The sequence below is a fragment of the Pseudopodoces humilis genome, chromosome 11, assembly GCF_049639895.1.
Source record: "Pseudopodoces humilis isolate 2021_Gansu_Grassland_sample_001 chromosome 11, ASM4963989v1, whole genome shotgun sequence".
Taxonomy (NCBI): Eukaryota; Metazoa; Chordata; class Aves; order Passeriformes; family Paridae; genus Pseudopodoces; species Pseudopodoces humilis.
Window position 1 is genome coordinate 14,528,976 of NC_142210.1, and position 144,179 is coordinate 14,673,154.

Here is a 144,179-nt window from a genome sequence, read left to right on the forward strand (position 1 = left end):
ACTACTAATAATAATAATAGTAATATATGTGGAGTGGGATTTGCAGGGTTGATTGATGACAGTCAATAAGGAAAAAAACTACCTACCCATAAAGGAAACGTCATGGAATTTGAAAGTATTTAAAACTGAGGTGGTTCTCTTTCTCTGTATGTGTTTGGGCATGGATATGGTAAAGTGAAGCCTGCATGCTGTTACTCCATGCCAGGGGACCTTTGCTACCAAGGAGATTTGTTTTGTTTTCATGTCCAAGTGGGCCTGAGCCAAGTTCACTTGGCCCTTGCACAAAGCTGCTGCAGGTTGTGGGGGCACTGGGGGGGTCTATGCCACAGGCATGTCTCAGCAAAGGGAAGTCCATCATATTTCATGACAATGCAGATGAAATGATGCCTTTGTTAAAGACAAGATTACTCTTTACAGTCAGGGATGCAGCAACAGTGTGAAGATCAGCAGTAGCAGCAAAACCACCAAGGCTTGGGGAGCAGTGGCTAACAGGAGTCATGACAGCTCAGCAAGGCACCTGATGCCTCATGCAGAAGACAGGAGCATGGAAAACACCTTGAGTAAGTAAAGAACCTCCAAGAGAGGCCAGCAGAAAGCCTGAGGCTTTCCTGAGCCCCCTTGGGTTGTAAATGCCTTACTCCAACTCCAAGTGTCTGCTGAAAGCTTCTCTCAGGCAAAAGTTCACCCCTGAAACCTCACCTGAAAATAAGACTTGTGGCTACTTACAAGTTCCTGAATCTATAATCAAGGCTGAAATAACTAAAGCTCTTTATGTCCAGTGGCTACAGTCTAAAGGAACCTGGACATTCCATAGGCATTAGCCTGAGAGACTTTCTGAGGCATTAATTTTAAGCAAGTGAACCTTGTCAGTGTTCATGTGGAGGCTCAGAGCTGTGTGGACAGTCAGTCTCCAACAACCCCACTGGATGATGACTAATCCCCATTATTTCCAAGCTAGGCCATGGTAAACTTATAAAATATGTTGTATTTGGACTTTTTGTATGTCCTCTTTATTTCCCAGGCTCTAGACTGACACCCCAAAACACATCAGCTCTGTTCACCCTGTGAGCCCCACTGACAAGCTCTGCCAGCAGCCAACTCTGCCAGCTGAAAACTCTCTGCTGCTGCCACTCCATCCCACCCCACTGCTGCATCCCTCCTGCTGTATCCCCACCCTGCTGCTGGCTCTCTGACCTGGTGATGGACAATTTGGGTGTCACCATCCCCACTGTGAGGCTGGCAGTCCCTGTGGGTGTCCCCACCTCAGAGGTGCTGTGGCTGTGGGTGGGAGCCGATTTGTCAGCTTAGCATTGCAGCTGCTGAGTGACTGAGAGCTGCAGCTGCAGCAGCTGGGCCAGGGAAAAGAGCTGGGCAAAGCAAGGAGATGGAGTTTGCACTGAGCCCTGCTCATCCTTCCTGCCTACACCTGGGCAGAGCCAAACCTGAGCACTCACAGGCTGATACATCTTCCCATGAAAAACTCATTAAGAAAAAAAAAAAAAGATGTTTCCTCCTGTCCACACTGTTGCTCAGCCTGGGGGAAAAAAAGAGCAAAACAGCTGGCAGTGAGATAAAAATGGGCTAGTCCTGCTTTGGGGAAGAACTATATTAAAAGAGGAAAGAAATATGTATGTCTTTTGTTTCCACAGCTGCTCCTTATGTCCACACCCCACTGTAAGAACCACCTTTTCCTGGGGGAAGTGTTCCTGCTTGTTTGTGCATTGGGCTATGACCCTAGCCAGGTTCCAAAACACTGTGCTCTTCCCCATGTATGCATGGCCCCACATACGTGTGCTTCTCCTCCCTCCATCTCCAGAGCAGCACCCTGATGGATGAGATGCCTTGGTGTCAGTGACAGCACCAGAGCCAACAGAGTGCAGCCATGCACGGTCAGATCCTGCACTGCTGTTCACCCCAAGCACTGCCCTGCCTGCACTTGGTGCCTGGGGCTCACATGGACAGATCCAATAGATGTCACTGAGATGTCACTCCCCAGTATCCTCCGGGAGCACGGTGTGTGGGCCACCTGACCATACCCCCAGGGGAAACTGCTGTCTCCACAGGTCTAGAGGATACCATGGCCAGCCCAGAATCACTTTTATCTTGTTTAAAACACATGGTGAAAGCTGGCACTGAGTTTGTTTCCTTCTCATTTAGCAAAACTTTTGTTATGCACAAAAAAAAATCATAAATGTCAGCACATCCAAACCTCCTGGCCAGCATCCAACCCCACCAAAAATAAGTGCAGCACACTAGAGGAACTTGAGGAAGCAAAACAGGTGACTCAGAGAGAGCTGCCTGGCCATCCTCACCTTGTTTCTGGTTGAAAGCACCCCTGATCTCAGGGGGAGAGGGTCCAGCTGCGGTCAGGCAGCGGCGTGTGGGGCTGCGGTGGCAGAGCACAAGGGCAGGAGCCTGCAGTGTGTGCCCTGGTGGGAGCAGGCACCTTGGGGATGAGCAGAGCAGGATGGTGAATGGACACAATTGGCAAAGGGGAAAGTCAGCTAATGATTGTTTCCAGGGATGGTTTGGATAATGAGAATGGCAATTCTGGTAGGTATTTCCTGAAGCTGAGCAGGGCAGGGGGAATTAATATGAGCTCAGTTTAGCTTCTGCTGCTCCTTTATTTGTGATGAGATTAGCAGCAGAGATGGCAGGGCACCCTCACCTGCTGCTGCTGCGATGGGGTGAGCTGATAAGCACCTCCTGCCCAGCCCAGCAGCTGAGCCATGAGGGGAAAAACACCAGGGAAAACCACCCCTCCATCACACAGGGCCTTTTTGCAATGGTCCTAAGCTCAGGGGCAAAATGTTGCATCGGGCTGGCTGGCCTGATCCTGGCAGTGGTGCTGATATCCCAGCACAGCCCAGTGTCACATCCCCTCCTTGCAGTGCTTCTGCACCCCATGTCAGCTGAAAGCATCAGGTTTACCATCATCACCGCCTTACTGGTGAGATATGAGGCCACCAGTGTGCCTTGGGCAGCCCCAGTGCAAGAAATGAGTGGTTGATTTGACTTGTGGCAGAGGCTGTGAGGTGTGACTGCCCTGCAGAGCATCTCCCAGCTGCTCACAGTGCTGTCACTGGACTGCAGCAAAGGTGGAGAAGAAGCTGTCTTATGGGCCAAGTGTATCCATCCAGGGCAGAAGCTCCACTGCTGTGGGGCACCTTGGCACACAGCTTATCCCTGCAGGGCTCCCTGCCACCACTGGGCATATCTGAGCTGATGGCTCAGCCTGACATCCCATGTTGTCACTGGCTGCATTGCCCGAGCCACGATGTCCATGAAAACCACCTGTGGTGAGATGCATTTCTCACTCAGCCCTTTTCCCTGAGCCAAATCAACGTGTACCCATAGCCCAGGGGTGACCAAATTGATATAGGGGGCAGTTTCCCAATCACGTGGAGATTGTGGGGGGCTGCTCCCACCACCACACAGGAAAAAAACAACCCACCAGGATCTTAAAACCAGTTTGCAGCCCCCAGGCACCTGGGGATTGTTTGTTCATCTCCTTTCATTTCGACACCTCATGTGAGAGACTGGGAGCTGGCATTCACTGCTCCTGTGGTGCCAGCTCCGAGATTGTTTTATTTGATTTGCCAACCAAAATGGGTGGAAGGGTGGAGACTGTATTTTCCCCTTTATTTTTGTTTTCAAAAAACCCTTCTGGCCCTGGGTGAGGCAGAAGAAGCTGAATAGTTTCATGCCTATCTACTCCGTGACAGTTTTCTGCCCACAGCACCAGGGCACAGCCTGGCTCCTCCAGGCAGAGCTGGGTGTGGGTGGATGGCCTCCCTGTCTAGGTGGGAAAAGCCCTCAGCCACCTCCCTCAGCATTTCCCCCCCACCAAGGGAAAATTTCCACCACACTGGAAAAAGCCTCCTTCCTTCCTCTGGCCAGTGGATCAAAGGAAAAATGAAGTCATTCCATGTCACTGTGAGAGGATGGGGCAGGCTGTGAGCTCCCCACCAGCAGTGGGGGGATGGCTGCACTCATTTTGCAGAGCTGCAGGGAAGGGGTTTGTCACTGAAGTGCCCAGGGAAAGCCCTGAGTGTGTGTGGTTGACACCCTGAGGTGCTCTGAGCAAACACTCTCAGAATATCCATCCCCACATCAAAACGTGTCCCAGACAGTGGTCTCGGGGATGGGATGAAGGGTATCTGGACTTTCTCTGGAGCCTGGCTGCACCCTGTGCTTCCCCAGGTGACTCATGGAGCCTTCACAGCACCTTTGCAAGCACAGCAGCCCAGGAGGGTTTTCCCATCTCGCTCACAGCTATGAAGAGATGGATGTCCATGTGCATTTTCTAAAAGCTCAGCCACAAGCAAATGATGCGCTGTGCTCTTCTGTGCCCAGCAACCTGCCAGGTCCACCCTGCCTTCCACAAGCCCACCGTGCTGCCACCAGGCTTTCCTGGCAGCCTGGGCTTGCCCACCCTTCTGGAGCCTTCTGAGAGGCTGCGGGGAAAGTAAACGTGCCTGCACCAAAGCCAGGCGCTGCAGGGAGTGAGAAATCCTGGCTGATGAGCACACACCCTGCCCTGCTCGGCTGGCACCGTGCACATCCCTCCCTGTTTGCCGTGGTGCTGCCCCTGCGGCCACGACCCGCACCCTGCTAAAGAGACTTCAGTTCCCCTTGAGGTGGAAAATGCCACATCCCTTCTCCCTTTTCAGGCTAATTACACCGAAACAAAAGGGGAGAATGCTACCAAGCCCATGAGTCTCCCACCCAGCGGGATGAGGTGGGAGCTCCTGATGGCACGAATACAGGAACCAGCAGCCAGCCTCCCACTCCTCTTGCTCAACTGCTGGCGCCAGCAGACAAAAGATAACAAACATCTCTCCTGCTCTTGTGGTGGGCCTAGCAGCAAAAGGAAATTTCCAGGTCAGAAGCTCCTGCTGGGTAGCTCATGCTCCAGGCTATGGAGAAGAGCTGCAATCCCAATTTGCTCCCAGTGTAAGCACTGCACAGTACTGGGGAGACCCATGTGCTGCACACCCCAGGCACTGCCTTGAGTTCTCCCCAGCTGCCTTCAAAATTCGTCTCACTTCCACCACTTCCACCCTTGCCAAGCAATGACACGGCTGCTGCCAATTCCTTCTAAACACCTGCAGCTTTGGGGGAAAACCCAACAGGACTTTTTGTTTTCCCCTCCTTCGGCAGCTCTGCAAGCCAATAGCCACCGTGTGCCATGGTAGTCTGAAGGCAGCTCTGCTTTGCAGGCACACTTGGTATAAACAGGGATAAATGAACCAAAGGGATCATCCTGTTCTAACCCAGGAGGGGGAAAAGGGCAGAGTGCTGTCTGGGAACACAGGCGAGTCCTGGGAGCATCACCTTGAGCTTTTCTCTCCCTGCCATGCCTGGCCACCCCTGCCAGCACTGCTCTTCTCTCACTTGCAGTGGGGGTGCTCACAGCCAGCTACAGCAGCATGAACAGGAAGAAAATCAGGCTTAGGAAATTTGCCTATATTGGTATAGATGTCTGTTTTGGCATCCTTTTCTGCAGCCTCATTGTGTTTGATTTGGCTGTCTCAACTACCTGAGACCCTTGTCAAAGCTATTCCAGATGTCCTGGCCTAACCAGGCATGCAAGGGTTAATCTCTGTGCTCCTTGGGCCCAGCATCACCTCACTTCAAATGGAGATGTGAGACTCAAGAACCACAGCTTCTTTCCAACTAGATTCTCTGGATGGGCTTCATCTCCTGTGAAACACCTTGGCATCTCTGTTCTGCTTCCTGGTCATGGGGGCACTACTACAAAAACAACAGCAAACAAACAATAAAACAAACAAACTCCAATTTCATTCAGCTCTCTGGTTCTTGGGGCCTCTTCAGACAGCAGCTGGTCACTGCCTGTGTAGGATCCAGGGTGCCTTCACCTCCTCACCTGCCCACCTTTGTGTGGCTTCTGGCAACCCTGGCAGGGCTTTCAGTCATGTCTGATTTCCTCACCTCTGAGGCAAGGCTGAAATAACCTGAGACAGCTGCTGCCCATGGCCTGACTGTAGCATACTTGGCTTAATGGTTACTCGCTAATATTTTACCCTTGGGTGAAATGATAACGTTCTGGGCCAGGTGGATCACATAAAGCCGTCTCTTCTTCCAGGCAAGCTGTTAGAGTTGTGCAAAATCAAGTTTGTGTGTGGTTTTGGTGCATGCCCTTTTACTGTGAGCCCTAAACCTCCAAAGCACAGCACAATCCTGCCCTCTGATAGCTCCAAAACAACTGACTTCCTCCTGTTCAATCACTAATTAAGCAGCAGGGAAACCAGAATATAAACCATAATAGAAGCAACTGTATTGCAGTCACTTAAAGCTGGAATAAAACTTTTCTCTAAGGAGAGAAAATCACCCTCAGTGGCAGGAAGAAACCACCACAGGCTGCTCCTCCAGCTAAGGGAAGCCCTGCTCAGGATTTTCAAAGGGTGTTGTGGGTTTGAGGCTCAGGCTGAGGACTGGCCCCCACAGGCCAGTGCTCAGGGCTGGGTATTTGCTCAGCATCGGCCTTGAGAGGCCAAATACTGCCCTGAGGGGAGGGCACTGGGCACTGCTGCGGGCCAGGCTTCTCACACACGGGCATTGCAGCACCTTCTAGGCACAGCATGGTGCAGAAGATCCATTACCTCCCGTTTCTGCGCAAGACACCCCCATGGAAATACTCCTGTTCACCTTCAGGCCAGCCACTCTCTGCAGGCTCAGCAAGGGCTGCTTGACCTTGTCCTTGGAATAAGAAATCAATGCCTTTATCTCGCATTTTGCCACGGCGCGTGGATAATTTGATGCAATTGTGTAGCCACCCACACCTTTAATTAATCAAAGATTTTTTCACGCAGCACTGTGCAATATTTTATTTCCTAACATCCCTGCTACAGTGTACAAGGGTCTGTTGTAACATTTCTTACCCAATTCCAGCACTAAAGGCTATGAAGCCAAGAAGAAGATGGATCACATGTGTGGAAATCTTCAGCGTTGTCTCCAGAGGCGACTGCCAAGGAATCAGAAGCTGAATTAATCAGAGGCTCACAAAGAGATTTGTGAAAACAAAACAAAAATTAGAAAGAGACAGCCAACAAATGAAAACAACTTCAGGAAGAAAGCAGGAAGAAGTCAGCAGATTTCCTGGGCTTTCACTTAGGAAGCTCAGGAAAAATTGGAAGACATCAGAGTTTCTAAAAAACAGAAACACCTTGCTAGAGTTCACTGTTCTAGGACAGTGCTAAAAACCCCTTCCAAGGGACCACCACAACATCTTTCCCCTTCAAACTTTCTTCTGCCCAGCTTCATGTTAGTGCTGCTGATGGGAGAAGGGGAAGTGCAGGTAAAGCCTGGAGATGGTTGGGCTGAATGCTGAACACCTGGCCAGAAATGCCTGATAAACACCTGTCCACACCTTTGAGTGCAAATGGGTGCTTCTTTCCAGGCTCCCTGAAGCCAGGAAAGCTGGGCTGGGACCTGGAGACCGAGGCAGGGGTGAGCAGTGGGGGTGACCTGCTGCTGAGCAGAGGTGGCCCCACATGAGCACTGCCCATGACTGCCAGCACGGTGTCGTTCTCCACCTGCCAGCCGAGGTGGGTGCCATCCCCTCCAGCTCCCCAGCTTCTCCTCGGGAGCCGCACACCGTCTCTGGGCACAGCCCAGAGCTGCAGCAGGTGCCCGCCCAGCTCTGGGGGCTCCTCTCCCCTTTGGCCTCCCCAGAGCAGGTCGCACATGTGCCAGGTGAGCTCTGAAGGACGCAGCACCCAGCTGGGGTGCAGCCAGCCCCGGGGAGCCCTGGCAGCAGCAGCCTGGGGCTGCACAGGGGTGTCTGCCGGGCTCTCCGTGGGAGCTGTGCCCTGCTGCAGCCAGCTGCCGCTCTGGGAGCTCCTGCCTGCTCTCTGCAAAACACCCGGTGGTATTTTCTCAGCTGGAAGAAGCGATGTGCATCGCTCCGGCAAGGAAGAGTTGTGCAGCCAAGGCCTGTGTGTGCGTGAAGGGAAGGTGGAGCAGCTTCGGGCCGGGCACACCCGGGAGCCCGGGGCACGCTGCCCTTGGCTGTGGGGTGCTGCAGCACGGGGCACCCCTGCAGGGCTGCTGCCCCAAATGCACCTCCGGGGGTGGGCAGGCTCTGCTCTGAAAGCATCTCTGGGCAGAGGTTCACCAAGAGGGCACAGCTTCAGGCACCTGCCGGGGAGAGTCATCTCTCCTGGTTTGGCAGGTGATGGGTTTTGGTCTTCACCTTCTCAACTTCTCATTTGTGCTGGTGTGGGTCGGGATGGGCACAACACCGGGGGAATCGCTGTGTGCACGGCAAGGGGCAGGAGAGCAGCAGCTTTCCCAGGAGGCGGCCGCAGGAAGGCTTCTTCTGGAGCACCCCGAGCCACTTGTTTATTCCGCCCGTGTAAAATGACCGAGCAGGAGCTGCTGCGGCTGCCCTGGCGGTCTGCAGAGGCTGGGGAGAGGCTTTAGGAGGCTTTACAAAGCCGTGGCCGCGCTGTGAGCCCCCGGGGTCGCCAGGGGGCAGTGGCTGCCCGGCAGCGCCCGGGGCTCTTCCCTCTTCCTTCCCTGGCATTTCTGTGGGGCTTTGCTCCGCAAATCCCTCCACAGGGAACCCACGAGCCGGGGGACATGGGAGAGTCCTGGCTTATGTGCAGCCAGATCTCACCTTGTCTCAGTTGTCTTTGTTTGTCTGTTTTTGCTTTTTCAATATAAGTTTGGATTTGTTCTCCTCTGCTGTCCTCACTTCTCCTCACCTCTTCCCTCTCGGTTTCTCTCTCTCCTTTTTCTTTTTTTTTTCTTTTTTTTTTTTTCGGACTGCTCCAAGACACTTTTTTTGAGGCTGCTGGCAGCTGAACAGAAGAGGAAAAAGCACCATCTCCTCTGCAGGCCCACTGATTTGTTTCTTTGTCCCCCTTTTCCCCTTCAGCCCCTGCAGCAGTTTCTTAGCTGCACACAACTGTGCCGTGACGGTCTCTCACAGTGCAGCCACAAGCTTTCAGAACTTAGCAAGGCTGATTCTACAGACAGAGCCACCCTGCTAAATATTAACAAACAAGCTTAGTCTTCCCCTTGGCCTTGATGCAGGCAATAATGAGACTGCATCTTCCAGGGCATGATTCAGAGTGGGAATCTAATATGGTCTGAATGGCTCCCCAGGGACTTTCTTGCCACTGATGATGTAGAGAACCTAATCTCCTACCCTAGGCTGTTGGGAGAGACAATGTAAGCATCTCCCTTGCATGCTGTAATGGTTGGTTTCAGCCCAGCTGCTGGTGAGTAATTGCTGAACGTGCCAGCAGGCACACACCTCCTGTTGGAGCACGTATCCCCACCATCCAGGGCAGTGGCACAGCCAAAAAGCCACTGTGCCCACAATACCACAGAGGCATAAGGGCAGCACACTGCAACAAGAGTGAGAAAATCAGCTGAACGGTGCACAGAGACCCTCACCAAACAATCCTTGAGCACTCAAATTGAAATCCAGGTGTCCATGGGCCTCTTACAGATATTGCTGTGGGAGCAGGGTGGGGCATGGCACTGCTGTGACTGCAGTCACCAAGGCAGAAGCACACTGGGCACAATCAGTGTCCTCTGGTGTCGTAGGGACCCTTCAGGCCTTGGCTTCAATGCTACAGCTACACAGCCACTGTATACCAACCACCTGCAGTGATGTCTCAGTGCTCATCTGTGCCCTGGACCTGTAGCTGCAGGTCCCTTGTCCTGCCCCAATTCCTGCATCTCCTGCCCCCTAATCCCACAAAGTTTTTCCTTTACTCACCTGTGGCCCCAGGCACCTGGTTTATTCCATGAAGGCAGAGCTGATGTTCTTAAGAATAAAACATACAGCATTAGGAGTGTTTGCAAGGAAGTCAAAACTTTTTAACAAAACCAGTCCATCCCCCACACACTCCCCAAAAAACAACTTTGACCAGTTTGCACAGCTCAGCAAATCAGAAGGGCCAACAGCCCAAGCTCTGACTCGGTGCAGGGCTGGCCTGCCCACATGGTTTTCCCAAGGAGAAACAACTTGGGAAAAGGCAGAGTGGGAGGCCAGGTCCTGCAATCCTTCCCCCATGGCACAGGCAGCTGCCTTGCCATCAGGAAGGGGCTTGCTAAGACACACAGGACAGGAAGAACACGATGAGCAAAACTCCCTCCACAGGCTCCACTAGGACACTTGCCAAGTTTTATTGTGTCCAGGTAAGTTTCATGCCAGGGACTGCTAGCTTCAGCACACTTAGGACTAGCAGCAGAGAAGGGCATGCACATCTTCAGAGGTCCACCCAGGCTTGCAAAACACAGCTGGAAGCTCGTAATGGATCCCTGCCCTGAAAACTTCGTGCTTGCATATGAAGCATTCCAATATCCAAAGATGAAATTCCAGCGGGTATGGGTGGAGGGCAAAAGGGAGAGCAGCAGCTTGGGATTCCTCACTCACTGAAACCCTTGCTGTAACCTAAGCAATGTTCCCCACTCCAGCAGTGGATCACAGCAGTCAGAAATTACAACCATATTTGAAGCCTACCTGTTCAATGGAAACTGAAATCTTATTTTACGTGATCCAATTTGCTCATCTAGAGGCAGAATTCATCAGCTGAAACAGCAAGTTTTCACAGCTGTTCTAGCAGCACTTCTCTCTTTTGAGAACAACATACTAATTTTTAATACCACATTCAGGCAATCCCCAACTGCCAGAGTGCAACCAGGGTGCTGTTACCTCTGGATATTGGTGTCTGATGTCAACTACTCTAATCATTTGGGAAAGGCAACAGTGACCAAAACCAAAGAAATCAGGCAGACACTCCCTACCCCAATAAACCAGCTCCCAAGGGAAGTCGGGACAGCCTCTTCTTTTAAGGCATTTGTGGGGTTTTCTTTCCACTTTCCCCACTCCTAAGCATCCTCCCCCAACCACAACCCATAACAACTGTAAGAAATAGCCATGGGCAAAAGCCACTGATGAAGCTGGGCTGTTAATGTGGTGGTCCATGGACAGACTGAAGGCCCCAGCTGACGGACACTACTCCCATTCCCTTCAGAATAGTCACCCCACTAGCACTGAGCTGTTTCTTACTTCAAATCCTTGGAAGAAAAACTGAGATGCAAAGGAGGAGGAAATGGCTTTGCTAGGGGAGAGGATGCACAAGGTGATGCACAAAGCCTTTGGTGCAAGACTATTTCCCAAGTGTGGATGCCAAAGGGCAGCACTGACCCTTCTTGCTCCAAGCACACATTCCTTCTCTCCAGCATGACGCGGAACGTGGGGCACTATTGGGTGCCCTGCTTAGAAACAAAATAGGGAAATCTGAGGAAAGGGCAGAAAAGAGCCATGCCAAAGGCTGAAGACTTCGCAATTCAGCAAGAGGCTTATGGAGCTGACCTGCTGCATCTGACAGAAAGGCAGCAGATGGATGTGTGATGGCACCTTGGACCACACCCTCAAGCCACAGATTCTGTAGGGACAGAAAACTGCACCTATGGGCAAAGGTGACACTAAGCTCCGGCTGCTCACAGGAGGACATTTCCAAGAAGGCGCGCAGGGAGGAAAATAAGTTGTTTGAGAATTCAGTGTAATTTTCAGTTTTGGCTTTTATTTTCATTCACTTCAACAACAAGGCGATCCAGAACACACCGAGGTCTTGGTGCAGGCAACACTGTCATTGCTACAAGCATGGGCAGATTCTCAGCTCAATTAAGCCATAACACTTTGATGCATCAAAACAAAACAAAATCACAGCTCTACAGGGGAGGGCAAAAGCTACAGCAGTTCAAACTCACTTGAAGATTCCAGTTATATCGAAGTGGGATCCATAGTGGCATACAGTAGAAAGAAGGTTTTCACAGCATATATTTTGATCATTAGTGATGCAGCAGAAAAGCTCCATCTCGCTGCTGAGTTGAAAAGCAGATACTGAAGTTCTTGTACTTTGGGCGCAGCATTAACTGCATTAAACCTTTATAGTCAGAAGCTCCCTAGATCCTAAAAATGACCGTGTCTTTTGCATCAATGTATGTACAATACTGAAGCAGCTCAGGACCACACAACGGAGATGCAAAAACCTCGGAGGTGAGAAGGGCACAGCCTAATTCACCTCCAGGGACTTGTAAAGTATCTGCACTAACACTTCCCCCACACTGACACTGCCCTGCTGAATTAATCATTGCATCAAGTCAAGAGCAGAATGACTTGCTTCTTTTGTACCATATAGAAAAAAATATAAAGACATATAGTAAGTTCTCACACTGAGCATGTTAAATACTTTGAAATCTAGGACACTGATCTTTGAAGTGTTACAAAATAAAATGATACAACAGGCTTTCAGTATGCACTCCCTCCCCCCGCAACTGCAACGTAACACAGTAATCTCAGTATGAAAAATACAAATATATTCATCCAGTGTCTGGTTGTTTGTTACACGATTTGTAACAGTAAGCCTTCTGCATAAAAATAATAATTAAAAAACAGAAAAACAAACAACATTTTATTGTGGTTCTGTCAGACCCAGTAGCCCAAGAAGAAATAAAAATTGTCGCGTTATGCGGTAGGAAAACAAAAAATTACACATACAAAAAAAATATTTATATACAGACTTTACAGTGTAACCATCTGGCATTACCATTTATAGCTAACCAAAACAGGCTTGCACAGCTACCAAAAGGCAGTCTTTGAATGCAACACAGACCTGGCACAACAGACAGATGGAGGACGCTAACCATATTGGACTTGAATGAAATGCGTGGCACAGCGCAGGGCCCACAAACAGCCACTGCATTGAAACAGGAATATTCAGCTGTAGCAAGGTAGGATAACAAGTTGTTTAAACTGCTTTTTTCATCTTTCCCCAGCCAAAAAAAAAAAAAAAAAAAAAAAAAAAAAAGTCAGGCTTACTGTTAAAAAGAACAAGCTGACTTGAAAGCAGCTGTGCTGAGCCTCGCTCCTCAGCTTAGATTTGATTTGTACATCTTAGAGTCTCATTACCTTGGCCAATAAAAATGTGAAAACACACACTGTTCAGTTACTTGTCCACAGGACCTCTGGCAGTCAGAGGAAATGCCACAGAGCACAACTGTGGTAGAACCAGTAAAGAAAAAAAACAGAGAAAAATCAATTTCTCATGTAAACATGGCTTATTGCAGTAACAACACTCATAGTACCAGGAACTGGTCCTTGTTTTAAGGCAGCTGGTGGTTATTTTTTCAGTCTCCACTTCCAGTTGCTTGTCATTTAACCTATGGCAACAAACACAACAGGTTCCAACCCATTACAGATATATCTAAAGACAAGTCTACTGAACTTGGGAAGAAACCAACCAAGCCTGGTCTAAACAAAAGGTTGTCTGAGTTTAGGATAGCTGAAGCCCTACAAACCAGCTCTCACTCCTCCATTTAACTGGAGGCTGGGTGGGCAAATCCTTATGCTAAACTAGCCAGGCTGCATGCATGGCAAAACCTAATTCTATAGCTTAAATGTCAGTAGTATTACAGCATGGTTAAAAGTGAGGTGGGGTCAGAGTTCAAGAGTGACCAGTAGCTTTATTTACATTTCCAAGCCTGAATGGACCAAACCAGGACATACATATGAGTGTATATCCAAAACAAGAAGAGAGAGCAGGCTTGGTTTTCCCAAGAAGGTGAGGGAAAAGTAGGATACAGGTGCTGTAAGCGCTGGCCTGCCCAGCAAAGTGCATGTGCTGTCTCCGCTGGAGAATATTACACATGAACAGAGCACTCAGCTCCAGGGCAAGAGGCTGTTTAAGTGCAACGTTCAGCAGACCGATTCCCATTTATTTTTCATATAAACTATCAGTTCAGGGTTGAATTGCTTTGGGGTTTTTGCATTTGGTTTTGCTGTTGCGGTGTGTTCGGTTACTTGGGGTTTTTTATTTATTTTTTTTTGGCTTTTTAGAACTTTATTTTAACCTTCCTGCTTTTCAAAGTGGGATCGCTGGGTGAGAGAAACATGTTTGCAGGTCAGGGCACCCACAAGGCGTGTGAAGATTCATAAGGCAAGAAAAGAATCCCTCTCCCCAAAGGAAAACACATAACAAGTTGGCCTTCTCAAGAAGGTCAGTGGTTGTCAAGGAAATACTACCCGCCTTCCCCCTTCGCTCAGCTCTTCCCCTTGCGAGAGCTGCGGTGGAGGCTGCAGTCCAGGAGCACGACCTAGACAGCACCCAGGGCATGACCTAGCAGGAGTGAGCAAGAAGGTTCCCTCTGCCCTCCGTCTGGGGGTGCAGTACCAAGCAGAAGGAAGACAAATGAAGGGCTGAGCAGTTCGTGGCCGGGGCGGGGCGGAGGGGGGCCCGCGGGTCTCACTCCCCCTCCTCTTTGATGCGTTGCTGTTTGTTGCGGCGGGCATCCATGTCGAAGTTGAAGTCGTTCCACTCGTCGCGGGGCGGGAAGGAGATGGTTTGCCGCAGCGTGAAGCGCACGGCGTCGATGACCCGCTCCCCGCGCGTCTCGCTCGAGCCCACGCTCACCGTGGAGGCGCCGCTGGGGGTGCGCAGCAGGTGGGGAGGGGAGGAGAAGTCATGGAGCTGCCGGTGGTCCAGGATGCCCTTCCAGATGGCATGGCGGAACTGCTCCGGGATCTTAAGGCTCACCAGATCCTGCAAGGCAAGGTGCGGGGCTTAGCAGGGGAATCACGGGGAAAGCTGGGCTCCAGGAGTGAACACAGCCTCTGGGCCACCAAGAACCACCAAAGCTGCTAAAACCCAGGTGGCCATGATGCACTGCTCCTAGAAGTGGTGGCTCACTCTAGAACAGGCATGTGTGACCGTGAGGCAGCAATGGACTGTTTTGAAGGCACAAAGTCTTACTTTTAAGTTGGACAAAACACTTGTTCATGTATAAGACATGGTGACCTAAAACTAAAAGCTTAACTGGACCACAAGGCCTCCAAAGGCAAACTCAGGGAGATCTGCTGGCTGTTGGTGGTGGGGGATGCTGGGCTGCTGAAGGTCAATGGCTTTGAAAATTCCCATGTTTATTTCAAAGCCTGCAAAAGGATTTTAGAACCCAAGCCTGAGCTCCAGTATTCAGAGATCTGGGTGTAACTCTATAGGAACTGTCTTAATTACTTTAACATAACCAAATTTAATAACAGACACATAGCCTTAGAAAACTTGTATTTTGAGGCCCCATCATTTCTGTGCAAAACCTGAGGGTTGCATTACCTAAACTCTGGGATACACAGTATCAGCTTCTGAAAAAATTAGCAACCAACTTCAGTTAATTTGGGTCAGCTTTTCTAATTAGACCAGCAGCAGAAGGAAGGCTAAGGAGCAAAAGCACCACAGTCTCCCAAAGTCTTGTGGAAAAAAAATGGGACAGCCAGCTTGGAAGAGAGCAATGGCCCTGGAGAGGAAGCAGCAGCCCTGCAGCAAAAGCCATGCAAGAGTAAAAAAGGGAAAACAACGAACAGGGATGAGATACCAGTGGCAAGGGAAGTTGATTAAGGTAAGGCCAGAAAACAGAAGCAGGGAGGGAAAAATGCAGACCACTTCTGGTGAGCCTACTTGTCTGCAGGCGAGTGAGGTGTAAACTGAAACCGAGCCTTGCAGAATTAACCAGCGCGTGGGCTGGGGCCACTTTAGGGGCTCAGACAGAGTTGGGGAAGGGGAGACATTCTTTCTCTGTGCCAGGCAAGGCAGTTACAGTGCTGGCCCCAAGTCCAGCCTCTCTTCACCTCACAACATCTCTTCTCTATGTGCAACAACCTTAAATCAAACTAATTGTGTAAAAATAAAAGTATACTGAGTCTGGATTTCTGACCTGTTCCTAAAGCAGGGCCAAGAGAGCAAACAAAGGAAATGGTGAGGAGTTACTTACATCCATGGAGTAATGCTCAATCTGATAGATGGTGGTCAGCCCCTGGGTCGTGAAATAATCCACACAGGATGAGCAGCCCAACCTCGCTAAGAAGCTGCAGAGGAGGAAGGAAGGAAGGAGAGAGAAAATAGGATCACCCTGGCTGCAACAGCCCAAACCACAGAAAAACCAAACACTCAGCCAACCTGCAGCAACAGGAAACAAAGCTTTCACCCTTGGCTTGACCTCCTCCAAGACGTCCCAGGCCAGCAAGCCACATCGCTGCCACATCAAACAAACGAGGGAGTCCTTCAGCTCAGCACCCAGCAGACAGCCCTCATGGCAGCATCTTGCCTTAGTCAAGAGCCAGTGCTGCACAGCCTGGGTCTTGAAGCAGGAAGGCTCACAAAGACCCTCCTGCCAGGGCACCTCACCCAGAAGGTGGCTGAGCCCATGGCAGCCTGGTGCATGCACAGAGGGCTTCAGCAAGGCATGGGGTCTAGGGCTCAGACACGTCATGCACTGCCAATCAGCACATTCTTCCCTAAGTGTAAAGGATTCCTTATTTATGGGCAGCATCTTTCAACTGGTTTGACCTCACAAAGGGCAGAGGGGCTTCTGACCCCAGCCATGGCTTGTCAAGTGGCCAGAAGGGAAAAAACAAGAAATGTTTGCAAGACAGCCAGGCACCCTCAAACTCGATCAGTCCAACAGATGCTGCATCCCTCAGCTTTCCTGCAGTCCTAACGTCCCTGTTTCTCTCAGCTGCTCAGACACGGTGGGGATTTGAGGCTCAGTGCCCAGAGGGTGCCAGCCTCGGGACTGCCAAGGGCCCAGTGGGATCTGGTGCTCCAGGATCACTCAGGCTCCTGACCCAAGGGCTGTGCTCCCTTCGTGTGGGCAGTGTGCCGGGCAGCCTGCTCCCGCTCACCTGACGATGCTGCAGTCTGAGGGGTATGGAGGAGGGGGGGTGCAGTGGGACGTTGAAGGCATGGAGAGGGGAGGAGGCAGCGCCTGCGTGGGACTGAGGCCATTCATATCCCCGGTCATGGCCATGTGGGTGCCCATCATGGGAACTGGAGGAGAGAAGGAGGAGCACATCGTTACCCAGGCATGCCCAGACCCCAGCTTCGCCCCCAGCACGGCACCCAAGGACAGCACCCACACCTGAAGCAGCCTGAAATCCCCTGTAAAACCCTGCACAGGGTGAGCTCATGAGAAGTTTCAGGCAGGGCCAAGGACCAGATGACAGACAGTCCTTCTGGAGCTCTCCCCTCACAGGAGTAAGTGCCACCCTCACGTCACCTTCCCTCCCAGACAGCCTGGATAAAAACCCTGGCTTGCCCTGCCACAGGAGAGCAGCAGGACAGAGCCAGCAGAGTAACCTAATACAGCAGCCAAACAGCTTTGTTTTCTGAGACAGCAAGAGCAGCAGAAAGGGCTCAGCAACAGGTGTGGGCATGAGTCCAGCTGTTTTGAAATAAATTAAAAAACAAAACACCAACCAAAAAAAGCCCAAACAAAACTCAGCCCCCAGAACCACGTCTGTCATCCTGGATTTACAGGGCTGCTGAGCACATAGCAGCAGCCAGGAGGAAAAGAACTGCAAGATCTTTCATTTGAAATTAAGAACTGTCTTAATTGAACTGAGGGAGAAAAATGTTGCTAACATTTGCATCTCCTCTGCTGGGAAAGGAAGAAGAACCAGGTCTCAAAAGCCAGAGGACAGTGCAGCCAGGTAGATCTGCAGCATGAAGCAGCTCTGTTCACCTTGTGAGGCTCTGAGCAGGATGCTGAAGCCTTGCCCTGTGGCACACCAGCGAGCAATATTTATTTGGCTCTGTAGGTTTACAGCAAATGACTCCAGGCTCTCCAGCTTAACACTAGCCACATGGAGATGCCAAGTCTCCTTGTCCAGACTAGCAGGGAGCACGCAGGGAGCAGGAGAAGGAGGAGTAAGAGTTTCTTACTGTTTGTTCCCATGCTGTCAGGGATGGTGGTTGGAGTCAGGGCATTGCGCTGCTGGGGGTTGATGAGCTGGCTGACCGAGGGCAGCTTGTTCATGCTGTTCATTTTGCTGAGTGGTGGAGAGTTGGAGCCATAGGAGGACTGTGACTGCATGGAGGTCCTGCAAACCAAGGAGATGTTAGGACAGGGATCACAACAGCTGGCTGCTGCGAGTGTGCACCCAAGGGGCTACATTGCCAGTGAAATCACTGACACCATAGGAGTATCATAGACAAAGATCACCAGAGAATGAGACAACAGGAAATAAAAGGTTTCCCAGATATTCTCGGCACTTAAAGAAAGTGAAATACCAAATAAAGGAAAGCTTAACTTTTTGTTGAAATATTTTATTTAAGGAGAAGTGTCTATTCAAGTTTTTCAGTTGAAAAGAATATATGGAAAGCCAGCAAACACTTGCCAAGATTTAAAGAGTACTTTTAAGTTAAACTCTCCTTGTCGTCAAAGACTTTTTCATAGGAACAAGAACTGAGGAAACCATCTCAAACCATCCTAAATGCCCCTGAAACCTGACTGCAGAAACAGTTTTCAGATTGGGCCATGCTTATCACCTTGTTTTTCCAAAATTCCTAGTTATTCATATAATCAGGCCATTCTCAGGTGCCTATGTAACAGCCAGAGGCTCCTTGCTCAAGACAGATTCCATGCACCATTCCAGGGACCACTACTGAGATGGTCAGAGCTGCCTGGGATGCCGACAGGCAGCTTTTGCTTGTGTTAAGGCCAACCTGGTATCCAAACCCTGCAGGCTGCTTGCAAAGAGGATCAGGTTCCTGCTACCACCTGACAACAGCACTAGCCTCCCCTCAAGTCCATCCAGCCCCAAACTCCATCCAGCATATTCATGGAGAGGGCCCAGAGAGGCTTGCCAGAGCTTCCTGCTGCCCAGCCCCAAGGGTCCCAGCTGCAATCCTGCCATGTACATGATCTAGACTGCCAAGACTGGGCTGCATCTGAACGGCAGCCCAGCTCCCAGATTGAGTTACGGCTGTGGCATCCCATCTGGAGTGGGGTCTTATGTGGGATATGCAGAAAATTATCATTAAAGCCAGTCCAACAGCACAACTGGCACAGCACCCCCATGCCACAGGGGAGCAGGTTCTTCTCTCTTTGACACCAGGGCCATCTGTAGGACTGGGCAAAGGTTTGGGAAATGTGCCTGCTTCCCCACGCTTCCCAGGCACAAGTACCCTCAAGCCATGGTCACCCTGCAGAGCCACAGAACCCAGCACTCATATCACACTGACCCCGTGGTGAATGTCCAAGGGCACATTCTCATCTTATTTCCCATTGGGAAACTTGTTCCCATCTGGGTATAACTGGTTACACCAATTCCTGGGAACTGGCTTTTCTTCTATGCAAATAGAGTAATTATTACTCCAAATAAGCAAAGTGTAAAAGGAAAGAAAAGGCTTATTCCTAGACAATTTATTAAAACCTTCAGAACTCAAGGTCAAGTTCCATACAATTACATTGTCTCCAGCTTCCTGCACTTTCAAGACTTGCAGTGGTGGGTGGAGAAAACATCTATGCTAACAGGCTAGAGTATCTAAGGCCCTGAAGAAATGTTACCTAATTACACAATTACAGGAGGTACAGAAGGGTGTGAACTGTCCTTTGGCAGTGAAGATGCAGGACAAGATCCAGCAAACTTCACAGACTCAAGGAAGTGGAAAGCACAAGAAGCTTCACAAATTAATATTAACAATGGCAGCAACTCCCAAGGGGAAGTGAAACCCAGCCATGAAGTTCAGACCCAACTCTTCAGAGTGAAGGGAACGATTCAGATCTGAGATTTCAATTCCTCCAATTATGAAAGCTGAGGCCAGCCATGAAATTCAAGTCAAGCTGACACCATCCTTAGCCTAAAAGGCTTCTGGATTTAGGTCCAATGCGTATTTCTACTTCATGGGTTCAGGCACTTAACTGAGCTTCAGCTGAAATTAATACACACATGAAGAGTCTCTTACAGTGAAATCTGCATTATCTGCAAGTGAGGAGGTCACAATGAACACAGCAAAATTCCAAATCAAATCAACAAAGGCTTCCCAAAAGACATTGAGCTGCATTTTTGAGGTCAGCAGTGGGCCTGTCTTTGCCCTCTCCATCACCAATAGTGATCTCAGCAAAGTTAATTAGGAGACTACAGAATAATTTTGGGGGTAAAAGAAAAACAAAAAGCAATCAAACACAAGCCAACCCAAAGCTTTAGAAAACACTTTAGAAAACAAATGCATACTTTAACATATAACTTATGGACTCCATTCTTATCTCATTCATACTCATAAGAGTCAAGATTAACACAATCAAGTTCAAGGGAATAAAACAGAAAACAAAAGTATTTTTCTTTGTACTGACACTAGTTTCAACAAAGCTGTTCCATCACACGAGCAGATATTTAAAAGGCCTACAGAAAGCCATCTAGCCAAAGAGAAGTCGCACAATAAACCAAGATGCAAAATTTTATTGAAAATTAATGTCACACATCAATATAGCAAGAGCCTTAGAAACACAAGAGAATGTTTTTGGTATTAAGCACAAGAACTACATGGTGTTTGAGGACCCACTTAAAAGATATTGCTTTTTTTCCCCTTGATTTTTTAAAACAGATATAAGAATGTCATGCACAGCGATTTTCATTTAAATTGTACTTACTAAGTCTCAAGAAAGATTAGAAGTCAGAGCATTAACATTTCTTTGATATCAATGCCAGTGAAATGCATTTTAATATCAAGGTGTAAGGACTTCAATTAAGAGACTATTATACTTCTTGGAACAGTCTGATACAAAAGGCACTGAGTCACATTCTGCAACTGAGTTTTCTCTCTTCAAGAGGCTATGTAATTATTTAGCAAGTAACATTTGCAGTTATGCAAGCTCATATGAGGGCAATCAGTCTCTCAAGCTTCAAGGCATATACTGATCATCTCAAGAGGTCAGGAAGGAACTTCCTTGTCCCAGGAGTTCAGTTCACAGGCTACCTCATACAACTACATTTTCCCAGCTCTGGATACCAGCCCTTCACCAGCAGCAGCAGCCAACTGCTGGGACAGACCAACTATCTGACTCAGCAGACCAGAGTCCTTGTTCACTAGAAGAGCACACATCCATGTAAGCATCCTTAAATGACATCAAAGGTCCATTAAATGCAATTGGGCAGCTCAGGCTCAGAGTTCAAGATTTCACCCAAGCCCTTGTGCCTACAGTTTGCTGTCCCTGCAGACCCAGAGCCAGTCAGTGCAGAGACACACAAGTAGAATCAGAGGTGTCCAGTTCTGTGTCTGCCCTCCTTTTCAGAAGCCACACCAAGGGATCACATCCCAGGTTCACACATGTGCTCATGGACAATGATTTTTAAAGCAAGGTTTCCCACAGGGCTGCATAACACTGGGGTGTCACTGATGTAGTCTAATAACAGCACCCGAGTGACACAGGTGATGCTTAGTTTCATTCATCTGCTTTGCAGGCCCATGAAGCAGCAGGACACTAAAGAGCAGAGAGATGCCCTTGCTCCCCACATCCCAAATTGCTGCTATTTTAAAGCAAACAGTGCATCTTTCCAATCACTCCAGCGGTTTGAAGGCTTGGTACCTCACTGGGAGCATGGAAAGGAGGAGCTCCAGTAGTTACTGGGCAGACAAGAACTATAGCACAGGGACGGGGTGGCAATAATGACTCCCCTTAGATTTCAGGTATGGGAATTTCTCAAGGCAGGCCATGGATGCAATCTGCTCTCCAGGGAATGAAGCTGTAATACAGGGAGTGGATATGCATCAAGCAGCTGATACAGACTGATATAACCTGACTACCCGATAAGGCCAAATTAGTCCACTTGGTTATTCCTTGAAAGGAAAAGGCTTACTTTTTCCTGAAGACACAGAGATGGCAAAGAAGCAATGAAAAGAGAGCTGGGAAAAAGTTTTCATTTTATCTGCAGAGGACAGACTACAAAGCAACTCAAATTGCTTTCAACTCCAGGTATTTGATAAAAGAAAAAAAGAATAGCACCTTCTAATATAACCACCTGGTACTTGGAAAGCAAATCAAGTCATCACTAAGATCAGCATCACAATCATCATCCTCCTATAGCCAAGTGGGACAAACCAGAAAGGCTTTTCAGAAAACAATAGGATCCAAATAATTTACATTCTTGTTTAGTGGAAGTCTGAGATGTTGTACTGCCCACTACAGTGCAAGGCATTTCCTAAAGGCCACACCAAATGATGAACTGGAATCTTCCACTGCAGGCTGTGGATGCCTTCTACCTTCTGGTTTGCTGCCTCCTCAAACTTGCTGGTGGACAGGCCCAGGAGCAGTGCTCTAGGTACAGATCAGTATTTCCCTGTTACAGTACTTCCATATTGCCATCCAGAAGCTGACAGTGCAAAAATCCAGGAATAAACCTTCACTGGAAGAACAGAAGACAGTGCCAAACATAATCCTATGTCTGGGCTGCATTTACAGTTCAGGATCCTACCTCTCACAGGGAAAGGAATCACACTGCCTTTTTTTTTCCCAAATAAAAAGATACAGAACAGTGATCTGTTTTGAAATCTCAAAGAACTTCCTAGAATTTCCAGGCAAGGTAACAAGGAACTTGATTTTCATTAGCTTTACACAAGGAACGATGGCAGAGCTGCAACTCTGTATGAAATACACACTGCTGGTGCTTAATTACTTGTTATTTACTTAACCCCAGTTTTGGGGGCTCTTTGCCATCAGCCCTCCTCCACACTGCTATGGTAGAGCAAGACACTGTAGATACCCAGAGATGGGCTATGGCTCCCAAAGGAGATGTCAGTACGAGTCATCACCTGCTTGGATCCCCGCTCTGCTGCCTGGAAGCAGATGATGTGATGTTCAGAGATAAGCATCTTCTCCGACTGCACCAGGCTTTTTTCCCTCGGTGGGTGGCCAGGAGACCTGCTCTGTGCTTGGGAGGCACCTTCTCTTCACATTGCTTAGCCTCAAGTTTGTCAGAGCTGTGTATGCATCTGCCCCAGATAAAGCCAGCAGATTGCACTGCAGGGCACACAGGTCCCCAGCAGGATTTATAACAGCCTCCTGAGGTTGTCAGGAACTGCTGATCACTGGCACTTGCAACCAGCCTCTGCTCCCCAGCCGCTGTTCCTGGTGTACCTGCAGTAACTTCCTCACATTTCTATGTCTTGCTGCTGTGAACATTGGAGGGGTTCCTCAGAAGCAATGCCTGAGAGTGTGGATTGAAGAACCCTTCTCTCTCAGCATCAGGGCCTGCTCTTCATGTAAAGATGTTTGAGCACCTCTCAGTGGGCAGAATGTCCACCCTCAAATCCCTCCTTTCTCACCAGAAGTATCCACATCCAGTGCCATGCTGAACGTGGCCAGCTTAACTCCATGGCATGTCATCTGTGACAATGGGCTTGACGCAGACCCTTCCTAGCCAAGCCCCACATGAATGGCTTTCAGAGACAGAGTTTCATAAAAGCAGTGTGAGAATTTACAAATCCTTCCTGAGAAAATGTCTTCTGTGCAGGAATTGCTAAACCCAGCTGTGCTTCATGGACACAATTAGCAAGACCCTCTGGTTGCAGGATTAATGGGCAAGGAGGACATGGCCTGAGGCCACTTGGCTAAGTGAACTGCAACATGTGATGGCACTGCTTTCCTTTGAACTACGAGGCTTGGAGAGAAGGGGCTAACCATAGCAGGGTTCATGAAAATGCTAAGGCAGCATCTAATAGCTTCTGAACATCTGTAAAGAAAGGGGAAAATTCCAGCCCCTTTTCACAGGTAGGGCACCAGGGAGTTTTGGACACTCTACCCTTTACATCCTGAGCTGCAAAGGGACAGGGACACTGGGCACACATGGATATCGTTACAACTCTACCACACATTCAACTTGTGCAGTTCAGCCCACCACTTGGATCGAGCCCACAGGGTCAGGAGGAACTCCCTAAGTTCAGTAAAGCTGGATCAATGTCAGCAGTGCTGGGGCAAAGTCAAAGTCACATGGTTGTCCTTACAGTTTTGATCAGACCCTCTATGGTTGGAAAAAAGTGGAAACAACATGCCAAAGTTGAGGGCATTTTTACAGAAAAAAAAAATTGATTTCTTAGCAGTGCCAGTTCATATAATTATTATCTCTCCCTGTCCAGCAGTATAAAATACATCAGCTACTTACACTATTAGTGCAGGACCAGCACTGAAACAGGCCAACTTGACTATCACAGACCATTTAAACACATATCCTCTGCTTCCGCCCCCCCAAGTCCACGGACACATTTTTTAACTTAAACAAGACAAAAGGCATTTTAAAATTGAGACCTGCTCAGAGAAACCCTACTGAGTTTCACAAATACAGAGGAGGAAAGAGTATCAACACATAACAAAAACAGGGAAAAAAAAGTTACACCAAGAGAGACGACATCATGGTTCCCGACCTCGCAATGCTATGTGCTACAGCTAAGAGGTCTGTAGAAGTGTCTGTTGTTTTTGTAAAGTTTGAGTCCCTTCAAAAGTTTACTCTCACTATTCACTCTGCTGCTATCAGGCTGTGTATTTGCCCCACTGTTCCTAGTCCTGCCAGCTGGGCAAAGTGACCCTGCCAGCTCGGTTTAGGGATATACTGATGGGTTTGGGGGGCTGGAATGTTTTAGGATGGCATCGGTCTGTTTGGGAGGGTCTCTCCTTGAGTCCATGAGTTCACTCCTGAAGCAGGCCGAAAGGAGACTGTAAAGAAGGAACCAGAGAAAAGAGAAAGATGAATGTACAGGACCCTTTGCCAGCCACCAAGAGAGAAACAGTCACTTTTCACCTTCATGATCACAGGATGGGCTTTCAGAGGGAAAAAGCAGATGTCTTAGCACCTACAGTGAGGGTATGTAACAGGGAGATTTAGGAAGCTGGAAAGCCCCAGGCACAAACAAGTGTTTGGCAAGGAAGGGAAAACAATCAGTTGACAGGGAAATACGATTCTGTCCCAGTCTCATGAGTACAAATAAGGCCCTGATAATGTTTCCAGTGACAAATACAGGAGGAACAAAAAACATTCAACCAAAGGAGAAAAGGAGTAGCAGCTTCCATTAAGTCCACTTCTAACTACAATCACTTCAAAACCAGAAGCTGGTGCTAGAGAAGGGGAACAGTGCTTATTGGCCATACTGATGACAGCTCAACTTCCTCCCTTTGAAAAGCTGAGAGGTCCCTGGGGCCACCAGCTGATGCAGAGGGCACCGTATCCTCAAAGTCCACAAAGCACTTCTACTTGGTTCCTTTAATCTTGGCCATTCTGTAGTGAGAACACTATCCAGGTGCCTGGAGTTCACATGCAAGCACAGCACTACAAAACCAAACCAAATCATGCAAAAATCCACTATTAGCTTTCACACCAGAAGTGAGATTAATGAGGTGAAGGTACAAAGAATACCTTCCCCATCAGCCCCCTTCCCACAACAGCAAGCACCGGGGATCCTTGCAGCTCACAGCTCAGCTGGAGCACTCCAGGCATTGGATAGCTCAGTTCTGTCACAGCTCACTAATGAGGTGAATTCCTTCTCATCTGGATGAGTTGTGCTGCTCACTAGACTGAAAGGCAGCCAGTGGGCTCATAGCTACAGCCCTGCTGATAGGGAAGAAATGTTTGCTGGGGTACAAGATCCCACTTGGATCCCAAGAGCCCTCTCCTTGGTAGCTATTGGAAGGCCTTGTGGAAACTCTTCAGTCACAGGAGTTGGGCTTGGTGTTCCTTATGAACTTTATGGGTCCCTTCCAACTTAAAATATTCTCTGATTCTCTGCTGCAGGAAACTGAAATACAGATAGCTCTGAAAAAAGTGCTCAGCAGACTGAAACCCACCACATGAAGAAGTGTTCTCTAGTGAAATCCTTAAAGACTGTGCAGGTAGCTTCCTGGGAATATTGAATATGGTAAACGTATTTCACAGCAGGGTTATCAGGAAACATTCCCTCCCCAAAGCATGAGCCACCTCTGATACCTCTTGCAGCAGTAATCATCTGGCAAATCTATGTTTCACACAAATGGCAGCACACTACAAACTCTTCTAAACAAATGTGTGTGCTGTAGTTCAAGTATGGGTCCCCAGGATCTGACAGTGAGAAAGGAAGAATAGAAACTGAAACAAAAGCCAACAACTTCCCACCTATGATCATGAAGGTATTTGGCATACGAGTAAATCGGAGAAAACCATGCACAAAGGAGCAAGCAGAGAGAGGAGATGAGACAGAGAAATATTGTGGTCTGGCAAAATGTGGAGCATTGCAGTATTTTGGTCACCTAGTGGGACACCAGAATTTTAATTGTCACCAGATTTGTCTTTTCTATTCCAGAACAGTCAGACAGCTGCATCTGCTGGCCTGTCAAATGCAATGCTGGTCTGTATGTACACAAGAGCCATAATACAGTTCTTTTCCAAAATGACAGATTTTTAGAACTACCTTTCACCATGATCATCTCAACCTTGCTTTTCCTATTCTTTAAAAAAGCTTTCCATGTTGTAGGAGTGACAGGGAAAACTCTTTCCACACACCTAGACAGCTTTTCTATGTTAATCACTGCCCTGAAAAATAAACTGAAAAAGCCAGCAGTTCCTCCACCAAGGTGCGACGCTGGGGCACGTGTGGATGCTCTTCCATTTTGAGAAGGAAGAGCCAAAGACAACTTTCAAACATTCCATTCTCACAGAGCCCTGCTGGGACCTTCCAACACATTCCACCTTGGTCACAGCATACACACTTTCCCAGCTCCCACTTTTCATATGTGTGTTGAACTAAAGGTGAACCAGGACCAAAATTTTAAAGTACGTCCCTGCATACAAAGTGAAAGGCCAGAATTGACTCAGAAAGGAGTCCCTGTACTCCTGAGTTTGGCCAGTCTGACAAGGAAGCAGTTGCAAGACATCTCCCAGCAACCTGCTCTTAATCCAAACCATTCCCTACAAAGCACTGCTTTCCCCATTCTCACATTGAGACCTGAAGCTCCTTTTTTGGGGTGCAACTACATCTTGGAGTCTTTTCAGCCTAAACATCCCTTTGCACGGAACACATTCCTTCTGACAGTAAGTCATACCATGGATTATTGAGGAAAAAGCACCAAAACCCAAAGTCCACCCAAGAAATTGTTGCCTGCATACGCATTTCAGCACAGAGCACCCTGCTTGATAGCAGGCTGTTGGCAGAGACAACTGCAGCAGCTCTGGACAAACACTGAAGGTTATTTTTCTCCACACTCCTGACACCCTTAAAAGCTCTTAATCTTTCTCCCCTGCATCTGAGCACACTCAGCAATTGAGAAAAATGAGAATATAACTGGACAAGTGCCAGGAGACATGCCAAAAGAAGTCTCACTAAATTAAATGGCTGCACTCCTACATGCTGGTCTTAAAGGTGACACAAATACCAACCTCATGTGCCAGGAACCCATCCTACTGATACAGAAAGAATGAAAAAAAGTCATTATGGCAAAGCCAGCTGTCAGCACCAATGGAAAGCTGTCATCTGCTGCTGTCCATTTCTGCGTACAAAACCATTTCTCAGCTGAAATGGCTGTGGTTCAGGTGAAGCTTTGAAGACAAGCAGCAGAGCACACAAAGGCCACAATGCCTAGAAGCTAGTAAATACAAGCTATAGTATACACAAACAGCGCAGATGACTGATAAAAGTAAATAATAATAATGAGATTTTTAAATGTCCCAAAAAAGAGTCCAGAGCCCCTGGATGCTCCAGACGTTTTGGCAGAAGGCTTTTTTCACACCTCCACAAGACTCCAGTGGACACTAAAAACACACAGGTCGAAATGCGAACACATACAGAGATCTGGCAGAAAGCTGTGGTATTGCAGAAGTCCTGAGACAAGGCCAAGGCACTGAAATAAATCCCCACAGGCTCAAGTGGGACTTATGTGGTGCCTTGGCCCTGAGCTAACCTCTGCAGTGGACTGAGTTATACCCACAGCCTCCTGACGCGAGAGCTTCCCAGCAGGAACGCGCGAGATCCGAAGCACTACCGCTGGCAGCCACCTACAGCCCAGGGGCTATTTTCTGTCACCCGAGACAGCAGGTGAAGCCATGCCCATGAATGACACTGCTTATGGCCCGTCTGGGAAGTGATTCTCCGCACAAGCCTCTGAGTGCACAGCTTTGGGAACCCAAACACCTATTTGGCCTTTCTTTTCCCCATCCTAATCATGCTTACAGCACCCAGAACAATCCCAGCGCAGGCCTGTCAGCTGAGTTCATAAAGGATGGAAAATTTCTCATGAGCAATGAGAAGAATCATCAGGCAAACTGGAGTTTTTGACAGTACTTTAAAAGTGTGTACAGAATCTTTCTTTGACGTGCCCTCTAGCTGCAAAGGAGATTTTTTGTGTTTCAGCTTTGCTCTCGGCTCTGTCTGTTTTATAGCCTGAAGTGCTGTTGTACCACTAAGACACCAAGCCTCCAATGCACAAGAGATGCACTGAAGGAGGTCCAAGCATTCAGCTGAGCTCATGCTCACAGTCCCAGCTCTACATACTCTTAGCAAGATGGTCAGATGGAAAAGGAGTGCACCCAATCTATGCGTCCCAGCTGGGACAGGCACATGCAGCAGGCTTCTGACCACAGGCTGTCAATGGCTCTGCCTCGCTGTGCTGTGCCTCTGGCTAGAAGTCAGAAATGAGGCACTGAGCCCATCCTCATTCACCATCTAAAGCCTAAAGTTGAAATATGTGGGATGAAAGACTAGAGAGGGACCCTACAAGCAGTCAGGACATGCGCTTGGGGAAGGAGGACTTCTTTGTCCCACTGCTCAGCCCTCAACTAAGCACCGTGTCCCTGTGAACAACTGTGCAGAAGCCTTCTGTGTCTCTCTCCTCTCTCCCCCACAGCACTGACACTGCAAGCACACTGGTACTCACTGCTTCTGGAGCAAGTGCTGGTGTTGCTGCTGCTGCTGCTGTCGGTAGGTCTCAATCGTGTGCTGGGGAAGGTACTGCATCAGCTCCAGGGACTCTTTGATCTTCAGCAGCATTTCATATGTCTCCCGCCCCCTCACCTGGATCACAGGAAAAGGAAAGGGGGTTGGAGGGGAAAGAAAAGCTTTAAAGGACTGCATTTATAGACCTTATTGATAGTCACCTTAGAAAAGTTTTAGATAATGTCAAGTAAACAACCAGAGCAGGATGCAAATACGCTGTTTATACAGTATGCTCACGCAATAAAACTGCTAAGCCTTGTTCTAGAGGTGCAACAAATAATGTTAAAGAATGATAATCTCACACTGCAGGCTGATGAACATCCTGGGGTTGTCATATGACTCTGTGTGAATCTACGCCACCCAAAAGCAACATTCTGATCCAACCTATTTAGACAGAAAATGTCTTTACTTGCCTCAGATGTAAGCAGATCTGGTGCTGAATCTTGCATGCCCTCCGAAAAGACAGCACTTGAATTTGGGAGCTGGGTTTGGCTCTCCCTTCTCCTCCAAGCACACCATGATTTGTGATTTATCCAACTAAACATGGCTCATGGCAAGGGGCTAAATGGCCAGTTAGAGATAGTTCTTGCCCTGAGTCTGCACTCAGTACAGCATATTTCACTTCTGCCACTGCATTACAACTGCAATACACATAAAAGCCACTGAAGCATCCACCTATCAGTATGACATCACCCAGTTTTCTAGAGAAATGTCACGTGCCACAGACCCAGAAATGACAGAGGAGGAAACCTAGTTAGATCTCAAAGACAGTGTTTGCACCAGGACAGACAGATTCCTTGGGATATTCCATATGTCTTGCATAAGCCATTCTTAGCACCTAGTGAAATTTTTAATATTTTTTTTAATTTAGAATATATATTTAACATTAGTAGCACATGGGTTTAAAGAAATTAAAAATTATTCCTTCACAACCCAACCCCATCCTCAGTTCTCTCTGAAGTCTAGGTGAGCCTTGAGTCACTACTGAAGATACTGAACATAGGGTAAATAAAAAGAGAACTCACTGGCAAGTACAAGAGCTCATCATCTGGGGAACGTCTTTTTTTGATAGATGTCATCTGTATGCCATGAGTTCCTTGTCGAAAAGCTGGAAGAGAAACCCCAAAGGCATCCCATTAAAAAAAAGAAAGAGGGGGCAGAGGGAGGGAAGGAGCATACAAAGAAGAGAAAGGCAAAAAGAGAGATACAAAAGAGATATGAAGTGTATGACCAGCTCAGATCTGTAGTGCTCTGAAGGGATCTCTGCCTGAGCCACTCCAGAACTGTCCTTGCAGCTCCTGGCTCCTTAGGTCAGACAGGACTGCAGATGCTGGCTGGCCATGTCACTTGGGCAAACACATCGGCCAAGGAGTGCTGGATATATGACAAAACCCTGGCAAGCCACAAATAGAATAAGCACTGGTTCTTTACAGCGAAGTTCCAGAAAGTTTTGGTATTACAGGGCTCACAAGCTGTTGGTGAATCAGTGATCCATAAAGGCAAGACCACTGGCAGGGAGCAGAACTCAGTGAGAAAACACAGCCCCACTCCAGTCTGCCTCCTGTCCTAACCTGTGCCCTACTGTTCAGCCTGCTGCCTTCACTGAGTACAGGGGAAACCAAAAGTGGATTTCCACATCCTCCATGTCCAATGAGGACTTGGCTCAGAGCACTGAGAGGCTGCTTGGCAGGGTGTCTCCAATGCACAGCAGGGTTTGTGTGCAGCCTCAGTCTGCATCCCTGTGGCTGGAAGACACCTGCCACAGCACAGAACGCTGGCTAGATGAAGCAAAGAATAACAGCAAGACCCCAAACAAGCAGCAAAGGTTCAAAAGGTTAGAGTTCCAGACATACAACTGGAAGGTGGCAAATAAACACCCCTTCCACCCACCACTGGCAGGACTAATCTAACACCAGCAATGCTGCAAGGGAGCCCCCAAATCCGCATTGTCAAACACTTTGTGAACAGCAGCTCCATTTTTAGGCTGATTCACCCTGGGAGAACAGACATCTAATGCCCTCCTGCCTCCAAGCCCATGCACAGCACCACTCCGTCCCCTGTGGCACAAGCACCCAGACACAGCCCCATCTGCAATCTGCCCAGCTCTGCCAGCTACTTACGGCGCTTCGTACCATCACCATTCTTTGTGCTGTCAGACACTTGCTGCTTGCGGATGCTGTCCTCGTCTGCCTTGCGGTCTCTGCCTGGGCAAGCACAAATACGGGCTTCGAAACATCGGCGGCCCAAAACTTGCCCGCTGGGAAGAGAGGTGAGGAGAAACATCAGCTGGCAGCATGGATATGGCCAGCAGTTCCCCTCAACTTCACACCTCACTGTGCACCTTCCATTTCCCAGTCTGGATTTCCCAGGTGCTGGGCAACTCCCACCTACACAGACCTAAAAAATACCCTACAGCCCCTTGAATTAAGCTGCTCCTAAGGATATGGAATGCTGCCCTAAGTGGAAGAGGAGCCAGAAGGGTTATACTCATGATGCACAACTTACTCTCTGGTTTCCAGGGTCACAATGATAAGGATCGGGCGGCGGTTCATCCCTCCAACGCAGCTGCTGTTGCACATGAAGTTGTACAAGACAGTAGTGAATTCGGTTCCGACCTGGATGAGACAAAGGCGATGAGCACAAGAGATGGTGGATAGAAAGCTCCACTTTTTCCAAGCTCTCTTGTATTTCCCAAGCTGGGCTGCAACTGGACCAGCATGAAATAGGCCCCCACTACAAAGCTTCCTTAAAAGAAATTAAGAACCCCTGCTCTATGGAGTATCGATCTAGAGGGATAAGCATCTATCTAGAGGAATAAGGAGGGTGTTTCACAGCTCATTTCTGACAGAAAGGAAGAAGGGACTCACTGTGATGAGATAGGGACAGCCCAAGACCCAAATTCCTTTGCCCAGGGTTACAATCCCCACCCCTTTTGTGCCAGGATGCCACCAGCTCAGGCTCACAAACATACCTGGGGTGGCTCATAGGGGACCAGCACACTCTGCCTCCCGGTGATGGGGTCTTCTACATACTGGGCATGGCTGTTCCCTTCCACTCTGATCAGGTGGCTGGGAGGTGCAATCTGCCCTGCAAGGGCAAAGAGAAAAAACAAGAAGTAAGGTCATGCACAGGGTGGCAAGATCTGCCATCAAGGGAGATGCACGTGGCCCCAGAGGTGCATCAGAGCACACATGGGTAGCCCTTGAAGCGCCCCTACCCATGAACTCTGCTGCCAGACACCAAAGGCAACACAGGCTTTCTCAAGCTCACTCTGGACACCTGTGGCTAAACTTGAACAAGGGCTTCCCAAGATCCCAGACTAAGTGAGCCCAAATGTAAACTGAATGGCAGCTCACAGCAGTTCTTCCAGCAGATAACTTCTGCTGGATTTTCACACCAGCTGAAAGCCTTTATTTTCCTCCCTCTAATGCATATACAAAGCAAATTCTTTCAAGTCTCAATTCCCACTCTTTTTCCAATCAATTGCTAGCCCTCTTCTGATCCCTTCCATCAGTCTTGATTCTTAAAAAAAAGTTTCAAGGAGCAAGAGAAATATGCATTTAATTAATGGAGAGCTTGAAAAATCAGATTGCTTACAGCAGCAGCAGAAGGGAACGTGATCTTCTTGGTTCCTAGGCCACTTTCCAATAATTAAAAGCTTCCTTCCTACAGATTTTCTTCAGTGTTTCTACAACATACAACTAAATTCTGATGAGAGAAGTCTGCTATGGGTTCATCTCAAGAATTTGTTTTGTGTATAAACTTAATTTCCTACTCAAAACACAGCCTATTTCTAGAGAAGCAGTAATTTCAGAGTAAGAATTTATAGGGGATTTTTCCTTTCTTAAAACTCCATCATTGAATGGTGTCAAGCCTCAATAAATCCAGTCCCATCAGAAAAGCACTTTTTAATATAAAAAAGTGTTTTGAAGAACTGTCTCAGTCTACTCTGATTTTATACTCCCAAGTCCTTGCGTATCTCTGGGGTTTGTCTAGCTGGCTGCACTGTAACCAGCAATGAGATTCAGGCTCCTAAGACATCCTGCTAACTGACACCAACAGGGTTTTTTTACAGTAGGAGATAAATAATGTACACAGAATAAAACAGATGCTCTGAACTTAGGTGAACTTGTGTGGCCAAGGCGAAATGGAACCCAGCCCCTGAGCTTGCAGAAAACCAAAGGACGTTTTAAAAACAGCTGCTACTTCACTAACATAAGGAGAAGCAAGTAAAAGATTAAAACATTAATACTGTTACATGTAGAAGAACATTGCCTACAGCTGATGCTGGCACTTAGCATTACCCTGCCAGAGATAAACAGCCCCTCTGTCTTTGAGGCGCGGATCAAGGACTGGAGATGATATTGCATCCTGTTACTAGATCCCTGTCCCAGCGACATGGAAGCTCATTCCTGAGCACAAGAACAGCTGCTTCTCATTGCAGGAGCAAAAGCAGAGCAGAGAAAGGCTGCCAGAGGGGCAGTGCCTGCCACGGGCACAGACATCCATCCAACCTGGGCAGGCGCAAGGTTTATTTCAGTGCTTTCCTCAAGGACGAGCTTGCACAGGGACAGCTAAAGCATTGCATGATCCTTCCTGCCAGGCATGGGAAATAAAAAGCTGCACAAGGTGTCACAGGGAGGTCTGTTTCCAGAAGGTTTGCTCTGAAGCTGCTGTCACATCCCTCAGTGGCCAGTCATCAGCCAAACAGCTCTGGAGAGGGACTGCCAACACAGCACTGCCCTCCTTACCCTCGTTGAACTCCCGGCTCAGCTCGTGGTTCGGGCAGCGTTTGACCACTTCGGTGACATGTTCGGCTTTCTTGTAGACTGGCATAGCCCTGATGACAGCTCCCTGAGGTGGTGGGGTCATCACTTTGATCTGGATGGGACATGTCTTGGCAATCTGGCAGTACAGCTTTTTCAGTTCGGTGGAATACTGAATGGGGAACAGACCAAAAGAGAGTCAGAAGTTCAGCTAGGGATAAAGGCACACCAGAAACATGGAGACTGCTTTGCACATGTAACCAAAAGCACCAACCACTGCCTGGGCACTGCATTTGTTTGCACAACAGCCACGCTTCCAGAAAAGTGACAAAACCCCATGACCTTTACTTGCTGTAAAACAGCAGAGCATAAATCTACATCCTAGCTTTCCCAAAGGCAAAAATCTTCAGATAAAGAGCACTTCATTTACTCAAACAAATAAAGCCTTTATTTCTCTTGGGGACACACTCCCTCTTGCAAAGGACATCCATTACCCACCTAACAAAACAGATGCTATTCTTCTCACAACATCCTGTAATCCTGGAAGTACTCAAAACCACAGACAAAAGTGTTTCATCCTGTTTTCTAAGAAGGCCTCCTACTCTTACAGAGGGATTAAATAAAAACATGAACCTTGGAACTGAACAGTACTTGAAAACAAGGCCCTAATCAATTTGAAAATTATACCAAATCTGACACTTCAGTCATTTTTTAAAACCATCTTCTACATCTACTGAACATCTCTGTAGTAATCCCCTCACTTCTGAACTCAAAGCATTACATCCAAAAATGAGGTAAAAAAACCCAACAAAACAACAGTTGTTTACCGAAGGCCAGAAGAGTTGAACAGACCAAATACCAGCCCATGGTGACCAGAACCTAGAGCACAACCCAGAAGCTGGCTCCAAAAGGGAGGCTATGACCATGCAATGAGCACTTGGAACAGAACAAGATGCTCTTATTCACCGTGCTAATTTGGACAAATTAGATTTCTCTTAAGATGTTCCCCACTAAAATAGTAAACTAATCCAGCATTTTCATGGGGCATGTTCACATCTGGAAACCTTTACTCAGCAAAATATCAAGGCTGAAGTTGGTGGTTTCTTTTCAAAACCCCTCACTAAAATAAAGGCATCTGCTAGCAGGGAGGATGGCAAGGAAAGTCCCAAGTGGTTCAATACTGAACAACCTAAACCCATTTTCCTGGATATCTCACATAAAGGAGACTCTCCAGTCTCCCTGCTGTACAGGGCTGCTTCAAAATACATCAGGTTTTTCAGAATCCTACTCCAGGGTTATTCAGTTTTCTCCTGGTATTCAGACATTCATGAGTGCAGAGCTCTCCCTGTAACTCTATCAACATAACCCACAGGAATTACTGGCATTTCCCCATCTCCGTGTCCTCTGTTCTTGCAGACAAAGAAAAGTGAAAGCCCCAAGGTGGTTGTTTCCTCACAAGAAAAGGTCTCTAGCAGCTGTGGGCCAGTAGAGCCCCGTTCCCAGCTGTTCAAACACAGCAGTGACAGGTTCATACTGGTCAAGAGCACGCTGTGGCCATGGACCCCACTGGCACGTGCATGGGTGGGTGGCAGATGACGCAGCAGCAAAAGGATTAGCTAGTGATAGTCAGGGATTATTTGCATTTCAGAGTGTACACACTGCTAACATAGGAAAAACCAAATTTGCAGGAGACACTGGGTAGGAGAAAGGGATTAAACATAAGCCAAGCCAGTCCCTTCCCTCCTCACTCAACACCAGCCTGCCATGTGGCAGAGAAGATGCTACAGGTATTTAAGATACGAAAAAAGATTTCTTTAAAATGCAAAGGCCAAATTGTGCAATGTATTTTATGTGCCTGCAGGCTAGAGATTAAACCCACAAAGGATTTACCCAGCCTGCGGAAACAGGGAACATGCCAAACAATTACAAAAAAAAGTTGCGAAACAGATCTAGATGGTGATTTATATCGTACATCTTTTAAACGTGAAACTCCTCATTGTTTTTTAATTAAAAAGCAATTCCTTACTGAAGGTAAGAGTGAGCTTACTATGTTGTCTTTTCATCTCAAGAGGTAGAAAAAGTATCACATACATTTAAAAAGGAAGAGAATCTGTAAAGCATTGTTTCCTTCAACGCGTCAGTTTGCTCAGAGCACTATGAAGGTTTCAAGGACAAAAAGCCTCAAAAATCTCAAAAAGCCAGCTAATCACCTGGATGCCTTAACATCACTGAAGCATAAAGAAATCGGGCACCCAAAGGTGATGGGCTGAAATGCAAGCATAAATATTGAAGAGCAGTGGTGCACAGAGGGCATGGCACACGCCAGGAGGCAACGTCTCCAGTGCCTGCAGGCATCCAGAGAATTGAACAAATGGAAGGAGATGCACACCCTCAGTCACTGATCAGGACTCGTGGTGCTGACTGTAATCTTATATATATCATCTTAAAAGAGAGAAAGCTGGGCTTACGAGGGGGAGAACAAAAATCACCGCTTTTGGAAGGACTGAGATGTACCCAAAACCAGCACAAACACTGAGGCCTGTGATCAAACAGCACAGCTCCTCTACGAGCGGGGAAAGGGAGGGATCTGCCCTTCATCCACCCTTTGGCACCCCAACTGTTGGGCCCCTTTGGCTATGACCAGCAAGGAAGGCACTGGACCCACACCCTAAATTCACAGAAAACAAAGAGCTAATGATTATAGTATAAATGGTTATGATGAACAAACCATCCAACAAAGAAACACAGGGCAGACTCAAGAATTGCAGCTTATGGCAAACAACTTGAACTTGGCATGTCAGGAAAGGAGGGTAACCAGGAGCCCACCTCTACCTCGGAGCACAGACAGGACATGGGAAGATTAGGCAGCAGTGCCCAGCAGAGTCAAGAGAGGCAACGGGGGCTGAGCTGCCTTTTTTGTCACCTGATTGCAAGAGGAGTTCAAGCCTCACAGGCACTGCACAGGGCTTAGGGACATGGCGCAGAGCCATGATTTCACATCCACCCCAGGCACAGCCGCCTGTGAGCGTGTAATCACTGAAGGGACAGTCATTTAACACCGGTGTAAATCTGTCCACGGGGTACCTGCTGTCAGACTGAGAGGGGCTCGAGTTTCTCAGCCCAACCAACTTTGCTACAACCAGGAGTAACCTGATGCACAGCCATTTACTGGCATAAATAGATGCCAGCAACTAGGTCATGGCGACTTCGTCCTGGATCAGTGATAATCACTATATCCACAGAGCAAGACAGGATATTGTATATAGATTTCAAAGCAAAGGCGCTTCAGAAAGAAAACTCAAGGCAGGAGCTGTTTGTACCCTCAGTGCCTGTAAGAAAGGATCACCTTCTTGGCACAGGTGCTGCTCCTCAGTGGTCCCAAACCATCCCACCCTGCAGGAGATGACAGTCCCCCGCTCACCATTTTGCTGTGAACTGACACTCATTGTATGAGAGATGAGATTGTGAGCAATTCCCAGAAATCCAAAGCATGACTTAATCAACACACTTGAGCAGGAAAATGAAATTAATTGGGAATACATATATAAAAAATGAGTTTGACCAAACAAACAAGTCTATCAGTTAACAAGATGACAACAACCATTATCTGGCAGTAGGAACAAAGGTTGTGCCAACAGCCTACGGAGTGCAACACCACTTCCATCTGAGTACAGACCTGAAAGCCATTTAAAACAAAAGACTTGAGCCTGGAAATGCATTATCTGCTCAAGAGGAAGAGGAAGAAGCTTTAACTCAGACTTTTCTTTGGAGTTTGACTGCTGCCTGCCATGAATTTAGCTTTTTGCTTAATAATATGTTTTAAAAGGAAAGACAGAAACATTCCAATGCCTGCAACTCTGCTCTCCTACAGTATGCAGACATACTGTATTATCCACTCTTGGCACTCTGGCTGGTAATTCACTATCACAATACACACACCAGCTACCATCAGGCAACACCTGTCTGATTTCTCAGTAAGCCCCTTCTACTGAAGGTGTGTCAACAAAGGGTTGAAAGGCAAAATCTAAACACTTCCTGACTCTCAAATGGAAATTTTTTGCTAGAAAGGAGTATAGTCTCCTAAAAGTGCTCAATGCAATACAAGCCACAATGGCTTTTTACCAAGTATTTAATTCCTCTGCAAAACCCTGATGCAGTGAAATCCCCCAAGGACTACTTTTGAAATCTACCTCTAATATCTGTTTTACTATCTGATCCAGCAGAGGGATTATGGCTCCTAAATCTTTAAAAGGAGTGGGGTTCAGTCAGCTCTACAAATGCTGATGGGATGTCAGCCTGAAGGTGATCCCAGAGGTTGGCTTAAGGCATTACAGTTCCCTGAGCCTCTCCTGCTCAGATCAACAGGTCTTTCAAATATTTTGCAAGCTTCTTTCAAGTAGTCATGTTTTAGTTCAACTCAGTTAACTACATTCATTTGAAAACTCGGTGTTTTCAAAGCTGTCAATCAGCTGTGCTCTCTCCCCTACCAAACTAACTCCCTATGAAGGGGAGAAAAAAGAACAGGTTAGAAGAGTTGGAACGCAATAGCTACCTGCACCAAAGTATTCACAGGTGAAAATAAGGAGAGTCACAAAGAAATAGAAAATAATTTGAATAGGTTTTAATTATTTAGGAGAACAAAATGCAGTGAGATGAAAGGAAGCTACCAACTAAGAATAAAAAGTGAAATTTACACAAGCACCTTTAATATTTTTGCTATGCTACACCATGATTTAACTTTTCATTTACAAAAAACTGCTGGGAGCACGTGGGGGCACAGCAGAAACACAAATGTGTAAATGTGCACACACACTCTTAGGAACCAGCTTGCACCCAGAGGACACTCAGTGAAAAGGAGCTGTACCAGGAGCGCCACGCACATGAACATCTTCCAGATTTAACCTTCAGCTCAGCATAACCTTAACCCCCTGGCTTGTGAGCTGACTTGCTGCAGCTTCAGTTTGAAGTCATGTGTCTCACCAGGCTCCAGGGAAAAGTGGACAGCTTGCTGCTTAGCGGGCATAGCTGGCATTCAAACCATGGGCACAAAAGGTCCAGCGACACAGATCCACCAGGTGTGGTAACAACCCTCGGCCTCACAGCCCGGGGCACCAGGGACACAGACACATCTGTGAGCATTCCCATCTGCAAGGGAAGCCATCGTGCGATGCCCGGGGGCACGGCAGTGGGAGGGGATGCCGATGCAGCCCCACGAGTGCTTTGCAGGCATTTACCAAGTTTCTCCACCCCGGGGCAAAGGAAAAACCATGTCACACTTTCTTCCCTCTTGAGGAAGGGCAGTGAATCACCCAAGGGCGTCCGTCTTTGCAAAGACTTAAAACTTCATTTCCCCTGGGGCTCTTCTGCCCCCTCCCCGTCCCCACCGCCTAGCCAGGCGCTCACGAACGGTGCTGACGAGTTATTAAAATCCTTCCTCCGAGCGCTTTTCCCCGGGAGCCGCAGCCAAAGGCCGCCTGTTGCCACCTGTCAGTCGCGGGGATTAATTACCTGCGCCGGGCGGGGAGCGGCACATTCCTGCCGGCCTCGCCCGCCGGGATGTTGACATCAGGCAGGTGGGCCCCGCGTCCCCCCGGCCGAGGGGGAACGCGACCCACGGGCCGCGGGAGCGGCGCAGGGCACGGGGGAGCGGCGGGGCTGCCCCGGGGCGGGCGGCACTCCCAGCGCCCGCAGCTGCTGCGCCTCGCAAACCCCAGCGGAAAAAATAAATATATGGCTGCGTGTGTGTGTATGTGTGTGTGTGTGTGTGTTGACCTGCTTAGGTAAACGGGGAAGGGGAGGGGTGGCAGGGAGGAGAGCGGAGAAACGTAGCCTGCGGACAGGGATTCAGGGCCGCTGCCCGGCACGGCGGGGCTGAGCCCCCGAGCTCCGGCGCTGTGCCACCGCAGGGCAGCCAGGGCCGGAGCGGCAGCCCTGCCCCTCGGGCAGAGGCACCTGGGAGCTCCGCGATCCGCCTCCCGCAGGAGCTCCGGCGGGACCCTCCGAACAGCACTCCCCGCCCGTCCCCACCGCCTGCAACACACCCCGACTCGGAGCGAGGGATGGAACGGGGACATCACACGTGGCCATGGTATAGAAAACTTCCTGAAATTCCCAAAAATACAGAATTGAGAGCATCTGCTAGATTCTCACATCTTTAGGATAAAGACATAATTCCTTCATATGACAGTATTTAGAATCTCATTTGAGGCTCCCCAGGGGTTTTAATTCAAAACTACCTCCCATCAGGATGTATCGTCTCTACCTAACACTGCAGGAAAGCCACAATAATAACAGAAATAACACCGATAATTTCCCATACTGCTTTTGCACTAGGAAACTATTTTAACTGAAAAATTTACCTATGTGGGCTTTTACATTTTGGTTTCATATCTACAGATTTACTTCATCAACAAATAATGATCTCTTGAGATTCAGCTTGAAAACCATTTTAAAAACAAACAACAACGACAAAAAATGATCAACTGAAAAGTATCCTGTATCAAGAGGGAAAAAAACTCAAATGGAAAACTTTGGAGGCAAGCTTTACACATTTTTTGATACGAAGTGATAGGTGTAAAGAAAGTCTTTACTCTTTGGTTTTCTGAGTTAAGTTCTCTTCCTTTGCTAGACTATTATTTAAATATTTTTGAAATTAAGTTGTTTTAAAACCAAAATCATAACACTGCTGCAGTCAAATGGCCTTAGCTTGTGCAGTCCGTTAACACACTGCTTGTGTATTGTGTTCAGTTTCTCTGTCAGTTTCTAAACCAAAACTTCAGCAGTAGCAAGCAAGTTTCAGATGCTAACAATGTCTAGTAATTTACATTTCTGATAGATTGCTTTGCAGCAGAAATTTTGTGAGGTCGAAGTATGAAATGAGAGAAAATCTGCTGAAAGGAAAGCTAATCTGCTGATCTGCTGCTGAACAACATCTTCCTCAATATCTACATCTGCCAGTGATTTCTCCACTATGAATGCACAATAAATAAGCCATCTATTTGCCTACCACATAAAATATACCATTAAGAAATATACAATATAGGAGGTTCACTCTCATTCTACCCAAACTCATCTGCAGGCTATGATGTATTAAATTCCAGCGGAATAGTGAGGGGTGATCAATGTCAGTCTAAATAATTACTTAAAATTGGATTTGGAAAACATCCACTTTGATTATTAAGCATTCATTAGTATGCCAAAAAAAATCAACAACAAAATTTTTAACAATTACACTGACCGCCAAAGCAGCTTTGTGAATAACCCCATTGCATTTCCTCCCTCCTTCCACAGCCCTGAAACTCTCGAAGTCACATGGCTACTTCACATCATCCTAGCAAGGGGGTAACCCACTGATAACAAAGCACTACGCTGGAGCTACAAATATTTGTGTGTCTATAAAATACACACACGTGCTTGCAGGTAATGCAAGTGAGTGGACAGTACACATATGACCACACGTTTTCCTACATGAAACTAAGTTGATTCTATGACCTCAAGCATCAGAATAGCTGAACACTGCAACAGTGACATAACCAGCAACAGTCCTTCCAGACAATTCTACTCATGACACCAGAATGTATACTCCAGTGCTGCAGGCAAAAACCTCCAGGACTCGATTTAGCAAAAACATCTCCAGCATACACTTAAATTTTGGCAGCACTGTTAAGCACCACCCTCTCGAGTCAGTGTGCCTCTGTGTAAGAGAATTTGTGAACTCAAACCTGAATTTAAGATCCGATTCTATATGTACTTTAATGGAATTCCAATTTCTGTTATAAAGGACTCCAGAAATTAGCTGAAAAGAACGTATTCAAGCTCCCAACAGCAAACCCACCCCACCACATACTGCTTCTGACTCACATGCTTTGGCCTCTGATACTGAGCACCAGAACCTGTTCTGCTCATGGACTACTTTAAGTGAAGTCCAGGTTGGCCATTTCAAACCTTTTCCTATGTCATCTGTCCCAGGCTCAGACAAAGAGGAAAGCTGCTGTGTGTTTCCTATTAGCCTCACTTGTTCAAGTTTGCATGTTGCAGCATGCTCCATCCTACCAGCCAAACTCCAAAAACTCTTCTCACCTAGAGGAAACATCATTTAGAGTAACTGGACACCAATCTTTAGTGCATGTCCCCGTCTCTTCTGTCCCCTGCTGAAAGTCAAAGGGTGATAAACTCAACCATGAGGGAAAAGGCACAGCAATACATAAAGGTTGCTCAAATAAGACGAAGTAAACAGCAAAGCAAAAATCTCAAAGCTCTCCAAAATTAGTCTGATCCCACCAATTGTAACCTGGTTTCAAAAACATGAGTCAGCAGTAGAAGTCCCAGACAAGCAGGTCAGATCTTGCAGCCCCATAGAGAATAGACAGAGGCTTTGGGTCCTCTGCAATTTGTGATACAGCCAAAGGCTCAGGTTACTCCACACCAGCTAAAGATCAGGGGAAGAAGCAGGGTACAAGGAAATGCCTAATGCAAGACATTAGGACTAAACTCCTTTTAGTCCCTTCATCTACAAATAAGGGGATTTCATTAATAACTCAGAGGAAAGTGAATGAGTCACTCATACAGTATCTGTTACACCAGAGGGAAGCCAAGCTGGACGAGAGAACACATTAAAAAAACAACCCAACAATGTAACAAAGTGGGTCTGGCAATATAGTCTTTTTAATCAGCAACATCCTAAGCCTGCACATTAGTGGCAGAGTCAGTCCCAGAACTACCAGGCACTCTGCCACAGACTGCACCAGCCATTCAACACCCTGGAAAGCAGGACACTTTACTAGATGGTGACAGATTTCCACCCAAATTCTGGCTCATGCCAAAGGACTGGCCTACTTGTAAAATACCACAGGCTCAGCACGTTGCAAGGATAAGAGTATTTACGTCAAATACTGGCCCATCTTCCTAGCTGGGGCATGAATAGGCTCACAGGAGATGCAAACCAGTCTTTGCACATTCATTCTGATACAGGACAGAAAGTTCAAGCAATTCAAAGCTAAAACCAGGTTTAATGTCTTGTGACCTCTCATACTAAATACTCAGATACATTTTCTATCCTGTTCGTTCTTTCTTGACTTAGGTTTCAGATTCAATGGACTCTATAAAAAGGGCAAATAATCCTTGAAGAAATTCACACACAAATAATTTTTATTTTTTTCCATGCCTTCCTACAGTGCTACTGCTGTTGTGCTGTGACCAAGTACAGGACTGCTCCCTGTTTCTGGAGTGGGGAACTGGCCAATGCACCCCATGGAGCAGGGCTGGTAGCTAACTGGGGGACCAAGGGGCTCAGCTGAGAACTGGAATAAATCAAGGAGCCACCAACCAAGTCTGTAAATGAGTGCTCTTCTGGATGTGCACTCTCAACAAAGACCACATGGCTCAGATGGACAAAGGTGATCCCCTTTCTCCTACTCACTTTGCTTCCCCTCCTGTTTATTCCACCTGAGGGAAGGTATGGATACCTCTCCATCCTTCTAACAGACTATTAATCACACCTATGGGAGGCAATGGAAGGGAAGACAAAGTATTAAATCTGACAGGCTCTCAAAGTGGCAGTGCCAATGAAATGCATCATTAAGGTGAGTAATTTTCCTGTTTACTTCATAGGCTCTGAGCCCCCCCGCTCCTTCCTCCCTGCCTAGATGTGGGCAGGACCCATCAAGGCAAAGCTTTGGAAGCAAGCAGCAGCGTCCCCAATTTCTACATAAATGCTGCAGGCCAAAGAGCAAAGGCAAGTTCCAACTGAGTCCTTGACAGTAATCAAGCGCTGCGGCGCCTCTGGTCTTGTCTTGTGCATACCTTGCAAGTAGCATCATGTCTTCCCAGGGAGATTTCACTGGCACAGCACGCAAGCGCCTTGTTCCTTGGCTTCTATCTCAGAAAAAGAAAGTCCTGAAAACACACACAGACACACGCCCCTGCTTTTCTGCTCCAAAGGACACCATTTCCCTCTAAATCTTCAGCGTACTGTTAGAAGCCCTTTCAGAACAAATTTATGAATTTGCCAGAAATCTCTTTTGTTCCTGTGCAGAAAGGGTAGTGCCAGACCCTTGCCAAAACGGCATTGAGTCTTCTCTGTTAATGTCCAGGAAACTATCCTGAGTCAGATCTTATTACATTTTAAACTAAGTGCAAGTACCAGCAAGTCTCTTCCATGATAACAGCCAGGGCCTGTCCCATTTCCTGATCACATTACGCTCAACTTCCAGAATTACATCTATGCAAATATTGTTCTCCTGCTTGTCGAGCATTTCATTGATAATTAAAGTGAAAAGCCAGCAAAGCTCTTCTGGCCAGGATGGTGAGCGAGGTGACAAACTCACACAGACACCAAGCAGGGACAAGTGTTCTTCTTCTGTATGAAGACCACCAGAAAAGGGCCCTCTCCTTCTCCTAGACAATAGAGAATCCAGACTGACTGCAAACATCCTTCAGTTTTCTGGAATTACTGACCCAACAAAGCCATATTCTAGTTCTGAGTCACAGTGAAAACAAGGATTAGGAAAGACAAAAATTACACTTAACTGAGCAAGTCATAGTTTTACTGAGAACATAAAGATGCAGTAACTTAAATCTAAGCTAGATCAATGAAGCATGACAGCAGCTCCAGAAAACTTAGGATGAATGGTGACTAAGTCAAGCCTTTAAACCTTTTATTCATACAATTAAGCTTTGGGGACCAATGGCGAGAAAGTCAAGCAAAAACAGTCACCAGTTATTACCAGCATTTGCAGGGTTCTAGGATCTTATTTTGCCCAGACCCTTCCTCCTTCTCACCCTTCTCCTTCCATCCTCAATGACCTAGCTAAGCACAGTCCTTGAGTCAACTCATGTGGTTTCTCCTGAGCCTACTTTCAAAGTCAAGACATGATTCAGCAAGGTGTTTAAGCAGATGCCTACCTTTAAGGTTGGGAGCAGCCTTGCTGACTCCAACAGAACCCAAGAGATTTCACTGGGAATACTCACGTGCTAGAGGTTATGCACTCACTCAAGAGCCTTACTGAACTGAGACCTTGATTTTCCTACTTACCGTGGGAAACAATTCATCAAGTTTCATGCTGAGGAACACAGCAGAGCTGCTGCTGCAACCATCAGGACATTCCCTGCTCAAAAACACAGTACCTCACCCTCAGCCAGCCAGTGAGGTCGATGCTGTGGTATCTTCTCTGCTAGGAAGATCAACAAGCCCAAACCAGGCTTAGGGTACTCCTTCATTTTGTCTCATACTCTCAATACTTTGCTGTACAGCTGCAGCAAAGAGAAGAAAGCTGTTCCACAGAGCAGCATTTAGAAAGGGAGGAGGGTTTGCAATGAGCTCAAAATGCTAGCAACAGTCCTTCCTACCCCTCAGAGAAACAAATCTTTGGTTTTGCATCTCCTGCCCCCTCAGAATGTAAAACCACATCCCAGTGGACATGCAAGCCAAAGGGAATTGTGCAGTAAGATGCCACAGAAGAAATGGAAGGCTTGAACAAAGAATAGTCCAGATCTCTGATTTTTAGGCAGCTTTGAAATTTCAGCAAGAAAGCTCAAGTGTATAAAGCAAGCTTGCAAGGACCTGGATCCTGGTAGGACATCACAGGGAGATCTACAAAAGTCTGCTAGGTAAATGCAAAAGGAAGGACTGTCCAAATACTCCATGACATCGTAACAAATCTATAAATTATTTGAAATAGATTACATCAAGTCTCTCAATACCAAGCAATTGATTTATTTCACTTGGTAGCAAAGATAATAATGTCATCTGTATGATCTAACTGCAAACATAACAGGAATTAATGTGGATTTAGATGCAAATCCTTGCAACCACAACCTGAAGATGGCTTTCCAAGGAAAACACCAAACAGCCCTTTGTCCCTGAAAACCTCACTATTCTGCACTGCTTCATTTGCAAACTGCAAGCTCTGAAGACCCCAAGCAACAGATGCTTTGTGAGAAGAGCTTGCCCATTCAAAACAAGACTGCTTTCCCAACCAAAAAGTAGTCTTTGTTACTGGATAACAGTGAGAACAGGAATAGTTCCCTGGGAAACATAATTTTAAAGTCAGATTTCCCAACTAACCACACCCAATTAGTAAGTAATGCCATGTTTTTGAGTTATTATGGAATCCCGGCAGGTTTTTTACTAGTCTTGATTTTCTGATTTTTCTCTACCGTCACAACAACAAAAAAAGGAAACAAAACCCCCTCATGACCTTATGTAGGTGGCAGGTAACAAAAGGCAAGACCCTTCCCCACTAAAAAGGAGTAAAACAAATGGAACAAAACAAGACAGAGTTGCAACATCAGAAGCTATTCACTCACACTGTCTGGCACTCCCATTTTCCTTACAGCTCGTATGTGGCACATCAGAGAAAAGTGCAAAGTCTCCATGGGCAGAACAGGCTGCTGCCCTGTGCGATGCTGTGCAGATGAATTCCTGCCCTAGCAGAAAGCAAGCTTTGTTCTGAGATAGCTACTACAAATCTCATAAGCCTGCACCACTGCTAGTGCTGTCAAGGGTAACACTTAAAAGCATCCCCTTAGCAGCTCTGAATATAATGATATCCAAATGAAAAGGCAGGAGAAGGGCTGGCACAAGCACCAGCAAGCCATTCACAAGAGTAGCCCATCAAAGATGATCAACTGGAGTCAAAGTCGTCAAGGACTTGGAATCTACACAAGTTCAATGTCTCTCTAGAATTTTACCAGCCACTATGTAGAGGAAGACACCATTAAACAATAAACTCTTTCCATCCACCTTCTTCTCAACTGAACAACAGAAAGAAGTTCACAGGGGAGTAAGTATTTAGCTGTCCAGCTGCAGACAGCAAAGCACCAGGATGCAGAAAAGCCCTAAATAGGATCAGAGATACTAAAAACACACGACAAGGATGTAACCATACTACTGCTATGACAGACAGCAGTTCATTACTGTGTAAGGCAGAGTGCAAGGTTCCTTTGCACAAAGCACTGAGGTTAGAAGAAAAAAAACCCAATATTACAAAGTGTGGAGGCAACAGATTGAAGCACTCCAGAGGGAGGCACTTGGGAAGAAGGAAGCTCATGAGGGAGAAGCCCTAGCCATAGCACACCATCTACCTGATCCTGAAGGACATCAAGGAATAGAGGCCCAGCTAGCCTGTAACTGTTGCCATGTATTTCTTATTTAAATGCAATTTGTTTAATCTCAAGTTGGATTCAACCATCAAAGGCTGTCTTCTGTAGCACACTGACAGTTCGCTCTAAATCTCTGCACCTTTAATCCTTTAATTAGCCAAGAAAAATGCAATCTCAACTCTTCCACTAACCTAAGCTAATTTTCTGCATGAAGCTTCCAACTCCTGTAGGTTACAGGTTTTAGCTGCTCGTGTAGCCAAGGGGAAAAATACAAAACAAAACACACACCCCCAGCACCCCATTCCCACAGAGGCTGATGTGTGCTTCTCCAAGGAGCAAGCTCCTTGAAAATTCCTTGCAGAAACAAGAGGGATCCATTTTCCCATTGCAGTAGTGGGCTGGGAGGCATAATTACACCAGCCAATTCAGATGAAGAGCCAACAGAGGCTTCTGGGAACAAGGCAATGTTTGCACAGGACATGGATAAAACTGGAGTGTTAAGCCAATGCTTGGTTAAAAGAGTGCCATTAGTGGCTTCAGTCATCTTTCTCAGTGATTTTGGGATGGGAGCTCCTAAGCAAGGAAACAGGAACCCTGACAGTCAACCACTTTGGAAACTCGTCAAAAGAAAAAAATTTCTCCAGAGACGAACCCTGCTATTTCTCTCAAAAGTGTCACAGCAACCCAGCTCTGAAGGAAGAAATGGAAGACTGCATAAACCACCAGAGCATCAGGACAGACACCCATTTGGGTAGCTTGAAATATACATCAGGCGTTTCATGCAGCCCCAGCAAGAGCAAACTCAAGGAAGGACAAGAGGGCTACCTAAATTCTTCTCGTCTGAAGCCCTAAGCATGCTGGAGCGAAGTATAATCTGCACCTGAACACAATCCTGACCATCTCTCTGGGTCAGGATGAGTCTTGCAGGGCAAGGCAAAAGCAAACAGTGCTCCTGCTCAAGGCAAGGTCATGGTGCAGCTACAGGGACTGGCTGGCCACATGCTGACCCCGTGTGTGACATATGGGAAAAGAACTTCAGGCACAGCAAACCATCTCTGCACAGCCCCTAAACTATGACATTCCAGCTGCAGTGTGCCAGAGCTAATGATGCTGCCCATTGCTGCAGCACTAAACAGACACAGCACATCTCTTTCTAGGCACAGCCTGTGTGTCCACGCAACGCTGCACAGAGCCCAGGGCCATGCCACCCATGTGTGTTTATCTGCCAAGTGTGGACAAGCTGTAGGAGACCTTCCTGGTAGCTGGCCAGGGAACACATATGAACAGCAGCAGCAAGTCATCAGGGATTTGACAAAGGCATGAAGACTTAAGAGTAACAATAACCTCCCTCTGAAGAGCCAATGCACAGTGGAAGAGCCCTGTCAACATCAAAGGCCAAGGACAGGCATTTGTGCATCTTGCAGTTTTTAATGTGTTTCTGTGTTGAGGTCTTGACAAAGATCAGCATATGACCAGGGCTGCCCTGCTTACACAAGTGCTTTTGGTGAAGTCACAGAAGGATTTCGCTTGAGAAAAGGAGAAAAAACCTCAACAGTCTGCTGATTTTAAGCATTAGCAAAATTCTACCCAGGTAGAATTACAATCTCTACCTAGAACAAAGCACTTGGAATGCACGCCCCTTTCCTCTGAAAGGGTTTTAGAGGCACTGTGTTCACAATGTCCATCTTACTCAGCCCAAATCAGTTCTGTCCCTCTCAGCAAGGAATTCAGCCCATCAGACGAGCAAAAAGATCTGAGTAACAGTTGCTACATTCCACTGACAACAAATCCCAGTCACACAGTCTGCACCCTCAACACCCACAATAGCTACACGTGCAAACCAGAAATACAGCTGCATGTACATCACTGGGGCTGTCTTACAAAAAAAACCCCAAAACAATGCAGATCTCAACATGATGATAAGAACCATCAGTTCAATGATAGCAGAACCTCTATTGCCAACCTCACCACTCCAGCCACTCCTGAGTCATATAACTGTTCTCTGCTGCCACAGGCCTTCAGGATGAGACATTTCAAGTGCACAATTAAAGGCAGGCAAATGAACTCTGCAAGCTGCTGTTGCAAGATGTTCATGCTGCATTCAGTTCCTACAGGACAAAGGATGGGAGTAGCTGGCAAGGAGCTTTGGACTGGGAAGCTGCATTCCAGGGTCCAGGCAGCCAGCCTGGTAACTGAATCTGCAGTGTCTTTGATCAAATGTATTACAGAACATCCTTTTACTGACAGTCCTCAGGCTGAGTACAGAAAAGTAGCAAACAGTTAGCAGATTTGCTCCAGGTCACAAAGCAAGCTCATCTCACAGCACCAAGATGAGTAGACTTTTTTCTCTTTTAAGGAAGAAAAAAAAAATAAAAAAAGAAAAAAGAAAAAAAAGAAAAAAAAGAAAAAAAAAAGAAAAAAAAAAGAAAAAAAAGAAAAAAAAAAGAAAAAAAAAGAAAAAAAAAGAAAAAAAAAAAATGGTACCACGCTCTGAAAGCAGCTAATCAGATTATTAAAGTGCTTAAAAGTTTAATGAAGAAATCAAGGCTATTAAGCAAACATTCAGCTTGATGTCTCTTTTCCTTCTTACCCACCCTTCCTCAATGCATTCAAAACCTCTTTTTGCTATGGTATAACGTGTTTGAACAGGTACTGAGATACAAACAAGTCTTGGCCCCATCTCATACAGAATGGATTGGTTGCAGATGTTCTCCTGCAAGCTACATCTTGCCTCCTGCAAGAGCATTCATCTCCAAAACACATCATTTCACCCAGTTTGCCTGAAGCCAAAACTCAAAGGTTATTTAATTTTTAATATTTTTTTTTTTAACTCTAACCTACCTACAGCTGTGCAAGCAAAACCTCATCTGGTTTTTCAAGGCATGAAGAGGAAAGCAACTAAGTTTAGATAAAAGTAACCAAGTCAGGGCAGTCATCTTTCTGCTCACCTCTGCAGGAGCCAACAGCTATGTCAGGGGTGCAATAAAACAAAAAATCTGCTATATTTCAGAGAAGCCTGACATATTTCACTATCTTCCTAGGACAAGTCAGACGTGAGCTCATACAGTGGCAGGTGAGTCAGTGACGAGTCAGACGAGCTCCTTAATTAAGCTTTACGGGCAGATGATCCCTCGAAGGTGTAATCAGATTGGTATGGCCAGTGGAAAAAGGGGAAAAAAAAGAAAAAGAAGAAAAACACTTCAAAAAGCTGAGTGAACTGCTACACCCTTGCTGAGCCGTGCTGGGCAGGCTGAAGGCAGCAAGCTGCCCTGAGACCCCAGCATTCAGTAATACCTGCACATCCTGCACACCACTCCCCAGCAGCCAGCACCTTCCTGTGTGCTCAGTTCTGCTCCTCCAGGGAGCAGAGAAATGCTGACTTCTCCAGCAAGCAGGTCACACTGGGGTCACACTGTGGACACAGTGCCATCCCAGGTATCCAGTGCAAGGGGCACCCCAGGAGCTCCCTGTTCAGAGCCAAGGGTTGCCAACAACTCTGACCTGTGTGGTGGAGATGGAAGAGGTCACAAATCAGTCATTCCTAATTACTAACAGAATCAATCTTGGCCAGGTGCTTTTTCAACATTTAAGATGCTACCAAGCCATCTCACTTAAGAGAAAGGCCCCATGAACTCTGTTTTGGAAGCTTTTCTGAAACAAGCCCCAAAACATACATCAGAATATCACTACACTGAAACAAAATAGCGCCATTAAACAGATTGAGATCAGCAGGGTGACTAACAGCATCACAGCATTTTTGTTCTCTTGACACCACACATGCAGCATGGAAATGGTTTTCTTCCAGCACGTGTCCCTGCAAATTCATCCTGGAACTTGTCTCGCCCATGTAGCTGCTCTTCCAGTGCTGCAGCGCTCCCTCTGAACGCCAGCAGCATCAGCACAACCCAGCTCTCCCCATCTTTATCTTGCACTGATCAGTCTGCTGGAAAACCAGCCCAGAAAGACAGACTCCAACCTCAAAAGGCATGGCAAAGGAAATGGGCAAAAATGACTCATCAGAGAAGCCAGCACACAAAGGGAATGCCAAATAAAGGTCAAATTTATGAATTCCTTATAGAAACTGATTGCAAAGCAGTCAGTCCACATGCTTTGTCTTTGTCAAACCTTATAGAACTAATGATTGTGAAGAACATTTCTGAAGATTTTCCTAGGGTCTCATCACTTTCTTTCTAAGTGCCAATACCATAAGAGGTTTTAGTAGGATATCTAGAAGTGCACAGATTCCTGTTAAAGTCCTGTTTGCTCATATGCCTACAAGAACTCACCAAGGATGGGTCTAAAAAAATGACTAAGAGTGAGTTGTATGAGAGGTTTGCAGAAGAAGAGATGGGAGACAGGGAACTCATTGCAAAACCAGCCACCACCCTGCTGATTAACAAAGAGGGATCACTCAGTGCTCAGACACTGGACAAACATCTCATGGGAACACTCTCTCTCCCACCCGTGGCAATGCTGATGCTCAAATGCAGACAGAGCAGATGCACTGCCCGCCCCGCTGCCGGCCCTGCAAACACCCTTCAGGCTGGGCACCAAGCCCAGTGGCACTGCTCCCACCCCTTCCCCACGGGAATCCCTTCCAGCCCTGCCTTTCAAGTGGGGGTCCAAGGAGCTCTGGGTGAAGGCCTGATAGCAAACCTGGACTCGCTTTTCTCCCACTGTGAGGTCAGGAGGGAGGCAGCTCTCCCAGCCACAGCTCACACAGTTGAGCTAATGAGCCCCGACAAGTGGCAGGGTGAGTTTGCTAAGGCTCAGCACCACAGCTAACACAGCACTGGTACAGCACTGCGCTCTGCCTACACAACAGGAACAGGCTTTCCCTCTAGCCATAGCCCCCAAATGGCCTGTGTGTCAGGAATTTTCACACCCAGTAGGCCCAGTGCTGGTAAAGCTCAGTATCTCAGGCAGGGGAAGCAATAACCCAAGCGGGACCCAGGCTGTAAGTTTTAGCCTCAAGATATGTTTCAGTTGCCCTTAAAGTTAGTTTGTAGAAAGACTCTGATGCCTTGTAAACAAAGCAAAATAAGAGGCCTGAAAGCTGAGGCTAGTGATAGGGCACACACAGCAAGCAGCAGTGTCCAGTTGCCCCCCCTGGGGCATCTCACATCATGGGTCTAAGTGTTTTACAGCATGAGATCACAGTTCTGTATTTGAGGGTGGGCGGGTGGAAAGGGGGAAGAGGGGGAGCGGAGGTAGAGGGAATGACTTGCACAATGCTACCCAGATCACATCTAGATCACAGGGCAGCAGCAGCTCCGAGGCTGGGCTGGGAGCCAAATGAAGGCTGTGCTGCTCCTGAGCAGGACATCTCTCCCCAGGAGGAGCGTGTGGTGCACCCCAGGACACAAAACGTGGGGAGGAGAGCCCCAAGGCAGCATAGCCACCATGGCTAATGGGGAAAACAACAGGGCCACAAAATGCAGACCCAAGTCCTGTCTCATTTGTTTAGGAAAGCCATGTCAGCCTTCAGGTGCTGTTTTCCTGTTTCCTCTAGCACATTTTTCAGCTTTCCACAAAGCTGAATTTAGATGGGCTTCAGCAGCTAACGTGTATCAGCAGACCATAAAACACTGCTTCTTATTAGACATGTAATATTTTGCTCTGTTAAATAATCACTCACAGAATACATTTAAAAAGAAATAAAATAAAACAAATGAGGGAGAAGTAGCACTCTTCTCCTAAGGCTCCACCAAGTTTTGTTCCAACGTTTAAGTGTTATCTTGAACAACTGGAAACGGTAACGTTTCTATCAATACTCAGGTCTATTTGCAAGAGGATCTAAGATCTCAGCTTTTGGGTAGCTATCCTGCTGTGTTTGCAATAACAAATCTGACACACCTGCACATAGCAAAACCTCATGAAAAGACTTCCATTGCATAATAAAGTTCATGCTCTTTCTATATAGAAGCCATCCCTACTCAGGACACTTCTTTTTAAAACAAAGTAGGAATTTTTTTGCCTGCCAAACACTACAGCTAAACCCTCAGCACACAGAGCACCACCAATGCAGCACACAGAGAATTATTCTTGCCTAAGCATACCTCCAAACTGCTGTGTGCTCTGTATAGAGTTGGCAGGGACATAATATCTATGACAAATGCGGTGTTTCAGCTGACCTAAAGAAAGGAATGATCATCTCCATGGGCAGTCTTTGTCCACACAGTGTGCAACACCTCTTGTACTAGCCTCCCTGAAAAAGTTTGCCCAAAAGCAACTTATTCAACAGCCACTCAAATAGTTTTTGCACTTTTTTTTTTTTTTTTTTAAGGCTGAAATATCTTCTAACAGTGCTCAGTCTTAAGTTACAGAGATCAATGGCATGGGGGAAACTGGCAACGTGTTAGGAAACCCTCCTTGCCCTGGAGCTGCTGCCTCCCTTCTGGGCCAGCAGCCGTGACCTTTGGAAAGGTAAGGAGGCAACTGTGCTGATGCCTCTCTCAGCTCTGCCAGGCTGCTTTGCATGCCTAGCACTTGTGAAATCCAGGAGAGCTCAGCAGCTTTCACATGCCAGCCCAGGGGCAGTCCCACTGTTGAATGCTGCAAAAAAACCCCCACCAAACCTCCCCCCCGGCCCCCCCCAAAAAAACAAACCCACGAAGCCAAAACCAACCAATAAAAAAAAAAAACAAAAAAATACCAACAAACTAAAGCATAAAAAAGAAAAAAAAATCCACTCCAAACAACTGCTGGTTCAGAAATTTTGGCACTTCTGGCACCTTGGTTTCCCTTCTCTAAAATGGCGACTCCACTCCTGATTTGCCTACCAAGGAAAGGTGTTTGCTGATTAGGGAAGTCATGTTTGTGCAGCACTTTGAAGATTTAAAGCACTACATTAATCCTACATGTTGTTCTTAGTGGAAGCCAATTTTTAACTAAGAGGAGGAAAAAAAAGAAGAAAAGCTGATTTAAATAGTGACCCTCCCCTACTTCAAGATGTTCACTCATCTCCCAGCATCATCTGTTCTTATCTGTAAATGTTTTTTTAACCCTTCCTTCTCACAGTTCTCAGAAACCACAAGTCTCATTCAGCTTTTATTTGAAAAAATGGCTTCTTTCCAGGCTGTGGCTGTTTCTTGTAAAGTTAATTCCTTTGGTAATACTGCTGGAGGCACATTGTTATGTTTGGTGTGTGTATGTACACATATGTATTTTCCCCCTTTTCACACGGTGCTGTTTTTATATATGTGTAGTGAAAGATACCTAATCCAGGATTACGGTTCTCTTTATTCCTTTCTCATGAAAGTAGGTGGGGCTTTTTTTGTGCAAGTTGCATTGATGAAAATTATGTTTAATTATGCTTTTTCCCTTCCACATAGACAAGAAAAAAAGTCTCCTTAAAAACAAAAAAAAAGTTCCTTGCACCTAATTTTTCCCCTCTGAGTTTTCCTTCAAAAATAGCTGAAACCTTAAAACAAATTTGCTAAAGAAGAAAAAAATTTATGATGCCATAAACTGGAAATTGCTTGTACAAAACAGCAGAAGGATCTTCTGCCTCAGTGGGAGAGACAACCCTTCCACATCCTATATTCTAAAGCCTCATGGTTTTTCACTTGCAGATCCCAGGAGTAGTGCAGGATCCCTGTAGTGAGCTCTAACTCATCTCCAGTTACACTGGGAGGAAATCAGCCACAAACATTGCAACCAAGAAGCTAAACCCTAGTGGGGAGAGATCATTCATACCATCTGATGCCTGCCTTCTCCCAGCAGGGCAGGCACGCTGGACACCCCACACTGCCTGTGCTGTTTGAAGATCAGGGCACACACTCAAAGCAGACCAAAAATCTCAGTTCCCAGTGCACACAAATACCAGTTCATACAGTGAGTACATAAATTCCCTTCTCATCCTTCCTGGGCACCACTAAGTTGCACGGGGTACAGACCGTCCCTTACAGTGTGGTGCTGCACCACAGCTCAGCTCTGTCACCACGGAGGGCACTGCTCCTGTAGAGCACAGAACAAAACTCCTGCTCACACTGAGAGTTCACACTGCCTTAGTAGGATTTACAAAACAATCTGGGACATAAAGGGAAAAAAATGCAAGGCAGCTTACATCACAAGGCATTTTCCAGAAACTGCTCCACAGGTCTGTACAGCTGCTTGAAAGGAGTAACAGAAGATGATAACTGGTAATGAAAACAAAATATACATGACAAAGATATTATGGGGAAAAAACACAATTACAGTCTAATGGGAACCTAGTGCACTGAAATCTCATTTTACTCAAGCATAAAAACCCAAACAGAAGCCAGCAGTCCCCTCCTGACTGGTTCTCACAGGTGAACTGGTTCTTCCCAGCTTTGTGAGCTTGAAAACACCTCCCTGCCGTGAGAAAGGCACCTCCTTCAAAGACAATAAGCCTGGCTCCTCTCTTTCCAGGCAGATGACCTCGGACAAGTTACTTATGCCTGAACAGCCTTGGTGTTAGGCCCTGTAATGTCACACAGAGGGAAACACACCTCAGAAGCTTCTCAAGCAAGAAAACAGAGTTGCCGCCTGTCCCTGCACGAGAGTGATGGTGGCAATTGACACCTGCCCAGCGCCAAGAGCCCACGCATGCTGGAAGCAGCCTCTTGAGGCAGGCACAGCTGCTGAGGGCTTAAGGAAGCTGAATCTGAGCCACTTTTCACCTGAGGCAAATGGCCAAGTACAGCAGCACTGCTGATTTGCCATGAAGGCTTCAGCTCACAGCAGCGCATCAGCCTGCAGCGCCTGCATCCCAAACTGCAACCCCATCCCCTCCTCCGCTGCCTTCCGCTTCCAGGCTGCTTCTCCCCCCTGGATTACAGCAGCTTTTCCATTCCTCTCTGCCCCAACAAGGGGGGCTATCACCAGTGAAATAAACTTTGCTGGGTTTATGAAACTTTGCTGGGTAAATAAAGACATTTACTACCAGAGTGACCCAGAGGTGACCAATTTGTCTGTTTGTGGAGGGCTGCAAACCCCCTGTAGAAATGAATCTCTTACAAGGACCCTTCTCAACTGCCCTCTGCAAACAGGCAAAGCCTACACCACTGCTGACTAGGAGCCTCTGAGAATAAGAAAACCCAAAATCCTGTAACAAGGCCACGTTCAATCCCACTCCCCTAACAGCCTTATATACAATGTTAAAGGGTGAAACCGGAAAGCTCAAATTACACTGACCTACACACCACCAAGGAATCACAATGCTAAGATTCCACTCAGCACAGCCTTACACGTATAGCCACTGAGACAGTCACCAGCCTCTAAAAAAAAATTATTTCACTTATGATACCAAGAGATAATCAGCAGTCAGGACATACTGGACATGACCAGAGTTACTGAAATGATGCCCTATTTGAACAGATTATTTAAGAGAACACTGAACACATAATTAGGAACTATTGAGTCAGGGCAGCGTACACATCTAATTGCCCTCTCACTGCTTCAACTATGCTTATGCACAGTCCTCTGATTCATTTTATAGAGACTGGCAAAAAATGTCCCAGGTTTACTACGTGGATCAGAACACAGAATGCGTTTAAAATAAAAATGGAATTAATCAATCTGAAATAGAAATACTGAGATAGCCCAGCCAAGGAATCTGTTCTCTCAGCCACAAAAACCTGTTATTGCTTGTGTGGACTAATTTAAGTGCATTCTTTTCAGCTTCCTTAAAATTAAGCTTTTCCAAATTCACTAACCCCAGCCAGCACAATCCACTTATTTGCTTTCATGCATGTCACACACACTATTATCCAGCTTTGCTAGCAAAGAGAGTCTGAAATCTGAGCATTTTCTGATGGTTGTAGGTACAGCTGAGTTTACTGAGAACAGGAAAACCAGTGAGCCTGCTTGGAACACGGACTGCAGCTTTGGAGAGTGCCTTGTTTCATAACAAACCCTGCAAGGACCAACCCAGCTCAGCTCCAACCTACTGCAGGGCATGAGAATAAACTGCTAAACTCAGGTATAGCCAACACCTAAATTATGCAAGTCTCGCAGGGCTTGGTGTCTTCCTTCAGCAGAATCAAAAATTTGCAAATAAATTTCAGTTTTCATTTAAAAAACTTAAAGCAATTTCTGCCTTCTTGTGACTATCAAGAAAAGTTATAAAATATTTAGTAGATGCACCCTAAAGGCTCAAAAACCTGGGAGGGAGTAAGAAGAACCTGTTTTGTCTTTTAAAAAAGTCTCATGACTTATAAGGTGGTATCTTGCTTTTGGGGATGGGCGGATCAGATTAATTTTTTGATAGCTTGCATTTGGCAGTAATGTTAACTTTTACTTACCCTGACATACAATTTTAATTTTTACTTTCCTACTGCAATCATACTTTCCCCCATTTTACAGGTTCTGCTAGTGGCAGGTGATTGCCAAATATTTTTTAGAGGGAAAAGGGAGTGCAGTTGTTTATTTATTTATCTGAACTCCAAGTGGGTGGGGAAGGATGGCACACAATTTCCACAAAGAAGAAGAACCTGAGGTGGCACACTTTTGAAATTACTTGTTTTCTTCTGCTGCAGAAACAGGAGGAGATACTGCAATGCATGGGCATATGGGAATTCTCCCACAACAAATGAGACCCTATTTTGCTTAAGTTCTTACTTCACCCAATTCAGAGGGCTTCTCCCTCAACCTCAATAGCCTACTCTGTCTCATCATTACAAACAATAACTGCTTGTTTCTTTGCAGCATGGTTTTCAAGAAGGTTTTATTGTATGACGATGCATGTGAGAAATTTTGTTCAATTTAGACCATAAAGGTTTTTGTTTTCAAACACTTCAATAGAGTTTCAATTGTTAAAGACTTCCCTTCTGAAAAGGCTGATTAACCTGCTTATAATCCTACTTGTGTTCTGAGGTCATTAATTAAAAAAATAAGCAAGGATGCTTATAAAGTCCTCTGCAATCCAATCTCAATTTGTCATCATTAATTAGATCAACATTGCATACAAATGAGACTTAACCTGATTAGACAGCATGTTTTACTGGAATTCCTACTTAAGGTCATGAAAGACTTCAGAGAGAAAATTTGCAGTTATTTTCAAAGTGAACGGCTCATACATATGGAATCACCCTGTCACCTAGCCTCAGCTAGTGTTTCTCTTTGTAATTTTGGCCTTTTTTTCTTCCCCCCCTCCCCCCTTTAATTAGGAGTCCATCACAACCCCAAGCACAGAAGCTGTCACATTCCCTCACAGCCTATATTACACAAATGCTGCTGATTTTGCAAAGGGTGTCCACCGTCCTAGGACAATAAGTGCCCCCCCCCCCCCCCCCCTCCCCCGGCAGACTTTGGATGAGAAAAAACAATACCAAAAAGTTTCAAGAAAAAACAAATTATACCAGGTCTGTTGACAGAAACATAGTATTTAAGTAACTAGCAAGTAAACTCTCCACTTTCCCCACCTCCAACAGAAATAACCTTGGGATCTAAATACACAAAGTAGCTTAGAAACCTGAAGCACCTTCACAGGTCTGCAATCACTCCATGAAAGCAGCTCTTGGTTTTTGGAGAAATAATCCATTCCTCTTACCCAGCTCACTGCCTTCACTCCCATGACCTAATCTGACATGACTCAGCCCAGAAGCTCTGGTGAAGCATGCTGTTAGCCAGGACAGCAGTTCCACTGCCAGGCACCACCAACCCCTTCCCAGAAGGACAGAAGGTGGGTCAGACCGGCTCATCCCCTCCATAAAGGGGGAAAGTCCAACTAAATGGATTTCCTCACTTAATATTTTTATCCGGGGAACTGCACAAGGGAAAACAGGGAAAAAAAAATAGAAAACTAAACCAAACAAACTAAGAACAAGGCTTTCAAGTTTTGGACTCTTAATAAGGGTGGGGCCATCAAGTAATTAAACTTTTAATAGGTCACTGCAGTGGAAGAAACTCTTCCAGTTGGGTAAGTTCCTAATCCATCATTAAAAAAGACGACAGGCATTAATCAAAGTGTATGAAGTCACACGGGGGGGAGCAACTACAAGAACTTGCTCTTGCTGAGAGGATGGGGCAATCGTTCCTCCTTTCATCAACATTTCATGCGTGTTTCCACACTTCTCAGGACGACAGTGGGAAGGAGAGCCTTCACGTCCCTCCCCACCCACCCCACTGATAAAGCTGTCGAACACAGATTACCAACTGCTCAAGAGCTCATGTGAAATGAGTTGGTGGATTAATTAGCAGAAGGGCAGAGCTCCGAAGATGGATAGATGCTCTACTTTGCAAGGCGTATTGATTGAAGGTCCCCAGCCAGCCCCACAGGACTGGCATAATCCAGTGTGAGCATACAGCACACTGCCAGCTCCTGCACGAGCAGCTCAATCTGGGTCACCTGGATTGGTCACAGCTAATGCAGGGGCACCTGGACCACACGCTCTCCTCCCTTATCAGACAGCTGTTTAAGAGCCCATTCCTTTAGTAAAACACATGGATTTAGACCCGAACAGACTGAAATGTGCATGGGGAGTACACCTTCATCTGCTGGTCCACATAAGGGCAATGAAATAGAGGGAAGGCTAAACGAGCCCTTCCACAGGCTGCACACATCGGATGACTGTAGTCATCAGAAAACTTTTAGAAATTTTATTTTTTTTCAAAATCAGCATGTAATCTGAGCTTTGACCACTATCTAGATCCACATTAAAATTCAGCCCTCACTTCTACCCCAAAAAGCCACTATCACTGAGGTGAAACATCTCACTTAAGCTTGCTAGTAGCTCTCCTGCCTTCATCGCTGCTGGAACAACCTACTACATATGTTCAAACCTCATTTCAAAAGACTGCTTTTCGCAGTTGAAAGGAGAGCATCAAACACCTTGGCTCTTAGCAGCTGCTTTAGATAATTCTTTGTACTGTATGTATCAAAAGAGAACGTCTTTTCATACCTCCTTCAAAGGACCCTCTCCAGAACAGCTAGCAAAAACCCAAGCCAGCATTTTCCTGCCCTGAGAAACGCAAAGCAGAACTGACCAACAGTTACCCTCCTTACCTAAAGGGAATTGAAAATAAATACTGTGTGTAGCGTAATAGAAGAAACAAGGACATGAAAACAAGTGCGAACTACAGCAGAGCATCACTCCCCAGGCTGATGAGTAAAATATGCAATTTCAACCTCACTTAAAAATACCTCTTTTATGCATAAACAAATGGAAATGTGGTTGTGACTGGGCCTATCACATTTTAACCTCACTTAACACGATTCTCTGAACAAAATTATTAATGTCTGTTCTAGACAAATTTTACCAGAAAAGGCTTTTAAAATATAAGGGATGTAACCTTATAGTGATCTGTGGCAATATAGCATCTTTTTCCAGATGAGAGCACAAGGGCTCTGATGCTTTGCTGGCAGCAGTAGCTGGGAGTTTGTTTTTTAGTTGCATTTGCAGCTAGATTGTATCTGAGATCAAAGCAGTTCCTCAGATTAAAAAGAAAAAATAAAAAAACCCACACCGTTTTAATGCTCTTAGCTTTTGGTAAAAAGTCTATCTTTTTTTTGCTTAAAAAAAAAAAGGAAAAATTAAGTCCTTGCTTTTGTTTGGGTAGCATGGGGCAGGACATTATTCACTGCACCTACTCCAAGTGCCCACAGGAAAGGAAGGCAAATATTGAACATCTTGAAGATAGCAATATTCTCCATTGTAAACATCTTTGTGCTAGAGCCCTACACCACAACAGCTGGACTTCCAGCTCCAGCAGTGCCGAGTCCTGAGCTATGAAGTCTCTACAGCTTGAACAATCAAGCCAGCACCACCAAAGATCAAGAGCTGGGCTTCAGGTTTCAAGCTTCTGCATTTTTTTGGTAAGAAAAGTAGTGTTCTGACAGCAAAGTGTTAAATAAAAACCCCAAAACACCAAACCAACAACGAAACTCCACAATAAAATAACCCCACACCCTTCAACAAAATCCCAAACAACACACAGGGCTGACCCGAGCTGGTGATATACTGGGGTTCCCATACCAGCTGCAGGACAGGGACACAGAAAATGACAGTCACACACTGCATGGGTCTGAGCAAGGAGCACCACCTCCACCCTGCTGGCATGGCCCTGCATGCCAAACCTCATACAAACCCACAGATGTTGAAGAAAGCCAAGGGAAGCACTGAGGCAATGCTAATGCCCACCTCAGGTTTTACTCCAGTGCTCCTGCTGGGCCCAAAAAGAGAGCCACTTGGTCATCATGCATGGTCTCTATGTGACTGGTTTTTTGCAAGGCATTTTAGTCTCCTGGGATTTAGTGATATTACTGAGGGTTAAATTCCCACCACACCCTCTCAGAGCAACATCAAGATAAATGTCTCCCTTCTGTGTGACACATCACGCCCTGCAGAGGACTCGGGTCACTTTGTTCTTGCACAAGCCTGGGTATGTATGACATGAATAAAGTCACTATGGGCAGGGGGACCAAAGTCAGCGAAGGAGTGAAGGGATGCTGTGTCCTTACCGTCCATGTTGCTGACTTTGCTGTGCTGGACTGTTGAAATGATACATCGAAGCTGTGAGGTCCTGGATAGTCTGTGTTGGAAGGGATGGCTGGGGAGGGAGAGAGGGCGTCAAAAGTCGAGCTGGGCTGGGCGTAGGGCGAGGGGGCCGTGACGCTGTTCTGCGCATGCTCCGTGTTGTAAGGGCTGGTGGAGGAAGAGCCATTCTGGATCTGCTGGTCCATGCTGTTCAGGAGCCCCAGGTTCGTGTACTGCGGCTGCAGGCAAAGAGATGCACAGGAGCGTTACAGGAGCTGTATCAGCACAGGTGGTCAGACATGGCACAGCCTCCACCATGGAGGATGCACAGCATCATCTCAGCACCACTGGTGTCACACCAGGAGGGAGATTTGCAAAGGATATCCCCCTCTTTACACTGGTGACTGAAACAGAAAGGAGTACAGCTTCTCACAGTCACACACTGGCTCAGCAGCAGAGCTGGGAAAAGAGCCTGTGCATAACCAGTAGGTGATTTGCAGAGCAGAAAGCCATCACAGGGAGACAGGCTCGCTATGTCACACACAGTCAGACCTTTTCAGAGGTACTGCTGCAACCTGGTAAAAATCAGCAGGTTACTACAGCGCAACTGGCTCTAATGTCTACAAGGCTACACCATCTTCAACAGTCTAATGCTCTCCACAAAGGCTGTGGATCTGATCCTGCCACATAGGATGATGCTAGGACCTTGGGAAGTAACTGCTGAAATGTGACTCACTGGAAAAGCGGTTAGTTGCCACCCGCCTATCTGTACCACATATTCAACTGCCAGTGACCAGTCACAGATGGTGGTAGAGAATTAATGTTCTCATCAAGTAAAATGGAAACAGACAGCATGGAAGGTTTCTTCCCATGCTTAAAAACTATCAGTGGCACAGCTAAGTGTAGTTAACTAGTAGTAGTTCACTTAAAGTAACTAAAGTAGCCTTCAAGTACAAACAATTTGTGAAACAACTGGAAGACACCAAAACCAAAAACCTTAGAGAATAGAGTACAAAGGCAAAGGTTAGATTAAGGAGAGGTTAACAGAAAAAACAAATCTAATACCCTAAATTCAATGTTTAGCTGAGGTCCCCCACCTCAAAGAGAGAGGGGAACACAGTTTAGAGGAAAGTGAAAAGAATAAGCAAATCCTGTTAACGTCATCCCGTAATGTAGCACTAGATGACAACTCTTCAGCCTGGAAAAAAGTCAATGAGGAGAAAGGTGGAACTCAATATGATAGAAGGGGATAAATTCCTAGACAACATAGAAAAAGGGCAAAAAATTACAAAATTAACTGTCATGTTCTCTTAAAAGAGGAGTTGGGGAATAAGCAAACATCTTGAGCAGAATTTTGGCTTAAATACACCATTTATTCTTCACAACAGAGTTATTCTTCACAAAGCCTACAAATAAACATGGATTGTTTTATTTTTTTTTTGGCCACAAAATGACACAATACTAAACACCTAAGTTCAAAAAGGCAGGAGACAAGTTCTGCTTGAGAAAAATCCACCAAGACAAGTGTATCTGATTTTAAAATTCTGAACTACCAACACTCGGAAGCTAGGAAAGTATTCTGGAGAAAGTTACACAACTGCCAAATGTTTTTAATCCTCCAGAGGACATGGCACTGGCCAGTGACAGAGCAGCAGACAAGTGGGATTCAGTCACGTACATCGGGTTCACAGCTTCATCCTTGTGTGTGTCCAAAGGCATGCAGCATCCCAGGGCATGCAGCATCCCAAAGGTTTGTGGTGCCCATTCCCAGTAGTGCTGGGCTCAGCCAAGAACATGCAGCAATAAAGGCACCTAGTTCTGCTGTTTGCTGCTGACACAGCAGAAGAGACTCAGGCTCTTTCTCTCATCCAAGGCTCTGAGCAGCTCATGTCCCTCAACATCCTATAGCTCCAGCCCCACACAGAGTGATCAAGCTCACCTATCTGTCAGTATTTCAGATAGTCTGCTCACAAGTTCCCTCATCCTTCCAACAGTTATTCCTCTACTTATCAGCCAAGTCTCCCTGAGTCAGAGCACTAACCACAAGATTTATAACAAAAAAAAAAAACAAAAATAAAAAAATCTCTTTCTCAATACTGGGAATCCCAGCAGCCTTACTGAAGCTTCCAGCAGCACATCACCCCTTCAAAGGCCAGAAAGGGAAGGGCACAATCTATCTGCTGAGCTCCCCTGGGAACTTTGGATAAGCCATTTAACACCCAGCTTTACAGTCATTTCAGCCACAGAGGAAAACAGGATAGTCCCTTTGAGAGGATGAAGTGTCTTCCATGAGCCCGAAGATTTCACACTTTCAGCTACACTTCAGAATGAAAGTAGAGAAATTTAAACCACCCACTGCAGCTTTTCCTTAGGTTTCTGTTTCACTAGAAGAAGCTAATATTTTCTGGAGGTTTTATTAAACACTCAAGGTGAGGCTGGTGCTCTAGGATCTTCAGTAAGGTACATGGGACCTTCCTGAGATGGATCAGCTTGCTACCAGGAGCTGTGCTATGAAGGTCTGGGCAGGGGAGAACAGCACAAAAAACTTCATTTTGGAATCTGGGATAGGCAGCAGAGGGAAGGGAGAGTTGGTTCCCTCCCTCCTTGTCAGTGACTTGCTGTGTCCTTGGGCAAGGCACCTCTCCTCCCCCTCCACCCTCACCCTACTGCAGGCAGCAAAGGTCTGCAGGGCAGGGATTGCTCCTCACCATATAAAAAGCCCTGCACTTAATGGGCCTCCTTTGTCTCAGGCCTGCAGGCAGCAGAGTAATAAAAGCAATTACATATTGAGTCCTAATCCTGGGTGAACCAGTGACTCAGGTTAGTCATTTTCCCTCCTTGCCTCAGTTTCCCCCTCTGGAGCAGTGTGGATGTTATTAGTGCCCAGCACCCCTGTTAGATGGGAGAGTTTGTATTTAATTGGACTCAAAGCTAAATAGTTGATGGGGGAAGAGAGCAATCCAGACTGGTTCTTCCTCTCCGAAAGGAGATTGCAGCTTTGGCAACACAGATGACAGTTATGTCTCATCTCCTGCAGGCTATTCACTCAACCAAGACCTATTTAACGGACTTTTGGAACATGTCTTCCCTTGAGGCTAATTCCTTATGGAAAGAGCCAGAATTCTGACATACTGTACCAGGAAGAGTCTTTTACCTGCTCAATAATTTTGCATTTCATCAAAAAACAGACCTCCTGCCCCAGAATATCCTAGTGAGACCTGAAGACTTCTCAAAAATGTAGAAGTATCACTCAATTGTTTCATCCCTCATGGAGATTATAATCAGACACACTCCCTAACCAGCAAATAATGAGAAGACAGCTGTGATGAAAACAGTCTCCTACACCAGCTCAGACATACAGACAGTAGAACAATAGTGTTTCAGCTTTCACTTAAAAACTATTTCTCTAATCCCAGGCCACTTAAAGCTAATGGGGAAAGATGGCCAAACAAGCGGTCAGCGTTAACAAGACAGCACAGCCTGGAAGTGCTGAAGGTACTGCCTGGGATCCAAATAAACAAAAATAATAAAATAAGTGCTCCATTAAAATGTAAGATATCCTTAAGATATTCCAAGATCCTTTTCATTCCTTTCAGTCCAGGGACCATCTGTCTAAATGTTATCAGCAGAGCAGCCATTCCACTGCATTTATACACTCACATGCCACAGCCGAATGCCGTGTCCCCATTTGCTCTTTAAATAACTATTAATCTCCTTGCACTTATCCTCATGCTGACACAAGCAGCTGTTGGACTCTCCTTCTGCCGCTTCGAGTCCCGCCAGCCTTTCAGCTTCCCCGGCCCCTGGGTCCCCTCCCCAGGCAGGTGCTCCATCCCGGTGACAAAGCCACCAGGTCTGCACACACGAGCACTAAGCCCGGTCTCGCAGCTATGCCCCAAGGCAGGCGCGGAGTTGTTTGCGCTCAAGGGGTCAACACCTGAACTGCTTGCAAGGTTTTGGAGGAATCTGATAAGGCTTCGGGAGGCACACGCCTTCTGACAACAGGACAATTAGAGGGGCAGCAAGCCCGGGGAAGGCACACGCAGGAATTCAGCCCCTTGGCCCCAGCAGCGCTGGGGATGGGGAGAACAAAGGGAGGCTGCAGACTGTCTGCAAGGTATTGCCCCTCAGGAGAGGGCTGCAGGGCGTGTGTTTGCACACACACCGCTTCCTTTCACAGTCCACGGAGAGGAACGCAACAGCATTTAATCCAGAAATTAAAAATTGGCAGGTTGGGAGCCCAGAATTTAACACATGCTGGTATTTTGCCCCGGGGTCGTTTTAAATGACTGAAATGTAGCCCGACCACCGACTCCTGATATAAAGAGAAAGCTACTTGGTGGAAAGAACTGAATTGCATATAAAGCCGAAAGAACAGACTATCTAATTTTCAGTGCTTTTTTTTGCTATTTTGTTCTCTCCACCAAGTTTCTGAAACTATTAATATCACTGAACCATTACAAAAACCTTCAGGCAAGTCTAACTGCAAATATCTAGAGAGCTACAATTAGATCTTAGACTATGTATTTCCGAACATCATCTCAATAATGCATCTTGAACCATCAGTTTCGCTTCCTATATCCCAATCAACTTCACTTTCAGGTTCTCATGCTTGTGGATTAGGAGAAACATGGTTCTGCTGGCGGGGTTGCTGAATTAAAGCCAGAGTGCAAACTGCAGGTGGTTTAAGCACGGTTCTGCTGCCGGGAGGGTGGATCTGCCCCGGGAACAGGGGGACGAGGTAGTGCAGAGCCTGTAGCCGGCGGGTCCGGGCCACCTGCCACCAGAGGGCAACGCAAAGGCTGCGGCACGGCAGAGCCGCAGGGGACGATGCCCAGCCCACCCAAACTGGGGCCCTTCTCACCCTGTCTTGCAGCAAGAACCCACCCCTGGCTCTCCGACTCAAAGCCCATTGTATTAATTAATAAGGTTATGAGAAAAATCTGCAAAAAGACCATCCGTTGGAAAGGAAGTAAATAATGCAAGTCATGAAAAGCTCTGAAGGGGACTTCCACACCAAAAACCCCCTAAAATACACAGCTCCGGCTATTAGCTACCCAGCTAGCAGCGTTTCCGAGTTTTGAGAGTTTCTCCACACGCAAAAATAGACAAAAAGTTACCATCTTCAGGTGTAGAACACCTAGATGCCTCCACCCCTACCAAAACCCTTCTCCCTAATACCGAAAGAACAAGCACTACCATACGCACCGATGGACTGCATTTTAATTTTTACCACTAGATCTATGCAGCTCAAGAGTGGCGTCCAACTACTCAAAAGCCTTGCAAAAGACCTGGTGCTTATTCTCCAAAGATATGAGATGATGAAACTAAAACTACCATGGTTATTGGCAACAAGATTTGCACAGCATTTTGGAAATTCTGTGCTTTGTCCTTAACTCAACCACAATGATGGACTAGGGCTAACTCTTGTACGACTAATGAACAACTTACAGCAATATTTCAGTGCTGGCCCAGGGAAATACTCAGATTCCTGTTGGAGAACATCAATCCTAAAAGCAGCAGGATAAATGTTTCCTATCCAAATCAGATGATAGACACCTCAAATATGTCCAGAAATGTTTAAATCCACCTAAGTTTTCAAATCTTCCTAGCAAAGGATTTTAGTAGCTGGAAATAAATCCCTTAAGCTCAACAGAAGGGCTTCTATCACAATTATTAACCAAGATATTGCTGACTGCCAGTTGCTCAGATGGCAGCTGATACAATACCCCATGTCAGCGCTCTGCTTGTGCCAGGACAAAGCCGTGCCAAGAAATAAAAGGCTCCACCCATGGCCTTCAGCTAAGATCAGAGCTGAAGCAGAGATAGCTCAGCTCACTCATCACAATGAAAGCTATGATTTGGTTTGCCTCTCTAGTCTGTTTCCTCATATAAAAAACCTCAAAAATAACCAACCAAAAAAAATTAAAAAAAAAAAAAGGGAGAGAAATACTGAAAAATTTGTTTATGAGGAACAAACTCAGTTTGTTCCTAAACGGCTCTGGTCCCCTCCAAACGATGAGGGGAAGATGTGCGCATCTCAATTCTACACCAGCTCAGCCACACTCCCTCCAGCTCCAGTTCTAAAATGGAAACAAATCCTGTGGGTCTATTTTGCAGAGGCTTTTCCACTGAGCTACTGGTACAGCGGAATACACTAAGCACTTGGAAACCCTCAGATAAAATGATAATGTGCACCATATACTCAATGTGAAAAGCAAGGGAACAAATAACTTCAGTTGAACCAAAGATACCAACAGTTACCAAGACTGATTTGTTCTAGTATAGTGTCTGGAAACCTATCTGATTTGAGTAATCCTACTGTTGTGTCATTGCTTTTTCCAGGAAGAGAGGAGACTATTTCCCATCTCAGTGGTATAACAGGTTCCCAGTGCAATGGAGGGAACTGGATTTAAAGAAGCCCTGGAGTCAATCACTCCCGTCCTGGAATTAGACCTGCTGCAGCACAACCAAACAGCCTCTCCTCAGCTCAATCCCACCTGTAAGCAGGGAGCACCAATATTTCTGCACATTTTCTCCTATTGAGAAGGGAATCTATTTGAGATCTACAGGGCTGTGCAATATGTACAACCACCATAGCTTTAAGAAACTAAATTCAAGACTACTAAAGAAAAAAATACTATTCTTTCAAGAAGAACAAAAACCAAAACCCCATGAGTGACACACACAATCCTCCTGCACAGGTGTTTCATGTTAAGTAGTTAGATAACTCCAGGAGTTGCCTGGATAGCTTCCAACACCACCTAAATACATAAGGAAAACCTAAGGAAGACACTCCATTTCAATCAGCTGGGGAGGAGAAAGAAACCAAACCCAACCCCCCACAACTATTCTCTTCTCCTCAAAAAACCCCCACCATTAAATGACCAACTCAAATCATACCACTGTGTTTCAAGCTTAAAAACATGACTACTCTGCCCACTTTACGAGAGCATCCCTTCTGTTCCCAGCCATCCCAGACATTTGGTGAACAACACACCACAGAAGCTGAACAGGAGAAGTCAGTGCACATCAGTAATTTGCAAACACACAGAGAATCACACTTGAAAAACAATCTGGCTTGTGTACTGGAGAAGGCAGAAGAGCCTGTGCCATTTTCACTGGGATGAGCTATTCCAGCAGGCATGCACATCTACACCCTTTAGGTTCACAGAAGCAGCACAGTTTTAAGAGCCATACTCTGTAAGGCTGCAGGTCACATTTCACTGAGCCACAATACTGTTGAACACAGGAAAACCTCATGTTCAAGTTAAAGTCCACATATGCAAGCATTTGTGGGCTCAGAGAATGAGACAAATTAATGAAAAACAATGTGAAGGTGAGTTTCTGTCCACCCACAAGGGCTGTAAGCTTTGGAGTTGTCTTGTCCCCCCAGCTGTAATAGTTTTCTGTTTTAGCTAAACTTTGAGTTTTGCCCCTTGGTTCATTCATTTAACTCAGCAAGAAGTGTTTTTCAGCCAGGAGCAGGGTGTCTTTTAAAACAAGCACAGCCCAAAGCAGGAATGCCTGTAATTCCTGACTCCTACCACCTGCCACAGGTTCACATAAAAGACCTTGTCCAATTTGAGGATTGTCAGAATGACAGTGCATCCCACTTCACAGAAATATTAAGGAGACTGGACACGCTGCACCGTATAAGTACTTCTAAATATTTTCCAGTGCATACAAAAATAATATCCTTGACTTCCCCAGAGCATTTTAGGCTCTTAAAAAAAAAACTCTAAATTGAGCTTTTGAAAAAAGTTCTACTTGCATATTGAGCAATGGGTTTCTGAAAGTCAGACCACTTTAGAGTTTTCAGACTATAAAGCTTCCATTAAAAAAAAAATCCCTTTCATAAACATAAACCACTTTCATTAGAGTATCTCAGCTATGCTCAGTTATTTTGAAAATTCAGACAGTTTAAAACAGGAAAGTCCAAGATCCACCCCCACTGCACACAGTCATTTCTTGATCCTGAGCTTGTGCTCACCTATTTATTTAACACATAATCTGAAAACATATCAACAAAAAACAGAGGAAGGCAGTAAAAAAAAAAAAAGGAAATCAAACAACAATCTCTATGGAATCACAATACATTAGAACTCCATGATCTTAAAAGAAATTGATTCATAACCCAAATACTCAGCTTCCTAAAACTGAAAGAGAGGCCAAGAGTTTCCTACAGTCTCCTATTACCAGCTGGACAACAGAAAGTCAACAAAGATCTGAAGAGCCATAAAGTACAGACAAATCAGAAAAACACCACCTCACATTCCCAGGAGATGTAAACATAACTGAATACAAAGACCTGCATCAGAAAAACCAGGAAAAGACTGCAAGATTTCAGCAAGGCTTTTTTTTTGCCTGATTTCAGTGGCTGAGAACAACTGGAAGATCCTAGCTTGGTCAGCTGCCCAGAAATCCTATGTGCTACATTTGTGCAACAATACTGAAAAGTTGGATAAAAAATTAAAAATAGACCTTTAAAAATGAAGAGGAACCAATTAAAATATAAATGGGGAGGTGGGGAGGAGCAGCAGGGGCTGGAAAGGAAAACTCCAGTAGTTCATTAAAGCTGCCTTGTTTCTTAAACTCTTTACTGGACAATAACCATTAATGTTATCAGCCATTTCAGACATGCAGCATTTTATTGTGTTGAGAGGGCAGCTTAGCTGGACAGGATATCTGTGTGTCATCCACAGTGAAAGGCTGCAGGCACAGTAACCACCAAAGTATGGCCAAAGGGCACAAGGACAGTGAATAACCAGGGTCAGAATAGAACCAGGAACTGAAGTTAGCTCCCAAATTCATCATTACGCTCAATAAAATCTGAATGCATCATCTTTTAGACATGAAAGTAAAATAATCCAGCTAGGAAGCATTTTAGTCAGAACAAGAAATTCAGATCATCTGCAAGTTAAATAAGTCAAGCAGTTAAACACACAGCAAAAAAAAAGAAAAAGGAAAAAAAAAGCCACACACATAAACCCCCACACCCACTCTTTGAAGAATGGTGCAACTATGGAATATAAGAATTCATAAGAAGAGTTATAGGAGGGCAAAGGGCAGATTAAAACAAGTTAGAGCAAGCAGAGGAAAAGGGTTACACAGCAGCATCACAGTGCTTATAGATTAAAAGGGATATCTACTGGATTCTCTAATGTTTGTTTCTAATTTTTCTAAATTTGGTCCTTTCTTCTATCCAAATCAAGCAAGAAGACTCCTGGATGGTGTTCCCAAAAGCCTGGACACCAAACAGCACACTGAAAAGCTTTCAAGACTGAGGGCGGGGGGTGGGTTAAGAGGACTGGATGCCAAATTCCGATTAGATCCCAACTGCAGAGAACAAAAAGAGGCAGTGCTTTGCCTTCCAACACTACTTTTTGGTATGAAAGCAGCTCCTGGCCTGCACCAAGCTGGCACTGCCTGAGCCCAAGGATCTGCTGGGGTTCAGTACAGCAGGATACACACAGGCAGGGGATCCCCCTACCTCCCTTGCCTCTGTAGTTCATGTCAGACGCAGCTTCACATCACTACTGCAGCCTTCTCAGAGGCAAGCAGGAACTTTATATGGTGTTTTCCAAAGATGCCAGGCTGTGCACACATAAAACCCAAAAGCTGGTCTTTGAGAGAGGGGGTTGTGAATGTACAGACACAACATACATGCAAAGACACTGCTCCTTCCACAGTGATTTCACTCTATCAGCTTTACAAACATCAAGAATCTTCTGCCCAACTATTTAAATCACTTTGCCACATATTCTGCACATGCAGGATTTCCAATGGGCTCCCTGGCATGGGGCCTCCAATGTCTAACAGCAAAACTAAACCCAGTTTCCAGTACTTCCCTCCCTGTCCAATACTACTGACTTCAGCAAACACCAGGACACATGGTGCCACGGTCACTTATGCAAGACACAGCTTCAGAGATTTACATTTGAGGTATTCAGCTGCACAGACCTTTCCCTGTCCAGACACAAAGGCGTTCTTCCAGATTTTTGAGTAACAATATACCCACTAATTTCCATCTGATACCACATTAAACTCCCTACCCCCCAACTTGAACATTTACAATTCCTTTCAGACACAAAACACAGCAGACTGACCAAGGCTCATCTCAACAACTTTCCCACCTTAGCATCAAGCAGTAGTTTCCTGTTTCCGAAGTATTGGTGAATACTTAGCCAGTGCATGTTCTGGTTTCCTTCTAAAGAATTTCTTGCACGCTTTCCTGCTGCTGAAAGAAGGTGGAGGGAAATTTACTTATCTATTCAGTTCTAGTTGGTCACCACCAGCACCCCTAAGGGAGCCAATTCTTTGACTATGGATGAAATCCAGAGCAAAACTGCAGCAGTGAGAAATCACAGTAGAGGATTGCAGAGGCTACTGAGAATCTCAGAGACACAACTTAAATCTGCAGAATACAAGTTTTACAGAGCACTCAGTCGGAACTTTATTATTTTTCTGAGCCATTACTCCCCAAAAAAAGACTTCTGTGATTCCCAAAGACACCATGACATTACCTAAAAATGCCAAAACAAACAAGCAAAATGATTAAATATACTTTTTAGTCATTTCTCATACAGCAGAGAGATCCAGTTGCTGACTCAACACTTCTGTTGGCATCCACCTATTCTTATTGTTCTGCTCCCCTTGGCTGCTGAGGCGCCGCGCTCCAGCCCTGTGCATCATCCCCTGACACAGCTGGACCACGGCTCTGCAGCACAGGGATTTCTGCCTCAGCAGCACAGCCAAAAAACCCAGCACCTCCTCCCCTCTCCCCAAAGCTGGCAAGATTCTTTGTATTTACTTCCTAGATGTGGATTAAAACTGAAAGATTCATATCTGCTGAGACACAATCCTTCCCTTTCATTCCCAGACACTACCCCACCATAAAATATTTCCCCTTCCCTCCCTAAACTGGGCGTTTCCTCCCACTTTCTTGCCCTTGGTAAAAACATTCATCTTCTTGCCATCTTGAGGAAGTTGGACTCGTCTCAAATTTCACCAGGTCCCCTTGTATACCACTTCCCAAAGTCCTTGGGGGGAAGTTTAATCCGGATCCAAACCCTGGAATCGATCCCAAGAGGCTGCTGGGCTCCAATCAATGCATTAATTTTCAAGCATGCTCAGCCTTGCCACTTGGGTCCACTTCCAAAGTGAGCAGACGACTGAGCACAAGCCCAGAAATACATCACATCTCAAGCCATCCACTCAAGATACTAACACACGCATCCTAGTTAAAACACAGCTCCTTCAGTTGTTCCACTAAGACCCCAGGTGAAACAGCAGTGGCAGGGGATTTGCAAAAAATACAAGATATCATTGAGCGTTCTTGGATCAAGTGCCAATTGACTCAATCCTAGTACAAATTAAAAAAAAACCAACAAACCCAAAAGGCACAAAAAAAAACCAAACACAAAACAAACAAACAAAAAAACCCAACCCCTCCCCCCAAAAAAGTCAACCACCAAAAAGCTCCCCCCCCACATCTCCCATGAGTTTGTTACTTGCTTGTGCATGGAGCTGACAACAACGGTCAGTAATTTCAATTAAAATCACTAAATTTAGATTCAAGTTCCCAAAGATGATCCAAGTTTACCTTGCCAATGCCAAGGACCTAAACGTTTCCTGTGTCTTATCTGAGACTTCCTGAACAGTTGTTTCCAACTAGTTTGCTCCTTATATCAGTAGCCTACAGAAGTAAAACCCTAATCACCTTAAATGTCATCCTGCTCTTTAGTCCCTGCTCAAGCAGCTAAGCTAACCCTGGACAGCCTCTCATAGGCTCTCCTTTAGAAGAGAGCTGAGATTCTCACAAGAGACAATGTGTTTATAAGAAATAATGCAGAGAAAGATAGGGGAGAACCTTTCTTGTCAGCAGCTCACAGCTAAACCATCACTTGCAAAGCCTTGTATCTTCTGGGCTGCTATATAAAAAGCTTTGTGCCATGGTCTGCTCCTACTGAAAAGCACCTCTTTGATCCATCTGACAATTACAACCTCTTCTCCCAGCACAGCAAAGTTCTGATGGGAAGCTCTGGGACACTAAAGACTGAAAGATTTCTCAGAAATCATTGACTACTGTAACTGAAGAAGCCAAAACAAAATAGGGAGATTTTTAAGAACTGCAAGTTTATTCATTGGAGAGACCCACCCACATGCCTGACCATGGCTGAGCTCATGTGTCACTCTAAAGATCACGGCCTTGCAGAGTTGACAAGGGACTGCAAGGATCATGGCACCAAGGCAGCAGAGAATCCAGAAAACACATGAAAGGAGAAAAAATGCTGAACCTTAACACCCTTGGAGAGAAATTATTTTCCTCCTAATTCTACTTGATACCAAAAGTGACTTAAAACTAATCCAGGCCAAGTGGCACAAAGAGCTTTGAGCTCACTTCTCTGCTGGAGAGGATAGAGTGAGTGCTGCTGTTAGAGTACAAGAAGCTCTTCTCCTTTCTGATGATTTATGCAACCTTGTTTTAAAAGGGTTGCATTCATTTTATTGCCTACTCTGCACATTCTCAAGAGGCGTTGGAGGCAGTGCCAGAAAAATAACAGGGTTTAACAATGTCTAGCACAAATCCATCGGTGCAAGAGCTCCTTTCTGAAGCGTTTCCAGATTTTTTTTTTCAGTGGGAACATTTTGTAAATAAAATTTAAAATTTGCCTTGAGCCAGGCAACACCCGCTTTTATTCAGCCTTTCACGATAATGAAATAAGTAGTTTCTCCATTAGTTATAACTAATGCCTTCCAGAGGAAAAAGTGCAAAGCAAATGGTTTACACTCTCTCACATCTCACATCCACAGCTTTCCTGTTGCAGATGCCATGTCTTCTAGAACTAGTGAAGCTTCTGTCTCACAGTAAACAGAGCTGCAATTGGAAATAAACCCTTCCACACGGCTTATCTTGACAAATGCAAACCAAAAGGTTGCCACTGGATAGGTTGAAACACACGGTAGAAAAAGTTCCTTTCTGGCGTTTCTCTATGCCCAGGGAGAAAAAAAGAAAGCAATTTCACTCAACTTAAAACCATTAGTTCATTACTTAAAATAAACTAGGTAAAAAGAAAGAAAAATACTTCCTGAGGGAGCTAGGAAATAGCATAAATGGGCTCATGTTCTGAAGAAATCAGAGAAATCAGGTGTTGGTAACACTGTTGAAGATTCAAACCATCAGGCCAATAAAAATAACTGGTCAAAACAGCAGTTCTACTCCCCAAGGAAAAAACATTTTCAGACTATGGATACATATATATATATGGATAATTTCATCCAGTCTCAACCAAGGTCAATTTACAGCAAACAAAATGCATCATCAGATGCAACCACTTCAAGATGTAAAACATCCTGACCACACTGCAATGGCTGCACTTCTTCATCTCTCACACTGAAAAGCTGTATTTTCATACTAGAAATTTTTTTTTTTTTTTTTTTTGGCCAAATGAAACTAGAAACTGAGAAGATTATCTGTCCCTGATTTCATACTGCTTACTAGCCCTCCTTCTGACCATGGAAAATTGTAAAATGGAGCTGCAATTTCCAATCTGATGTCAAGTGTAATTACACGACTGCACAAACCCCAGAGCGTGTACACAACTGAGCAGTACCAACACTTCACACACAGCCAGACTGTCCTGATTTCTGCACAAGCACAACAGATGGTCCAGTGTCATCAGGCTTCATTTTTGTGTGATAAAGCACACATTTCATTCTTTCCACCCACATGAAGGTTACAATCATTTGTTTCTGGGTTACACCCATAGCCTTAGACTGCTAAGGTCCCGTCCCTCCACCTAAACAAGGAGAGGATTTCTCTAGGCAAAATTCCCAATTCACTGCTCAATATGGGGGTCACAAAAAAAGTTTTGGTACCCTATGATAGAACAAAAGGTCATCCATGGCATGACAAACCTGCTGCAGTGAGGGGCTGGATGTTTACTGGAAGCATACTCAACTCTTGCCCTTCCCTGTGTTTCTCCTGCAGCACAATCCCCTTGCTTCAGCTGGGAGGGAGATGGGCACATGGCAAGAGGCAGGTCTCAATTTCCCACTACCCACCTCTCTGGTCTACTTAACCCTCTTCACTGGCAAACCCAAACAGAGCAGTAGCATCTACTGAGCCTCTTCAAACAAAAGATCAACACACTTCCAACCTTAGGCTTTTCTACCTCTGATTAAACCTTTGCAACTGGAATGCACTTTGAAAACCTCTTGGAAAAAAAAGAACCTGGTTATATAGGGCCTCTATAGTCTTGCAGAAGACCTTTGCAGTCCAAGGATAAGACACATGCCTCTCAAGCTTGCACAGATGTCATCACACGACAAAAACTTTAATCCCATAACTGCAATTACAGCAAAATCGAAGGATGAATGCGCAAGAAGCATAGCTGGATTTGCAGGGATACATCAAGGAACACAACCTCCCCTGCATCTCTCTGTTTCTTTCTTGCTCCTAATCACAGACTTGTGTGCAAACACCTGGGGTGTTGATACAATTTAAATAAAGAGAGGCCACTGGAAGGCATAGAACTCACATCTGAATCCTGCACAGCTCAGGGAGAGGTTTCCTTCCCCGGGGATTGGGAACTGTTTGCCTGCTCAGAGCCAGGAGAACTCCAAGATAGCATCACAAATAGGAAAACAGGAGAGAGGGTCAGGTTTAGCCAAAGCCTCCTTCCTTGAGAAAAAAAAATAGGCTTTATATAGCATCTATCCAAGTGTTTCCATCTTGGGGTAGGACAAGATGTGGGGTTCAGAGGTTTCATTTCTACTGCACAGAAAATCCTTTCTTCCTGGTAGCTCAATGAGCTGCTCACCTGGGCAGGGACCAGGCAGCATCCCTCAGAGATTGCTTCCTTTACCTCAGCTTTGGCTGAAGGCCACAGAGAATGGGCAGGAAGAAGGAAAGAGCCTTTGTCAAATGCAGTCATGATGACTATGTCATGTGGCAAAATCAGCCAAGGAAAGCCATGGCTTTGTCCTCTGGTAGTTCTTACCCAAATCCAGGCAGAAAGCAAAGATGATAAGCCCCGGACACACTTTTACTGCGCACCAATGAAGCTGACGCCTAAAACATCAGTTACATCTCAACCCCCGGGTTCTTTAACCTTAAACTAAGGTTTGTTGAACCAATATCCCAGATAGGCACAAGAAATGTTCACTAAGGAGGTCCAGCTCCCTCAGAACATCCTCCCAGGCCACCCTAGAGCCCCACATGCCTGCTCCTACAAAGAAAGGACTCACACCCAGGGTACTACAGCTCAAACACACACATCTGAATTATTACTTAAAAGCTAAGAGGGAAAAGAAAAAACAAAAAATGGACCTTTCTGAGGAGGCTATCCTAACCCTCAAAGATATTTGCAGCCATACATACATAGCTTTTCTTAATTTTCAGCATGAAGGAATGCTGCCAAAAACCCATAAAGCAGTGCACAAGTTCTTTTAGTATAGAACTAGTTTTCCCCCCAGCCCTCCCAAAATGGTGATAAAAATCTTAACGGAAAGAGATTCTTTAATTTGTCTCCCACAAAGAGCAGGAAGATCTTTGGGAAGGATGACAAATATAATCAAAAGTCATGGCACATATTTCTTATCAGCGTTTGAACAAGATGTGTTTATTCTTTTGGCAATGATTTAATTTGATTTTAGCAAGCACTCCAAACCCTGCATCACCACTCAGCTAAACTGCAGAGAAACCAGAGTCCCTAAAGAGAGTCTCTCTATTGCTCTCATCTCCCCAGACAAGGATGCAGGAAACTTGAACAAGACCAGACAAACTTGCAGGTACTCTCCTTCACACCCAATTTTGTGCATGCTTCCTCACAAAAGTTTGTACACAACACAAAATTCCACATGTGGAGGTGAGGCAGGAAGACACAATGACATTCAAAGGGCTCCTGTTCATCAGCACCTCATCATCCTATAAATAACCAACCAAAGTCTCTCTCCTTTTCACATCTCCTACTCACAAACACACAAGAACAGATCTCCAGGGTCATCAAGTCCAGTGCTCTACCAACAAAGAGCTTAATTGGTCTTACAGCTGACCTAGATCAAATGCTGGGATAGAATAAGCTGAAAAAGTGGTTGAAACAGGTTCCACCTCGAGCCTGTCAGGCTTCTCCCATCTCTCAGCTTTTCCCAAGCAGATTTGACTCATTTGGGAGGAAGCCATCTGACCGTGGCGCTGGGCACCACGCTCACAGGCACGGGCGGCCCAGGGCCGGGGGCGATGGTGCGAGCTCACCGCCCTGACCACACAGCCTGCACTGGGGCTTGTGCAATGGCCTGTTCCCAGGCTGGGAATGCATTCCCAGGGCGGAATGCACCGCACAGCCAGTGTGTGAGGACGGCAGAGCTCAGCATCTGCCAGCACACAGCCAACATCCTATGGTGGCAGGGCAAAGCACGCCAAGAAATGGGCTTGGGATGAGAAAGGACTCCCTACTCTTCATTTTAAAACTTGATTTTAATACAGGGGAAATTACTTCCCCCCCCCTTAAATAAGGTCCATTTCTAAACCCAGAAGCTAGTCCGTACTAAGTTTTTCATGAGTAGGAAGGTATGCCTGCCTTGTGACCAACAGCAATGGCTCTAAAATCTGAACTGCAATTACTAGCAACAACAAAGTGCTGCTTCTATTTGCACATTGAGAGCTTTTTATTTTTTCTTCTTTTCTGAGGAAATCATGCCAAAGTCTACTTCTTGTTTGGAAGCTTAAGATGGGTGAGGTTCATCATCACCAATATATTTTAACTGAGCATTAACAAGTCTCTCTCTCTTTTGAGACAAGTCATTAGCGAGGCTGCCCTTCCTCAGAAACGAAGCCACGTCAATGCTAATCGGGTTTTTCCTTCCCCAGAGTACAATGCTTTGCTGGATGAACCAAGTCAGTGCACCTTGTTCAAATCCAAGGAGGTAAGAGGGAGAGCGTGGGGGGGCGAAAAAAAATAAATCAGAATTAAAGCCTTTTAAAAACCTCCCCTGACAGCAACAGTGACGAGTGGCATTTAAGCGGAGCGAGAACGCTCCTGAGCGCATCGCTTCTGACAGATGAGCCCAGCCAGTCAACCATAGGGACTCCACAGCCCCACCGCTGCTATTCAGCGAAAGTTGATCAGATAGCAGCAGACAAATAACACCAAGCAAACACTCCAAGAAGTGCTCTCTCCACATTTAAGAGTTTATAATTAACCTAGGGGAAAAAACAACAAAGTCACCCACTTGGGTCTCCTGCACGAAGGAACCACGCACACAGGAGTTTGGGCTCCGGGGGGAGCACACTGGTTTCAGTATACCTCCGGCTCTCCCCGAGTCACAGACTTGCCATCCCAGGCGTGCAAGCCTCGAGTTAACTTCAACAGACTTTTTCCTCACCACCTGTCTCATCCCCTAGCTATGCTTTCGCCCTTTCAATTTCTATTTTATTTTCTCTTCCAAGTGGCTGAGCTTCTGTCTGCACTGGGGCTTGTACCCCGTGTCCTCCACTTGAAGCCTTTTCTTCAGGAATACACACGCACACACAACACACACACAGAGCTTTGGCTGCTTTGCCACTCTGGCAAGTGTCAACACAGCTGCTGTCTCCGCTGGAATGTAAACCAATATTGTCGTTAGATCTCCCTCAACCCCTGGTAACTTCCTCCAAGATTTGCACAGCGTGTGGCAATCCTCTCCACTGCCACCTTACAAATCATCGACCCAGCTGGTTTAAAACCAACTAAATAAATAATTTTAAAAAATTAAATCAAAGCTGCGCCTGAAGTTTGCGTCCCACTCACGCCCATGAAGTGCAAATGGCTGTAGAAAGCAAAATGCATCCATTGTACACACATTTATCTTCACATAATATGCTTATACAAACACCCTGTGTAAAATACCTTGCTGCTGCAAGTTAGGAGGCAAGGTATTAACAGCACCAAGTAAAAGAGGTACTGGTGTGGACGCTAACACAGCATTTTCAGCGGAGAACCTTTGTTTGCGTTTAATTTTACTCAAAAAAGTAACCAAAGAAGGGATTTATAACACATTTCTAGTTATTTCCTAGATACCATTCACTTTAAACCACAAGCAGCAATTTTGGCAATAAAAGACTCGTAAAAGAGTTATAATGCAGACAACACAGCTAGTATTCAGACTGCTACAGGAATGCAATCTGTGTGCATTGCCCACCATAAACAACTGCCTTGCTTTGCTTCTCCAATGAAAAAGAATTATGTTGGCTGATCAGGGTTCCCAAGACAAATTCACTGTCCCAAACAAAGATTTGAAGTTCACTCTCCTTCAGAGTCCAACAAACTTCTTCCCATTGAAAAATGCAAAAGCCTCGCAAAAACAAGTGTATATTCCGCACCTAACTTCAGGGGTGAAGAAATCGCAAGTATTCACTAAAAATAAAAATACGTTAGTGATATCACAGCTCAAACCCAGAGTCCTTACCTCACTATACTGGGACTGGGCATTGTTTTCCAGGTACAACATGTTAGCAGTCAAATTGATCAACGCTGCTGTTCTCTCTTCTGGCTCCAGGATTTTGACAAACACCTCCCACCCCCTAGAAGACCCTAAAAATATGTGATGCTACTGTGGAGATAACAGGACTCGGAGTGTGCCTCTCTGCATAATTGAAGTTTCCCTTATATACCTAACTATAGGCAAGGAGGAGGAGGTGGGGCTCTCCTGCCTTACCTGTCCAATCTGTCAAAGTGCCACCTGGAGTCCTCCACTCCAATGGAGAGAGGCCTCTCCCAGCTCATTAAGTAGTTAGAATTCCTTATCACCAATCTCTAAAAAGCAAAGGGAAGGGAAGGGGGGGGGGGGGGGGAAATGGCCAAAAAAAGAGAAAAAAAAAAAAAAGACAGGCAGGGAAAAGAAAGGAAACAATAACTTTCCCCTGTCACTTTTCTACAAGTTTGAGAACTCAAAAGAGCCATGGAATTGCTCTAAAGGAGCAGCTCCAAGAAATTTCTCCTATTTATTTTCTACAAAGATTCCAGGGCTGGTTTTTTTTTTCTATGTACAGGCTTTGCTGCTACCAAGAACCAAAACGTTCAGGAAGGGATTCAGATGCAATGCTCGACACTAGTGGTGCAGTAATGCAGCCAAGTATTTGTCTGCTGCTGTGTGCAGATTTGGGACAAAACCCCCAAGGAGCTTTTTGAGAATCCATCACTGGTTCCACACACCATAATCCAGCTACATTCTCTGGCACCTGTGTGCTCCTATCCACACTCGCAGTCAACAGGTCCTGTGTTTGCAGGGCATCACTCCAGCTACATTTCCCCCACTCCTTTGCAGCTGCTTCAAACCTGCATCACGACTGAAAAAACAAGTTAAAGACTGCAGCTCGCCCAGATGGACTCACGGTGTTGAATTAGTATACGGGAGAAGTTTTTGGGTGCCTCTCAGTAAAAACCGCCTGGACAGGACGCCCACGGCAAACTTTTCAAAAGATAGGAAGAGCACTTAGCCGAGATCTGCAGGACAGATCCCCGCTGTGATTTTACTCCAGACAAGCAGACAAAGCCCGTGTGCTGTGTCCCGCAGGGAGCCGCCGGAGCGCGCCGGGTGCGAGGTCGGAGCTGCGCAGGCGGCATCCGAGCCCCGTGAGGATAGGCCGGGCAGCGGGATGCACGGCACAACAAAAGGCAGCCGCACCGAGCCAGGAGAAACAGAACACCTTTCCAAAGGGCGGGGGGGGGGGGAGAGAGGAAACCAAACATCCAGATCAGAGCGTGGCCCAGCCCGCCCAGCCTAATGACAGCGCTCCGAACTTTTGAGTTCGTCAAGCAGGGCTCTGCCGAAACGCAGAGCACGGACTGCCAGGGAACACCGAGCCTCCCGAGCGAGCGACCACAGGGGCTTTGCAGGGAGGGACAAGGGTCCTGGCAGGGCTGCCACCCCCACACGGCCCCAGCGCCATCCCCGCTTCTGCCCCGCAGCTGCTGCTGCTGCCACGCCTCGCCCCGGGCATCATTTAACCCCGGCTTCTCTGGGCATGCAGGGAGGGAGCCCGGCCCACGGGGACAGGGAGGCCAGCGGGCCGTGCTGCTCAGGGGGCTGGCGGCTCCTGGGCTGCCTTCCTGGCACACTCTCCAAATTAAAGGACACTGCAAGCTCACCAGCCTATTCCAGGCTGGAGCAGGCAGCACATTCCTATGGCTGCCACTAATAAAACGGGGCCAAACCATCTCCAGGCAGGAAGCGAAACAAGAAGAAACACAGAGCAGAGGATTACGGTGTCCCACTTCCCCTGCCGCAGCCCCTTGCTGCAAGAAGCAGGGGTCTGATGTAGCTCTCACCCCGCAAGCAGAGCTCACCGGAGCTGCTGGGTGCAACCAAAAGGCTGGAAGAATTTCCAGCGCAAGGAGGCACTTCTGAGAACAGGCTGCAGAGAGGAGCACTGAGCCCTCCCGACCTACCAACAGCAGCAATATCCCAGCTCAGGCCGGGGCCACACACACACACACCTTCAGTGCTCCTGAGCTGCCAGCAAGAGCTGCCGAGCACGCAGCCAGTTTCTCACATCACAGGAGCAGCTCAACAGACCTCTTCCACAGCCCCCTGCCCTCCTCTCCCTTTTCCCCAGCACCACCTTAGAGCAGGGGCTGTGCCCGATGCGCTTATCTGATCTCACCCGATATGGGCACAAGCCAAAAAGCCACACCAGTGCTAATCTGGAGCTCCAGGTAAAGTTTGCAGGGCGCGGCCACAGCACCGTTAGCTGAGCAGGGCACCTCGCAGCACCACTGCAAAGCTTACACAGAGCTGGACATGAAGCAAGAATTCATGTCACACGTGGATTTTCTGCTGTTAAACAGTGAGGAAAAGTTATGACGTGCTCAGATAACCACTTTGATCCCTAAATACTGTCAAGTTATTGATACTGGCCCATGAGTTCAAAAACTACGAAGGGGAAGGAGAAAGCACATACATAAATCTCCCAACTTCAGCAGGTCATTGCAAAAACCTATTTCATAGCTATGCTATGAAACTCAGATGGATCCTCCTTTTCCAGGTCATTAACGCGGCATTGTTGTGTGAGGTATCTGCCATCTTCTGCCCCACAGGTGGGCTGGAGGTGGCTGTGGGTGAAGCAACACCCAGATACAGAGAGATACGTGAAAGTTTATCCAAATAGATCTGCATGTCAAACACGAGGAGAGGTGTATATAGCATGAATAAATTGACATGTCAGCACAAATCCCTGCCCTCTGTACACACAGCCCCGACCTGGCTGTGTTTCAGATGCATTACCCTGTGCGGTCACCTTGAAGCAGATGCTGGACAAGCGGCTTTTTGCGAATCACAGCCCAGGCACAAGTGTGTCCCTCTCATCACCCCAGAGACCCGAACTTTGTTTCACTGGCTTCAGATCTAAATGCACTCTCCTCGTAAGATGCTCTCCTGTCTCACAGGCTGCTGCCATGCCTCAGATATTCACACTGGCACCCACGGCACAAGCAAAAAGTAAAGGCTTGAACCTTTCTACCTTATCACGAGGAAGAAAAGTTCCCAGACCCTCATTTGATTCTCTCCTTTTGCAGGTACAAAATTTTCATATAGATGAGCCTCCAACAACCTAACAGAAGCCAGGCAGCATCTCTGGGGTTTTCAGAGGAAAACATGATTTCCTGAAATACATATGCTTAAATGGCTGAGTCATAAAAGCAGAAGGACACCCTCACTCTCCTCACACTACACACTCAATTTTCAGCTGTGGGACAGTGATAGTTATAATTTGTCTGAGCCTTCTGGACAGGTCTCCAAGGGAATCATCAACTGCAATAGTCTGAAGTAATGGCAAGACAATCTTTGTAAACAGAGATTATACTTTATCATACCAATTAGCCTAATCAGAAAAAACAAACAGATTCAGGCAAAGGCCCTCCTTTCACACATTAACTAGAATTACTTCATGCTAAGGCCCGATGAATAAGGTTTAACTCTATTTTTTGAGTCCAACAAGCCCTCCCCCACCCCAAACAGAAAAAGAATAAAGTAGAAAACAAAGAAAACAAAGCATCGAGAGAAAAGCCTGGCACTTATGCTCTGGATGCTCAGTTGGATTGAAATTAAAAAAGTAGCTCAGCCTCAGGAAAGGAAGTCTCCTTAAAGTAATTTACCTCCAATACTGTAGGAAACTAAAAATAATAATTACTAGTTAGATTTGAAAGTTTCAGCTGCAACCCTCCCAGGTCTGACTCAGATATTCTAGAAAGCTTCTGGCAATGCTTTGTGGCTCCTGCTGGTATGCCGAAGAACAAAATAAAATGCAAACAAGACCCCTAAGTTTCCAAAATGAGCTGTCAGCCAAGTCAAACTGCTGATTCAGAGTTTTTGTTTGAATGCTCTTTCCCCACGTTCTTACATGGTTCATCCCAGCTCCTCTCACCAATACCATGGGCAAGTTCTCAATAACCCTCCTAAGTCACAAGGTAAGTGCACAAAATTGTGACAATTAAAAATGTCATTACCACAACAACTGCAGTGTTAATTGGAGATTGTGTAATGTCTTGTAGAAGGGGGGTGTGTGTGCATACACACTTGCCTGCGTGTTAGGCAGTTCATGCAGAATTTCCTGCAGATCAAATAAAAAAATTCTGCTTAGACCTCTCCACTCATATAAAAATAGCATCTGGATAGACTGCATCATCTCAGACTGTGACATTCACTTAACTCAGAAATGTTTACAAATGAGGACTGAGATAACAGGAGGAGGAGGGAAAAAATAGAACATAGTTTTTGGTGGATTTTTTTGTTTCCTGTTACCTCTGAGTAACTGCTGAATGCTCAAAAAACAAGCCTCTACCAATTGGCTTTGACCGTCTTTCCAGTGCAGATCCTACAGGGACAGATGCGTACTCTGTGATAGTAGGAAGCCAGGTTAAAGAGCAAAAAGAAATTACTTTAAAAAAAAAAAACAAAACCAAACCAAAAATCAACCTGCATTCTTGAAAACTCATGAGGAGCTGATCTTCACTGCTCAAACCACAAGGAAGAGAGGGAAAAACAACGTAGTCCCTGAAACAGGGACTTTCCTCTTTTTTGTTTTTAATCCAACCATTTATGGCAAGACATTACAAATAAAAAAAGAGATGAGGTATAAAAGGCAGCATCCTACTTGCTGCTGACTGCTACAGCCTTGTGTGCATCCCAGCAGCACATGGAACTGCAGCTGATCCATACACAAGGGAGGGACCAGGCACCTCCAGCTCTTAGAGTAACCTCTCTGCTGCACCTGGGAGCACAAATTCCAACCTCCTGGTTGCCTCACCACTGACACAGGGACAAGTCTGAAGCCCAGAAATTCCTTTGAAATGCACTCAAATGTATGAGCCTTCACATTACAAACATGCCCCATCTGCAATTTAGTATTGAGGATCAATCCCCTCTTCTAAGGACTCCTAACTGCATTTTTTTTCCACATTTTAAAAGTTCGGGGTAAATAGTTGGACTTGCCGAAGGCAGGAGAGCCCAGCTTCTAGCTTTGCCCATGGTGCAGGTCGGCTTCTCCTTCCCAAGGAACATGCCCTCCCCAAGGCAATCGCCTGTCACAACAGCCCTGCCCTCCGACCCTGGGTAAACATCTGCACACGCTGCTTATTTGAGCTCCTACAGTCTCGTTATCTCCCCCAGAACACCCCTAGGGCTAATTAGAGAGTTAATGGCATCATGTCAAGAGATAACGCTATATGGTGGGGGAGCAGGGAGAGGGAAGGTGGAAAGGAATTGTGAAACAAAACCAGTTCCCTTCACAACCGCTGTGCAATATTGGTTTAGGAAGGGCGCAGGCAGCCCCTGGGGCCTCTGCCCTCCGGCTGCCGAGCTCCATTTAATGAGAAAGAGCAAGACACTCCTCCAGAGAGATTCAGTTCTCCAGCCAAGGTGATGCAAGGTCCCCACACCTTCTCCACTGTCTGCACAACCAAAAACCCTGCAACTCCATCAAGGGTCATTCCCACCAAAGTGCTAGCAGTGATTGACCTCACACAGTTGGTGTATGACATAGGAGGCAGACAAAGCATACAGATCATTTATCAAAGTGTTTCTGCTTATTTCTTTATCAAATTTTCCCACTTTTACTGTACCCTAGAGATTATTTTTAAAGAAAATTGCTTTCATGATGAAAGCTTAGAGGTAAAACCATCTGGACACAGGTATCTGGGCAAGGCAGCAAATAAGCCTGCAAAACTATCAGCCAGCAACTTTTGCACTGGTGAATGCAAACCCACAGGTCAGTAGACACTCATGCATGTAAATGTGCCCAGGGGACTCTGGGGGTTCAAGCTAGGGCAGCTCTTTGGTTGGAGTAACACCCCTCAACATTCAAACTGCATTTGTGCCTCATGAGGATCTTTGGATGCTCAGCACAGCATGATTGACCACGCTCAAACCCCCATATTGATAAAATACTTTCCAAAAGTTAACAGAGAGGAAGTTACATAAGAAAATTCATGAAAATTGCTCCTAATTGGCATAAACAGTCCCAGCCTCCAGCTGGAGACAGGACAGGGCTATGGCACAAACCTGCACCCCCCGAGACCAAACTCTATCCAGGGAAAGGGAGAAGGAGATAGCCACAGATTACAGAGCTTTTGTTTTCAGTCAGAGAAAGGAGCACCTGTTGACAGACCAGGGCTGTTCTTGCACAAGCAGTTGAGGGGAAAGTGTTGTTCTTCCCTTATCTTATATAAACTACAGACTGGTCTCATGAAATGCACAACTGTTTATAAACGCACAATCAGAGCAGCTCTTTCCAACCAGCCTCTGCTCTGCTGCCAACTCCCGCCCACCCAAGCCCTTTTACAATAATCCAGTATTTAAAAGAAAGTTACCAATTTGCAATAATTCGAGAAGGTTCTTCCAAATGCCTGGTTACACCCTGGCCCGGCAACCCACTGCCATTCACACTTCTCCTGTTAGCACATCACTGTTACCCGATATTGCCCAGGCACTCTGGAGTGCGACATGCTTCCCGAGGCAGGAAGCCTGGAAGCCTGTTTTATGCCTTTATTTCCTATGAAGAAATGCTGCACTTTGCCGTGCTGGTCTTCCCCAGAAGATTGATCACTTTTGTTTCAAACTTGTTTAATTTTAATCCAGTCTGGACATCACGATGAGGTCCACCATACCCATCCATGCTCTCAAGGAGAAATAAAAGTGCTTCAGGATACTTTTGCCTTCTATTTAAACAGGCTGGAGGTAGAAGTCCATGCTTTTAGAGTGATAGTTATATTTACTGAAAACTCCTCTGATCCTTCATTAATCTCTGCAAATTCAGCTGCTGATTAGAGTTCAGTCAGCAGTGAGCAAATGAACCCAGGCCACAAACCACTCCTTAAATCTACGCTTCACAGAGACAGATGAAATTTTTTGTGACTGCCTGACAATTCACTCCGTCGTTAATTTCAGTGCTATCAAATCAGTGACAGTGAGGTGGACAGCAGATGGTAGAGACATTCAGTAGAAAACACTACCTAGTCCAGAAGTCTCCTCATGAAATATTGGAGGAAAAAAATAATAGCCATTAAGAGGGCTGTGGGCAGGATCTGCAGAACCACAAAGCAACATATATAGTGAGACTTTGGATGCCTAATTCTCTTCAAAGCAAGAATTCCAATTAATGCAAGAGAGAAGTTTTAAAACAAAAGCTACACCCCACAGCTGGCTGCAGCACAGACACTTTGGCTGTGCTGGACAAGGAAGGGGAGCAGGACACTCCCAGGGCTGCGCTCCAGGTTTGTCTTAGCCTGGAAGGAGAAACCCCTCCCCAGCATGGTCAGTTCTGCAGCTTGAAACAGCACTGTGAGGTGCCTCCCATCCTCTACTCACCTCACCCCACAAAGAGGGGTACCATAAAGCTTCACAAAGTTTTCATTTGGCTGGATATGCACAGCTCAATTCGTCACCCTTCCAGCTAAGAAAGCTAAGAAAGAGAAAAGTACCTTATGTTCCTTCTTCAAACAATTTGGTTTAGAATTAAGGAAAAACCCCAAATGAACAAGAAATAACAACACAAAACATCTAGAGGAAGGCAAATTTTGGGGCAAAAAGAAGACCCTATCAACTAGGTAGAAACAATTAGTGAAGTTCCCATCAAGACAGCATAAACCTTAAACTTGCTCCAGAGGCAAAAGTGCCTACAATCTATTGTTTCAAGATCAAGATGCCATTTAATTAAGTGTTTGTGCACACCTTTTAAAGATTTAAAATAAGCACCAACGCATTATTGCTCCATACTTGCTCCAGGAGCACGCGTAGCACCGTGGAAACCTTTGCAGGCAGGCCTAGCTGCTTGAGGAAGATGTTTTCTGAGGCGGCTGCTTCTTTTGTTTGGAGGAATTTGCATATAGGCAGAGGACAAGACTTCAATTACCACACTCTTCCATGTCAGGTGCTCATAGCAATAGAGCTAGGGAGTTAAAGCCACGCCTCCTGAAACACCCCATTTCACTGCTCTCCCTGTAGATTTGTGCTTTGCAGCTTAAAATTAGTTTATTCCTTCCCAAGATGAATGGACAGCTAGATGCTGAAAGGGAAGAAATATGTAAAGAAATTTTAAATATACTTCCAAAATGATCACACAGCAGACAGATCACCCATTAGTTTTCTTCACTACCACTGAGAATCCTGGGAAATGACATTAAAAACAAAACACTTAGTGTAAGGATACTGCTCATCAACTGGCTGCATTCCTACAAGAAGAAATGCAGCCACTGCTGGTTGGCAGCTAGAACTAGGGCCAAATAGCACAGGAAAGGGAGCTAGGGAAAATTTATTTTAAAGACACATAAATATGTCTTTAGAGCCCTGTTACACACAAGACAAGGGAAGTCTTCAGACTTTGATTAAACTGAACATACAGATACATTCTTTATATTCATTCTTATCTGAAAGAACTGACCATTTCTAGATCTGGATCTGCAGCCCTAAATGTGATGATTAGATCATTTGAAGGGACCTACATGGCAGAAGATTAAACATCCAGCAGGCTTACAAAGCCAAGCCTAAATTAGGAGAGCTTCTGAGTTCAACTGCAAACAGGAGAGGTGCTGGAGGGAAGCTTCCAATAGAATAATGCCTTTGCTCATTATGGAAATGTCTTTGCATAATCTCAACTTTCTTTGCACAGCTATGGAACGAATAAATAACCACAAAGAAGAGAAACTTGGCAAGCCTCAAACTCTCTCAAACAAAAACCAGACGGTAATAAAAGCTTTGATCACATCCCTGTGCTGTACAAAGTCCTTCCTTCCCTCTTTTCTATGGTCAGTCCTGGAATACTTACGCATGGAAACGGATGGCCACACAAGCCACTTTGCTGCATCTCTTTATCAAACCAGCCTCATCCTTCAGGTGCAAAACCATTTCCCAACAAAATGCAAGGCTGTGGCAGCTGCCAGAGCCTGTGGCAGCACACATCACGTGTCATCAGTCAGTCTCTGTACAGAGGCACTATTCCTGCACTGCTCACCACATCAGCTCCTGTACCCCGCCCTGCTGTGGGTACACAGGGACAGCCTTCCCATCCCACAGTTCCACCACCCCATAACCAGCTTTCATCTGCTTCTTCAGCCTTTACCTTGCAACAAGCAGAGCTCTCTTCTCCTGACCCAGAAAAACACTTTTAAGAAGCAATTAAAATTAACAGAGTTCAGAGCCTGTGCTCTAATATTGAGGTGTTGGATAGGATGCAACAGTCATGCAGGACAGGAGGGAGGGAGCTTTTTCTGTCTATCAGATGTACAGGTCCCCCTGATCCTGACCACAGGTGTCACGTGATGTGGACCAGGAATTCAGTGCATGGCCATCAAATATGAATTACTGATTTACATGGTGCTAAGGCTGAGAGCACACACAAGACAGCCAGCAGCCACCTTAGGCCAGAACAGCTCCTCTACAGCTTGCTGGGCTGCAGCCTGGGAATGTATGCTGTACAAGGTGGTTTGGTGGCTCCTTCATGAGCCTACAGCAGATTAAATATGTGAAAGGTTTCTTGTTTCCATTGGGAAGTATCAAATACCGACTCTGAGATGTGTCATCGGTAACAGGACTGAGGCTGAGAGCCTCAACACCTCCATCTCCCACACAAGATGCATGCAGTCTGTCCATCCTACAGCCTACGTTACCCCCACCTCTATGCATTAAGGACAGCAACAGAGCCACAGAGCTGAAACTCTCAGTTTTGAACTATGAAATACATGCTGCACTTTCAAAATTTCTGTAGTTGCCAGGCCTGGGATACCTACAGCCCCTAAAGCTGTACACCCAAACCCAGCCCTACACACACCACCGTCCCCAGGGCAGAAACCCACCCCACAGGCTGCTCAGCACTGCCTAATCAAGCCACACACAGCAAATCCCCAACGATTATTTGCAGATGAAGGAAAACAAATAAATTTTTAAAAACCCAAAAACATAAAAAACCATCAACAACCAGAAAAAAAAAGGCAAGGAATTCTCTCTGCCTTTTATGGGGAGGGATGGATCCAGGTTAAGAAAACTCTGACCACGGCACTGTCTGGGGAGCAGACATTCCACTGAACTGGTTAGACAAGGGGCTGCAGGAGGACGGCTTGCTCAGGGGCATGACAAGAAGGTATGTACAGGGGGCGGGGGATGAGCTGCTCCATCCCTCGGGACAGCACTCCAGCTCCTGCAAACGAGGTCCCCAGAGCCACACTGTTGGGATGGCGGTGGCAGAAGACTTACAGACTCTGCAAACCCCTGAAGCAACACTTTCACCAGGGTGCTCCTGCTGAAATCCTTAGCCCAAAGCAGCTTTGAGTCTAGACCAGCAGCTCTTAGCATCAGTGAACAGTTTACAGGACTTTTAAAAGACAGTAAATAAAAGCGATTTTGCACCTGGTAGAGCAGGCTGACAGCACTAAAAGGGCTCCAGGACAATGCAGGGGTTATTGCACTGCCACACACCCACTCCTTGAGAGAGATCTCCAGACCCCTCCTCCCTGATGCCCCGGGGCATTTAACCAGTCAGACACAAATATAAAATTGCTATAACACTACCTGATTTCTAGCACTGCAGGATATAGGCTTTGCAATCAGTGTTCATCCTGAATGGAGGGAACTAGACACCACCCCACCACACCCCACAGATCCTTGAGCAGAGTAGAGGCTAGGGACCACCTTCTTTGGTACACTTAATGAATGGCAGGAGACCCACAAGGACACACATGCAACTTACCTTCCTGGCCATCCACAGCTCCTTTCCACACCAAGGCCATGGCAGAAAATAAGTGTTCTCCACACCCACAGGGACCACCAGCCCTTCATTCCAGTTATGCAAAAAAGGCCGGGGTTTCCCAGTCTGCCTGTGGTTCACACCAGGGGAAAGGAAGGGCCACAGCTGACAGCCAGGATGGGCCACCCAGGACATTGTGAAAGAGCCAGTCACAAGGCACACAGCTGGGGAAGGTTGTGCCAACTGTCTAACATTATACCAGACCCAGAAAACTCTTCCTGACCCTCTCCAGATCTTTTCAACCTAAGGCCGTGCAGATCACCAGTTTCTTTAACCCCTTTCTTACACAGGCACAGGAAGATTATACCTTCCTTAAAACAAGTGCATAAGAACTGCAAGGTCTCAGCAAGGGACAGGGCTATAGCCCAGATGAGAGAGGTTTCTGTGTCACCCCAGCCTTCCTCCCCAGGTTTCCACCCAAAGAATTGCATTTTCAAGGCAATGAACACAACTGATGGGTGTTCAGCAGGGCAGGACTTGTACTCCTTTTCCAGCCCACTTGCAGGACAGTTTCTTCAGGCACTGCAGCTCCTTCCCCACTACTAGATCTGTTGTGAATAAGCACTTGCACCCGCAAAAGTCAGATAATAATAATAAAACAAAATACCAAAAATATCCCCCAAAACCAAAAAAACCCACAGGTTTCACCAAGACAACTCTTAGGCTCAAGGATGGACATCTTTTAAGATGGCAAGTTCCATTTTTCAGCCATAAACTGTGAGAAGGTGCAATGCTGATTTTAAAAGTTGATTGGAATTGCTTTGAAGTCCACACAAAGACAATTGCTTTAAATAAACCACTCTTAATTGCTCTGCACCCATTTAAATCTCACATGGTGATGCATTTTGGAGAAAAACTGGCCTTGTTCTTTTCCTAAGACAAATATAATACTATAAAGCACTCCGTCTTGATCTCTGTGCTCATCTCCCAGGGCCCCTCTGTTTCTGCTGCATTCCTTTCTGTTTATCTGCCCTCTTCAACCCTTTGCTGCAATCAGCTGCATGCAGCACCTTGTGTCTAGAAGTGACATGGCTGAGGTTACAGGAGAGACAGGTGCAAGGGAAGCTCGTGCCCCGAAGCCATCCAAAGGAAAAGAGAAGCTGGAGGGGAAGAGAGTTGTAAGGTATTTTAGATTAAAGCAAACACCTTGCCCCAGGCTACACATTCTCTGCCAATGAAAGCTTCAAGCCCCAGAAACAGCAAAGCAAACACAGACTTCTCTGCAAGGGGAGTTGTCACCTGTCAGGGATGTTTGCAAATTTATAGGGTGGTGGTGGTGGTAAGGGGAGTAAAAAGAGCTTTCCTCATTTTAAAAGACAGGCTGTTTGCACAGGTTTGCAATGCATATTGTGCTTTGTGAAAGCTTTTGTCCAGCGTTCAACTGAGAGAAGGTGCTGTCTTCCACTGAAGACAAACTGGAACATTTATAAATGTACATACATTAATGTACTCCGAGCTGCGGCCTTTACGGCAAGGGTGAGGATGGGATGGAATTTCCCCACTCCCCCTTCAGCTTATCACGTCAGTGAAAAACACTTCTTAAAAAGAAGTCACCCGGCAGCCTGGCCTCTTCCAGAAATGCCTCCTGCAAGGCTGGGCTCAAACCCATCATCAGCGAGAAGTAACTTCATAGAGAGAGCTTCTCGTCCCCTTCCCAGGCAGCAGTGCTCATCTCAGCAGTGCTCAGAGAGAACAACGGGAAGGGACTTTCCATTCGTGTTTCACTGCAGGACTGACAGGAGACAGAGACCCTGAACAGGCCTTCAGCGAGCCCAACAGCCACTGCAGTGCTCTGCAGACAGCTTGGAGGAACAGGAGATGGGGAAGTGAGCTTGTGCTCAATGCCACAAATCCAGATTTGAGCATGGAAGGAGAAAAGTTACTGCTAATGACCTTTAAACTGTTGGGGATTGTTTTTTAGGAGGACATAGTTCAAACAGACCATTATAGTCCACTTTGAAAATCAGAATCCCCTCTAAACATGGAGAATCTTTTGGACTATTGAAGAGACACCATTTCACTGGAGCTGTGCTATAATGGTGGAAAAAGCCAAGATCTAGATGCTGATGGAAGGCTTGCAGCCCGCCAAATGCCAAATCAAAAGATCAGACGTGATGTAGTTTATGTCTCCTTGTGCACTTGGATTAGTTCACCCTATTAGCCACACACATACCCACCCTCAAACTGGCTTTCTAACCCTTTGCAACCTTCATGGAAAGAGAAGAGCACTGCAGCCTCCCTAGCAGTCACACCAGTGCAGCACTGACAGGGCAAACCTCTTGTCACCAGGGACTGTAACCAGAATGACCCAGGAGCTCCTTCCTGGCAGACACAATCCTCCAGGTCACTAATACAACCAGGATATAGACTGCCAACACACCATCACTGGGCACATCAAAGATTGTGGTTGATTAGCCAGAGAATTAAATGACAGCAGTTTCTCAGGATGGAAACGGTACAAGAAAATCTACAGATACCAACACAAACTTCACTTTATTTTTACCCTGAAGCATACAAAACCCAGGAAGAACAGAAACAGGACATGAGCAGCTCCAACTCCTGAAATACCTCCTGCTCCAGCCTGCAAGAAAAGTACCTGGCCTTTTCAGAAGAGCTATAGCTAAGAAAGAGCCAGTCTGTTAGTGCCAAAGGCAATGAGCCAGCAACCACCAGTGCCTCATCTGCATTCTAGTCTTGAGCCACATCCCTGAGACACCCATGGCCAAGACTCATTACAAACACTTTAGTCTGAAGAAACAAGAGGGGAAAAGAACCCAACCACGGTCTTAAAACAAGTTTTCATTCATATATGACACTCAAGAGAAGAAAAACCAGAGATGAACCTCTGGTCTTAGCAAAATTGCAACTCTGCTCAGAATCCAAATTATTTTAACCCTGAGGTCAAACTAGCTCTAAGCAGGGAGAGTGCAGGGATGGTTGAGTAGCCTGTGCAAGAGGCTCCTCAGCTCTCCTGCCAGTTTAGCTGCCTTGTCCCTCTCTCCTGCTATTGCTGCTGCAGAAGGAGCAGGTGAGGAGCCAGCCAAGGTGGGAAGATGGCCCTGGGGCAATGCAGCTGGAATAGCTCCTGCAAAAACTCCCCTTCTCCCCAAAGGTTAAGGAAGTTTCTCATTACTCACCCACATTGGGTCATTCAGCTCGGTGTCCTGCACCCGCACACAATCCATGCTGATCTCAATTTTGTTTGTGGAGCCATCTTCAGATGGGCCATCGATGAAGTTTAAATCGATTGGCTGAACTGAACATATTGGTCTGGAAAGGACACAGTAATGAAGTTAAAACTGGCCAAGTTCTGTTTTCCACCACCCCACCTTCTTTCCCTTCTCCTGTGCCCAGGACGCTGGCATTACAACGAGCCAGTCTCCTGACAGAGTAAGGAATTACTGAGGAACAACTACTCCTCACCACTGTATTACAGCAGCCCCTGAACAGCAGGGCCCAGAGGGACATCTTACTTACTCTGAGGCAAGAGCAGAGGAGTCAAACTGAAAGACAGAACTCATGGAGGACTTACAGCAATTATTGTTTCAGCATCAGTCATGGCAAGTCAGGAATGGGAACAGAGTCAGTTTTCTTACAGTCAATGGACCTGACAGGGTAAACTCTGCACCAGCTTCACCTCCTCTCCCTCCCTGGCATCAGCAAGGGGAAAACATGCAGCCTGGACACAGTGATGAGCCCATTTCCTGAGGGGAATTGCCAACCACAAGGCTTAGGAAGCAGCCAGCTCAGCCACCAGAGGCCTGGCAGGGAATCAGTGTCACTGCTGATCACCACACTTGGTCTCCACAGCCTGGGTGTAGGACCTCTGGAGAGCTCAAGAGCTGTCAGCCATCACAGACTGACACATCCAACCATCACATCCATATCTTATCAACAACAGAAGACTCCAAACTCCCCAGCATCAATCCCCTGAGCAGCCTAATTGTAAAGGCCCTCTGTACTAAAACACCTTCCATATGTTTCACATAAGGGCTACTTACTGTTCCAGGAAGTCCCAGATATGCTGGATTACCTCTGGGCTGAGGAATTCCCTGGGCTGAGAGCTCTGGGACATGGCTGACCGGTAGTAACTCTCCTTCCAGGAGAAGGGGCTCGGAGTTTCTACAAACCTTAAAAAACAAAGGCAGAAAAGAAACCAAAAAAACAAAACAAAAAAATAACCAAAAGAAGAAAAACACACACAAAGACAAGTTGAATGGATGAGTCCAGCTTGATGAAAACCCATAAATAGAAGCTATTGTGTGAAAAAGGAGACACGCTGAATGCCTGAGACATTCACAGCTGTACAACACACATTCCACACTGCTACAGATGCTGTATTTAGATGGAAGAGGATTTGGCCATCCTTCCCTGTAAGTTAAATACCTCTCAGAATCCACTGGGATGCTGGTCATAAGAATCCCAGAGTGGGGAAAAAAACCCCGAACAAACTACTTTCCATTTTCCCTCAAATAATCAGCTTCCCATATGAAGCAGGTAGTCTTTGCAGCAGATGAAGCAGCTAAGCAATGTGGGACTCCACTGTCCCAGGCTGTTTGCTTGTCTAAATGGCACGTCCTTCAATGATTTAAGCGACTTCTACACCCAGCCACTGCAGCTGAGATCTTGAACTAAGTTGTTTTTGTTTGTTTTGGGTTTTCTTGGGTTTTTTTCTTTTATTAATTTAAATAATAATATTTTTGTTTTCTTTTTTATGGAAATAAGTTCAATCACATTAGATTTTATCTGCTTGTCTACTGCCTTCCCCCAATTTCTGAGCCAGACCAACTGATTTCCACCAGATCTGCTAATTACCTTGGCCATTTTTATCCCCTTAAGCCCCCACAAGCCTCACAGAAATAGGTGGGCCCAAGAGGAGCAGTGACAGAGCTGGAGCGCTCATGCCTTCCACAGCTGCACATTCTCATCCCACTGGCCAATTTCTAAATTCAAACACAGCAGCTTTTACACCCATGTCAAAATACTTGACGGCTGTAGGGATGTAAAGAGGAAGGGAGGAATTTCTCCAGTGTATTTGCAGTTGACAAAAACTCTCAGTTCAACTTCAGAGTATGAGGCAGGTGACCACCCTTCCTGCTACAGGGTTGGGGGTGTCCTGCAAAATTTCCATACAAGAGTCATTTCAGCACAATGCAAGTAAACTACCTCATTCTCTGCCAGGGGAATGGCTGTGGCAGGAGCCAAGGTTATAACTGGATTCCAAAGAGAACTGAACTAATATTTCCTTTGGTACATATTGGTCCTGATTTACACAATGGTCTAAACAAATTGCATGGAAGACCCTAATTTAATAAGCTGCCAAAATTAAGAAAGAGTGTTTCAGAGGGTGGATTACACTAGAGTGGTTTTACTCCACTTTTCCTGAAGTATTTACTTCTGGCTGCTGTCAGAGAGGGATCTAGCTCTCTTTATTGAATTTTTATAGCCTCTTTCATTATGAGGATGACTCTGGTCTGCAGAAAGCTGGGTTTTCCTGACCTCTGCTATCCACAGAACTGCATGCTCTTAGAAAAGAGCAGACTGTTATTCTAAGCTAAAGGAAATCAAAGTGGCTTAAAAGCCTCCTGGAGCATCACTTCAGTTCCTCATCCTTTTTGTGATTAGAAAAAAAACCTCCAGCACAATTTAGAAGTTCATGAACAGCCAGAAACAAAAATGAAATGCAGAATTTCATGGGTAATAGCTGTGCCCCACAGATGGGAACACATGCCCACACTACATGTGAAAAAATAATCACAAATCCTCTGAGAACAGCAGTTATCCCAGAAAATACCCAAAATTACTCCTTTCATGCTTTCAGCGAGGTAAGACACTTTCAAGAATGCTGTATTGAAACCCAGAAGAACAGATCTGGCCTAAAGCCTGTCATATACACTGCAGGTCAATGCCACCACGAGCCTTGGAGGAGCACAGTGGGAAGCTCTGCAACCTCCTCAGTTCCTATTGAGGAATACCCTGCACCCAGCCCTGGCCACAGAAACCCCATAATGGGTTCTCTCAAGCCATCAAAGTGCTCATTTTTAACAATTGTTTGCCAGTTATCACAACTGCTCTTGACTTGTAAACTAAAAATCACTTTTCATTGCTACACAGACAGGAACTAATGTCAATAAAAGAAGAGCTAGAGCCAAACTAGACCTTTCTTTCAAAAAGTCTCAGTGCAACAAGGTTCCTGCATGCCATGGCATGCCTCAGATTTGGTTCACTGCTGGACACAGTTTTCAGTCTCAAAAAGGCAAAATGTCCCAGTTCAGCCTGCCTGCTCTGGTCCTGGTGGTCCTCTTCAGCTGCAATTCCACAAACCTGTCCCAACCAAGCAGTGCAGGATCTATCAGCTGCACAGACTGATAAAGCCAGGTTTGTTACTCTACACCTTTGCAGCTAACAAAGCTGTTGGAAAGCACTGCACCAGTTAAGGACACAGCTATATGTTGCTTTTTACTCAGTTTGGTGCACCCTGTTCTCAGATGGGAAAAATCTATCAAAAGGTAGGAAAACCAACTTGAGCTCAGCACAAAGCTGCATGCAAGATAAACTGTCTCCCTCCCTGTGAGCTCAACAGAATCTAAACCTAGTGCTATTATCCTTAACTAACAGCCTTCAACATAGAGGAGAACCCTCTGTCTACTAAACACATACTTAAGTGTCTGAATTTTCACTGGAAAATAACATCTAAAGCCTAAGAAAAATCTGTGTGTAAATGTCACTACTTTAGTTAATTGTCTTTTCCCACATCAGCAAATACTCTGCTTTCAGTAAAATATTCACTGAGTGCCTAAAGATAATAAGAAGACTGCATTGCTTAAATTGCTTGCATGAACCAGATGCTTTTTCCTATTAACAGACATTTACACAACATCCCTTGTACCTACATCCTGCTCATCCCAAAGGCCATCGCAGGAAATAGCACTACTGAACATAGCCTCTTATACCAAAATACAACAGAACAAGGCATAGCACTAAATTTTGTCTAGATTGTCTTTGTTTCAAGTCTATAAGGTAAGTTCCTGCACCAACTGCTGAACTATTTGGCAGGATGCTTTTCAAAAACATAGAGCAGTAACTGCACCAGGAACTACAGGGGGATTTACAGCCCCCAGCAAACTACAAGCTGAATAGGACATTACATCCACAAGCCCCTCCTTTAAAAACCACCAGGGGATTATTAATAGCAAGTTAAGTCTTCTCACAGAGGCAGCACCTCACCAAGAGCAGCGTTCCTTTGTGCAGTGCTGGGACACTTCAGCGAATCCCAGGCCAAGTTTCAGGCAGCTCTGCCTTCTCGCTGAGGTCCTATTTATCTGGCTGAAACAAGAGCAGCCCAGAGTCCAGGTGGAAGCACTTCTCCAAATGCACTAGGTGGGCTGCAGCCTCGGGCACGCTGATTGCTGTGCTGCCCCCTGAGCACTGCCCCAGAAGAGCTGTGGAACAGCCCTGTGAGTGGGGACGTGTCCCAGCTGATCCCCTTTGCCACCCCACTGATGAGTGACATCTCTGCAAAACACAGCAATGGCAGCAACACGTCCCTGTAGCTGTGCCCACACAGCACTCTGTTCCACAACCTTCCGGGAGGCTGGGAATGTTAAACTTCGCAAAAAACCCCCCGGACCAAAACCAACAAAAAAAAACCCCAACCAACCAACCGAGCAAACCAAAAAGCAACTCACCCTTCCAAAAACCAACGAGCAAAGCACTGCTTTTGCCTCTCATAAGCTGTGGCCACAGCGCTGTTGCCTTTCCCCGGAGCCCATCACAGGAGGAAATGGAGGCCTGGCTGCTGGGCCCAGCGTGACATAAAAGGGGTGCCGAAGTGGAGAGAAAACAAAACCATTCCTGCTTCCACTGCTCACTCTAAATGCATCCTTCTATTGTTCACCACATCACTCCCCTTCCTACCTTCGTAACAAAGAGATTGAAGATAAAGAAAAGAAACCCCTCTCCACCCCAGGAAACAATGACAGAAAGCTATTCAACTCAACTACTCCAACACAGCAACACTTCTCACCCAAAATGCCACCTTTCACTGCAAACAATCTTTCTTAGAAAGGGCTTAAACCAAAGCACCCAGGTTGAACTTACCACTGGGGAAAAGCCACGAGTTCCCGAGGAAACCACGAGCCAGCCTTGGTACCGAGCATGCACAGCCCAGCCCAGCCCCTCCTCGGTAGCTTTGGTGCTTAAAGGCAGATGTCACCTCCTTGCACTGATACAGGGTCAAGTGTGACACAGGGTGCTGCCCCAGCACTGCTGGCACGTGTGTGAGCCCAGCAGCCTCCTTCCAAAAATAAAGACTGGCACAACCAAGAGGTAGCTGGTTTCCTTTGTTTTTTCTTCCAAAACGGGCTTGGTGCCACAGCACTCTGAACTGCTCCCCGGTTTAATAGCATGGTTTATGTGGAAACCAGAAATGGGTAAGGTATTTCAGGGAAGCCGCTGTGTTTGGTTTCAAGAGGTCCAAGCACCTCCATTTCTCCATAAGTTCCCTCAAAAACTGGAGCACTGGTTTGGTTTGTGTTTCTCCTGTAGTGTGCAAGATCTCAGAAATTATCAGTATGGTTTATAGGTGCAGAACTTTGTGTCTTCATGTTGGTGTAAAGCCACATGGTAAAATTTTCTAACATTAAATCTTTCACATCTTTTACAGCAGGGACAAGAAAAATGATTCAGAGCTTTCTTTCTGCATCTTGACAAAACTACAAGGTGTTGGTTTCTGCTTCTCCCCGTGAGATGTCTATCAATGGTGTACAATTTTCTATCACTGAGCCTGCAGTTCTCAGTCAGTGGATATGCAGATGGGGCCAGAGAAGTCTTTCTCTGTAAGCTACAAATTTCCCTCTTTTTTCACAAAAAGTTATAGTCCCCTAAAGAATATGCTAGTGGAGTACTCAGGAAACCTTGATGCAGAGAGAACATCTGTTCTTATGAAGAAAGCACTTCCATTTTAAACCAATGTACCCAACAAATGATTAATAATGTCTAAATAATGATATCTAATATGCTTCATTTTATTCATAGTTCTCAAAGTGCTCTACAAAGGAAGATAGTATGATTACTCCCATATTACCTGTGAGAAAACTAAGGCACCAGGAGAATCACCACATAGAATTACTCACCATTAGTCAGCAAGCCATAAATACAACTTTGGTCACCCGAGTCCCAGTCTGGTGCTTACTCTAAAAGGAACTGGTGATTTTTGGGTATTTAGATAGAGACATTCAGAAAGGCATTTCCTCAGGTAGACTATACACTGTACCTCCTACACTAAGAAATTTCCAAATGAAGAAATTTCCAAAATGCTGATGCCTAGAAATGAAAATCAAGGGGCTGCAGAAATGCTGTGACCAGCTTTAAGACACACACAGAGTTCAGGGTGGAAGGAGAATTCCAGTCCAGACTAAAACCTAATCTTCCTTCCTGAATTTATACAGCATTTAACCCCTTTAAAATTCCTTAAATCCATGTGCATATTAACATATTGGCCCTCAGCCACCACAGGGTGTGAGCTGGATAGAGATTCAAGAGGAGTCGGCAGCTTCAACTCCAGCAGTCCCAATCCACGTGCTCGTCCCTGTCTTCTCCAGTTACACCTTGAAGCCCATCAAAAGCAGTGGTAAACAAACGATTTAAAGTCCACGAGCATTACAGCTAAATGCCTGAATCTTGGTGTCAGTTGTATTTTTAGTTTTTGCGTGGGGAGGGGGCTCCTTTTCAGATCGCACCGTTAAAGCTGGAGGAACTTGGCAGCCCTCGTCCTGTTGGAATTCCCCCTGCTCCGCATTGTAACACTGCAGTGATTTGTAGACATCGGTACCTAATGAAGCTCACAGCTGTGCAGGAGAAGGATGCAGGGTCTGGCAGCACGGGACAAGTGTGCGCCTGGCAGGCGATGTCATCTGGAATTCCCCGACTTGTGGAGCTCTCTTGTCCCCCGTGCCTGGAGCAGCCACCCTCAGCCACCAGAGAACACCCTGGAAGCACCCCTTGTAGGCCTTTTCCGAAGGTTACAGACCTTTGGAAATCCAACAGATTCCTTGCTACCCCCTAAGCAGGAGGCAAAATGAAAACCAACTGGGAGATAGGCTCTCTACCCCCTCAAGAAGATTGCAGTTGAATTTCACCAACCTCTATTGCACGTCTTTCTGTGTCTACTTCATCAACAAGCAGCCTCTCTTCCCAGCATGAATTGCACTGCAGAATGCATTTTTCCTGCTTCTTTCTTTGCCTGATGCCATGTTCCAAGGTCTTAGCTCACACAAGCCCAAAAGAGACTGACTCATGGCAGAGGCAGGCTGTGCTGAACTGAGCTCACAAGTGTTTATTCTCCTTTTGATTTTTAAGCTGGGTTTTCAGGTTTAGCATTTTAAAATTTAGACTTCCAGCAAGTTCTTGAAACCCTTCAGATTGCCTTTGCACATAATGCTGCTCCTATGTGCCAGTCCTAGAAAATAACTCTGAAAGAATACTAACAGATGCATGGGATAGGAAGGACAAATGTAAGAAATAACAAACACCAACACAGGATTCTTTTGAGACAGAATGTAACTTTCACATACTGTTCAGTTTTTTTTCCCAGTTCCTACATTTGCCAGATATTTCACAAATCTGGTCTCTCACAAAAAAAATGGACAGCAGCACGGGTTACAAGGAGGGGCAGCAGTGAGAAAAGTGGTCGAGTTGCACAGGGATATGCATTAGAAAATGAAAGATGACTGCCAGAAGGGTGAACCCTGATCTCAGAAGTAGCCAACAGCCAAGGAGGTGTGGGGAACACATGAAGGAACAGGGAGTGGCAGCAGCAAAGGGCTCTGTGACACAGCTGGTGTCCTACAGCATCTGTCAAGGACAGACCAGGGAGGACTGTTAGCTTCTCCTGCTCTCTAGGCAGAGGATGCTTGTCCTGCACACACTGTTTCAACTGTGAGCTGTATGGTATTTAGAGGAAATCAGTTCTGTCTCACAGGAATATGCTGAGTGCTCTGCTAGAATCTACTCTAACAGTGCATCCTGATCTCCCTTTGACTTAGATTGTCTTTTGGAAGCGTGTGTGTGTGAGATGAAGGGAAAGGGATAGGAAGGGACAGTTCAGCTTCCTGGTTGCTCTTTACTCCAGTCTTCAGTGCACAGGCAACACTGACCTATATCAAAGAAAGTGAAACTGGCTGTACAGAGTAATCCTCCTAATTCACCATGCTGCAAAACACAAGGGGGATTTTTCTCCTTTCATCATCTCCTTTCAGTTAGAGTCATCTTGAGTAAGACTGCCTGCAGTGAATACAACATCTGCAACTCTGTGACAGCCCCTCAAAGCACATTATATCACTGCAGCCCTGTGCCCCACACCAGTGCTCTGCTCCAGTGCTGGCTGCAGAGCTCCTCTGGGAGGAAAAGACTCCTGCATTCCCACTAGAGTTCCCAGAATGAGCAAACTGCTGGGAATGGCTCCTTGATGCTGAACAATTTCAGTACCTCCACAGCCCACGAACCCACTGTGTCTCCTATCAACAGCTCATCTAATCAGCTATCTATATATCATTATTGTCAGCCTGACAACAGTGACCACTTTTGCATAACAGAGATTTCATCCTCAGGGCTTCAGGCAGCTCAGCACTCCACCAGCACTTGAGACACTCTCCCCTAACTGTAACCCCTAATTTTTTATTTTTTTCCTTCAAGGTTTCCTTCAGCATCTTGTGAACTTTCACAGACATCTCTTATCTCCCACTCAGCTTTTGACACCCCCTTCTTACCCATCCTCAGAAGCTCAGCCACGGACATCCCCTCCTTTTTGCTCAGCCCTGACACCCACTCCCTTTCTCAGCCCTGACCAAGGTGAAGCACTGCCACTGCAATTCCTCCACCTGCCCACTTCCATTGGTGCTTCCTAGTCTGGGCTACAAACTCCTCATAACCTGCAGAAGACCACCCAACCTGTGTGGAGAAGCCCAGAGTTAGAATGCAGACCTGGAGTTCAGGACACCCAAGCTCAACCCCCAGCCCCTGGGGGACCTGTCCAGCTTTGTTCTTCCATTCTTCAGGTGTAACTGTGTCCCCACACTGGTAAAGCACTGCCACTAGTATTAAGGGCATATGGTCCCAAGGACAGTAACACACTCTGACAAGAGTGGAGCTTCTTTTAAACTTGCTCAGATTTGAGCTTTTTTGACATGTGAAGGATATGGATCGTGCCTCTGCCAGGGTTGCCCCAGCAGCTCCTGGGTTTTTTTTGCCCAAGTGTTTGGTGTGCTGCAGCTGCAACCTTCAGGGAGGTGCAGGGCACCCCTGCACGCTGAGCAGCAGGTGCTGAGCTGCTGTTGTCCCAGCACATACAGGACAGGCATTTCCCAAATTTGACCACTGTGAGGAGGTGGCAGGGAGAGGACATCCCACATGGCCTATCTCAGCATGGTCCCCCTCACTAAGAGGACGCAAAGCAAGAGAAATCATGCAGCCCACGCTGATTTTCAGCCCTGTGAAACTATGCATTGCAGGGCATTTACTCATATAAATATAGTGAGAGAAGAGAGGGACAGACAGGGAGCATGAAATATGTGCTTCTTTTTTAGAACAGGAGGGTTCTCAGACTGCCTACTGCAAAAGGCTTTTGTGACATTTTGTGTTGAGCCAGGTAAGACATTTGGCTCCCTAAGGTACCTACTCTTACAAAAGCTTCTTCTGTCTTTAGTTACAAAAACTCGTTACAAACTGCTCAGGGGACTTATAAAGTCCTTCTCACAAGCTTTCTCTCAAAGGTTGAATTTAAAAAAAATATCAAATAAATCATCATGATAATACAGAAAGTCCCCAGAACTCTTTAGAAGCAGGAAACTGTAAACAGCAACATCCTGAGTTTCAGTAAATAATTAAAATGCAAAACAGAAACAGCAGCAAAGCAGAGTTAGGTGCAGATTCCTGTAATATGAATTTGGTTGAAGCTCCCCAAACTTGTTATCCCCGCAGCCAACCTGTGAAATCTGGTGTGTTTTGGATCCTAAACATTAACTGCCACTCCTCACCCTTGCCAGCTGTGATACTCCTACAGGAAAAGGAGCTCTTCTGCTAAATACCGTACAGGCTGCGTTTTTAGCATATAGCAACTCTGTGGAGCTATTCCTAAGCCCAAGGGCAGAGAATCATTCTCTCAAAAATAAGAGCACTTGCAAAGACCTTTCTGTGTGTCACAAAATAGCTCCAAGACAGGACAGGTGAAGGACAAAGAATTAAGAGCAGATTATAGTCCTGGAAGACAGGAACAAATGAACTGTTTGTCAGGAACACTGCTGGTGTGTAAGGGAATGCTACCTGGAGCGCTCACAGGATCTTTGCTTTTGTAACTATGCCAAGTGTAAGAAATTACAGGGTTGGCTCCCTATAATTTTATCAATACATTGCCACACCTAATGTGATTTATGATTTTTGCTTGTGATAATCTTAAAGCTGTAGCTGCTGTAGTGCTATGAATACATATAGCGTCACCCTTCTCATCAAAAACAGCAATGACGTTTCCAACCAGTATATTTTAACATGAAAATTCACAAATACGAACAACCAAACTTGGAAAACTGTGTAAAAAAAATTATTTTGCATGGAGAGTTTTAACCATGTAATACTTGACCACCTAATGCCCTAACTCTCAGAGCCAGCTGAACTAGTTTCACACCTGCCACTGCCACCTCCTCTACCCCACTGACAGCAATTCCAGCCATCCCACTGTTGTTTCCCCCCAGTTCCTGCTCCCCAGACACTGCTGGCAGTACACAGCTGAGCCACTGCTCTTTGCAGCATCCAGCTCACCAGCACAATTCAAGCTTCTTTCCACGCATTTGTTCAGCCTGTAGTGACTTTTGTGCCTATCAACTTTACTAAACCACATAGGCACTGAACCTCCCAGGGCAAGGTTTTGTAAGCAGGCTTATTTTTATGTTGCAAAGAACCTGCTGAAGCCCTGATCACTTACTGCAGGGTTTCCCCCTTCTCACTTGGGGAGGTGGCTGTTCTCTTTATAGCTCCATGCACTAACCGAATTCCCCTTGCTTTTGTGTACTGGTATTTATCACATCAGACCACCTGTGGCATTTAAACACCTGATTGGAAATGACTCAGCAGCAAAATCCTGTGGGGAGGCGATCTGCTACACAGGAGTGATTGTAAACAGGCACCAAAAACTCCCAAGTACGGCCTAAGAACAGATACAAATGTTTTCATGAAGCTATCTGGGTAGATGTTATCTATTATCAGCAGAGCTATTCAAACCTCAGAAATCTATTATAGCAAAACATTTTCCTTCTGATTATTTCAGTGTTGATCATCGGCTACAGAATTTTAAGGTAAAAAGAAGTCAAAATTTGTATGGCAGTATAACCACTGGCTCCCACCACCATGTCCATGTCTCCAGGAAGGTTTTCACGTGACTGCAAAAGTAACTGAGAGCCAGGCACCAAACTGAAAGCCAAGTTTCCTTGATTTCTTCCTCATCAAAGACCCTCCTTCCTCCCCCATACCTTATTACTCTGATTGAAATTTTTTTATAAGGAAGTCTTCAGTACTGTTTTGGACAGGTTTTGAACAGCAGAGAGTTTTATTTTTCCCCAAATCAAAGCTGAGCCCTTTTGCTTTGTATCAGGCCAGAAATCCTGGTGTTAAGAGGAGCTTTTGCAAATTAGTTTGTAGCAGAAGGTGCAATATAAATCAGCATGGAATCATAACATGTACCATGACCATGCTAAACACGTCTGAACAGATCAACTGCTAACTAATTTCTTCAGGATTTTTGGAAGTTGGGCAAGGCACTATGAATCAGGTATCCTCTCCTCACAGTTCAAAGGATCCCATGAATGTTTTCACATATTATCCTTGCAGTTCTTTAGGATCTGAGAAAAAAAAAATGGCTGGATTGGTTCCACTTTAATCCTTAGTGCTTTAAGCAGCACTAAAAGGACCTCCAAGGAGACAAATATTTTCTTGAGAAGACTGTACTGTTTTGAAGAGGAAAAAGTGCTGACCTTGTCAGTGACTTTGGAGTAAAGAGGTCCAGCAGGGACAGAATGGAGGAGGGCAGCAGGGATAAACAGACTTCAGGGGCTCTGCCAGGAGGAGAGAACTGAAGAGGGTTTAATGTGCAACTCTTGAGCACTGTTTTGCAAAGATTCTATCTTTTAAACCCATCTTCTGATGAGATTGCAGTACAAGAACAGGACAGTGGCCAAAGAATAGACCTCAAAGGTGAGATAAATGCCCTTCCCTCCTCACCGCCAGCAGCACATATCCCTGATGAGGTGCTGGAGGCAGCTGAGAGATCCCATGGTGGCAGCAAGTCCACTGCAGAGCTGCTCTGCCAAGCCCTCCTGCCAAGGAGGATGCTCTGCAAGAGTTGTTTTGGCACATGGAATGCTGTCCTCTCATGTGCATCTGGCTCCAGCTGTGGTCCTTCCCCCATGGAATTTTTACCATCATAGCTGTGAATGTGACCACAGGAGAGCTCACAAAGGCCAGACAAAAGCACCTTCCCACCTCTCCTTCCTGCATGGAGCCAATTCCGCTCCTTCAGGAGTCACCAGCTGCTCTGAGCACACCACAAGCTGCTCAGAACAATTTTTGGGTCCTCTCTGGATCTCTGGAAAGTACCTGCACTATCACTGTCTGTTTCTGCAAATAGATCTATACCAGGTCATGTCTTTCTTTACTTGACTTCAGGTCTTTTTGCCAACACAGCAAATTTGGGCTCCCATTGCATAGGTGAAGGCAACAGAAATTTATCCACTACCATGGCAGGAGTTCAGTTATTCCTCAACAAAGCATAATATGAGGAAAGAGAAAAAATGTTCAGCTGCCCAAATGCAAGGATTCTTCAGAGGCTGCACGTGGGATGAGATGCTCCTGTGGGACTCGACCCTATGACACCTTAAACAAATCAGTCACACTGTCACATTGTCACCCAGCTGGTACCCGAGTGAAAGGAGAGCTGATTACTGTGATTCACTGATTCACAACCATGAGGGACACAGCACCGTGCTGCCTGCAGCCAGCATGTTTTGTCTGGAGGCGTTCCCTCCCAGCTCAAGGGAGAGAAGGCTGCTGGCAGTGATGAGCACGGGGTACAGTGAGTTTCCACCTTGGTGCTGTATTGCAGCACTGACCTTGGCCAGACTCCTATCTGATAATTGCAGTCCGTTCCCCAGCCCGGTTTGATACGGGTGGGAACCAGTGAGGGAAGGTGAAGTGACACATGCAGTGCTCCTGATGAAAGATCTCTTTGAACCCAGGAGCTCTGACTGGCTGGAACTAGGCCCTGCTCACCAAAATCCATCCAGATACAGCAACCAATAGATGATGTTTCTATGGCCCAAACACTGCCCTCCTTTCTAAGTAATTTCTAATACCTTCTTTAAGTAATTTATTACAGTTTTCCTCATTGTTTTCTAAAAATTGATTTTTTTTTTCTACATATCTGAGGGGTTTTGTTTGAGTTTTTGGTTTTAGCAACCTCCTCAAAACCCAGGACCATGTCTGAGAAATCAGGCTTCCAGCACAGATGCTGCAGAGACCAGAGGATTTCAGGGTTGTTCCTCTGTTATTACTGAGAATTGAGAGGCTGGACTGTATCACATTGTACTGGGAATACAAAGCAAGAAATGAAAGGAGAAAGAGCAGCTTGTGTGAGAGCCCTTTCATTCAAAAGGGAGGAGAGAGCCATGGTGAACACCTTCAACACAGCAAAGACGTGAAATCCCGAGGCCACCAATTAGCCTGGGCATGGGGGGAGGGAGGAGCAGAGCAGGCAGGACTACAGTCCACTGCACCAGCAGGTGCATTCCCAACAGCCCCCAAAGAAGAGGGCTCCTGAGTAAAACACAGCCTAATGACCATTATTTCCAAGAACACAAGTAACTTATCTGTAAACATCACTCCCCCAACCAGGCATTAGCTGAAAAAAAAGCAGCTTTGGGGAGAGACACTAATTACATAGCTCTCAACAGCTGGACTTTGATCATAATTACAGTGCCTTCTTCATCTTACATTAGTGGCTTTCAGCTGCAGCTAGGTGGGCACTTCTTGGAAGGTGGAAATCCCGCCTGTTTCAGATAATCAGCTCTTTTTATGACTCAGAGCTGACCTGGTTTTTCTGCAGCACAGGATGGGCTCCCACGGTACCATCCAAGCCAGTAATTCATGGGGGTCAGTGGCCTGGCACTTCAGTGCAGGTGCTTCTGTCATTACAGCAGCACTTCCCAGGAGCCAGAGCACTGAGTGTGCATATTCCTGATTTCAAGTATTTCCCTTGACAGGGGAAGTAAAAGGAGAAAGACTTTGAGGTCTGCTCAATTTCAGCACCTCCCGGCTCTTTCTGTTTAAGAAGAAGATGGGCAGACTCAGGATACACCTGTCCAAACAACCTCACTTCAGTCACAAGCTATATTTGCATCCTTCACTTCTGCAAAAGGATGTACATCCCCATCAGCATCCCCTGGTCCTCTGCCCCTCTGTCAGCTGGGCTGCAGCTCCAGCACTGAACTCCAGCACACAGCAATGAGTGTTCTGTGAAGGGGCAGGCTGTTATCCTATGACCCAGCTGAGTTCCCTATGATTTTTTTTTTGTGATGCTTTGCTTTGATACCAACATTTACAAAGAATTTAATAGCCTAAATGGGCTGTTGAGACAGAGGCTGGAGTGGCCTAAACAATCACACATGGCACAGAGTCTGGACACTCAGCTATATTTCCTCATCTGTGGCACTGAATTACTGTGTTGTTTGGACATATTGTTTCACAGTGGCCTGTGAAATGACAGGCATAAGGCATAAGAGGATGATAAAGGCACATTAGCTAATGCTCCTCGGTGTGCTGTGTGTTCACCTCTTGACAGAGGAAATGTTTTAGCTGGCTCCCACATGTCCTGCCTGCTGGACACCCGCAAACTGAAGAGATAAGTAGCTGAAACAGCAGAGGGTAAATCAAAGCCACAAATCATAGAGTTAACTTGTATTTTTAAGCGTTTCCCTGTCCACACTGAACTACAGGGAAATCTGTGTGACATGCAGACCCTACCACCAGTTTAACAGGGTTTGAAACACTTTTCACTATTGGTTTTTTGCCAGCATACGTCAGCTCAACGTTATCAGTTTGCTGGTTAGATAATTACTAGATGTAATTTTAAGGTTGAAAAGAAGCACATTGGTATTAGCTAAATAAAGTATGTTGACCACATCAGAGGAGAAGTGTTTCAAAGTGTGTAAAATAAATGCAATTCTGAAACTATTGAAATTTGTTAAAGCAGTCAGAGAAATGTCACATAACACATCATGAATATGCAACCAATGGATCTTAAAGATGAAGACCATCTATGTCTCATCTATGTCAGGCTGAGAAAAGTATCTTGGGAACCAGCTTTGAGCTGATTTTGACCTGTGGCAGAGCACAGTCACTAATAACTGAACAAATGCCACTCTTGGCTCATATAAACAGACATACCTAACAGCTGAGACATGTTGTTACTCTAAGCTACACCTCAAACAGGTTTTATGACTGAGGGGTGTCACAAATTCTATCTGTCCTGGGGCTTCCTACACTGCAATGGTCACTTCAAAACTCATCATGCTGCTAAGACATGTGGTGAGGAGCAGCATTGCTACTGTGAGGCCTGCCTTGCTGGATGAGGCAGATTTGTAGGGTGAAAGGCTTATTTAAAAAGTTCTACTAAATACAGCCAATGGATTATTTTTCTCTTTAATTCATGCTCCAGCTGATTTTTTGCCTGAGCCACAGTACCATTTTTGGAACCTCTTAGAGATACAAACTGGCAGGAGTTCACAGGCTGGGAAGCTGTCCCAGAGCTCAGGTACACTTCCCAGTGTGTCTTCACGCTTTCCAGCATCAGGGGTTTTCCCTTTTTTCCTTTTTCTTCATTTTCAGTTTTGGAATTTGCCTGGCTGGGGCTTCCAGCCATGGAAACATTAATGTGCTAAAGACTCCACTGCTGTCAGCCCAAACCCACCTTGCTGGGAGGGCACTGCTCTTGTGCTGCTTTCTCCTGGCCACAGGCACATCCCTGCTGGGGTCAGCGAGGCTGGGTGGATTTGCAGGAGATCAGAGCGTGGCTGCATGTGCCTGGCCAGCCCTGGGCTCGTGTTGTGGAAGGTCTCCCTGGGGAATCCAATACCCCCGGCTCCGTTCCACCTTCCTGTGCCACGGCAGCGCGGCCAAGGACCATGCGATATTTCCCAGCCTCTCTCCTTTCCCTCTGCTGGCCCCAAACGTGGCCCCTCCTCGCTGCCAGGTCTCCACTCTCCTCCCCAGGACCTTCACACAGCAGTGGCACCAAACACCCGGATTAAGGGGGGATAAAAGCCACCACAAACCTTGCTACAAAGCATAACAGTGGGGAAAAAACCCAGAGATCACAAAACTGCCTGCAATGCCATGGGCTGGGTGATGGTGGCCAAGCCCTTTCTCCAACACGGAGCTGTGCAGAAGGTTAGCCTTCCCCATCACCCTGCAGAGGATGCAGAGTTAATAGTTAACTCTTCCAGGGATTAATGCCTCCATGAGACACCGGCCTGGGCTTTTACAAAACACAGACAGAAACCAGTCTTATAATGGAGCTCATCAAGTGACTGTACCCAGAGGATTTCACCTCTCTGAACTTTACGACTGGAAAAATACCATCTACATGTCATTTGCATGCTTAAATATAGTATCTTCTATTGGGAGAAACAAACAAACCGACAATGTGATACTGTGACACCTCGTGTGGACATGCTCTTTTATCTGCTGGAAAGTTATAAAACTCAGCGTAACAACAAAGCTAAAATAAGAGTGGTTGTCAGGCTGTGACACTGGCTGTTAGGCAGAAGGAAAAAATATTCCTGGAAAATTGCTCTCTCTTAGAAGGCAGCTTTTTCTTCTCTGAATCTTTTAAATTAACTATTTATCCTTTCAATTTCAAAATCTCAGGGCTTAATAGTTCAGCTCATATTATTCCCAGGAGTTTTTTCACTTCAACAAACAAGCAAACACACAACAGAAAGCTAAAGCCATTCCTGTACTACCCAAAGCACAATGTAACCTTCTGCTCCAAAACACCAGTGAAAGATACTATCAGCTTTCATGTTATTTATCATATATATTTTTTTCCTCTAATGCCAAAGAGGAAAAGGGGATATCTTAAACGGATGTCTATAATTAAACAGTAACCTGTTAGAAAGCCAAAAATAATAATAAGCTCCACTGAGCATGAAGAGAGCAGCACATTTTTTCCGCGTGCAGCCCAGCTGCCACCGGCCGATAGCAGGAAAGTTAACAATTACACAGGAGACTCTGATCAAACCTGCGATAGGAGAGTTACGTCACGCTCAGACTCACCGCTGGATGCAGGGATCAGGGTAGTATGGCAAGGTGGTGAAAGGTGCTGCTTCAAAATTCATTTCCTTCGAGCCCCTCCTTGGGGACAAACCGAAATAAAATAAATAAATAGATATAAAGCCAGCAGGCTAAAAGCAATAAGGTCAAGTGGTACACGAGGTACAACTTTAGAGATTTATTTTACACTTGCGGATGGGTGGGATCTGCTGGGGACTTGGCCAATGGGATTCCTCCAGTTACCCGAGCATCACCACCACTCCCTCCTCGCCAGCTGGGCATCTTCTGCACAGATATTTTCCCCTCCTCTCAACATCCTTAATAAACTTTGGTGTATGCTGGTCACACTTGTTGTTGGGAGCTCATCTGGGGCTTCTCTGAACTTCTGATCTCGCTGGTCATTGGTTGCCTTCCCGCCTGACTTCACAGTTTAATTTTGGCAGCTCTTGCAATTTTACAGGCTGCTGTGGCCGCTGGTCATCCTCGTCTCCAGATGGCCGGAGTTTCCTCTGCTGGGTGCAGCGCCCGTGCTGAATTTCATCGTACTTAAAAAGCTTTCCTTGTCAGCTCTGGGGTTAGTACCTCCTCATAGTTGCCTGGGGAATTTTTCAGTCTCTCTCACACCACAGTTTAAACAGTCTGTTGTGGTCACAGTTTCAAAAGCTGAATGACAAAATATGGGGAAATTCCTCAATTAAAATTAACTCTGAACTTTTGCTCCTCTGCCTCGCCTTCCTGCCCTCCTCCCTGCAAGAAAACTATCAGATATCTTTAATGTTTCCCTGTATAGCTTTTTGCCATTTTTTCCAAAATAATTGAGATGATACAGAAATCTTGCATTGTTCCAGTGTTCTGTAAATAACATATACATTTTCTGCATTAAAAAATCCCCAATATTTTCAATTATCTTGAGAAGAAAGTAAAAGTAAGAAAACAGAAATCACATGTTTTTCAGACACTAAAGCCTAGAGAAACAAGAGTGAAGTCCACCAAAACAAACTACCAAAGATAAAATACAGATCTGATTTTCCTGAAGTAACACGAAAGCAAGAAAAGATGGCTTTAATTCTCTCCCCACCACCTCTTTTTATTTTCTTCTCTCTTTTGAGTCACACAAAAAATCATTCAGGAAAGCAACCTGTTTGGTCCCCCTGGTTTTTTCCCCCTCCATGATTTATCCAAATAGTACAGACTGTAAACCTATCCTGGTTTTGTGGGTTTGGAGAATGAATGAAATATGAATCAGGAGCTAAATTAAAATGGATTCCAGCAGGAAAAAAATAGCACCCACATATCTGTGCACCAGAGGGATTGCATCTTCAGGCAGACCTATATGTTTGTGTGGACGAGGAGCAGTGTGAGGAACTGACAGTCTTATAGCTCACCTATAGTGCATATTTTGTGCCAATGTCTGCACTGATTCCAGCCACCCCTGAGCAAAAGTCAGGAGCCCTCCGAGATGGCATCAATTGCCTCTTACTTTTTCCCTTCTGTGTTTTCCTTGTAGGAAATGTTAGTTCGAAGAATGTCACGTGGAAACATTTTCTTTGCTGCCTGTGCCAGGGTGGCAGGGGAGCTATTTCAGACTTGACATTCTCCACCCACACTCAGCCTGATAGCTCCTAACATCTGTGAATTGTGAATCCTGTAAACTCGCAGGGCTGATCTCCAGCCAAGTCCAAGCAGCTTTCCCTAAGTGGCACTCACCAAGGAAGAGAGGCTGGAAGTGAAGGATGTGTTTATTAACTGGAGTTAAGGGCTCCCTTCTGCTGGGTGCTGCTTCCCCTGCCTGGACCATGGGAGAACAGTAATATCAAACACCTTTTCTCTCTTAGGCTGAACCCTGGAGTAAACAGCAAACCTTGTAGCTTGTGTTATTGGGGAAGAGGTATGGGAATCTCCAAATCTGATGGGGAGGAGAGAAGAAGATTCACAGCAGGGTTTGCACTCATACAAAGCAGCCCAGGGAGAGCTTCAGAGCAGCTGTATCCTCATCTGCTGAAATCAGAGCTGTGGGCAAATACCTCCAGGGAATGGGCAAGGAGGGCCATGCCAATTCATGTTCCATACTGCCAGCCTGGCTCTGCTCTAGGCCTTGAGCATCCACCTTTAACCAACGACACGGCAAGGAAATGCTCTCCCTGCCCAGACCATTTGAGCAAGAGCTTGGCTTTGTGCTCTTGCTCCAGGACATGGTTTCTATCTGCACCCATGGATGTGGGTAGGGATAGTCAGCCTTGCACACAGGCACCAGGCTGGGCTCTGAGCACACTGCTGAGACCTCGTGCTTGCTCCTGGAGAAACACCAGAAGCTGGTTGAATCTCATCTACCATGTCCACGGTGGGAATAGCTGTTACCTCCTCAAGCCTGGCTTCATGGAAAAGTGGTCATGCATTGTGTGCTCTCCAAACAGCCTGGAAAACAGCCTCTCTCCTCATAGATTTCAACCTAAAAGGCAAAAGAAATGTAATGAGAAAAGTGCTGTTCTTGTGAAACCCTGCTCTACCTACTTCTTCGTGGGAGCTGGAGAAGAGTCTTTCCCAGAATGGCCTGGGTGCAATGGCCAGTGCATTGGCAGCAGGGAATAACTCCCACCTGGAGACAGACCCTCTTCTCGTTTTGGCCAGTCTGCTCACCTGGCCTATGCCCAGATCACACATCCCAAGGGCTCTGTGAAGTAAAACTGGCAGCTCCTGACACTGCTGCTGCTGGGCTGGCCCCTGTCTCTGAGGATGAACCTGGCCTCTGGTTTTACACTGCCTTAGCTTGCACAGCCTTGGTACCCCAGGCACAGTAAATACAAGTCTGTTACAGCCCAAACCCCCAGTCCTGTGGCTCCTTTTGGCAGTGCTGAACACATCTTGCACTGCCACATTTAAGACGTGGTAGTCTCCTGCTATCAATTCACACCAAAAGAATAATTTCTTCTGAAAAATAAATTAATTAAAAAAAGCAGCAGCACATAATTCTGATAAGAAATAGTGACTTGTACCAGGGTTCTCTTCTCACTCACAAGGCACTAATGAGAGACAGTTCTAGCAAGGACATTTCCACAAAAACTTCAAAAGAGGCCACCAATTCCCTAAGACCTGTACCACCTCTCATGCCACTGTCTGGGTAAATGCAAATTGCTTGTGGTTTGGTTTGCTTTGGCAGTGGACACAGCAGCTGCCTCCTTTTTCCAGGGAACTGGACATTTTCAGCTTCCCACAGAGATCTGGACATGTTCTGAGGTAGCTCAGAATGTCTATCTTTTGCTTTTCCCAGCTGGAAAACAGAGCCAAGGAAACCCACTGGCAGTAGTGTACATAAGCTCCCTGCAAAAGCCAGCAACTGTCCTGATTTCTCTCCTGCATCCCAAACTTCCTTCCTCCCTCTTGCTCCCAGGCAACACTTAGCTATGGGTTGATGGACCAGGAATTTGGGCAGAGATATTCAGCAGGGCAGCAAGGCTGCATCCAGCTCCTCTCAGCTGCAAGGCATGCTGCATAGCACAGTCAGCAGGGAAACACAAGCACAGGGTGTGTGCCTGTGTGAGTTGCCAGTGCCCCATGCATAGCTGGGAGGCTCTCGGGGCTCACTGGTGTTTGGCCAAGTTCATTTGCACTGCCTTAAAGGAAACCTGCTGGGAGATGGACCCTGAGATGTTTGAGAGTTGGGGATTTCAGAGGGCGGTCTGAGTGAGTACATGAGGATAGTAAACTTCATATAGGAAGAAATTCTTTATTTAGGGAGAAATTCTTTACTTTAAGAAGAAATTCTTTGCTGTGAGTGTGGTGAGGCAGTGGAACAGTTTGCCCACAGAAGCTCTGGACAGCCCATCCCTGCAAGTGTTCAAGGCCAGGCAGAACGGAGCTCTCAGCAACCTGTTCTAGTAGAAGAACAAGCAAGCAAGGGGCTTGGAACTGGAATGATCTCTAAGGTCCCTTTCAACTCAAACCAGCCCATGATTCTGTGATCCTGGGAGCACGGGCAAGAAGGGGGAGCTTCTTTCAGCGTCAGACCTCAAGAGGAAAAGGGGCCAGTGACATCCTCAGCGCTCACTGCCCTTCCCAGGAGCCTTCCCTGCTGGGTGACGAGCGTGAGGCTGATCTGGCGGCTCCAGGCACGTGTCCCGCAGGAAGCCGGGGTGTCAGGGATCTGTCTGGACAGCGGATTTACAGCGCAGGAAGCATGTGTGTAGGTGGGCAGGAATGCGGCGCTGCGCTGCGCTCCGCCGCTTCCCGGGCTGCGGGAGACAAGCAGCCTGGAAACAGCTGGGGATACTCTCCCCTTACCCCTCCGAGCACCCTCCCGCCGCTCTGTCCCGGAGATGAGCAGGAGATTATCTTTTAGCAGAGGGAAACATTTATATCCCCGGGAGGAGACTGCTGGGGATTTGTAATGGTCTCCGCACCGCCACCCGAGGTCAGGGCCAGGATGCCTGCGAGCAGCCCCAGTCCTGAAATGGCACAAGGGAGAGACCGCAGCTTCCTGGCATCTCTGTGCCTCCGGTCCCCTTCCACTGCTCCGGGCTCCTCTGAACCGCTCGGGGCTGAAGAAGTCAGGAAGATGCTGGCTTTGCTCTCTGAGCCACCCTTGCAACTGCTGGCTTCAGGATTTGCCTGAAATCAAACCCACCCTTTATGCCAGGGGATGAAACGTTTTATTCACAGCTCGGGCTTTCCAGGGGAGAGGTTGTGGCCATTTGTTGGTGGGGTTTTTTTCTTTTCTTTTATTTCCTTTTTTTTTTTTTTCTTTTAAGTTAAAATTAGTTTCTTTTAAGAGCAAGAAGTCTGCAGGGTATTTGGGGTGTTTTTTTTGTTAGGAAAAGTTTAAGAGAAGGACTTATTTCCCTCCTACCAGCAATAAAATGCTTTTAGCTTGGCTATCCAAGGGAACAGAAAGCCACATCAGTATGCCTTTTGAACACATTTTTCAATTTTAACTAAATATTAGGGATGTTTAAAGCTTTCAAAGGAATTAAGGTTTCAGGAGTTTCATGAACAGAAGTAAGCACAGACAACTTTTCAGTAACTCCAGTGAAGGGAAAGAGGAAACAGGAGTAAGACCCTCAGAGGATTTGGAAGATTTAGCCAAATGCTGTGATGCTGGAGAAGCTTCCTTAAGAATTCAGATTTTGCCTCCAGCTAATGTCTGATCCCACTGCTCCAGAAGTGTCTGATTTCTGGCTTTTGGTTCATCCAAGCCTTCCCCCCTGCACCTTCCATATTGAAGGACAAGGGATGGGGAGGAGAGCAAACTTACAAAATAAATTAATAAATAAAACCACCACAGTTCTACACATGATGCTGCCCATTTCCCCCAGCACCTTTTGTCTCTAGTGCAAACACAAAGCAGTAAAGAAGGGCACTCATACCCCAGGCCCCCCATGCTGGCACTGCCCTGCCTGGGGAGCACAGAGCTGCTGGTGGGGTCTGAGGGACTGAGCCCAGGCAGCAGCTCCCCACATCTGTGCAACATCTGTGCAGGTCATGTTTGGTCACTGATGGCCAGGTGTGGGCCCAGGACTGATGACAATTCAGTGAGCAAGCAGTGCAGCACAACCCTACAGGCACATCTGGAGTGGAGATGGCAAAGGTGACTGAATGTACCACTCCCCATATTCTTCTCCAGCTAAATATGAACATCTCAGTGCTAACAAACTGTGGACTTTAAAATACACACCAGCCTCAAACTGCCATCTCTCCATGTGAATACCACACACCTGGAGCTCTGCACAAGCCTCATGCTGGCCATCAACTGCTTAGGCAGAGTTAGGAGGAAACAAATGACAGGGCACTGTTCCAGCCCTGCTCAGCAGGACAATGGGAACTACTTTCAGAGCTGTCTGGTTGCCTTTGGTGTCTCCTGTGTCACAACTGTAGTGTCAGAGCATCATCTGCTCACAGCAAAGGTCAGTATAGTTTGGCATTTTCCTTTGTAGGGATAACAGATGTTTTCCTGAGGCACAAACCATTTCTTGAGTGTTTGTCCCTGGGATCTAGTCTCAGCAGGAACTCAGATGACAAGGACTGGAAGACTGACTGCCTCAGAGGGGAAAAGCTGAAGTCTTTCATGTTCTCATCCCTCACCATCACCTACTTTGTAGTTTTTTCAGGGCATGCCATAGTTCTCTGCTTGAACAACCCTGAAACTTTCAAGTAACCCAGAACAGCTACCACAGGAGTTTCCCACTGCCTCCCTTTCTACTCCAACCCCACAGCTTCCAGAAAAGCACTTTTTACTCTTTTCCTGTTGCCCCACATGCTTATGGAGACTTCCAGCTCCCACGGGGCGCTTAGTGGCATCCTTTGTTTGCTCTAGGCTTTCCCATCTTCCAGGTCCCAGGGCAGAGACTGGTTCTAGGAGGAAACCCAGAGCGCCCATCTCAGCAGGTTCATTGAGCTGTGCTCTGGGCTTCCCACAACCTCCTTGTGTCTCCATGGGATCAGGCCAAGCCAAAAAGCTTACCTGAGGCTTCTAATCCATCAGCCTCTTTATCTCACTGACCCCCCCACCAAGGTCCTCAGAGCTGTAGCTCCTTATGTCACAGTCTGTTAGTTAAGCCTCAGTACAGCAATGGATGTCCCCTCTCCTGGAGACATTTGCACCACTGAGGGCCACACTGCGCCTTCTTTCTCCAAAAGTGGGGACAGCAGGAAGTTTTGGCCCTTGTTTTTGAGTAGCTGGAAGGAGATGGCATAGGAGCAGGCTTGAAGCAGAACATGTGTTTTGGAAGCTGCAATCTCCATTCTCTCCTCTTTGAGGAGTCATCAAACAAAACTTACTATAAACTAACTATAAAGGTAATACCATCAGCAAAGAGCAGATATGAGCACTGGAGAGGTTTCTTTCCACTGTTACTGAAAACAGGGCATTCTCTCTATGAAGAGGGAGCAGAAGGAAGCAGGTCTGAGAGACCAAATTTGGAATATTTCTCCATCTCCCTTGCCAAGCCTTATGGTTTTTCAGGTACATGTGAAGAAGGCAAAACACAGAGCAGCAACTATAGTGATAAATCAGAAACAAGGCCAAAGGGAGGCTCTCTCCTCTGGCCCCAGGAGAGCCTGCCCTGTCCTTGAGAGCTGGCAGGCCACTGCGCAGCTCCCACGGGAAACTCGTGCCACCCGAGGCGGGGAGGGAGGGAAATTCCCCCACATCTCCAGGCGTTCCCGAGACACAGGGGGGCCACAGCCTGGCCTAAAGTGGGGCTGGAGGCCAGAGCTCCCCAGGACAGGTGGCAACCCCCTGTCATGGGGTCAGGATTGCATATCAAAGGGGTGGCAGAGCTGTGTAGGTGGAAGGCTTGGTCTCCCCATTCAGCTGCCACACGACATGTCTGGCATTCTGGCAAGAACCGTGCCACAAATACACACAGTGTCATCACACCCTGTAGGGTCAGTCCCAGGCTGGGGACAGGAACCTCGGTGACCACATCCCCTGTGGGTGAAGGTCTGCCCCAGCCCTGCTGTGCAGTGGGGAGGGTGGTGAAGGAGGGCAGGACCGGGAGCTCCCTGCAATTTCCCATCAGTTTTCTAGCACAGGCTCACACTCATCGGCTCACCACAGACCCATCCCAGAGTTTTCTCACGCTCTGCTCATATCTTCCAGGTGTTCACATCAGAAGCCACAGAGGCTGGTTCACAGAATTCCAGGATATCAACTTCTGAAGTGCTGGTGACAGGCAGCAGCACCAGCCCAGCAGCAAATGAAAGAGGCTTCCTCTATGTGAAGCAAAGCAAAAGATTTGCTGAATCAAGTTGTCTGTGTGGAGAGATTGACTCAGAGAGAAAGTTCCTAAGAAGGAGAGCGTTTACTGTCAGCCTTGATGGAAGACACAGAAATGCAGTAAACCGAGTTTATTGCTGCATCACTCATCTTTCACAGCCTCTGACTCTTCCTTGTGAGTCAGAGCTGAGCTGAATTGTAGCAATCTCATGTTCCTCCTATCAACCCTGCTGTTCCTGCACTTTCCCATCTCCCGCCTGCTCTGCAAAAGTAGAAACCTCTCTGCACTCTTGGCAGCTTCAGAAAATAAATCCTCAATGCAAAACTTTGGTTGCAAAAGAATTTCTCATTTCCAAACAGGATACAACAAAAACTCTGCTTGGCTGGCAGAGCTCTAGTTCCCAGCATTAAGGCTATGTCTCTCCTGCAATCCAAGATGCAAGCACAGCTCCTGCAGGCATACTGAACTAATGGGATTAGAGCCAGTTCAAGAACAGTAGCAATTAAAACAAAAATCCCTAAAGCATTAACCACTAGCGATGGAAGCCCTGGTTGCAAACCTGCACATCCTCTGCTAAAGCCTGCACTTCCACACCTCCCCAGCCAGCAGCACCCAGCTCACCATTAAGGTGGGTGTGTTCACATAGGTAGTAATTTCCCTGCTGTCTGTACTGGATATAGAGCCCAAGAATGCCTGCAGTTAGGGGCACAGATCCTTTTCCAGGCTTACAGTTTGAAAAACACTGGGGATGGGACATGCATAACTCTGCTAGTTGGTCCATCCTCCTCAGGATGGAGCACAGAATCCACTTAATCAGTGATAGTACAGTATGTGGACATAAAACAAAAGCTTGGTGTCACTTAATAAAACCTTTCTTGTCTCAGAGCAAAGCTGAGGAAAGCTGAAGAGCCAGTGTTTCATGTCTTTGTGGAGAAGATAACAACTAAAAGTGAGTCTCTTGCATTACCCCCATCCTTGTGCTTTGATGTTAATAACCATACATGCATCCCTGAAAAAAACAAAGCCTCACATGTGATATGATCAAATCTTCGCACCTCACTTTTTCCAAAGTGAAACAATTTCTGCTGTGACTCAGCCTAAGCACGTCACACACTGCACCCTTGAAGTAGGCAAAAGATAACTCCCTGTCCCAAACTCCAACTCAGCCTTCAGCTTTTCAAACCAGGGTAATTTTCCCACGGCCACGGGATGGCAGAAGCCAGTATTGCTCATCCTTGGGAGGTGAAGCTGCCAGAAGTGACAGCATCAGTAACGCAGCTAAAACAAGAGGTACCCAACACACAGGTAATCCTACATCTTTAGAAGCCCAGTCCCTCCTTCTGAGGGGATCAAATCTCCCCTAGGCAGACTGAGAACCAACAGTTAGTTTTCAACAATCAGCCCCTTAAAAACCTCGGCAACACTGCCTGTTCTGAGGCACTCCGTGCAGGAAAGCGAGTTACTGCGAGTGCGTGTAACAGTGCCATCTGGTGATCCCTGTCATCTGGGGATCCCTGCCATCTGGGGATCCCTGCCATCTGGGGATCCCTGCCATCTGGGGATCCCTGTCATCTGGGGTTCCCTGTCACCTGGGGATCCCTGCCATCTGGGGATCCCTGCCATCTGGGGATCCCTGCCATCTGGGGATCCCTGCCATCTGGTGATCCCTGTCATCTGGGGATCCCTGTCACCTGGGGATCCCTGCCATCTGGTGATCCCTGTCATCTGGGGATCCCTGCCCATGGCATTATTGGTAGCTGGGTAGTGGCTCCCAAAACTCCTGGTACCAGTGGGACTGGCTCCAAGATGCTCCACAGACCTTTACTGCCAAGTCTCACTGCTGCTATCTTATGGGGTAACAGGTCAAAACACTCCACTTCAGAGCAGGGATAAGGGTGAAGGAGAATGCTTTTTGCTCTCCCTGCATATTAACTTTCCTGAAAAGTCCTGCAACCATGAGTTTTAGTGAAACTGAGCTAGGTCCCTCTATTCCCCATCCTATTGCCATCCATTAAAAGGCTGCAGGAGCCAAATCCTGCCTTTCATGGTGGCCATTAACTTTCCATACCTTTTTCCAGGGTCCGCTCCAGATTCAGAGACCATGGTCTGTGTGGGTGTGAAAACAGCCATCAGCTCTGTATTGCAGGAGTACAACAGCCCCGAAGAGCAAGGGTATTTTAGCCCCTAGGTCCACATTTGAGACAAGTGCAGAGATGGAAGATATTCCTGCTTTTTTGTTGTTAGTGGTTTTGTTTGATTTTTTCCCCCGTCACCCTTCTTAAGGGTAGGGCTCCAAAGCATGGCACAAGTTGCTCAAACAGCATCAGTTCAGAAACCTTAACACCACCTGCCTGCTGCTCAAGGATTCCCAGCATTAACTCCACTAAACATAGCACCTTTTACAAGTCCTGTGAAGCCCAGAGAGGAGACACATAACTCCTGCATCAAAACCTGCTGTAGCTTCAGACAGCACTGAGGGACAACCAAAATGCAAGGGATGCTGATTAGTCATTGAGCAGTTATGGGCTGTCTGCATGCCTATAAACATCAATAAACATCAAGTAATTGGCATTCCTTGTTCCCTTCATGCTGACTATGGAAGAGATGCCACCCAGGTCCTCCAGGGACAGGTTCTGAAAGAGCAGTGGCTATTCAAGGCTGATGACAGCTTTGGGGAAAAACCTGTCGCTAAACATGCTCTTTCCATCCTGCTGCAAAGGGAGGAGGGGACGCCTCTTAAACCTCCCAGACAACTGTAGCCCCAGCAAGTGCATCATTAATGTACCAATGGATGTCCCTACATCCCAAAGAGATACAGGGGAATCTTTCCTTTAAGTCTTCTCAGAAGATGAGGAAGGGGAATGCTTATAAGAACTTTTCTTTGATGTTTTCTCCAGTCTCCAGGAGTGATCTGGAACTGTTCATGTTCTCCTTCTGGGACAGCTGGCTTCACATACCTCTGGCAGGATGTATTATAGACCTCCCTCTGCTCTAATAAGAGTAGGGTGCAAAAAACCAACCCCAAACATATAAACCCTTTCCAAAGTCTGCAAAGCTCATAGTAACACCACTCCATGTTTCTTTGCCTGATGCTCACTCCTAATCTGGTCTCCTGCCTCTCAGGAAATGAGAAGCTAATTCAATTGCTTCCAGTTCTCATGTCATAAGGTCACTACTTGAAAGTGGTGCTAAATGTGATTTAAATTATATTTCTGAAAGATCCTTTTAAAACATATTTATAAATAAAATATGTTCCTGTCTAAGAGCACCTAATTAATGCCTCTTTCCAAATACCTTAACCTGAAGCATTGGCAATCAATGACTAGGCAGACAGGTTTTAAGAAAGTCTCTTCTAAAACAGATTGCAACACACAGATTCTGTGTTAAAACAATTCACATGCCTTTTTCACACATGATTTCAAGTTACTAAGGTAGGCAAGACCACACAATATAACTTAATACATAGCAATCAAAAATTTCCACACCATCCTTTTATATAAAGCCATGTTCCTATGTAATAAGTGATGCAACAGACTTTCCCTGAAGTCCCAATTCCTACAATTGAAGCTTAAGCCCAGCAAAGAAAGAATTAAAATTCTTTGGTTGCTGTTGAATCACCGGCTGCATTGGGTTATTTTCCTGTGCATTAGACTTTAATTATAACTAAGCTTTAGCCATCTGTTCTACTCCCTAATTACAGATGCAACAAATATTTCACAATTCCAACTGTTAAAGAGATGTAAGAAAGCTCCATCTATGGTGTGCAAGGTTGGCTTCACTGGGGCCCTTTGCACTCCTTTTAAAGCACTGGGGAAGAGGACGGGATCCTGTGCACATGAAGCAGATCCTGTTATTAATTTGAGGAGGCGTTTGCTGTGTCACACCTCTTGTAAACTTCTCTGTGCCAGGGCACAGTGGGCTACAGCAGTGCTACCTGCTGGTGGCCTCTAACCCAGATGCTCCTGTCCCACAAGGACTTGAAAGAAAGATGAGCAATTCAGAACACCTGATGCATGTTACAACATTGGGAAAGGACTCTGACATAAATTCTGGGCTTTTTTGGTATGGATGCTAAACGTGCTTTCAACCTGCCTGGCTCCTCTTGCTGTGGCTGTTCTCACACCACACACGTCCCGCTAGGGTAAGTCCCTGTGAGTGTTTCAGTTTTATCACTTCATGGACCAGTTTCTCATCCACATGAAGAAAGATGGGACTTCAGACATCGTACTGTGGTCAGCATCTGAAGGCAAAGCCCCCATTGTGTTCAATGCCTGCTGCAATAATTATCTCAGCAAAGAAAAGGGTTGGATGAAGGCATGATAGTGCCCCAACCATCCAGAGCAGCTCATCTGGCCTAGCTGGGGTCATGGTTACCAACTCTCCCTGCACAGCTGGGGCTGGCTGTCCTTGCCCTTAGGCTGTTGGGTAGCCCAGGAGGAAAAGCTTGCTGCAGACTCTGGAGCCTCTCAGTCACCTTCCCCAGAGCTCTGCTCACTGTCACAAGACACAGCTGCAGTTGCCCGAGCTGCCACCACCACACTCCCCTGTCCTGAGCCCTGTCCTGTCAGAGCCTCAAGCACACTCGTAGCTGTAGGGTTGTGCTTGTGCCTCCACCAGCCACCTGGACAACTGCCCAGTGTTTTGTAATTGCACACGCCGCCACTGACCTCAGCAATCCCTACACCAGTCATAGTCAGACGCCTGGTGAGCTCCAGAGCTGTTATTCATCACAAAAGGATTTGGTTTCGCAGCAGCTGCCTGCAACTGCGTCCATGCCCAGTTGTGGAGGGGAGGGCACGTCCTCTCCAGGTAACTGCCATGGGCTACTTTGTGTTTGTGTGCGTCTGGGGAAAGCAAGACAAGGAGGATAGGAGAAGAAAAGGTTAAATTCACAGAACTGAAGTGTGAATGTTTGTATTTGCTAGTGTACCAGAAAGAATAGGGCTTTTTAGACAAAAGAGAAAGCTAGGAGAGGATAGAGTAACCCAGAAGCACATACAGTTTCCATGGTGGAATTTCACATAGCTATATTTAAATTATCTCATCTCCTGCATCCACAGTAAGTTTTCAAATGATATCCAGTGGTTTCTCACCACAATTATACGTAAGACCCTCTTTACATTTCTAACATTTAGGTATACGCCCTGACTTTCACTCTGAACGTAATGTTAAAATGAATTTTTAAAAAGTAATCAACCAACACTCTTCTGCTGTGCTTTGACAACGACCCAAAACCACCACGTTTCTTGTGGTTTTCTTCTAAAATCATTATGACAGGGCTGAGTGGAATCACGAGGCAGGTTTGCTGAGTGGTTTGGTTCTGAGAATTAATAGAGTCCAGAGTCAAAGTATTTATCTCTGGCATCAGGGCAAGGGATCACAGTGTTTCTGTGGGTATTCATAACCGTGTGCTTGCATGTCCTAGCCTCTGGGTGATTATATATCACACAAGGTGATAAGATGCACACTGAGAATAACCCTGCAGGAGACACCATGCATGAAAAGAAGCCACTCTCCATGATGATTTCCTTGAAGTTGGTCCCAGAGCCAGAAAATCCTGCTCTGTCATTCTAGTTCAACTTTAGGCCATAAGGAAAGCAACAGCAGAATATTATCAGTGGCTTCAGCCTCAAGGAAGAAGCAGAACAAAGTCTAGCATTCTCCAAAGACCTCCTAAAGCCTTCCAGAGCCATATGTGGAGTTATGCCCTTGGGTAGAGCACAGTCTTATTTATCTCTGCCAAGGTCATGAAAACTGGTGTCTTCCCTTTCTGCCACAGAGGTCTGTTTGCTTTGGACTTTGATGTTGCATTCAGGAACCATTTGAGAAGTGACCAGAGCCAAGAGCAGCCCATGGATGACAGTGCAACATGAGGTTTAAAACCTAAATATAAGCAGCAGAGGTTTAAGTGCCCCAAAAGCAATATAAACAGGACACATGGATCCAGGTCTGGACTGAAACTGTCCTTATTCTAGCCACAAAAGAATTCTCACTGACTTAAGTAAGGTTTTTGCCACTGGGATATTGTTTTCAGTTTAATTCACAGGCTCCAGCTGTATCTTTCCCTTTTTTGTATTTTTCCACTTTTCATGCCCTGGGGAGTGCTCAGCAAGCAAGCAGCCTGGGGAACAGGTATGCAGAAATCCCTCTTAGAACAGGAGTCAGAACTGTGAGCGACTTTCCCTGTGCTGAGGCTGACATGGACACTGTGAGCAAATGCCTGAAAGGAAGCCAGATGAGGGGATCTGCTTAAGGAGATTAAATCACTGTGGCATTTTTCAAGAACTGGGTTAAAAGGGAAACACTCTCTTCATTTGAATGATCCCCCTTCTCCCTTGCATAAAAAAATAAAAACCTGCTTTTCTTCCCACACGTGATCAATATTATTCAATGTGATTTCTGTTCCTGATCTTTCTTTACTGCACCTCTGAGCCAGCCAGTTCTGTACTGCAAAGCCCAAGAAAGGAGGAAAGCAGCACAGTGGAAGAAAGGAGCCCAAATAGGAGCTGTGTGCTTTGAGTCAGATGCATGTTCTTACTCACAGATAGAGCACAAATTCCGAATCAAACCCCTGGATTTTCCCCACCCACCACCCTACGTTCACTGAACATCCCAAGCAATAAATTCAACATGTCGCTCTGGGAGATTAAATTATGCTCCCTGCATAGCAAGGACAGCTGCACTGCACTGAGGATACACTCTCAATGTAGAATTATATTGATTTTGGCTGATCTCAACACTGTTGACCTCAAGATGTGTGATGCCAGATGAAGATTAATGGTGAGGAATCTGTATGGATCAGCTACTAGATTCTGTAGACCAGTTTGCCATGTCTGTGAGATATGTATGCTGAGTTCTCCTGCTGGTCTCTGAGCAGACCCATGGCAAGCTCAGCCCCAGCCAGGCAAGATTCAGCTCGGGACCCAAAGCTGTGCAGTTATTTGAGTCTGGTTGAGACCTCAGACCAATACACCCAGCTCCAACATGGCCATGGCTCAGTGTAGCACAGGCTTTAGGCCAGGCCAGACAGGGGCTCACATCTGTCTGCAAACGCTGCATTGCCATCCTCTCCATCCAGCCAGGTCTGCTCCTGCAGGGCTCTGTGCTCACAGTGTGCCTCATGATGCACTCCCCATCCTCTCAGGTCACACCAACCCTAAGCTGTAGGAGAAACTCCTGCATTTCACACTGGTCAAGAACTGTGCAAGCCAGGCTGGGGAAGCCATTCAGCAGATTCAGGCTGTCCTTAGATGATGCAGCTGACCAAAAGCAAGTTATTTGCAGGTGACTGGACAGCAGTAAACAAGTTATCCTGCTTGCAGCAGCAGAAAGCATCACAAATATGCAAGTTACAGTAACTTTCCAGAAAAGCAGAGGGAGGAATAGGTGGAGACCTGCTCAGAGGTGATTAAGTGGATAGAGTCATATGCCCTAACCGTAGTGCACCTGCTCTCAGGCTCTCCTGCTCCAGCCCTCGGCACCCTCACCTCGCCTTCCCGCGCTGCCACATCAATGCGAGCCCAGTGCACCTCTCCCTGCCCGAGGCAGCTCAAGAATTCCCAGCAGTGCAGGAACAGGAGCAGGGAGAGGGGCAGAGCTGGAATAGGGAGCTGGAAAGGGTAAGAGAAAGGGCAAAGAGCCCTGTGGTCACTGCCACAAAGAAAGGATCAAAGGAACAGCAGCCCCTTTCTCCAGACATCCCCTGCCCTGCAAGAGCCATATGGGCCAAGGTTGCACACAGCAGGCACACAGCTGGTGTGGCCACCAGCATGGCTTTCTTGGGCTCCAGTCTCAATGAAATGGAGAGAAACTTTGCCAGGACTGCTTTACCATGTTGGCAGCCAGCCAACACAGGCGACTGCCTGTGGTGAGAGAGTGCCCTACAGGCAAGAGCACCAGATACCTCTTGTGGGGAATTTCTGGAGAAAATCCAAGAGGTTTGGACCTCTGAAAGCGTAGAAAGAGGTCCATAAGAGTAGGAAAAAAATAATTACTCTGTCAGGGAATAGGAAAGCAGCCCTTAAGAAATGAAAGATAAAGAAGTATGATTATAGCAGATTGCATTCAGCACAGACAGACCCCAGCAGAAAGGATAGGCTGGAGTCTCAAAGTCAAGGCTGTAGAGACTCTCTGAAGATGTGTTTGAGCACAGGGCTCCTCCAAAGTTGAATATGTCAGTGTAGAAACTAGGCTTGGCTGAAATGGTTTGACAGTGCATTCCCTGTTTGTGCTCCAAGTCTGAAATATGCCATTCTGGAGCAGCCTGCTGGAAGAGGTTTTGCTATGATCCTGGAAAGGCATTGGAACATGAGACTGGATATCCAAAGGTATGGATGGGAGGAAAAAAATAAGAAATCAATCTAGGGATGTGGCAGTGTAATATCCTGACAGGGACACACTCTCATTGCCCTAGCTTCTATCTATTGTCAGTATGAACTATTCCTTTTCTTTCTGATAAGGTTGGATCAGCAAGGAGTTACAATTTTCTTTTTTTTTTTTTTTTTTGATTAATGGGTTGAGCTGAGTTCAGAAGTTTTAGTACGTACACTATGTCAATGGCTTGAACTGATCATACAGCCATGATCTTGTACCAACCCACAGCCTTCAAAGACTGAGCATTTGCAACAGAGAGCATGTGCAGATGGATGAAAAGTCTTGTGAATGTCGCCTGGTTTCCTTGCAGACTCATACAGATGTACCTCCCAGGTATAGATGATGTACATAAATGTGCAGTGAGGTAGAAAAGAGAGCCCACAAAATAGCCAGGACAAGGATGGTCCTCAGAAAAATCAAAGTTGTTCTCATCTATGTGCTAACTCAGCTTCCAGCAACCATGAACCTCCGTCTTGAGCATCACAAATGAAAAAGATTCATCAAGAACATGCTAAGAAATGCTGGGCTCAAACACCAAGTTTGCTTTCTAATGGAAATGACCTGCTAGATATTGAACATTGTGGGTTATTTGCTGGTGCCAAAGGGGAACAAGTCACACAAGACTAATTCATAAACATCAGAACTCAAAATATTAATTCTTGGCTTGCAAATGAATGTTACTTCAATTAAGGAGGTGCTGCCTTGTGTTTGCAAACATTGGAGCCCCCGAGGCTTTTATGGGCGTGAGGATCAAAACAGCCAAGCTGTTCTGATCCAGTGCAGTGGTACCCACAGTGCCAGTACAAATGAAAGAAAAAGGACAAAAAAAAAAAAATCTTCTTCTCCAAGAACCAGGCAGCTGAATATTGTGGTGTGACCATGCTACTCTGGTAGAACCAGGTGAGGATAAACCACATGAAAGAGAACTTGTCCACACTGGAAATCCAGCTGGAGCTGGTGGTGTGAAATGCTGTCACCTGCCACTCTGCAGTGGATCCCAGCTGGCCACTGTTCCTGAGCAAAAATAGGTTTAGCTCTGGGAATTTCAAACACAACTCATCATCCTGGGCAGCTTGTCTTCTGCTCTGTATCCATGACCCATGACTTGGACAAAGTCTGTCATTCTAAAGCAAGATAATTATACCCAACGTCATTAGCAACAAAACAGTTAATTCCCAATTCCAAAGTGCTTATACAAAGAAGATGAAGATAAGAAGGAGAACAAACCCTTTGCAAATGCAGCAGAGCATTGACTGTCTGCATATGCCTCACTTAATTACCTATTCAGAAGGAACAAAGCGTCTTTCGTACTGTGACTCCAAAAATTAATTAGTCTCAGATCTCATTAAATAAAGATCCAGTTCAACTCTAATTAAATTAGGCTGCCTTTGACAATCAGCTACAGTCTAGCTATTGAAGGTAGCAAGCTCCTTTTCCTCACATCTCTCCCAGATGTCAGCAGAGGCAGGGTGCTGGCAGCATCTGCAGCCCCGACCCTGCCACCAAGCACGGAGCAGGACGGGATGTCCACGGGCCTTGGGAGTAGCTGGAAACCTCTTGGACTTCATGTCTGCTGTTCCAAGAACTAATGTGTCAGGGAGAACCAGCTTCTCTGCAGCCAGACAACATGCATTCAGTATTGTATTTCAGTGTGTTCTGTTTTTTGTCACTGCTGTGTTCAGCCCCAGATGTCACACATAACCCTGCAAGCTCTCTTTCTCTGACTGTTGGAGCAGACTCAGCCCAGGCTCAGCATTTGTTCTCTTTGTGATTTCCCAAGGACAAACACAAGGCAAGGACTCATGCTCTGGGCTTCAGCTAGAGGATGAAGGACAAGGAGGAGATACAGTTTCTCAAAAAAAAAAACAAAGAAAAAAGGGAGGCTGAGGTTTATTACATCACCCTATCCCCAGTGATGCTGACACACAAAATCTGCCCTGAGGGCTGTACCCAGCTTTCAGTGCAGGCTTCCTTCTGCACCCGTTGAGAATAGTGGGATCTCAACCACAGCAATATCTTTCTTGCTGAGCCTTGCAAGTCTCATAATCCTGCAGCTGATACATTTTCTGCTGTTCTGTCGGACCCTTAAGAGAAGCTTAAGGGAGAGGGACCAGACTCACCCTTGGGTTAAGGGGATGGGATACAGCACACCAGACTCACCAGGACCCTACCTGCAGCACTTTATCACTCTTTAATGTCTTCCAGCTTTGGGAAGCTGAATAGTCAGAGTCAAGTCAGAGATGTTAATGTTGCATTTAATAACCCAGTCATATATCTTTCATATATCTTTCATTAGTTACCAAATTTTAAACTGGAAGGGCTTTTTTGTACTCACAGCTTCCTCTATTAACAAGTTACACCATGTAACGGCTCAGTGTGACATGAGCAACTCTGGTAAGAGGAAAGAAATGCAGAGCTGCAAGTTGCAGGCACTCTCCTTTCGATTGTTCTGCACTTCACAGCCACCAATTTACTTTTATGCTCCAGCTCCTGGGAGAAAGTGAGCAGGAAGTGACCTTTTCCATGTCACTCATTAGTTAGTGCACTTCTCTTCCCCTTTCTCTCACTTTTTTGAGGCTGGAATTATTAACTCCTTAGCTGTCTCTTTTGTCAGAACTGCTTCATGTCTTTACACATCAATCGATTCTTTTGACTCTTGACTAAATTACCAGAAACCTAAATGTTTCCCAAAAAACTACCAGGAAATATAATGAGCAAGAAATTCAGGGTACCTGCCACACTTAAACACACATTTTTTTACTCCTGTAACATTTTACATCTCCCCAAAGCAGGAAAATTGATAAAGGCAAGGAAATTATAACTGTGAATAGATCATCAATGACAAACCACAGATAAGCATTTCTGAGAATTTGCATAATAATCTGTGTGTCAGTGAGCTGTCAATAAAACCTGACTGAATAGTAACCTTGTGAAACAAAGTCCAACTCTTCAGCAAATACCTACATTATCTTTCTCAGGCAGCATCATTATCCACTTCAACCAGAAATATCACCTCTGCAAAAGACCACATGCAGATCTCCTTGTGCCTCCATCACTCCAAGGTGTCTATTAGGTGACAGCCACTGTCCTTACTCATTCAGTAAATGCCTGCTCCAGCAGAAAGGCAAATGGACCTACTGATTCCCTTCCCCATTTCCCAGGCAAATATTGCAGCTCCTAACCCCACCAAACACCCATGCTCAGATCTGTGGAAACTTGTGGTGTTCCAACAAGTTCAAGTTACCCTGAACTCCCTGCAATCCGAGAGCTCCCAAAGTGCCCCCACATTAAGGAGATTACACAAAAATGTGAAATGCTCCAGTCATTTGAAATCACCATGTGATCAGCACAGACTAAAGGGACATTACTGGACTGCTTTGGATGGTTCTGTAAAGCCTTGTAGCTTGGGATTCAAGCAGCACTAGGAGATGCACACACATCCCTTAAGAGGTATCAGGCAGAGATGGAAAGGGGCAGAGAGCAGCTGTAGTGGGGCCTTGGCTCAGACAAGACCTGTATGCACATCCAGATGCTGCAGCTCTTCTTACCTGGTAAGACCTTCTAGGAATCAGTGAACGAAAGCCATTCTGTAAGGGAGAGATATGTGGTGGTGCTGGGGAACAGGACAGGAAATGTAAGCCACTAGAGAGAGACAGACCTGCAAGAACTGAGCCATTTTCTCAAGCATCAGTAAAAAGTACGTGCTCCAGTTTGCATCCCTAGGGCACACGTACAGAAACCTCCAGAGAACAGTTAAGATGTCTTTCTGCAGGGTCTGGTGCACTGTGACAGCATCTGAATGCTTTGTTTCCATTTCTCCTTACAAAGGTTTCAGCTGAAGGAGGTACTGTCTTTGAAAGAAAGCTTTAAAGAAGATGGTAATAACATGCTTTTCCTCCCTCTGCCTTTATAACTTCCCTTCTTTCCTTTTGGAACTGGCTAGTTCCCACTGCTGCTGACAGATGCTCAGGAAAATTCCCAATTCTTACAAATTTTATTCTGCCTGGTGATCAGGTAGGTAGAAAACACGAGTGCCGTATGTTATTTAAAGGGAAGGATGCAAGAAGTAGTTCAGCCTTCAGATTTAAATTAATCTTAATGAGAACATCTATAAAACTAGGATGTAGGAGAAGTAGCCACGGGGGAGATTATTTTATTAAACAGCAGAGGATCCCTTTGTCCATCAGGGGATCTCTCTGCTCTGCATACAAAATACTTATTATTACATTGCAGCCCCAATATAATGCAGTAGGGGAAAGAAAGTTCTGGAAAAAAAACCCAAACAAAACCAAACCAACTCAACAAACCAGCCCTTCATTATCCACCAGACAAAGCCCTAGGAAGTCTGACTTCATTGTCTGCCAATCACCAAACCCACTTGCCTGTTGTTAAAATTGAAAGATGTCATGGTCTGTCTCAGTGTGGAAGAAAGAGAGCCTGGAAAAGCACTCATTTTACAAGCTTTGCTTTCCCACCGGCATGAGGGGGAACTGTGGTGGTTTTGCTGCAGAAGGAAGCAGCTCTGGGTTCCTGTCCCAGAGCCCATGCTGCAGGGACAGAGCTGGCCTGGGGACACATGAAGCAGATGTGCACGTGCAAGGAAAGCCCTGCAAAACACAAGTGACACGAGGTGGGTTTTGTGGTTGCAGCTCTGATTGCGACCACTTGTGCATCACTGCAATGGAGCTACCCACCTGAGCTGGGCTTTGGGAGGGACACCTGGGAACAGGAGCCAAACCTTGCACTGCGCTCCAGGGAATGGCTGTGAAGGTGTATCCCTGGATCTCAGGGACTGTCACTGAGAAAAGTCATCAGTGGGCATAGGATTAGTTGCTTTGGAGATGTAAATTTGGACAAGCTGCAGTATGGGTGTGTTATTTTGGATGCCAAGTACCTTTCTAAGTTAGTATCACTTTTAGTGTTGCATTAGGCGAAGAGGAAGCATGGGAGGGGGAGACCAAGTTCTCTAGCTGGAGCAGAAATAGGGCTTCTCAACATGAAAAATGACAGAATGTGCAAGCAGATCCCAGATTCAGAGCAGGCTGGGGGAAGCATTTTTCCCTGTTTTAGCAAAATGCTCCTGTTTTAGTGGGGTGGGACATAACACCCATACAGCGTATCTCTGTCTTGGACCACAAACGAAAGCCCATGTTGCCAAATAAATCAGCAGACAGCAGAAGCCTTTCTCTCTAACAGCAGCTCTTGGATTCCAAGCCTTTTCAAAGCCAGTGCAAGAGGTACCAAGAGCTCAAATTTACACAGTGATGACAAGTTTCAAGAGAAGGATTCCACTTCTTACATTGTACATATTAGAATTTCAAGGGCTTTTGACTTTGTCTAATCAAAACCCATTTTCACTACAACACTCAAAGACCTTGAATGAAATCAAGATAACTCCCTTGCCAAATTTTCTCTGAGTAAACTATTTCTCCTCACGTGCCAAGCTGAATAAAAAGAACGAGTAACAAGTTTTAACATTTTTCTCTGCTGTTAGTCAGCACCACTGACAGTTAAACCACTGAGCCTTGAGTTTCCACCAAAAAAAAAAAAAATATTAAAAATTCTCACTCTAATTAAACAGAAAAAAAATGTTTAGGACATTTTACCAAGATTCCTGGAAAAGGAACAGGGAATAGAAAAGCTAAGACAACTCAAGCCAAATTCACATCTTCTCATCAACGGTAAGTTCTGTCTCCATGACTTGAGGTGTGGATTTTGCAGAAGTTCAGTCTGAGCTGCAGACTCTGCACAGTTCCCACAAAGCAGAAACAAAAGCAAGAATCTCTCACGCTGCTTGTGCACATTTCTGCAAGGCAGTGCCTCACCCAGTTCTTAACAGGAAGCTTCCCATTAACAATAAGAGATGGATGACAAATGAATGCTTACATACTCTCCAAACCCATTCACTTTTAATTGTTTTATGATATAAACCATGCCAGTCACACAAGTTTTTCAGGGAATCTCTATTCTGTATGTTCAAAACGAACCAGAATGGTTCTGTGGCACATCTTGCCCCTGCACTGCACTGCAGACTGCACAGACTTATTTGCAGGAGGATGCTCTGGATATTGCAAACAGCCTGCACATGCTCTGGAAAACTCAAGGATGGCTCTGCATCCCATAGCCCCCCTTTCCACATAGCTTGTGTCAAGTATTGATAGAAAGGGGAGGGGGGAAGTAATCAGTCTTCTGCTTTGGAGGGATGAATGCTAAATCACATCTGATACTCTGAGAACAGCCCTCAAGAGCAACCCTACACTGAGGAGCTTATAGGAATTTCCCACTGACCACCTGCTCTTAAAACTGTAAGGGGAAATCCCACATGCTCTGGGATGAAGGGAGTTCAGTTAAAAACAGCCCTTAACAATTACAGCTGCAGGTTATTTTTAATTGAATTCAGATGATGAATGTGAAATAGATGATTTTGAGTGAGATAAGCAGGGAAATACTTGTTCTTGTCAAGAAGGTAAGGAGAAGACAGCTTTCCCAACCAGCCTGGATAGGAACTTTTTAATCACTGAAAGAGAAATAATGGATTCAAACTATCAAGATTTATTTTAATCCAAATTAGGTATTTGACTTAATGTGGCTCAAAATCCAGCTCCATTGGATTATTTTGAAACTGCAGCTGAGTCTGTAAATGGAAGGTCTTCAGTGCTCAAAATAGGCACAGAGTGAGTGAACAGGAGGTGCAGGTTTGTGTCTCTGCACAGACTGACAGGACCTTGAGAAGCTCCTCTGTTCAAGGGCTGACCTCAGAGTTGGTGCACAACTCTGTCACGTCAACACCACAGTCCCAGCTGTGGAGAGAGGAGAGGGCTGATGTTCTCACACTCACTGCAGTTCAGAGCTTGTTTCAGACTCCTCTCACAGCCTCAGGTGCATTGATGAAATTGTCTGGGCAATAGTTTCCCCCCCCCCAGAAAAATGGGTAATATTTCCTTTCTCCCACTCTTTTTCTTGTCAATCTATGTGATAAATCCTCTTACATGTCTAAGGGGGTATGAAACAGCAAGGCAGCCAGAATTTGTGGCAATGAACAAGTACCTGTAACTAAACTGTGGCTTTGGTCCTGCAGAGCTGCCAGCTGCTTTTCATGTGTCACTGGGCATTCAGCTGGGTAATTGGATGCTGAAATGCAAGCTTTGTAGGCACAATGGATGTCCCTCAGCGTTGACAGAAAATAAGAGTAAGTTTGATAATTTTGGGGTATTTTCTACAGAAGCTGACAAAAATATTCATCAAAACTAGGGACACCAGACTGAATATTAACAGAGCAATGGGGACATGTGCCCAAACTGCCAGGATTCATGGTGTGCATGCAGCTGGGACAAAGTATGGGTGAGTAGCTTGTAACCTTTTCAGCAATGAGTTAGGGCTAATACAACTGAAAAACAACTTTGTTGTGCAAACATGGTGGACATATCCCACACCATAACATCTTGTACTTAGATTTTGAGCTCATTTTGCTCATACTTATGGCAGAACTGTAAAAAAAAAAGACAAAAAGTTCATCTGCAGACTACTGTTATGTGAAAATACTCCAGTGGAACTTGATGAACATTCATTTCCAGTGTAATGAAAAGAGCTCATACACAGCTCCTCCCTTTCCCTCAACCCAAGATTTTGCAGGGCATTATTTCCATTAGAAAACAGTAAGTGCACATGTTCAAAAGAAGGGGGTGAGCAGAGCTGGGAAAAAAACAAAAACCAAAACCAAAACATGCCTAAAAACATACACAATGTTTCACAAGATAATTGCAGAACAAATAGAAAGCAGAGCCAGATAAACACAGACAGCCTGTGCCACATGGTCTCATGACCAACTCAACAGCACTTTAAGACAAAGAGAAATGGAGCAGGAGATTTCTAGTGAGACATTTTCTGGTATTTCAAAGATTACTGAAAATAAAAATTAGAGTAGAAGCAGTACTGAGCAGGCACAGGTGTTGCACACACTGCACGTTCAGAGTCAATGCCTGTATGCTTGGAGGAAGACATAGCTCAGCACAAAATGGAACCAGCCTATTTCTTAAAAGCTCTCCACAGCTGCCACATGGCAAAAAAACCTCACTATGACCCAGCCAGGTGGGATTTGGGCTGGCAATCTCCCTGCAAACATTTTTGCAAACTTTCACTATGGTCTGCCCTTCCGTTCTTTCTCTGAAGAGATTCAAACAAGATGGATAAGTTTTATAAAATCATGCTAAGAGAAGGAAAGGAAATCCAGCAGTTACCTGCCACAATTTAAATGCAAAGTAAATGGAAACTACCCTCCAAGGAACTGGAAGAAAGGAAGAAAGAAAATAATGCAAGAATGAAATATAATAATGAACGAAGAAATAATGCATCCCATGGAGCACCATTCCTGCCCCTGCCCCACCCAGGTTATCTCTTGGCCAGGTGAGCCACCTCCCAAAGGGAGCATCATTGTGTTCCACCCACAGGGCTTAGCCCTGGGCGCCAACTGATCACTGTAAGCTTCCCAGGGCTCTTTCAGAAGTGGCAGGCACTTACCTTCTCCCTGGAGTGTAGGCTGATTTGTTAACTAGCTATTGGAATTAGTAATCCTCAGTTGAGTCAACAGTTAGGCAGTTGCTTATATCACCTTACAAGGGAAAAAATATTGACACTCTTATACTGTCAACAGATCAGAAGTAGGCAAATATAGACAGAGATAGAGTATTCAGATAACCTGTCAACCCCTGCCAACTTCAAGCAAAAATATAAACAGAAGGCTCTCTGCTCTATGAAGATTTGCAGTAGGGCAGCAGCTGTATAAGGAGCCCAGGAAGCATCTTCTGAGCTGAGTTTGAGGCCAGAGGAGTATTAATTTGCTAACTCAAGGACTTTGGTTTCTGCTCAGAAGAGCTGCTGATGTTATAGGCTTGAGCAGCTGGAAAGTGGTGCCTCCATCCCTTTGGCAGAGGCATCTGGAGTTTACAGATTCAGCTGCAGTTGCAAAATAATACAACAGAACTGGAGCAGTCTGGATTTTGAGCCATTTTAAACCAAAGTTCTTAATTCAATTTAAAACAAATCTTGGTGTTGTCCTGCTCATTATGGCTTACTGAGAAAATGAACACAGACATCCCCAGTCCAGAGCCCATCCCGGATTTCAGGGATACAGTACATTGCCCATCATCACTCACCATTTCCTCCCACGGCTGGGAAACGTCGGAAGATGTTGAGCCAGCAAATGCTTCTGATTACTCTGTCAGAAGCTGCTCCCTTTTCTGTACCTTCTCCCTTTGCTCTGTGTCCTGTAGCCTCCCTTTCCATCTGTATATTAGATGTCCTCTTGCAGCCACATCCCTGCAGGATCCTTTCCTTGAGCATCTCTTTGTCACTGGGCTATCCTGTACTTCCCATTCTACATGACTTGGGAGGGACCAATGCTTTAACAGGTTACTTCTGTGGAAGTAACCGGCAGAAGATCTTCCCCTAAACGGTCAAGTATCCTTTTACAAAATTTGGCTAATTGCTCTTCCTCCTAGAGCAGCTGGGACAAAGTATGGGTGAGTAGCTTGTAACCTTTTCAGCGATGAGTTAGGGCTAATACAACTGAAAAACAACTTTGTTGTGCAAAGTCCAATTCTTTAGTGAGGTGTAATCACCAGGATTTTTCCCTAAGGGCAAAAAGAAACCTCTCCATGTAGCCCCTCGCTCTATTTTTTCTGAGTCTACTCAGAGGAAGACTATTCAATCCCTTTCCTCATAAAAACCACACAGACTCTCCAACAATGACAAGTGGCTGCTTGGGCTAACCACATGCATCCCCACAGCCCCTACTTTCTAACACCCTCTTGGCAAAGCCAAAGGGACACATCAGTTTGTGGTCCTGTGAGGAGTAAATCTCTACTGGAGGCCTGAAAGCCACACCACTCTGGGATAGGTGTGCATGGAGTAGGTGCTGGCTGATGTTCAAATAATCCAGCTCAAGGTAGGGCAGAGGGGCAGACATACAGGAAGAAAGATTTTAAGATACCATTTCTCAATGTCTATGAAAGTTAAGCTCTGAGGACAGACATATTCCAGGCTTAGATTTCTGAGATGGAAGAAGACAAAATTTAGGCTCAGCCCATCAAGAAATGGGCAAAGGTTCAGTGTGAGCTGCAATTTCTTCTACCTGAACCAGTTTGCCCAACCCTGGAGATGCTACTCAAGATATTAACTTTGCTGAGGTTCCCACCTGACATCTTTGAAGAAGGGCAGAAGGGCTCAGAGAACTCCAACTCCACCTTGGCTTATAAACCTGCCAAACATGTTTCTTGGCAAGGTAACAGAGTCATTTCCCCAAAGGCATGGTGGTTTTGCTTTGTCTTTTACCAGGTTCTACCCCGTGGTGCTAGCAGTTGTCATTGGGAGACAATCAGAAACCAAGAAAGCAAAGCAGGAAAAAAGTAAATAAATAAAAAACAACCAAAAAAAAAATTCAGTCCACAATGACACACAGAAAGGACATGTTGTTGAGCAGACAAAAGCCAAGACAGATGAAATAAAGAAATGACTCATTTATTTTCATAAATTTTTTCTTGTTCCAAAGTAAAACCAAATGGTGGAATAAGTAATTTCCATTGTATTTAGCTGCTCTCTGTGGTTTTCACCAGTAGCCACAATTGTCTGCATTGACTTAAGTATTATTTACAAGGTACAAGGAATGAGTTGTGGAAAAGTCAACCAGGGATTTGACAAACTGCAAGATAGAGCTTGGAAGTTTTCCTGGTCCTCTCTGAGCCTCACACTCACCAGCACTGGCCTCTTTCTGTCTATTTCCCTTTTCTGCCCTTGATAAGAGACTTTTGCAGTTTCATCCTCCTCTCTACTACAGGCTGAGATCACCTCAACATCGGCAGTGACATGCACTCTTCCAGAAATAAAAAGAGGAAGCTGCTGTCACATCATTTGAGACAGCATTGGAAATGAAAAAGGGAAGAAGATTGGTTGATTCTCTGGGAGACCTACAACCATCCAGGCTGCAGTGAGACTGTCACTCCTCCCAAAACACACTAGACACAGAAGTGTCAGTGCAGCAGGTGCAGAGATGCCCAAGCAGGCTCTGCCCGTGGCAGCCTTGGGCTGACATGACCCATGAAGGCAGTGCATTTCCTCCTGTGCTGATGGCACACAACCAGCTCTGGAGGTGCCTTGGTCACAGTTCCAGGCATTGCTGTGCAAACCCACTCCCTTTGTTTCTGAACAGGGTTAACACACTGAAATGACACTTTCCAGCCTGCATGTACTGTCTCATGTGTCCAGTTGATCATTTTATGCTCTACCATGGAAAAACCACAGCTCTTCCCATGACAAAACCACCTGATCCAGACCTCACTCTTCCTCTTTCCTATCTTAGCTCAAGTATAATTTAAATTTGGATTTCTAAGCAAACCAAAACCTTTCATTTTAAACTTCTCTCATTATTTTGAGAACTGCTTCAGAATTCTTAATACTTGCAGATCCAATAAAAGTTTCATTTTAATAAAATATATTACAGAAGCTTTATAGAATATATCCAGATCAACATACTGTACTTAGTTGTAAAAAATCCCCTCATTATTTCCTGAATATCTTGACACCGTTTCTCCCCCTTAGGATGAACACAAACACGTATTAGAATTTCCTAAGGGACAGAAATACATTATCAAATCCTCTGAACCTGCCTATTAGAACATTCCAGGCTTCCACAGTTTGTAAGAACTTTTTTTTGGTTTTGATCAGCACAAGATGGCCCAGCTGCTTCTCTCAACTCACCTCCTAACATGGTGATTTTAGTCTCAAACTGGGGCAGAAGTCAAATTACAGGCAGCATGATTCATGCACCTCTCACTTCAATCTATTCTCTTCTTCTTGGAAAATGAATTACTATTTGCTTTGAAGTAATATTTCTCTCAAGTTAACTTTTACAGGATTTGCAACCTGCTTGCTGACTTGGTTTGGCATAAATTGTTGTATTACCCTGGTGATCTCACAACTGAATGCAGCAGGGTGGTGACAAGGGGAGATTTCCTGCAGCAGGGTTGTGTGGTCCTTGTGCATTCCTCTCAGGTTTGTTTTATGCACACCACAGCAACTCTACAGGCACATCACAAAATAACAGAATCATGGAATCAGGTCACAATTAGGTTGGAAACGACCTCTGAGATCACCGAGTCCAACCTGTGACCAAACAGTACCCTGTGAACTAGACTATGGCACTGAATGTCCCATCCAGTCTTTCCTTAAACACCTCCAGCAACAGTGCCTCCACCACCTCCCTGGGCAGCCCATCCCAATGTTAATCACCATTTTTGTGAGGAATTTCTTGCTAATGTCCAACCCAGGCCTCCCTTGGCTCAGCTTTAGACTGTGCCCTCTCATCCTGTTGCTGGTTGTCTGGGAGAAGAGCCTGACCTCCACCTGGGAGTTACAGAGTGGGATAAGGTCCCTCCTGAGCCTCCTCTTGTCCAGGCTGAACACCCTCAGATCCCTCAGCCATTCCTCACAGGACTTGTGCTCAGAACCCTTCACCAGCTTCATTGCCCTTCTCTGGAATCGCTCCACAGTGTCCTTCCTAAATTGAGGGGTCCACAGCCAGAATAGGGCCCCAAACTGTGGCAAGATTTTTGCTGCAGAGACTGACTGGATGTATTAGGACAAGACTAAAGGCTCTGCAAACTTGAATACCCTCAGAGTGATTCTTATCCTGTGTAAGAACTGTGGTTAATCTTGCCTATTGTCAATTAAAACAAATAAGAGAAAAAGGAGTCAAACTCCAAACCCAAGGACATCTGGATTAATTAAACAAGCAGCTTCCTTTTCTTTGAATCTTGCTGTTTCTGTACTGATCCTTGACAAGACTACTCCAAGCCCAATTTTAAGTATATACTTCACTATTCTCTTTCTAAAGAAAGACACCCTGCCCCAGGCTACTAGCCACTTCGATTTGCACTGGTCCCTCCTCAGAATCTAGAAGACTGTCATCAAATTCCCTGACTCCCTCAAGTCAACTCTTGGTAATATGTATCTTGGACATTTTGAAATTGCATACATAATCTTCATTGGCTCAGCCATTCTTAAGCCATGATTAATAATCAAAATAATAAAATGTAAAAAAAAAAAAAAAAAGTAATTACACCCATGCTGGTAACTAAAGTGAATAGATCTCTTGCACACAAAACAAATCCCTGTACATTGACTTCCTCTGAGTCACGCCCCAATACACCCACGCCTCGCCTCACTAAGGTATTTCTCGTGTCATCGTAGCCTCAAGCAAACACCTACACTCTCTCCCAGCCTGCAGAAGAGAGAACCCATCCTTGCAGCACTGGGATCAAAGGTGTAAACGCCACCATCTTCCCCAGGATGTCCTGCAATTAGCAGGGGATAACCTGGAGGTGGTGGCATGGCCTGAGGTAATTTTTCTCAAGGGAGAGGGTGTGTGATGGCTTCTGATGTAGCTCCACATTGGGCCAAGTGCAACAAGGGAACATCCAGCTCCTGGCCTCAGTCACTTTGACCCCTCTGAGAACCACGGTTTGGATGGAGTGAAATGAGGCTCTTTCACAATGTGACTGGTTTCAGACTGGGGTTTGCAGAGATGCTTGGACAAATGGGCATAACTTGGCATCCAAAAAGAGGAGAAAGAAAGAGATGGAGAAATGGAAGAGAGGAGCAAGGTGAGGGGAAAAAGAGGAACAGAAAAACTGTGAAGACTGAAGTGCTGGAAATGCTTTCAAGAAAACACAGACTCTTGCCCCAGTTTGGTTTCTTTTGTTGGGTTTGCATTTGTGAGTACAGCCCTGTCTGACACCTCCAGTTTCTGCTGCAAAGCGACCCTGGGCTAACACTTGCAGGGTCCCACTGCATGGGCAGGGTGTTTTACAAATGAATATTCTTTTTGCCTGCCACAAATCATCCTTACCTCAGCTCCAGCTCCTGAAGAGTGGTGTTTCCCACCAGACATGGAAAATTTAATAAGTGTTCATGCTCTTGGGTTAGAAATAAAGGCAGGTCACGTTACGGTCATGCAGTGCCCTCAGCTTGCTGTGAGCCAGCCTGGATTGGAAGCCTCAGTGAATTGCAGTTGCCACAGAGCGACCTCAGGTGCCTCTGGGCTGCAGGTTCTTCTCCTCACTGCTGCGTCAGGCCATCTCAGCTCCCTGCAGAGCCTCCTGCCTGCCCTGGTTGTCCTCCTGCCAATGCTGCAGCTTGGTTGGACATTAGTTCCTAAACTGATTTTTAAAATGGCAGCAGCAGCCGTGGTCTCCCTGCCACCACTGCCCTGCTGTCCCCCAGGACACCCTGGGCTTGCCCAAGCTGGCTGCAGCTTCACCAGGAAGGTCTGGACATCCCAACAGCAAGGTCTTACTCTGCTCCTATGTTCCAAATCCCTGCTGGAGGCAGAGCAGAGCACACTGGCACTGTGCTCTCCCTGAGAAAACCAGGCTTGTTGAGGAAGGATTAACTGGACCAACCAGCACCACCTTTGAGCAGCTGCAAACCCCTCAGCTGAGGCTGGAGCTGACCCTCAGTTCTGACTTATACATCAGCTGTGTGTTGGATGGTCTTGTCCTGGGCTATTTTGGGCAGCTCAATCATTATTTGTGCACGGCAAGACTCTTGTAACATCCAAGCCTGAAGCAATGCCTTTCACACCAGCAGGGCTAGCAGTATAACCAGCTCCAAACCCAGCATTAGCTACAGAAAGGACACCAAGTGATCAGTCTTCATGGCCAGTGCATTATCTGTGAGGCTTTCCAGCCTCAGAAAGTAGAAGCAGTAGCTAAAACTGAGGTCAACAAGGTGGTTTAAGCAGCATTTTCTTCTCCTACACTGTCTCCTTACAGTGGTGACCATCAAAGCAAAGGCTAGGGCCACTGAACTGGATTTTCAGCAGGTGTGCCCTTGAGACAGAAGAGGAATTGGGAGGACCCTTACCTCCTTCCCAGCTCACATGGACATCCTACCACATCCCTGAATTTACAATGGCTGAAAATCCCAGGAGACAGAGAGGTAACATGGGGAGCAATAACCCTGTCAGTAACTAAGGGCTGAAGTATTTCCATGCCAGCCATGCCCCTACCTTTCCTAACAGTACAGGAAAGGAACATAACTAGCAGAGAACAGCACGCTAGTGTGTTCCAAAATCTTTGCTGGAATACCAACACCCAGGCAGGCAAACAGAGCTGAGCATGCTGCAACGAATATCTGCCCCATCTACAAATAAGAGCTCTCCTGATTTCAGTAACCTGCAGTGAGGAATTCAGCCTAGGGATCTGCCAAGCCTGTGCCAGGCAAACACACATTGGGACTTCTCTGCAGCAACCAAACAGACAGAGACCCATGAAAAGGTGATAGCGATGGCACAGTTGGAGAGTCCCGAAATACCAGTTTCCCCATAAATAGGCAAATCAATTAAAGGTTACGAAATGCAGTAATTTTCTCTGGGTGTAGCTACATGCTTCTGAGTTTAATGAGCAAGTAAATGAAGTCAGGAGAGAGAAAGCGAAAACACACTTTGGGATTCTACTGTTTTGTTCCTCAAACTCTACAAAACTTCACAAGCCTCAGATCACACCTGGTGACCCTTTCAGGACCTTCCAGTTCATGCCATCCTGCAAACAGCCACTCCTGCCCGACATCCCCTTGGGCCTGATGACTCCTGGGAGGAGGGAAAAGTAGAATTGCCTGTCAGGCACAGAAAGTCAGTCACAGAGACAGGATATTGTCCAACCAATTTTACAGATGGTGTGGAGAAAAGTAAAGGACTAGGAAAAATGTCAAAAAGCAAAAAGCTGCAGAGAGAATTAGGAGTGGAAATGGACTAAGTCAAATATTGCCCCATTTTCTGTCCTTTGAAAAGAGTTTTTGCACCTTTTCTTTTCCAAAGCCAGATAAGGACCTCAAGCATCCAGAGATGTCTCATATCTCCTGCAGGAGGATGACTGTGTCCCTACTGACACCTGTGTATGATCCTCTCAAAAAGCAGAGCAGTTTTCCAGATGAACTTCAGAAGAACCCTTGATAATGCCCCAACTTCGCCTCTTAACTTATAACCTGATCTCCCCAGTATCCTACCTTTAAAACTAAATTCTTTCTTGCTCAAGGGGCAAGTGTTCACATATGCCTCTGAGCCTTTGGGCTTGTGTGCCTTGCTTCCTTTACACAGTGAAAATTTCTGCTAATTCAGATCCATGACGGTGAACTTTGCCCTGATTTCATTCTCTGCTCTACTTTTTTGAGGGTTCCTCCTTCACAGCAGCCCAATTTGTATAAAGAGGTGGTACAGTGAATCATTCCATGTCTTCCCAGTCCTGGGGGAACAATGGGGACTAGCCCTTACACAGACAATAATAGGCTTTCTGAATCATTCTCCAAGTTCTTGGCATTGCATTTGGTGGATGAGATACACCTCCAGAGATCTCCACTCCCCAAAATAGAAGATACTTCCACTTGGGCACATTGAGTAATAGAAAAAGTAGGAATAAAGTTCCTGTTCCATTAGAGCTGGCCACAGAATTTCCTTATGTTGGTTTTTGGTGCACAGAACCATATTTGGTTGCAATTTACTGGTTGAAGTCACTTCTGGGACCACCTTTGTTGTGCTATGTGCCCTAGTCCTAAAAATGCTCCAGCCATGGTCAAGGGCTTGGTCCCAGATTTAGGAATGGATGCTCTTAGGCATGACCAGAGATCTGGCACTCCTTCCAGGGGAGGGCAGGAGCCCTCGCTCAGCCCAAGGCCCAGAACTACTAAAATCACTTCTTTCCTATCACAGGGAGTTTTGATAATCAGAATGAGAGAATTCTGCTGTCCTGGGATGCAGACAGAAGCGTGGTGATTTCATTGCACAGCACGTATGGAATGCAAAGACTGCTTCTGATGGAAATGCTTTGTCTAACCAGCAGAGATTGCTTAAAAAAATGTCAAAGTTCAAACATCACGGTGTAAACTAAAGTGAGAAGAAAATTGTTAGATGAAAACTTCTTTTAACCAACCCCATCACCTTTAGGTTCACTTTTTTAGATCTACTGTGAGCATATTAATGTTACAGGACTACAAGTAAACAAAATAATTTGGTAGGATTGAAAATCACAAACCAAAGGACCTATAATTTTCCATTAAAAAACAGAGACATTTTGCCTGACTTCACAACCATTAAAAAAAAGTCTGAATTCCAGCACTACAATATTTGAACAGTGTGTTTAACTAACAGATGCATCAGCAGGATCAACATGACAGTATTCATTTCCTGGAATAATTTCAGTTTCACATCAGGTACAGAAGGGAGATTGTGAGTGTCATTGTGAACGCAAGACCTGCCCTTCCTAATATTGTGCTCTCCCAAACCAGAACTCAGCTTTACTCATTGGACTCCTCCTGAGACTCATTTA

At 46.0% G+C, this 144,179-nt stretch overlaps 1 protein-coding gene across 4 annotated transcripts; it reads right to left on the reverse strand.

Moving 5' to 3' along the window:
• Positions 1-11,548: 11,548 nt before the first annotated feature.
• On the reverse strand, positions 11,549-97,679 carry TP63 (tumor protein p63). Of its 4 annotated transcripts, none has more exons than XM_088061001.1 (14): positions 97,577-97,679; positions 94,351-94,479; positions 93,487-93,619; positions 61,059-61,313; positions 33,518-33,704; positions 31,738-31,853; positions 31,272-31,381; positions 30,899-31,023; positions 29,792-29,874; positions 28,708-28,844; positions 17,760-17,917; positions 16,721-16,865; positions 15,811-15,904; positions 11,549-14,588 (listed from the first exon to the last, which is right to left on the reverse strand). In XM_088061001.1, the coding sequence occupies exons 2-14, from the start codon at positions 94,422-94,424 to the stop codon at positions 14,292-14,294; spliced, it is 1,914 nt and encodes a 637-aa protein (XP_087917127.1). In that variant the 5' UTR covers positions 94,425-94,479; positions 97,577-97,679; the 3' UTR covers positions 11,549-14,291. The 4 variants fall into 4 exon arrangements, with proteins under 4 accessions (XP_087917127.1, XP_087917125.1, XP_087917126.1 ...); XM_088060999.1 differs by having other exon boundaries at positions 30,887-31,023; XM_088061000.1 differs by having other exon boundaries at positions 30,887-31,023; positions 97,561-97,621.
• Positions 97,680-144,179: the final 46,500 nt, after the last annotated feature.

Bases quoted from the DNA above. Each gene is read 5' to 3' on its own strand.
- TP63 (XM_088060999.1), bottom strand. From the start codon at position 94,424: ATGTCCCAGAGCTCTCAGCCCAGGGAATTCCTCAGCCCAGAGGTAATC. The intron at 31,382-31,737 runs GTATGTTTGTGA...TGTCTCATCCAG, and splicing joins TCCCCTATGAGCCACCCCAG to GTCGGAACCGAATTCACTAC. The intron at 28,845-29,791 runs GTGAGTTCTCTT...CCTGTGATCCAG, and splicing joins ATGAGCTCTTGTACTTGCCA to GTGAGGGGGCGGGAGACATA.